The 144,179-nt window shown below is 41.6% G+C and overlaps 2 protein-coding genes across 2 annotated transcripts; one reads left to right on the top strand and one right to left on the bottom strand.

Annotated features, from left to right (window-relative positions):
- Window positions 1–16,644: 16,644 nt before the first annotated feature.
- Window positions 16,645–39,114, bottom strand: ATP4B (ATPase H+/K+ transporting subunit beta; the record flags this gene model as incomplete). The annotated part of the gene is made up of 7 exons (XM_082248412.1): window positions 16,645–16,806; window positions 16,890–16,979; window positions 20,848–20,904; window positions 22,124–22,326; window positions 35,025–35,138; window positions 37,510–37,638; window positions 39,003–39,114. 7 exons carry the CDS (start codon window positions 39,112–39,114, stop codon window positions 16,645–16,647), a joined length of 867 nt encoding a protein of 288 aa, XP_082104538.1.
- Window positions 39,115–59,317: 20,203 nt separating this feature from the next.
- GRK1 (G protein-coupled receptor kinase 1) lies at window positions 59,318–118,479 on the top strand (the record flags this gene model as incomplete). Its single annotated transcript, XM_082246843.1, has 7 exons — window positions 59,318–60,019; window positions 83,208–83,335; window positions 90,608–90,765; window positions 97,657–97,740; window positions 108,054–108,178; window positions 112,468–112,669; window positions 117,783–118,479. 7 exons carry the CDS (start codon window positions 59,318–59,320, stop codon window positions 118,058–118,060), a joined length of 1,677 nt encoding a protein of 558 aa, XP_082102969.1. The 3' UTR covers window positions 118,061–118,479.
- Between the last annotated feature and the right edge of the window lie 25,700 nt (window positions 118,480–144,179).

The following is a 144,179-nucleotide window of genomic DNA, read 5'->3' as shown; positions in this document are numbered from 1 at the left end:
AGTCGCTCTTTGGTGGGAGACCCCCCAAATCCGACAAGGAATCCTTTAGGACACGTCTCACCACAGACTCCAGATGCTGGTCCGTGTTTCCCCTTTCACCTGCTGCCTGAGCATAGCAACGGCCGCAGAGAGATTTTCCGTCTGGGACCTGCAGGCCACATCCCCAGCATCTCTTCTCACGGGAATTACCTGAGCGACCGTGGGCTCTAGATGGAGAGGGACAGGTCTTCACCTTGGCGCCTTGAGCTGGAAGGGGATCTACGCCTTGACCTGGAAGAGGAATGCCGGTGCTGCGACTTTGAATGCCGATCCTCCTTGCGTGTACAATGCTGCGGATCGGACCTGGAAGAGCTGTAGAAAACATACAGTAGAGAAATAGCCAAAGGAAATGAGAGAACCGTGCCTCCCCCCCCCCCCCCTGGCCCGTCCTAAAAGTACTTGCCATGTGAGGGCTGACCAAATAGGGGCTGGGATGACTCCATCCTTACTGTAGCGAATACTAGAGGCAGAAAGAATGAAAATAATTACTGTTCCTTTAAGCTTTGAGGGGGGGAGGGAGAGGGTACCCCCCCAGCACCACCAACCTGTAGGCAGAGTTCCAGCGCCTGAGGAAGCCTGCTGCAGTGAAAATTACATTCCCACCATTAAAAGAGCAGTGTTCCTTCTAAAATTGGCGCCCGGTGACATCAGCGCACTTCGCGGCAACTGCGCATGCGCGGAAATTGCCATCGACCCGCAACTGCACATGCGCCAACCAAGCCTCGTTTTCGGACCCGGCCGCGCATGCGCAGAAGGACGCGAACACCGGGGCCGCAGAAGAAACCAGAAGAAACCGGAAATTCACAGGTAATAGAGTGCCCGCCCCCACCGCAGCAGGAAACAATATACACAAGCACCCCAGCCCAACAAAGAAGAGGGACCCATTTAGGGAGCCACAGTACTGAGAAAAACGAGGGAGTGGAGACGGGGAAGCGCCACTAGAAACCAGGGAAAGCAGATTCAGAAAATAAACATGCACATCAAATAACAAGGCTATTTGGGATCCAGTTCAGACACAGTCACCGCAGGACACCGGGCTTCGGGCAACACAGGGCCACCCGCAGCAGCTGAGCTCTCTGGCCACCCCTAGGAATCTTTAGTTGCCTCCTCCATACCCGGCTAATAGCAAGGGCTTATCGGAGGAATAAAGACCATGCCGAACCACTCCACAAACACTTGACATTCGTTGAAGGTAGGAACGCACCGCTATGTGTGCAACCAGAGGAGGACAAAAAAGGAACACGGATGCTAAAAGGAAGCAAAGATTTACGGGAGTGGGATCCTATAGGATAGAAGAGGAGGCGGGGCCTACCTGAACGTATGCTGCCATGGAGTCTGTCAGGAAAAGTGCTTATACTGTTTAAAATCCATTAACCCTCTGGAAGGTTTACCCCGCTTCATGACCAGGCTATTTTGCGATACGGCACTGCGTTACTTTAACTGACAATTGCACATTCATGTGACGCTGTACCCAAATAAATCCCAATAAGCGTATATTGATTAGGATAGATTTTTGGAATTTTTATTTTTTTATTTTTACTAGTAATGGTGGAGATCAGCGACTTTTAGCAGGACTGCGACATCAGGGCAGACAAATCGGACACTAAGTGACACTTTTTGGGGATCAGTGACACTAATACAGCAATCAGTGCTAAAAATATGCAAATTAGCAGCCTCCAGCAAGAAGAAACGGGAGCAATGCTGGAGGCAATTTATAGCACAGGCTAATTTTAGCTGCACAATTATTCATGTGGAATGTATGTTCCTTGCTAAAGAACATTATTTTTTATCAAGTTGTTATGTGTAAAGTTCCACTTTAAGCCATTTTGAGTATTGGAATATTTTGAAATTGTAACTAAAACTGTTCTTCAATGCAGACAATACATTTAAGCCCTTGATAATATTGCAGTGGCTTCAACGTCACATCACTTCAAATCTGTCATCCCTGCACGACTTCATCGTGGTTTGCATACCACTTCTTTAACAGAAGTCAATGCAAGTCCTGTTGAAGTTGCCCCAAAGTAGTCAGAGCAACTTGAGTTGCACTGATTAGAACGGTTCCATTGACGTTAATGGGGTGCTACTTATCATGCGACTTTTAACTCTCAAGCCGCAAGACAAGTCGTGGCAGTGTGAACCGAGGCTAAATGTCAAAGAACTTGGAACAACAGTATAGTCTTCCTTTTAGATTCCTGGTCTTTAGAAATCTGGTTGGCCAATACTATTCCTTTTGCTCCATTTTTAACAAATGTCTCACCAGTGTGTTTTCTTAGTATATAACATAAATCATCTATGTGCTGAATATATAGCCAGGAGGAAATGGGGTGATTAAAAAAAATTGTAGGAATAAAGTGGGTTGTCCAACAATAAGACTTCAATTTCAGTTCAGACAAATGAAAGTTTGAATTTTATTAATAATGTCGGAAACAGTTAAAATTGCTGGGCTTTTATTGGTTACAATTCCTACACTGAGAGTTTTTATTTAAACTGTGGCGGTAAAGGGGTTTTGTTAAAATACATGTTGGAGGACACAGTGCTGAATATACACTACATTTTCAAAAGTATTGAGACACCTGCCTTTACACGCATATGAACTTTAATGGCATTCCAGTCTTAGTCCGTAGGGTTCAATATTGAGTTGGCTCACCCTTTGCAGCTATAACAACTTCAACTTTACTGGGAAGGCTGTCCACAAGGTTTAAGAATGTGTCTATGGGAATATTTGACCATTCTTCTGGGAAAGAATTTGTGAGGTTAGGCACTCATGTTGGACGTGAAGGCCTGGCTTTCAGTCGCCTCTCTAATTCATCCCAAAAGTATTCTATCAGGTTGGGATCAGGACAAGTTCCCCCACCCCAAACATGCTTATCGATGTCTTTATGGACCTTGCTTTGTGCACTGTCATGTTGGAACAGGAAGGGGCCATCCCAAAATTGTTCCCACAAAGCTGGGAGCATGAAATTGTCCAAAATGTCTTGGTATGCTGAAGCCTTAGGGAGTTCTCTTCTCTGGAACTAAGGGGCCAACCCCTGAAAAACAACCCCACACCATAATCCCCCCTCCACCAAATGTTTTGGACCAGTGCACAAAGCAAGGCCCATAAAGACATGGATAAGGTAGTTTGGGGTGGAGGAACTTGACTGGCCTGCACAGAGTCCTGACCTCAACCCGATAGAACACCTTTGGGGTGAAATACTGTAAAGCAGAGACTGTGAGTCAGGCCATCTAGTTCAACATCAGTGCCTGACCTCAAAAATGCGCTTCTGGAAAAATAGTCAGACATTCCCATAGACACACTCCTAAATCTCGTGGACAGCCTTCCCAAAAGAGTTGAAGCTGTTATAGGTGCAAAGGGTGTGCCAACTCAATATTGAACCCTACGCACTAAGACTGGGATACCATTAAAGTTCATGTGCGTGTAACGGCAGGCGTCCAAATACTTTGGAGAATATAGTGTGTGTGTGTGTGTATATATATATATATATATATATATATATATACTCTGTATATATTGTACATGTTCTTATAAATTGTGCTTTTTGCATCAAATAGGCAAACAAAAAGACCAGCAGCCCCATATTTTTAATAGTATACTCAGTATTCTTTTATTTTAGTTATATAGAGTTTCTATTATATATTTGGTGCACGATATTATATTAGCACAGTTTCTCCTTAAGTCCCGGTTCACACTATAGCGATGTCAGACATTGCATGTGATTTGCACTGCTCCGCAAATCACAGGCGATGTCTGTGCGATGCAAATTCAGTCAAACAGATTGTATGGCTGAATTTGCATCACATTCTGACCAAAGTTTTGCAGGGCCTTTTTTTTGGTCCGCACCAGAATCAGATCACATGCGTGTTCACACCTATGCAATCCGATTCCTGTCCAAATTGTCAGTTCACACTGCAATATGCGAACTAATCTAGGGGTGTCATTAACTTTATTGACACTCCCAGCAGTTCACACATGGCAGTGTGAACTGCCTGCGAGTTAGGTGCGATGCGGGAACCCGCAGTGGATTTGCAGGGTTCCAGCATCGCACCAGTGTGAACCGGCACTAAAAGTATTGTCAAGCAAACAGATGAATACATAGATAAAATATGCATATGTGGTGTTAAACCTGACAAAAGATTTGTACCTCTGGTGACACACTTTGTCAGTTCTCTGCATTCAGACAGCTCCCTGGTCAATGAAGCCGCATTTTTACCTCTGCTCTTTGAATAGAGAGTTGGTGAGTGTTTTTCCTGACTGAAGTGCGGCAGAGACCGACTGGCAAATACTTTAGCAGGTTAGATAGTTCACACAAAAAGTATTTGAAAATATTTTAGGGACAAAACAGTCTTATCTGAGCTTAGCAATGCTGGCCATATCCTAAAACATTGTCAGTATTGACAGGGCCTCCTATTTAACTTGTAAATATATATATATATATATATATACTGTATATACATATATACAGTGCATTGCGAAAGTTTTCGGCCCCCTTGAACTTTTCGACCTTTTGCCATATTTCAGGCTTCAAACATAAAGATATAAAACTGTAATTTATTTTGAAGAATCAACAAGTGGGACACAATCATGAAGTGGAAAGAAATTTATTGGATATTTCAAACTTTTTTAACAAATAAAAAACTGAAAAATTGGGCGTGCAAAATTATTCAGCCGCTTTACTTTCAGTGCAGCAAACTCTCTCCAGAAGTTCAGTGAGGATCTCTGAATGATCCAATGTTGACCTAAATGACTGATGATAAATAGAATCCACCTGTGTGTAATCAAGTCTCCGTATAAATGCACCTGCACTGTGATAGTCTCAGAGGGCCGTTTAAAGCGCAGAGTGCATCATGAAGAACAAGGAACACACCAGGCAGGTCCGAGATACTGTTGTGGAGAAGTTTAAAGCCGGATTTGGATACAAAAAGATTTCCCAAGCTTTAAACATCCCAAGGAGCACTGTGCAAGCGATAATATTGAAATGGAAGGAGTATCAAACCACTGCAAATCTACGAAGACCTGGCCGTCCCTCTAAACTTTCAGCTCATACAAGGAGAAGACTGATCAGAGATGCAGCCAAGAGGCCCATGATCACTCTGGATGAACTGCAGAGATCTACGGCTGAGGTGGGAGACTCTGTCCATACTACAACAATCAGTCCTATACTGCACAAATCTGGCCTTTATGGAAGAGTGGCAAGAAGAAAGCCATTTCTTAAAGATATCCATAAAAAGTGTCGTTAAATTTTGCCACAAGCCACCTGGGAGACACACCAAACATGTGGAAGAAGGTGCTCTGGTCAGATGAAACCAAAATCAAACTTTCTCTGTCGCTCATTGACAGACGCAGACTTCTTGATTAATATCAGTAGGGTTATACTGCCCCCTACAGGAGTAGGACACTAGGCAGGAAAAAAGTTCTGTCCACACCTATGGGCAGTCCCAGGGGGTATATCCTCTCTCTCCCTGCTATAGGATGTCAGTTTTTTTCTGCCTAGTCAGGAGTAAGGACTGAAGTTCCTTGCTGGGATCTCTGGTCCTGGCAAGCTTTTTTAGATAAATCTTTTTTTAGTCAGCTTTTTTCTCCAGTTGTTCCTGTGAGATCTTCAAGCAGTTATGCCGGATCTGGGCGACGGGCTGGATGTTGAGATCCAGTGGTCACCCCAGCCGGCCTACGAGCGCGTGCAGGCCCTAGCTCCGCGCTGGGTCGGCCGCGACATAGTCCCACTGGACGGGGACTGGCCCCGCGAGTTAAACGTCTCGCCAGGTCACCTACGACCAGTCTGAGCCTGAGTCGCGGCGTCCTTGTTGGCCGACAGCCCCCCCCACCTCGTGGAGAGGGGTTCTGTCAGGAGTTGGTGCCCGCCTGTTCCAGTATGGTGAGTAAAATGTTCCCCCTCTCCCCCTGACGGGTTTTGGGGTGGACGCGGGCCCCTCCCTGGGATGGTCGGACCCTCATGATCCCAGGTTCCCCTCTGTCCTCTTACGCACCCCCACCTATCTGCCCCCCCCCCTCACTAGTATGGTTGTGGGAGGTGACTCCAGGGAGCTGAATCTGGGTTACAGGCCGCATATTGGGGCGGTGGGGGTGCCCCGCCAGTGTTGCCCTAAACGATCGTGCGGGGGGGTTACTACCTGTGCTTTCAGGCCCATCTACCGATCGATCCGTGGGTAGGCATGGCACTGCGGACCGCACGGGGCCGCCATTTTTTTGTAGCCTACATGTGCTCTGCATGGCGGCGGCCATCTTGGTACACCCAGCTCGTCTTGCTTGAGAGCTGAGCAGCTGTGGGAGTTACTGAGGGCGTGTAAGGGGGCGGAGCCCCTCCCTAGACCCGGGAAAATTACTCCACAGGACTTCCTATCATGTAGACAGCGCTGAGAGCAGTCCTCTTTGAACTCTGGTGCATCGTGTGGTGAGCCTTTTGGGGGTCTCTCTTCTCTCTCTGCGGGGGTCTCGAGGCAAGTGACCACTGAGGGGCGCTGTAGCGCTGGGGGATTATTTTCTTTTCAATTTTGTCATTTTTTGCTGACAGGTTCCCCTGGCGTTGCCATGGACCCTGCTGCACATGTGTCCCCATCTGATCCCCTCGAGGTGGCCGCAGGGCCCTCCGATTCTCCGCTCACCATTGATGCGCTTTCGGCGGTCCTGGAGTAATTTGTGTCCCGGGTGGAGGTGGCCTGTCAGGGACGGGGGGCTAAAAAATGACCCCCGCCTACCCCTGTCTTGTCTGATGCCTCAGACTCTGATTCTGAGCTGGTCCCTGCTGCTGCGGGTTCCTCCCTTAGGGCTGATGTCCCGCGCCCCGTCTCCTCTAACAGTGAGGATGACCTTCCTGCCTCCGCCATAGCACAGGACAAGGCACTGGTGAACGCACTGATTGTGTCTGTCCGGGAGACCCTAAAACTGGAGGTTGCACCTGTGGATGCAGCTCAGACGGAAGTTGCCTTTGGCACTCGCAAGCCCTCCAAGGTGGCAAAGGTGTTTCCCTTACCCAAATGCTTTGACGATATTATTAAAAATGAGTGGGTCCATCCAAAACGACCCCCCTCGGATGCCTAAACGGATTGCTAAGCGCTACCCGTTTGAAGAGTCCTTCCTTAAAAAATGGACGGTGCCACCTTCGGTGGATCCGCCGGTTTCCAGACTAAATAAGGCTACTGTTATCCCGTTGGAGGATTCCCCGTCCTTTCGGGATCTGGTTGATCGTAGGGCGGAATCTGTGTCCCGTTCCATATTCTCCCTGGCAGGGTCGGCCTTAAGGCCAGTGTTTACCATTGCTCTGGTTTCACAGACGTTGACGGAATGGGCCAAGCTGTTACGCCATGACCTGGAAGGGAGAAGTCTCCCCCCTGCCGTGCCGGAGTTGCTGGAGCAAATAGTGCAGGGGCTACAGTTTGTTTGTGACGCCACGCTGGAAGCTGCCCCATTGCTGGGGCGTGTGTCGATCTCGGCGGTGGTCCTCCGGCGCATGCTATGGTTAAAGTGCTGGTCGGCGGATCAGGCTTCCAAAAAAGCATTGACTGATCTCCCTTTTCAGGGGGATCGCCTGTTTGGTGCTACCTTGGATGAGATTATCAAGGATCTCACTGGGGGCAAAAGCACCTTTTTACCACAGGCTAATTAGGGTAAGGAACCTCGTCGCAGACAGGGACCTTCCTTTACAGCTCCTTTACAGAAGTTTTTTCGCTCCTCCGGGGGGGGGGGGGCGGGCGATAAGGCAAAGTCCTCCAAAGCCCCCCCGGGGGGTTTCAAGAGACCCTGGTCTGGTAAGCAAAAATCCGGTCCTTCCAGACCTGAGGATAAGACCACTTCAGCCTGAAGGTGCGCCCCACCCATATCAAGGGTGGGGGAGGGGGGGGTGTCTTCGCCGGTTCCCGAACCCATGGCTCTCCAGGATTCAAGACAAATGGGTTCACAAGGTCATACGGTCGGGATACAAGATCGAGTTTCGATCGCTTTCACCGGTGCGGTTCTTCCCTTCCAATTTGCGACTGTCCCCGGATCGTCTAATGGCTCTGTTGGGGGCAGTGCAGGACTTAATGCAAGTGGCGCCCATAGACATCAAGGGTGCCTATCTTCACGTTCCCATTTACGCAGGACACCAGCGGTGTCTGTGCTTTGCAGTGGGAGAGGACCATTATCAGTTGTTGCGGCAGCGGGGCATATCGGTCCTGGGCTACCTGGACGACCTCCTCTTCTGTGCGGATTCTCCGCAGGCTCAGTGTCATACGCGGACTCTCCAAAAGGAGATTCTTCTCAAATGGAACTAGAATCCCGATTCCCTGGACAATCGGATCCGGCTGAGCAAGCGGACCAGGTAGTTTCTGGTTTGGGGGCCTCAGTCTCCGATGCTCAGTCAGGGGAAGCCCTTTTTTCCGAAAGTATCCAGGTTATCGATAAATGTGTTGGAACTAAAAGCGATCAGGTTTTGCCTGGTCCACTGGACCGAGCATCTTCAGGGCTGCTCGGTTCGGATCCAGTCGGACAATGCCACGGCCGTGGCCTATGTCAATCATCAAGGGGGCACCAAGAGTGTTCTGGCGGCCGTGGAAGTGGCCGGCATTTTTTGTTGGGCGGAACAGTTTGTTCCGGCTCTTTCTGCAGTTCACGTTCCGGGTGTGGAAAATTGGCAGGTGGACTTTCTCAGCCATCAGACCTTGGATCAAGGGGAAGGGCCTCTTCAGCCAGAGGTGTTTCACCAGTTGTGCCTTCATTGGGGCACCCCGGACGTGAATCTGTTGGCATTTCGGCTCAACAGAAAAGTGCAGAGGGCTGTAGCCCGCGCCCGCGATCCTCTGGCGGACGCCGCAGATGCACTGAATACTCCGTGGGGGCAGTACCAGCTGCTGTATGCCTTTCCTCCTCTCAAGTTGTCACCGAAACTTCTTCACAGGATAGAGGCGGAGGGAATTCCAGTCATCCTTGTGACTCCGGATTGGCCTCATCGGACCTGGTATGCCGTCTTGGTCAGGCTGGTCGCAGACGCTCCTTGGCGACTTCCTCTCAGGCAGGATCCGCTGTCTCAGGGACCGATCGTCCATCCTGCTTTACGATCGCTGGCTTTGACGGCTTAGCTGTTGAGAGCCAGGTGCTGAAGGACAGGGGTTTGTCTGCTTCAGTTATCCCTACTCTGATTAAAGCGAGGAAAGCGACTTCCAGAAAGGTCTATCATCGCACATGGAAGTCTTATATCGCGTGGTGTGAATCCCTTGGGTTTCCTCCACGTTCTTACTCGGTGGCTCGGATATTGGCCTTCCTGTACGGGGGGTTGAGCAGAAGCTGGCCTTGAGCACTATCAAGGGTCAGGTCTCAGCATTGGCGATCTTCTTCCAGAGGCCACTGGCTACTCATTCTTTGGTGCGGAATTTTATCCAGGGGGTGCGGCACCTGGCTCCTCCGGTGCGGACGCCCTTGCCGCCCTGGGATCTTAATTTGGTGTTGTCGGTTCTCCAGAAACCTCCCTTTGAAAATATTAGGGAGATTCCCTTGCTTACCTTGTCCCAGAAGGTGGCCTTTTTGGTGGCCATCACTTCTGCACGCAGGGTGTCGGAACTGGCTGCGTTGTCCTGTCGTTCCCCATATCTGGGGGTTCATAAGGATAAGGTCGTTCTTCGTCCGAATCCATCCTTTCTTCCTAAGGTGGTTTCAGATTTTCATTTGAATGAGGATATTGTGTTGCCTTCCCTGTGTCCTAAGCCCAGTCATCCTCGGGAGTTTGCGTTACACTCCTTGGATGTGGTTCGGGCGATCAGGGTGTACTTGGCTACTACTGACTCTTTTCGTAAGGCTGATTCACTTTTTGTGATCACGAATGGCCCTAGAAAGGGGTTGCCTGCGTCTGCCGCGACTATCTCCAGATGGATCAGACAGACGGTGGTACAGGCTTATTCTATTAAGGGTCGGGTTCCTCCATTCCCTGTTAAGGCACACTCCACTCGGGCTCTTAGTGCTTCCTGGGCCTTCCGCCATCAGGCGTCGGTGCTTCAGGTTTGCAAGGCGGCTACCTGGTCGTCGGTTCATACCTTTACAAAATTTTATAAGGTTGATGTTCTGGCATCGGCGGATGCCTCTGTTGGCCGCAAAGTTTTGCAGGCGGCTGTTTGAGGGGACCGTTGGTCTACCTCGGGGGTTTTGTTTTTTTCAGTTGGGTCTCATCCTTTTGTTTCGATGAGTCCTCGGTGCTTCTGGTTGGCTCTGGTTTGGCCTTCTGGATTGCATTTTTATTTCTGTTATCCCACCCCTCATTTGTGGCACTGCTTTGGGACGTCCCTACTGATATTAATCAAGAAGTCTGCGTCTGTCAATGAGCGACAGAGAAAACTGGATTTTTGACTTACCGTAAAATCCTTTTCTCTTAAGCTCATTGACAGACGCAGTCCCCGCCCCTCTATTTTTGAGTTGGGTTGGTATGAGTCTCTGACACTGCTTTGTTACATAACTGACATCCTATAGCAGGGAGAGAGAGGATATACCCCCTGGGACTGCCCATAGGTGTGGCCAGAACTTTTTTCCTGCCTAGTGTCCTACTCCTGTAGGGAGCAGTATAACCCTACTGATATTAATCAAGAAGTCTGCGTCGGTCAATTAACTTAAGAGAAAAGGATTTTACGGTAAGTCAAAAATCCAGTTTTTTGGCAACAATGCAGGGACAGGGAAGATGGTTAAAATTGATGGGAAGATGGATGGAGCCAAATACAGGACCATTCTGGAAGAAAACCTGATGGAGTCTGCAAAAGACCTGAGACTGGGACGGAGATTTGTCTTCCAACAATGATCCAAAACATAAAGCAAAATCTACAATGGAATGGTTCACAAATAAACATATCCAGGTGTTAGAATGGCCAAGTCAAAGTCCAGACCTGAATCCAATCGAGAATCTGTGGAAAGAACTGAAAACTGCTGTTCGCAAACGCTCTCCATCCAACCTCACTGAGCTCGAGCTGTTTTGCAAGGAGGAATGGGCAAAAATTTCAGTCTCTCGATGTGCAAAACTGATAGAGACATACCCCAAGCGACTTACAGTTGTAATCGCAGCAAAAGGTGGCGCTACAAAGTATTAACTTAAGGGGGCTGAATAATTTTGCACACCCAATTTTTCAGTTTTTTATTTGTTAAAAAAGTTTAAAATATCCAATAAATTTCGTTCCACTTCATGATTGTGTCCCACTTGTTGATTCTTCAAAAAAAAATTAGTTTTATATCTTTATGTTTGAAGCCTGAAATGTGGCAAAAGGTCGAAAAGTTCAAGGGGGCCGAATACCTTCGCAATGTACTGTGTATATGTATATGTATATGTGTATATATATATATGTATATGTGTGTATATATATATATATATATATATATATATATATATATATATATATATATATATATATATATATAATATGTGTGTGTGTATATGTGTGTGTGTGTGTGTATATATATATATATATATATATATATATTCACCACAGGTTAAACATATGTTGCCTCTAAGTAGCAAGCATTAAATGTAAAAAATAAATATGCATTAGACAGGTTGGACTGTTTTTTAAAAGCTGAAGCAAAGTAAAAGGGTGTTACCACAAAAGCCAATCAGATACAATTTTTAAACTTTTTAATTTGTGCTGCAGGCAACAATGCACTTTCCTTTTTATCTATTTTGTCCTTGCCCTATTAATTTAACAGAAATCCAGTTCAGTGTAGAGTAGAAATGTTAGTTTGATTTAAGTGTCAATGAAAATTTTAATATCATTTATTTATATCTCATATACAGTACATCAGCATATTTTTAGAAAGGAATATGTAGATCGTCACATGGTTCTTTTCTCCTAACTTGTTAGGTGACAGTGTGTTTGATGAGCTAACAGGCAAAACCAGAGCACAGAGATGACCACTGTTATCAGAATTCTTCTTCTTCTTTAGGAGGATAAATCTGCAGAAATAGAGAAAACATTTTAATTAGGTATGGTGAGTATGGTCCCCTAAATGGTATCTCTACTATAAACCTATGATGATGCGAACATATAATCTGTAATAGGTAGTTTCACACCCCTTCTATTGTCAGGATTGCAGGAACAGGGACCACGTTTCTGTGTGATTCGGTGTGAACTGGCCCTCAAGCAGACCTTGCATGAAGGCACACTAGCCCTTCATTTTAAAAAATGGGTGCCCTTTATATTTTTGTACCTTCAATTGTTAAATAGTGCAGCCTAACCTAGCAGAAATGTGGCTGTATGGCCCTCCTGTTTCCCAGTCCATGCTCTGGGCTAATAAAAGACACTTTCTGGACTTTTGGGGGGAGAGTAAAAAAAAAGCAATTCGTATATATAATCCAGACAGAACCTTTATTATATGACCACTGAGTGTGCGGATGGGCTAAAGCTCAGGCAGGAGATAGACTGGCCTTACAACCTAATACTGAACCTGAGACTTTTCTCTCAGAGAGAGTATACAAATAAATGATGGTAACAACGTCACTTATGGGACATACAGAGATGGAAATGATTCTACCATACCAAGATGAATTCTGAATATCAAAAAGCAGAAGCAAAGCACCACGGGACCCCCAACTTCATACAAGATCAGGATTTAAAATTCTTTATTTTTCATTGCTGTGTGAGCAAATGTGGTTAGGAAGGAAGATACAGTGCATCCGGAAAGTATTCACAGCGCTTCACTTTTGTCCACATTTTGTTATGTTACAGCCTTATTCCAAAATGGATTAACCACTTATGCCCCGGAAGATTTTACCCCCTTCCTGACCAGGGGGTATTTTGCGATTCGGCACTGCGTGACTTTAACGGACAATTGCGCGGTTGTGCGACGCTGTACCTAAACGAATTTGACGTCCTTTTTTTCCCACAAACAGAGCTTTCTTTTGGTGGTATTTGATCACCTGTGCGATTTTTTGATCATGCGCTATAAACAAAAAAAAAGCGTAAATTTTGCAAAAATAACTATCTTTCGCATTTTTTTATATGAAATTCCCCCCCAAAAAAAAATGTAAAATTCAAAATTTTTTAACATTTTCGGCCCAATTTGTTTTATGCTACATATGTTTGGTAAAAAAAATTCGCAAAAAGCGTATTTTGATTGGTTTGCGCAAAAAGTTACAAAGGGAAAGATTTTTCTAATTTTTGTTGTTTTTTTTTTTTTTTAACGCGTAATGGCGGTGATCTGCGATTTTTTTTTTTTTTTTTTGCGGGACTGCGACATTGGGGCGGACGGATCGGACCCTTGACTGACATTTTTGACACTTTTGGGGTTACCAGTGACATTACTACAGTAATCAGTGCTATACATATGCACTGTTACTGTAAAATGACACTGGTAGTGAAGGGGTTAACTTTTTTTGAGAGGGAGGGGCTGTGTGTTTCCCTAGGGGCGTGATTCTAACTGTGATTGGCTGTGGCTTGAGGTGTAGGAACAATTATCAATGGTCCTACATAGTAGAACCGTATGATCACTGTTCCTACACAGGGGAGAATGACAGGCGGCTTGTTTACACTAGCCGCCTGCCTTTCTCCCGCTGTCACGGACGATCGTGAGTGAGCGGCCGACATCGGGTCCGCCGCTCACACGCACGGGGTGGTCCGTGACCGCGTGGGAGCGCGCCTCCGGCGGCGCGCGCTCGCTCCCCAGAGCCTCACAGGCTAGTGACGTACCGGTACCTCACTTTGCCTGTGAGGGGCTGACCGCCGCAGTATATGCACTTGCGGCGGTCGGCAAGTGGTTAAATTATTTTCCTCAAAAATCTACAAACTATACCCCATAATGGAAACGTGAAAAAAGTTTTCAAAATCTTGGCAAATTTATTAAAAATAAAAAATGAAAAAAAATCACATGTACATAAGTATTCACAGCCTTTGCCATGACACTCAACATTGATCTCAGATGCATCCTTTTTCCACTGATTATCCTTGAGATGCTTCTACAACTTGTTTGGAGTCTACCTCTGGTAAACTCAATTGATTGGACATGATTTGGAAAGGCTCCCTCCTGTCTATATAAGGTCCCACAGTTAACAGTGCATGTCAGAGCACAAACCAAGCCTAGGAGCCCAAGGTATTGTCTGTAGATCTTTGAGGCAGGATTGTATCAAGGCACAAATCTGGGGAAGGGTACAGAAACATTTCTGCAGCATTGAAGGTCCCAATGAGCACAGTGGTCTCCATCATCCATAGAAGAAGTTTGGAACCACCAGGACTCTTCCTAGAGTGGGCGGTCCAGCCACACTGAGCGATCAAGGGAGAATGGCCAAGAACCCGATGGTCACTCTGACAGTGCTCCAGAATTTCTCTTTTGAGAGGGGAGAACCTTCCAGAAGAAAAAACATCTCTGCAGCACGCCACCAATCAGGTCTGTATGGTAGAGTGGCCAGACGGAAGCCACTCCTCAGTAAAAGGCACATGACAGCCTGCCTGGAGTTTGCCATAAAACAAAGATTGAACTCTTTGACCTGAATGGCAAGCGTCATGTCTCGGGGAAACCAAGCACTGCTCATCCCCTGACCAATACGGTGCCTACAGTGAAGCATGGTGTGGCAGAATTATGCTTCGGGGATGTTTTTCAACAGCAGGAACTTGGAGACCAGGAGGGAAAGATGAATGCAGCAATGTACAGAGATGTCCTAGATGAAAACCTGCTCCAGAGCGCTCTGGACCTCAGACTGGGGAGAAGATTAATCTAGGAAAACGACCCTAAGCACACAGCCAAGATAACAAAGGATTGGCTACAGGACAACTTTTTGAATGTCCTTGAGTGGCCCAGCCAGAGCCCAGACTTGAAACCAATTGATCATCTTTGGAGAGATCTGAAAATGGCTGTGCACCGACCCTCCCCATCCAAACTAATGGGGCTTGAGAGGTCCTGCAAAGAAGAATGGAAGAAACTGCCCAAAAATAGGTGTGCAAAGCTTGTAGCATCATACTCAACAACACTTGAGGCTGTAATTGGTGCCAAAGGTGCTTCGACAAAGTATTGAGCAAAGGCTGTGAATACTTTTGTACATGTGAGTTTTTTTATTTTTAATAAATTTGCAAAGATTTCAAACAAAATTCTTTCACATCATTATGGGGTACTGTTTGTAGAAATTAATGAATTTAATCAATTTTGGAATAAGGCTGTAACACAACAAAAATGAAAAAGTGAAGTGCTGTGAATACTTTCCGAATGCACTGTAACTATGCCATGTATTTTTATTGTGCCTGGAGCTCCACTTTATAATAAAGTGTTACTAAACTCACAGCCCACAGCAGTAAAATCAGTTGTATATACAGAACAGCATGCTTGTTATACTCACTGTGGAACCTAAGGGGGTTATTCCTCTGCATTGTGTATAAAGGCTGTGTGATCCTGTCTCTCTGATCCTCCTCTTCTTTAACTCCAACCCATCTCCTGATAAAACAGAGCATTAGGAGCCAGGCTGCACATGCTCAGTTTAGTTGTTTTTTTTCTTATGTTTCTTGGGAGAGTGCATGTGATCAGTACAGGGACAATCAGCACTGGTCCAGACAGAGGATCAGGGGAGAATGAAAACTTTTTTTTTTTTTTTTTGAAAACTTCTCCTTCAGGCTTTAAGCAGACACTGATACAATTAACAAGACTGCTATATGCTGCTGATTAGAAAAGGTATTTAGCAGTTTATATTTACTAAAACTATTGCATTTCCATGCTCTGTGTACTATGGGAGACCAGATATAGTGAATGCAGGGTAATGAGTTTAGTAACACTTTAAGAACAAAAAAATTAAAAAAGCATTCATGAGTCACAGCAGCACGATGCTCTTGGAAATTATTACTTTGCTGACTATTAAGTGATGTAATTGCAAATACGAAACTATGACTTTCAGTTCCTGCATATTCCTTGTACAATGAAACCACAATGACAAAATATTTTCTACTTGAACTGACAATATCTTTTAACAAATTTTCTGTTGCTCAGAATGTTCTTTCTATTTGGTGAAAAATGTAGGAATACTATTTATATAGGTCAAGATGACAATGGCATTGTGGAAAGGATCTGACAGCTCTCGGAAAAAAAATTAATTGGAAACAAATCTTAGTTTTTGTCTTGTTTTTTATTGTATGGCTCTATTGTAGGCTTTCTTGTGTAAAACATACTCGATTCACTGCAAATTTTAATTGAATCTTTTAGATAAAAAACAAAATAAAGGTAGTCTGTATTTAGAGAAATTCTAGTCGCCATTGCTGACCTTTCTAAAATGCTAATTGTCTGGTTGTCTCTGGCTTCAGTAATTCCTAAGTTACTCCTAAGCAAGTGTGAAGCAAATTAAATCACAACTTCAGATTTGCATACTTGTTCTAGGTCAGTAACTCAGAATCGGCATAACTGCCAGGGACCTAGCTTTTTCAGAAGGACGTGTCTTTAGTGGGAGCCAACATATTCATGCCAATTTAGGTTTCCTTTAATGCCTTCAGTCCTAGGTGATTTAAACTTGAAAATACTGATAATGAACTTGTCACCTTGTCCAATCTTCTGCTGTTATGGTCAGCAAACAGTAATATTTGATTTTCACTCCACTTAGTGTACCTTTCATATGACGTACTGTATGAAAAACTGCCACTCTAATCATACCTTTCAGTCTTATCACGAAGGGTACTTTAACCTTGTATATTAAGTTTGAATGTCACTTTTCCTTCATATGGATCATGGATATTGTCTGTAATAATTCCATCAGCATGAACTGTACACACGACTTCAATCAATTTATTGTGTGGAACATTCACGAACTTCACTGCCACCACTGGGTTGATGTAGGTTGGCTGAAAAGGAGCAAACATTTCTGTAGTAATATCGACAAGCCAAAGAAAGTCAAAGACATTAATGTAGTTGTGAAAGGTGGTACCTGAGCTTTCTTTCCATAGTATGGGAAATACTGCAAGTTAAAGGATGCATCCTCTGGATAATATTTTAACTCCCAGGGGTCTTCTTTGGTCTGTGTTTTAAAAGTATACATAACATTTTTTTTTTTAAGAAATGCAAGTCATATTGTATATTATCATTTTGACAAATTGCATGGCAAAGTATCTAGTGCAAACAGGCATTTAAAGTGTATGTATAGCATAAACATAATTTATTTACTTTTTAGTAGAGTAAAGCTTAGTACAAACTATCATTTTTTTTCATTCAACCCAGTGGGGCTGATTTAAAAAAACTGAGGTGCTGGGCAGAAGCTCATTGTATTAACTATCCGATTTTAGTACTGCCATCTCCCTGTTGACCTATTATGTTCTGACAGGGGGACTGCCCCTCGCCAGAACACACTGGTCAGTGCTCATAGCCATTGGATGCTGGTTTTCCAATATGCCTGTTTGACAGAAGTCATTTGGCCGGCTTCTGTCGGATAGGCTGGTCTACACATAGGACAAATGTTGTCTGGTTTCTGTTGAATCAGCCAATACCTGCCGATATTCAGCCCATGTGAACCAGGCTTAAGAAGGCAACAACTCCAGTCAGTTTTTTTACAGATACAAAAAATCTTTGTAGCACCCTCCTAGATAGGTGCTAGGAAGGAGGATAGTTTGCTCTGCCTGCTTAACAGGGGAGCAGCAAGCAAATCATAGTCTGCTCCATCTGCTTATCAGGGGAGCCTGATCAGTAGTTATGTCTGTTGCATGTGTCCATGTGTGATTTATCTGGGCTGAAGGAGTGTCCCCACTGTATCCAATAGGGGAGCCTGTTGGACAGTGGAGGAAACCCAGCCAGTGACACACAGGCTTTGTAACTATCCCAGTGGGCTGGCACAACAGTGGTGCATCCTTGGATATGTTATAAAAGTCAGGGGCACATGTGACAGGGGTCATTGGGCGGGAAGCCAGGTCCCAGGAGGAGGGTGACGGCTGTCTCTCCTCCTGTCTGTATGGAAGGTGGTCACAGTTGGTCGGCCTAGTGAACCAGAAGTGTGGTGTTGAGCCAGGAGGTCCAGTGGATACTGACAAGTGGAGTTGAAGGCAGAGCAAGCTTGGGAAAAACAATGTCCGTGAGTACCGGGAAGCTTGCCAGCGGTCTGCCTGGGAAGGGGACCACTCCAGTGGAGAGTCAGTGGACAGGGGCTAGCATGCACGGGAAGTGAGAAAGGGGGTGGCAAGTTAGGACCCTGAAGAGAAACTATAACAGAATCATATTCTTTATCTTCACTTCAGAGACAAGGTGAAGCAGTGGCCTTGCCACACACTACAGCTAGTTGTCCTCAGATTTGTGCATAGTTCATAGTTGGAGTATCCCACTCATCCCTTCTCCCATCCCAGTTCTAAATAAAACACAAAAACCAAATCCCCTGGACTGTTCATTGTCTGAGCCAAGCATCTAAAGTGATAAGTTTCCACAGACTGTTGCTACAGGTAACCCAGGGGAATCCAGAAATTGTAATTCTCAGCAGTCCTCTAGGGGGCAGTGCTACATCTGCTTTAATTAAAAAATGATAAATGTGGTGCCAACAAAAACCTTAATTAACATATACAGCATAAAATAAATTCAAAAATTGAAAAAAATGCAGTTGCCTCTTTAAGCCTGGCTACTCTCAACACACTGAAATTAACAAAAGTAAGAACTTACTTTATGCTCAATGATAAACCATAAATTAGTTCATACATAAAAAAAATGAAAAAATGCAATAAAGAATGCAATAAATAATAATAAATCCCATCAAATTAAATCAAAAGTTCTTGAAACCTTCCAATCATCATGATTAAAAAATGTGTGCACTGCTCATCCACTCCTTATAGTGCTCCACCAACCATGTGTATAAAATGCACACTCACCAACCACTCAATAAAAAATCATCCTTCAGATATTATCAGCTCCTGCTTCTCCAACCATAAACTGGGGATGGAAGATATTGTGGTAGTAGAAAGTGTTCACCAACCCTGGCCCTCCAGATACCTCTTTCTCATAAAGTATTAGAAAAACACCCAAATAAAGTGATAACGTTAATCATAGTGTGGTATTTTAATTTAAATGCATTTAATGATTACATTTTATGATGCTATAGTCAGCACCAATATAAACAGACTGCAGTGTATTTCCAGCTCCTCGCTCTGAGCTAACGTGCATTCCAAAGGCTGGAAACTAAGCCCGATGACAGACCAGAAGTGACATCAACGATGGAGGACGTGCAGCCTCAATGCATTTCTCAACTCTGCGCCATCAGAAAGCTCAAAGCTGCGAAATGCATGGATAGACGTCACTTCTGGTTTTTACTCAGGCTTAGTTTCTGGCCTTTGGAACTAGTGACGCCTCGGAGCGAGCTGCTATGAATACACTGCAGGCTATTTATATTGATACGTACTATAGCACCATAAAATGTAGGTGCGCATTTGTGCCTTTTTATGTACTGGAGAATTTAGATTAAAATATTACACTATGATACTCTATATCACTTTCTTTGGGTGTTTTATTAAAAAACTTCATGAGAGATTGGTATCCGGAGAGCTAGGGTTGGTGAACCCTTTATACTACCACGAGATCTTCCATCCCCAGTTTATGGTTGGAGAAGCAAGAGCTGATAATATCTGAAGGATCATTTTATATTGATGGTTGGTGAGTGTGCGTTTTATACACACGGTTGGTGGAGTACTATAAGGAGGAGTTGATGAGCAGCGCACACATTTTTTCATCACAGTGATTGGAATCTTTCAAGAACTTTCAAATTAATTTAATGGGATTTAATATTTTTTCATTGCATTCTTTATTGCATCTTGCACATTTTTTATGTATGGACTAATTTATAGGTTATCATCATTGCATTTTTTATTGCATCTTTCACATTTTTTATGTGGACTAATTTATGGGTTATCATTGAGCATACAGTAGCTCCTTACTTTTGTTAATTTCACATCTGATTTACAGCTACAAAAAAAAAAAAAAGGGAGATGAAATCTCTAGAAATTGAAGGAAATTCCCCTGATAGACAGGTATCATTGGAAGATTTAAACATAAAAATGTTACATTTCTTATTGCTTTGACAACATTCACCAGTACAAATAGAGAGGGTAAATCTGTTTAGTGGGAAAATAGTGACCAATAAAAACATAATAGTGTTACCAATCCTTCCCTACTCTATTAAAAAAAAAAAAAAAAAAAAGTTTTGGCAATAGATGCAGTTTAATTGGTACCTATCACAGGAGCTAACACTTGCTATAGTTTTGTTACATATTGCTCCAGTCTGACTGTGTGGTGAGACAAGGAAGCGCTTCCTGCAGCTGAGTGTTTGTGGAGACCTCTATTTAGGGGATTCTCTGGTTTGAGAGAACCTCTGTTTAGACACTTCTATTCTCTTGAAGTTTGGGAGTGGACTATTTGTGGTTCTCCCGCCATTTCAATATGTTCTTGCGATGTGAGAGAGATTCCCTTTGGTATCTACCAAACCTTTCGTACAGTATTCTACATGAGTTTTGTGCCAACGTACTTCTTTTAAAGGAATTCTACTTGTAAGAGATGTCTGTAAGTTTTCTGAAGAAGCCATTATTCCAAGGCGAAACATGTTGAGCTGATACCACCAAGTGTTTCTCTTTCCTTCTTTTTATGTTGTTTTTTAAAAAAGAATTTTTTTACTTGAATCAAATAAAATGATATTTTTTATATAAAAAAGAAAATGATTTTTCTCCATCACTGGATTTATTGAAAATTTATTTTGTACCTTTAAAGTCCCACATACTTCCTCTGTTACTCTATATCTAACACTTGCTATAGTTTCATATACTTCAGTGATTCCTTTCCAGCCTAATACCATTTTCCTATGCTGCCAGAAAGCAATCTGTGATTTTTGGCACATGTGGACATAATTTAGTTAGAAAACTACAAACCTTTGGTAAGCACTCAAGTGTTGGAGTTGAGTGATTCCGAGGTACAAAATGTACTATCTGAAATGAAAAATAATAGATTATGTAACGACATGTTTTTTTTTTTTTTTATATATTTCTTTATTAAAGGTTTTCAACATACAAAAATTTTTTTTTAATACAATTCCTCCATTAAAAAGGATTTTTTTCCCCACTTACCCCCCCCAATCCCCCCCCCTTTTCGGAAGTTAATATGTAATCCCTTGATTTTCCTTTTTATAATCTTGCCATATCTCCCAAATCTCAACCCTATTTTCATACTCCTGTTCACCCCAGGATCTTAGTAGTTCTAGTTTTCTTGTTTTCTCCACCCGTGCAACCCATTCTTTATATGAAGGGGCTTCTGTTTTTTTCCAGTTTAAAGGTATGAAGCTTTTTGCTGAGTTTAGCAAATGGGGAATTAATGTTTTTTTATATTGTTTGATCGACATTTTTGTCCCGTGAAAGAGACATGTCCATGGATCTTCTTTAACCTCTATGTTGGTAATTCCTTTAATTAACGATAGCACCTCCTTCCAATGTTTTTTAATTTTTGGGCAATCCCACCATAAGTGTGTCATTGTGCCTATTATATTACATCCTCTCCAGCAAAATTTTGAGCTCTCCAGATGGTATCTCCCCACTTTATCTGGGGGTAACAACAAGTTTTACTGTTGCTAGGTTGCAACATTATTGAACTTCAGAAGCCTCACAGATTTAGTATTTGCACTTTAACAGACTGACCACATTAAGGGCCAAAGCCAGGCCATTTGATAAAAGTTCCCCTGCAATTTAAAAAAAAATGGTGAAAATACTTACCTTTCCCCTGGCACTACCCCCCCCCCCCCCACAGTAATTCCTTGTCACCACAAGATTACACCCAGCATAATTCGACCTAGAAAACTGAAGATATCACGTGAGTGCAGGGCATCATGAACCGGCTTACTAAGACGGCATCATCACAGTGACTCAATTTAATGATCTAAGAATGGTGCTGATGTCATCTTATCGGGGGGGGGGGGGCAGAGTCCGAATTTGGGATTTCAAATCATGGATGTGTTTATCATGATGTCTATATATGGAGAGGTTGGCTTGTAAAGGAGTCATACCATCCCTTTAAAGATCAGGCTGTATTTTTAAAAGCATTATCTGAAGGCAACAAATGTTGTTTAGTTGCTGCCTGTACAAAATGAAAAATGCATATTCAGTATGAACATTTGTATAGTGCACAATATTGTTAGCAAATGTTTTAAATTCTTACCCTGTTAATTCTTATAAAAATGCATGGCTGTCCTTTTTGAAACCCAAAAGGGTCTTTATCATGAATATTATAGGCACAGTCTCCAAGCTCTGATTCCAAAAACTGGCATGCATGCTTTGAGCGACCAGGACCGGACAAGAAAGCTGCCACATCAGTGACACCAGTACAATTTTTATTGACTTTTTGTGATGTGGTGTTGTATGCTGTAAATTCAGAGCAAAAAAAAAAAAATCACAATTGTATCATACACTGCAAATACAAAACATACTATGACCCTAAACACATGGTTATATATTTTTTTTTATATCCAAAAGGCATCAAATTCAGTAAACAATTACCAAGCATTTTACTATCTTTTAGCTGTCTTTAGCAAAATTTGGCATAGATTTAGAATGAAGGGCACTTTAAGGGCTTATAAAAAGGTGCTATCTTAATCTTACAGTACAGGACACAGGATGTATATTCATAAACCACGGGTCATAGGCTACTACCTTCAGGTGATTGGACACTGGAAAAAGCTTTACTGGACACTCACTCAAGGCATACTACTATAACCCCACTCTGCGAATCTTTCTTTTTTGATAGTGTCCTTAGGTAATGGACCTCTTCTCCTGTATAGAGACGTTTTCTGTGGTTAACTAGTTTTCTTTATTTTACCTTTATTTTAATTTTGATTCTTTAATCAACCCTTTAGTGCCTTCTACTATAACAATAAAAGCAGTGCATCTGGACTGGTGTACCCTCTGTAATACCATGGAAACTGTGTAGTTAGATCCAGGGCCGTGGTTCATTCCTTTGATTTCCAGACCCTTAAGACCCCTCTGGTTGTTTAGCCACTGTGATATGAAGCCTATTTTAACACTGGTATCTGCATGTGATTCAAGCTCTATCGCAGGCATGCAACAAGTGGCTTATCTGATCAAGGTAGGTTTCTCTGCAGCTATGATAGACTTTCCCAAACAGCTAAGAGCCTTAATACAGCCATCACTGCCCAGAGCTCAAAAGAGCCAGGCCTATTCTCTATCCTCACCTTCTCTTCCTGAGACAGAAGTGTATCTTCCTTCCTTAGAAATGGTAGAAACAGTAGAGAATGAAGAGGACCTGGAGACGGTGCTAGAGGAGGCTGTGGAAAATTTCTGACCCCCAGATTCCTATATATCTGATACTATGGCTGCACGCAAAATGCTTGCCAATATAGACATGCTGTTTTCTGCTGTATGAAAAAGCCTTGGCATAGCTGCACTTTCCCCTGTCCTGTCATACTCTTCTAGGTACTAAGAGACCTGCAAAGCCTAAAACGACATTCCCCATTCATGAACAAATAGAATGGTCAAATTATGATGATTGGGATACACCTTAAAAGGTTTTCACTCTTACGAGAATCTTTGCCATGCCAAATTTGGTGGAAAAAGAATTCACAAAATGGTGAACTGTTCTGGTAGTAGACTCTGCCATCTCATTCTTAACCACTTGCCTACTGGGCAATTTTACCCTCTTCCTGCCCAGGCCAATTTTCAGCTTTCAGCGCTGTCACACTTTGAATAACAGTTGCTCGGTCCTGCAACACTGTACCCATATGAAATTTGTATCATTTTTTTTTCACACAAATAGGGCTTTCTTTTAGTGGTATTTAATTAACGCTGGGTTTTTTTTTTTAACAAACAAAAAACACCCAAAATTTTGAAAAAAAAAACCCAAACATTTTTCATAGTTTGTTATAAAATTTTACAAAAAAAGTAATTTCTCTCCTTCACTGATGTGCACTGATGAAGCTGCACTGATGGGCACTGATAGACTGCACTAATGGGCACTAATGAGGGGGCACTGATGAGGCTACACTGAGAGGCACTGATAGGTGGCCCTGAAAGGCACTGGTAGGCAGCACTGATAGGGGACACTGATGATGAAGCACTGACAGGCACTGATTGGCAGCACTGGTAATCAGGACACTTATCGGCTTTCTTCTTCTCTCCTCACGCTGTCAGAGTGAGGAAAGAAAAGCCGATAACTGGCTTGTACGAAAAGTAATGAGTTAAGGGGGATATCGATTATGAGTAGACAATTAAGATGCCTACCTACACATTCCTATTTACCCACCTCATCAGTAATTTCAGCACTTTGCAATAGGAAACAAACACTTCCAATTTGTTGCACTGCTATTCATCCTATCGTCCACCCGCTGAGAGCTGCAGATAGAACTGCTAATCAGCTATCCTCATTGTTAGTGTATTTTATGTATTTTGGGTTCCTGGAGAACTGGGCCGACTTCTCAGTCGGCCACCGGCTCTTTGGTAGGGACGGATTGCACCTAAATGGGGAGGGTGCAGCCGTACTGGGTGAGAGGATGGCCACAAAGTTAGAGGGGCTTTTAAACTAGGTGACGGGGGGGAGGGTACAGATGTAAAATTAGCCAGTGGAAAGCAAGATTCAGAGGGCAGAAATGGGGGCATTAGCGGTAGGGTGTTCGGAGCTCCTAAACCCAGGGTGGGTATGGGGAAAAATCAAGAGAGCAGCCTAATAACAACAAATGAGGATATATGTAACCAATCAAAATTAAGAGGTTTGTATACCAATGCCAGAAGCCTGGCCAACAAGATGGGAGAGCTGGAGCTGCTGATGTTTGAGGAGGACTTAGATTTTGTGGGGATAACTGAGACTTGGTTGGACAGCTCTCATGACTGGATGGCGACCATTCAGGGGTATTCCCTTTATCGCAGGGATAGAGAAGGTAAAAAAGGGGGAGGGGTATGTCTGTATATTAAGAACAGTATACAGGTAAATATGAGGGATGATATTAATTATGGAGCTATGGATGAGGCAGAATCCCTATGGGTAGAGCTTCAAAGGGAAGGCACGGTGGGTAAGGTAATATTGGGCGTATGCTATAGGCCCCCCAACCAGAGGGAGGAGGGTGAGGCGGACCTCATGTTACAGATAGGATTGGCAGCAAGGATGGGAAATGTCATTATAATGGGGGACTTTAATTATCCAGATATAGACTGGGCAGAAGGAACCGCGCACTCAGCCAAGGCTAGGCAGTTCCTAAATGTTTTGCAGGACAATTTCATGGGTCAGATGGTGAATGCACCGACAAGAAACAATGCGGTACTTGACCTACTGATTACCAACAATACAGACCTGCTCACGGATATAGAAATACGGGACAACTTAGGAAACAGTGACCATAGGTCAATTGGTTTCAGTATTAATTACAGTAATAGGAAACACAAGGGTAATATAAGGACACTGAATTTCAAAAGAGCCAATTTCCCTAAACTGCGCTCGCTGCTAGAAAATATTAAATGGGATAGAACCCTGGGAACAAAGAACACGGAGGAAAAATGGGAGTGCTTCAAGAGCATACTTAACAAGGGGATTGGCCAGTGCATTCCAAAGGGAAATAAATTTAAAAGAGCAAAACTAAACCCTGGGTGGCTAAACTCCAACATAAAAATTTATATTAGTGCTAAAGAAAAGGCCTTCAAAAAATACAAGACTGAGGGGTCATTGGCAGCATTTAAGCATTACAAAGAGTGCAATAAGAAATGTAAAGATGAAATCAGGGTGGCTAAAATAGAACACGAGAGACATATAGCGGAGGAGAGTAAAAAGAACCCCAAAAAGTTCTTTAAGTATATAAACAGTAGGAAAGCGAGGCCAGAACACATTGGCCCCATAAAAGATGATAAAGGAAATATGGCCACTGAGGACAGAGAAAAGGCGGAAGTGTTAAATAATTTCTTCTCTTCAGTCTTCACAAAAGAATCGGGGGGGCTACACGAACCTTGCTTGTAAGGCCGAACTAAATAATACACCTCAGGAAGTGCCGCCATGGCTAACAGAAGATAGACTTAGAGCTAAACTAGAGAAACTTAACATAAATAAATCCCCGGGACCGGATGGCTTGCACCCAATGTTCCCTTTAAACTGCGCGCCTGCGCGGCAGCGCAGTCTAAATGACGGTCCCGCGCAGTACAATGTCAGACGGCGCAGCCACGCAGTGCGCCGCGAGAGCCCGCCCATTGTGTTACAATAGCGAATGAAAATTCGCTATTGTCACACGGATCCTCCTCCTGGCCAATCAGGGAGCGGGTCCTCCCGCTTCCTGATTGGCCGAAAGGCATACCACCCCCATGCCATTGGCCGAGGTCCGAGGAGGAGGCGGGAGGACTGAGAAGATGTAGGGACGCGGGTGCCGGGACTAAAGAGAAGCTGCTGTGACTCGTCGACTCGTGAGGTAAGTGCACGGGTCGTAGGTGGAAGATTTTATCATTGTTTCCTCTTCTGTATATCCAATGCAAAATTATTTACAGGTTCTGGTAAACCTCACTTCCTTACTCGGGGTTCTTGGGTATCTGTAAGATCTGACACTGGTTAAAATATTTATACAGTGCATTCTTTACTAAGAGTTCATTAAACATTTCTGTGCATTGCTATGTTCAGTATATTATACACACTTGCTGTGTGGTGTTGCAAACGGTTTCTACACTGGTGGGTGAGCCAGTGCTCCCATCACCTTTTTTAACATTTGGGAATTAGCGAAGGCTTTTTTTTTTTTTTCTATGGTAAATACACCAGTGGTTTTCCAAAAATAGTTTGTTGCCAGCATGTGCTGCTTTGGCTGGAGCTTACACAAGGCTGCAAATTGTCTCCCCACCCCCTGGGAGGGCACTAGGCCGATTGCCAAGCTCCAGGGTTGTAACACGCACCTCCATACCCAGAAGTACTGCACTTATCTGATGTTCAAATACTCTTCTCCCATCTATCGATCTGTACACTTTTAAAGTCCATACATCAGTCCCCATAGTTTGAGTAGCAGCAAAATTCTGCCAATAGCTAGCAGTCATTGGTCAAAACTGTCATAGGATGGCACTAGACCAATCACCAGGGATGTCACCTGCACCTTCATACCCAGAATTACTAGGTTTTTTCTTCACTCCTGTCAGCTAAATGGAGCAGTGGGGATTCGGGGGGGGGGGGGGGGCTGGGACGGGACGCTGGCATCTCTGCATTGATTGGGGGCAATGCTGTGGGCACTCTGCAATGTATTGGGGCATTGCTGTGGTACTCTGCAATGTATTGGGGCATTGCTGTGGTACTCTGCAATGTATTGGGGGCATTGCTGTGGTACTCTGCAATTTATTGGGGGCACGCTGGTCACTCTGCATTGACATCCCCCCATTGTTCAGTCTAAAGTTTGGCGCTCAGAAATTTTTTTATTTGCTCAGCACAGTAAAAAATTAGAGGGAACATTGCTTGCACCCGAGGGTTCTTAATGAGCTCAGCCAGGTGATTGCCAGACCATTATTCTTGATCTTTAAGGATAGTTTACAGACGGGTATGGTGCCAGCTGATTGGAAAAAAGCCGACGTGGTACCAATATTTAAAAAGGGACCGAGATATATCCCGGGTAACTATAGGCCGGTCAGCCTAACATCAGTAGTCTGCAAAATTTTGGAGGGGATGTTAAGGGACCACATACAAGACGTTAGTAATGAAAACGGTATTATAAGTAGTAATCAGCATGGATTCATGAAAAATCGTTCGTGCCAAACCAATCTATTAACCTTCTACGATGAAGTGACCTGCCACCTAGATAAAGGTAAGCCTGTGGATGTGGTGTATCTGGACTTTGCAAAGGCCTTTGACACCGTTCCCCACAAACGCTTACTGTACAAACTAAGGAAGGTAGGTATGGACCATAAGGTGAGTACCTGGATAGAGAACTGGCTCCAGGGGAGAGTACAGAGGGTGGTGATTAATGGGGAGTCCTCGGATTGGGCGGGTGTGGAAAGTGGGGTCTCCCAGGGTTCTGTCGTGGGACCAATCCTGTTTAATTTATTCATAAATGTTCTAGAGGAGGGGATATCTAGTACAATCTCAGTATTTGCAGATGATACTAAACTAGGCTTGCCAATATCTTTTATGCAGGATGTGGAAACCTTGCAAGCGGACCTGAACAAAATAACGGGGTGGGCAACTACATGGCAGATGAGATTTAATGTTGAAAAATGTAAAGTAATGCACTTGGGGGCCAGAAACCAGAAAGCAAGCTACTCACTAGGGGGGGGAACCTCTGGGTGAGTCTAGGATGGAAAAGGACTTGGGGGTACTGGTAGACAACAAGCTTGGCAGTGGCATGCAATGCCAAGCCGCCGCAAGCAAAGCCAACAGAATACTGGGATGTATAAAAAAGGGGATTCACTCCAGAAATAAAGAGATTATTCTCCCACTCTACAAGACTCTGGTCCGGCCACATCTGGAGTATGCTGTCCAGTTCTGGGCACCAGTCCTCAGGAAGGATGTGCTGGAACTGGAGAAAGTCCAGAGAAGGGCAACAAAAATAATTAGGGGAATGGAGGACATCAGCTATGAGGAAAGACTACAAGCACTGAACCTATTCTCTCTGGAGAAGAGACGATTGAGGGGGGATATGATATCAATGTACAAATACTGTACTGGTGACCCGAGCATAAGGAACAAACTATTCAGAGAAAGGAGATACAATAAGACACGTGGCCACTCACTAAAACTAGAGGAGAGGCGGTTTAACCTTAAAGTGCGTAAGGGGTTCTTCACTGTAAGAGCAGTAAGGATGTGGAATTCTCTTCCACAAGCAGTCGTATCAGCAGGGAGCATTGATAGTTTCAAAAAACTATTAGATGGACACCTTAAAGACCACAACATACAGGGGTATACAATGTACGGTTAAAAGCGGACACACACACACATCATAGGTTGAACTGGATGGACTGATGTCTTTTTTCAACCTCACTAACTATGTAACTATGTAATCCCTAGACAATTTATCGTCTTACAATGAAGGTCAAAAGGATGGAAAACCCTGCTTTAGGCCTTCAGCTGGGTAATCAATATTTCAAAGTCTGCGCTTCAGCTTTCCCTTAGGCCTCTCTATTCTCAGACAAACTTGCCTCCATCAAATCCCATGATTAGACCTCATGGTAACCTCATTCAAGGCTGTTTATTTTGCTCAGTTCCACTTAAGACCTCTTAAACACAACCTTCTCTTGGCCTGGAACAAGCACACCTTTCTTGATCTTCCTGTGCATCTCTTCAGCCAAGCAAGGAACTATCTAGCTTGGTAGATTTTCAACCCAGCCTTGGAAATGGGAAATTCCTTTCTTCCATACTTTGGATGGTGATAACAACAGATGTGAGCCTCACAGGCTGAGGAGTGTACCAGTCTCTCATGGTTCAAGGAATCTGGTCCCCGAAGGAAGCATCAACATGCTGGAACTCACAGAAATATTACTAGTTTTGCATCACTGGACTTCCCTTCTTTGGGGCCACCCAATCAGAGTGCAATCAGACAATGCTACATCAGTAGCTTATATCAATTATCATGGGGTACCGGAAATCAGGCAGCCTTAAAAAAAAGTAAGTCCTAATTCTGTTCACATTTGGTAAATGGACATTTAGCAGTTGGATTTTTTTTTAGCCATTACCACCTTGACCAAGGATAATGGTTCTTTCATCCTGAAATCTTCAATCTCATATGTCAGAAATTAGGGACTCCAGATGTGGACATCCTGGCCTCAATTTTCAACAACAGGTTACCCCTGTTTGTGATGAGAACCAATGATTCTTCAGCACCGGCATTGGATGCTCAGGCAAATCTTGGATTCTATTCAGTGATTCTCATTGCACCAAAATGGCACAGAAGAACATGATAGACAGACATAATCAAACTTTTGGGAGAGAACCCCTGGCCTCTTCCAAACAGGTCAGATCTACTGTCCCAAGGCCCCCTATAGCATCCTGCTTCTTAGCTACTGGCTTTAATGGCATCACTTTTAGAACAAAGGTTTTGAAGGACAAGGGAATCTCTGACTCTGTTTTTCCACCCTTTCTCAGAGCCAGAAAAGCCACTTAGTGATAAATATTCTACCATAACTGGAAATGTTTTTTTGCCTGGTGTGAACACAAGCTTTTTTAACCCCAGAGATGACGCTCTACCTCACATTCTGGCCTTCCTACAATCAGGACTTGAAGAATTTGGCCTTAATGTGTTTGTTAACCCACTATTGTATAAGCATGCCATCCCCTCTGTTAAATAATGCTATTTGTCCCTGTGCTGTATAAAAAAAAAAAATGCCAATAATACCTTATATCAGAGTGTCTCCCGGTGTTCACGTGACTCCTCAGCTCTCTCCACTGCCTGGCTGACAGCTATAGCACAGCAGGGCTGAGGACTGCTGCTGACATCAGTGGGGGAGGTGGAGAGAGAGAGGAGAGAGATCCGAGGAGTCACGTGAGCGCCGGGAGACGCTCTGATATAAGGTATAATTGGCATATTTTTAAACCGCACAGGTACAGTGAGAGATAGCGTTAGATGACAGAGGGGGTGGCATGCTTATACTATAGATATGAGAGCAGCAGTAGGGGAGGGTAGTTGTTAGTTTACAGGGGGAGGGCAGGACCAGGCAGGATAAGCCAGGTTTTTCAGGTGATACAGGGGGCCAAATTACACAGCACGAGCACTGTGCTGTATAATATGCTTTAAGGTAACTAGGTCAATTTTTCTTTTTATTTTTTTAGGGTAACAAACAATTTCAGTACTCTTAGGTGATATAATTCAGCCTTATCTATTCTATTCCAGAAACCTTTGACTTTGCTTTCCTAGGTTAGAAACTTTATTAAAACAGGTCTCACAGATCAGACCCTCATTACAGCACATTGTGCTTTCTTAGGATCTCAATTTGGCTATCTCTGTCCAGAAGAAGCCCATTTGGACCCATTAGGGAACTCCCCATGGTTGATCTCTACTGCAAAATGGCCTTTTTTGGTGGCTGTCATGCCTGTCAGATGTGTTTCTTAATTGGTGACTTCCCTGATTCTCCATACAGATAAAGTGGTCTTGCACCGAAGACCCTCCATTGTTTGGACGTGGTCAGAGCTGCTAGGTTCTAACTGACAGCCATGTCTATATCTGTAAAATGGACTCTCTCTTTGTATTGCAGACAAGATCCCATAAAGGACACCCTGCTTCTAAGTCCACTATTGGTAGGTAGATAGGACTACTCGTTGCGAAGGCTTATGCTCTCAAAGACAAGGCACATCCAGTACCTATGTTTGCTAACATCACTATATAATTTGGAGTTTTCAAGGCTTTCTGAAATCAGCCATCTGTTGCTTAGATTTGTAAGGCCTCCGCCTTGTTTTCTTTTCATACTTTCTCCAAATTTTACCAGGTGGATATCCAGGCCTCTGCAGATGCAGCTTTCATCTATAGGTTTCTAGCAGTACTTTGGAGTACTGCCTAATTGTTGCCCAATCTCTCACTCCTTGCTTAAGGAAGTCCCGGGGGCCTATGAATATCCAGCCTGTGTCCTGTACTGTATGATTAAGATAAGAGGAATTTTTGACTTCCCTGTAAATTCCACATTTTAAAGTGCATGCAGGACACAGGGCACCCTCCCCTCTGTTAATGTAACCCCTCAAATCCCCTCTGTTAGCATTTTTTTGCTAAAAAGCTGAGGACCCACAGAGTGTGGTGGGGTCACAGGAGTACACCCAAAGAGGCTGCCCAGCAAATTGTTTGCCAGTGTCCAGTCACCATAAGATAACAGCCTATAACCCAGGGTCTATGGGTACCCAGTGTTTTTACTATACTTCAAGATTTGGAATTTATAGGTAGGTGGAAATTTCTAATTTTAGCTTCTTTGCACATGCTTTGCAATTTCTTGTTATACTTGACTCTCTTTTACAAGGTGGGAGCTTTAAAAACTCTGCTTTAAGGTTTACTCTTCATGTTAATTAACAAGGTGCATGTAAAAATTAATGTTTACTTGCCATGAATAAAAAACTGCTGTTTCCTATCACATACATAGATCACATCTCTCTATCTGTCAAACATTGCTACAGAAGATCTATTGTTTTCAATGAGTAATAAACAAAGAAGGATTAAACATGGCTGCCCCATGTACACACATATTTACAACCTATACACAGAAACAAGATTTTTAGTTAAAGTGTATGTAAACCCTCCCCTTGTGAAAACATCCCATTCTGTTTAAAAAGAAATGAAAGGCAAAACCGATGTGTATAGATATAAAAAAAAAAAACATTATAAATACCTTTTTCTTTCCCTCTGTTCTCAGCTGCATAAGAGCTAAGGGAGGAAAAACAGCAGTACACTGATCTTCCCAGTGAATGATTGTGCAGGGTGGGGGCCGTTAGGACAAGTCTGATCATTGGAGGAGAGCAGGCCAAGTTCTCACCACAGTTAGTGAACTGACACTCATGCCCATGCAGTCAGTTTTAATAGGAAAGTAGAGGGACTGGCAGGAACACCAGGAATTTCACACAAATGAAGCAATACAAAGAGAACAGGATACTTTTTTTTTTTATACAAGTAAATGATACAGCAGGCACATATCAGGAATATGAAATGTTGAGTTTACATACTCTTTAACCACTTGACAACCGCCCAGTGCAGATTTACTGTGGCAGACGACCGCTCCTTGGCAAACCGATGTAGTACTACATCGCTCGCTCAGGAGACTCTAGGGGGGCGAGTGCACGCCGCAGGCGTCGCGCTCCTGCCCCCGCTCATCAGCCGGGGAGCCAGTGCATGTGACAGGCGGCTCCGATGGCCGCCGGCCACTCGTGATCTCCCCTTTGCTGACAGAGAAGGACGGACGGCTGATGTAAACACAGACGTCTCTCATTCTCCCTGAAGTGATCACAGAGGCTATGTGATCCTGCTATATAGGATCGTATGTCTCTGTGATGAATTCACAAGCCACGCCCCTCCACAGTTAGAATCACTCCCCTAGGCTTACATTTAACCCTTTGATCACTAATAGTATTAACCCCATCCCTGCCAGTGTCATTATTACAGTAACAGTGCATATTTATAGCACTGATTACTGTAATAATGTCAATGGTACCCCCAAAAGTGTCAAAAATGTCAGTTAGGGGTCCAATCTGTCTGCCATAATGTTGCAGTCCCACAAAATATTGCAGATCGCTGGCATTACTAGTATAAAAAAAAAAAAAACAATAAAAATGACATAAATCTTTCCCGAAGTTAGTAGACGCAATAACTTTTGCGCAAACCAATCAAAACACGCTTATTGTGATTTTTTTTTTTTTTTACCAAAAATATGTAGCAGAAAACAAATTGGCCTAAAATGTTAAAAAATTTTGATTTTTACATTTTTTTTCTTTGGGAATGTTATATAGCAGAATATGAAAAATATAATTTTTTTTTCAAAATTGTCGCTCCTTTTTTGTTTATAGCGCAAAAAATAAAAATTGCACAGGTGATCAAATATCAGCAAAAGAAAGCTCTATTTGTGGGAAAAAAAGGACGTCAGTTTTATTTGGGTACAGTGTTGCATGACCACGCAATAATCCGTTAAAGTTTCGCAGTGCCAAATCGCAAAATAGGGCCTGGTTATTAAGCAGCAAAATCTTCCGGTCCTTAAGTGGTTAATTAACATAAATTGATGTGCGGTTTACGGTAACTTCTTTCACATATATGTCTGCAAAGTATTAAATAAACTATAGTTCCCTTTAAAGTGCTTGTAAACCCTTACATAAAGCCAGTGAAGTGACTGGCATCAGGTGATACACAAAGATGAAACAAATTCTCCTACATAAGTTGTACCTGTTTATTTGCAGTCCTCCCTTCTCTACATCTGTTTAAAGTACAGAATTATAAAGCTTGCCTGAGCTGTCATAAAAAAGGGGGCAAAGAGCAGAAGTCACACTCTGCAGAGCTCAGTGATGAGAGCTCTATTAGCTTATTGGAGGGGAGGGACACACCCCCCCCCTTCATACAGCACACAGGAACAGAGGCGAGGCTGTTAACTACTTGCCGACAGCCCCACGCAGATTTACTGCGGCAGGGTGGCTTGGCTGCGCATTGTTTATAGCGCAAAATCTAAAAAACGCAGAGGTGATCAAATACCCCCAAAAGAAAGCTCTATTTGTGGGGAAAAAAAGGACATCAATTGTATTTGGGTACAGCGTCGCACGACTGCGCAATTGTTAGTTAAAGCAACGCAGTGCCGAATCGCAAAAAATGGCCTGGTCATTAGGGGGGTAAAACCTTCTGGGCTGAAGTGCTTATTCTGCTGTAGGTCCCTCCCCTGTCACCTTTCTTCTCTTGGTGTCAGGAAAACTTGTCACAAGTGACTAATGCTGATAGCAGAGGAATGAAGCAGCAGACAGAAATGACATTTGTGCTCCTAATTGAGAGAAGTACACACTATAGAGGGATGTGCTTTGTTCATATTTCATGTCTGAGGTTTACAACAACTTTAAAGTGGTAGTAAATGCCTTTTGTTTATGTTTTACCTACAGGTAAGCCTATAATAAGGCTTACCTGTAGGTACTGTTAATGTCTCCTAAATTTGCACTGTTTGGGAGATATTTACTTGTAAATCCACCTGTGACATTACAGTGCATGCGCTCTGAAGGAAAGGCATACCCCTGCCGCTCCTTCAGAGCCCTGTGCCGCGGACAGTGCGCACGCATGATGTAATTGCGGATCATTTATTCAAAGGACTGGAGCCCACAAACCTGGAAGGAAGACCAGGTAAAGATGGAAGCCCCATCAGAGGTGATAGCACGTCGCTGGAAGGCTTTGTTTTAAGGTAAGTTTCTTAAGTTTTAAGGTAAGTTAAGTTTTAAGGTAAGTTGCATACAAGCACATTATAACATTGTCTTGCAGGAGGAAAAGTCCCCCCCCCCCCCATGTTCACTACTGCTTTAAGTTTACGGTTGGTTTTCAATCAGTAGCTGTAAGCAATATCCCACATTTATTTTCCAGTTAAGATATAGGAAGCACACTACTAGACAGTGGCACAGTATTGTGCAGATGCAACCTTAAACCTTACTTTAAAAAAGTGCAAATAAATACGTTACATACCTTCAAGAAATGTGCTCAGATCCTTCACAGTTTGTTCATATGTTGCCTTGTTGGACATGTTATAATATAACACTATGGCATCATCGCTATATACATCTGGCCTTATTGTCACACCTGTAACAAAGAAATATATATTTAAATGTATATGGAAGATTTTTTGGTAAACCAAACAGAAAGAAGTATGTGGTTGGGAGTGGCCAGTATTGAGATACTTTTTTTTATTTATTTTTTTTAGCCATCACATATTTCAACGTTACTTGCTTTTACGTTTTTGTTCAACATAAAGCAAACCTTTACTTAAGATAAAGGAACCAATGCTGCTCACCTATTTCTGAAATATGAGCTGGCTGTCTGTTATACTGACCTTTTATATTCAATAAATTCTGAGTCCCTGTCCTGGAAAATGTATACAAATCAGGAAGGTCAGAAATTATTATTATACAGGGTTTTTTTTTATAGTGCTAACGCAGCACTTTAAAAAATAATTAGAGACAATACAGTTACAATACAATTCAAGACAAGAGGTTTAGGTGGGCCCTGTTTTGGGTTTGTGACTTTTTTTTTTGCTTTGGCTTTGACACAAAGTATTAAAGTCAGAAGGTCAGGATGACAGCTATGTAACTGCCATTTGCAAAATGATTAGCCAGCAATGACATCTTTCATGTTTTTCTTAAGAAATGTTTTCTTTATTCTGTAAGCAAAGGGCTGCCTTTAGGATATCATTTGACATCCGTGCATTTTGGGCAAATCAGCAGTATTTTTAGGACACAGCAAAGACTTGAGGTCGTTTATGGATTTTGTCTTTTTTTAGAGCTCATGCACTTTATGACATTACTTTATACTGAGAACAGGTAGCAGTAGGGCTTTTTTTTCCTCCAAGAATAGGTGCAGATACTCAACCCCAACCCAATGCTATAATGCATTTTCTACAAACAGCCTCACCCAGACACAGGGCTGCTATTAGAAATCATAGGGCCCCATACAGCCTACCCGTATGGAACTATAAAACAAGGCTAAGGTGTCAGACTTTCTGGAAATTAGACACTAGCTGCAGTGCTCAGAGATGAGCTGCTCCCATCTTCAGCCTCCAAACAGCATAAGATGAATCTTCCCCATGCTTCCTGCTCCAAACTGAAGCTAGGAACTGCATGGGGATTTATTTTTAATACATAACCATACACTGCACATATTTTGTTTTTCACGTCCCTTGACATCCAAATTCAGGACCAGTGCTGGGAGGTACCGGTACATGGTACTGGCACATTGCAGCATAAAAAATTTCCTAGATAGCAGACTAGAAATACACTATATTACAAAAAGTATTGGGACGTCTGCCGTTACACGCACATGAACTTTAATGGCATCCCAGTCTTAGTCCGTAGGGTTCATTATTGAGTTGGCCCACCCTTTGCAGCTAGAACAGCTTTAACTTGTTTGGGAAGGCTGTTCACAAGGTTTAGGAGTGTGTCAAAGGGAATGTTTGACCATTCTTCCAGAAGTGTATATGTGAGGTCAGGCACTGATGTAGGACTAGAAGGCCTGGATAGTATTTCATCCCAAAGGTGTTCTATTGGGTTGAAGTCAGGACTCTGTGCAGGCCAGTCAAGTTTCTCCACCCCAAACTCACTCATCCATGTCCTTAAGGACTTTATTTTGTGCACTGGTTTAAATCATTTGGTGGAGGGGGGGGGGGGGGATTATGGTGTGGGTTTTTTTTCAGGGGTTGGGCTTGGCCCCCATAGTTCCAGTGAAGGGAACTCTTAAGGCATCAGCATACCAAGACATTTGGGACAATTTCATGCTCCCAACTTTGTGGGAACAGTTTGGGGATGGCCTCTTCCTGTTCCAACATGACTGCACACCAGTGCACAAACAAAGTCCATAAAGACATGGATGAGCAAGTTTGGGGTGGGGGAACTTGTCCGGATCTCAACCCGATAGAACACCTTTATTTTTAGAGCAGAGACTGGGAGCCAGGCCTTCTCTCCAACATCAGTGCCTGATCTCACAAATGCACTTCTGGAAGAATGGTCAAACATTCCCATAGACACTCCTAAACCTTGTAGATAGCCTTCCTAGAAGAATTGAAGCTGTTATAGCTGCAAAGGGTGTGCCAACTCAATATTGAACCCTACGGACTAAGACTGGGATGCCATGTAAAGGCAGGTATCCCAATACTTTTGGTAATAGAGTGTATAATCCAGAAGCATGCAAAAGTGAAATCTAAAATGCTAAAAAATGCCTTTAAAAGAAATCAAATTAAATTTCTCAAATTATTCTATTTATATATCAGCATTCAATTTACAGTTTGGGTGGCTATGCTAGTGGCACTGGATGCAGCCTGGTTTTCCTTTTGCCTTAATAGCTCTTTCATCATGCAAGAATTGCTTCTGTACACCAACTTCAAACTACAGTGAAGTGTAACAACTAGCAAAACCTAAAGAGATACTTGGTATGGACAGCATGACTAAGATTGATCAATTACCTGGTGACTTTATTTGGTCCTGATAATACGGTTCGTAAGGACTGATGGTTTTCATCAGGGAGTAGATGGAAAGAGCGAATATTCCAATCATAACAATGTAAAAAGCCACATAGTAAGAAACAATGTACACTGTAAAGAGAATACAAAAGAAAAGTTGTTAACAATTCATGATGATTGACTTGCCTAAAAGCTGATTCTAATCATTTGAATTATTATTTTCTACATAATGTATATTAATGTTTTTTTTATAATCAGATGAGGCCATGCAATATTGCCACAGACTAACTGCAATTAATGTTAACTATGTTATATATCAATTTTTATAAACTCTACCTCAATGACAGACGAATGGAACCATTAGTTGAATGTGAATCACGAAACACAGAATTCATTAACTGGTGTTTTTTTAAAATAAATTAAATTATCATGAGATACCTAAGCAACGTGTATATAAAGGCAAAATGTATTGCCTTCGTTTCTAAAAAAGTGTGGAAGGGTTAAACTCTCTGTGAAGTTTTTATTGCAGTCTGTATGTCCTGGCAAGCAAAAAAGTAATGGATAATCCAAAATTATAGAGTTGTTATAAGAGCAAGCAATTGGAATCTTTCAGTGTGGAGAAATGTTTGGGTGACTGTCTAATATGGGAATTCCTCCCAATTGGGAGATTTCTACTCACTTCCTGTTGTGACAGGAAATTAAAGAATATCTCCACAACAGAATACAGGTAGCCAAATAACCCTTCCACGTGCTATCCTAAACGATAAAAAAAAAAAAGTTTTGGCTACTTTGGGTTCTCAAATATTGTCAGAATTAAACATGTTTATCTGTGTGTAATTACGGTTTAGTGCTTGAGCTTACAGGTGTAGTCACCTATATCTACCCTCTTTTCCTTTTTACTAAAATATGAAGGCATGATGGTCAAGATACTATATAGGACATGTATGTCACTACACCACCTGATAGAGATGTAGACTATAAAAAGAAAAGAAAAGGTGTGAATATTTTCTATTGCAGGGTTTCTCAACCAGGGTTCCATGGAACCCTGGGGTTCCTTAAGAGGTTGCTAGGGGTTCCTTGAGCAAGGAGTAATTTCTGCCTCAGATAAGTTCCCACTGACACCATTGATCTTTTTAGCTATCTGTAAGTGGGTAATTCTTCCCAATGACCTCAAATGTGAGGAACATTCTTCCCACTGACCATCATACTAATGTAACATGAGTTGTAGATATAGTCATTTTTCCCAGGGGTTCCCTGAGACCAGAAAGTTATTTTAAGGGTTTCTCTGTGCTGAATAGGTTGGGAAAGGTTGTTCTATTGCCCAGACATCGGAAGCAGACTGATCTGCTCAGATAATATAAAATAATAATAATATCCCGCTGTTTTTGTCATTTTGTGTTCTTTTTTGAATACTGAAAATTGATAATCAATTTAAAAAGATTAATTATTATATTTCTGCTAAAATGAACTAGTAAGAAACATGAAAAGTAATATACCCCATTTGATTGGCGATCTTCCCATAAACTCTCCTGTGTCAGAATTCCATAGAAAGCGGCCAAAATTTTCCATCCGTTGGCTGCATGTCTTCTTTTCATTAAAAGTGGCCATTTTTAGAGATCAGGATTGAACCCTTCTATACAGTATGCAAAAAGGCAGCACCTTGCTAAACTATCACTCTCTTTTATAGAAGTTTGTGAAGGTTGTTTAGATGTCATTGGTTCTGCTGTCAAATCACATTCAGCTACTCTTCCTGCATTAGCATTGTTATCATACTACTCCATACTGTTGATATCAGGTAGCATAGAGTTTGTGGTTATCACATGCCCTTCCATTTTCTTCTACATTCTTCACTAAGTAACATTACGCACATTCTGCACTTGTTGAGAAGCATGAAAGTTCACCTTGATTGGTTTTATTTACCGAGATAAGTGCACACGAATTTATGTAGCAAAGCAGAGACCTCTATTCACATTTTCTTTTGTTAACCCTGGCCAGCTAAAAGCAGGCACAGTGCTAGTTTATATGAAAGAAAACATAATATAACAGTTTTATCCGGTTTTGTATTTTTTACTTTGAGGCAATCACACAATAGGGCTCATTCAGAGAAGGAATGCAAAGGGCAATAATGATACAAGCATTTAGTCTTTAAAAGTAGTCTTTGTGGTTTACTGCAGTAAGACAACCAAAGGATGAATTATGTTTAGGTTCTAATGATTTTCATTTTATACACCTCTCCTTGGTGACTAGTGTAGTATGCTGATACACAAATTATTATGCCAGTTTCTTTAAAGTTTTCAAATTATAAAACCAAACTAAAAACAAACATATTCATTCATATTTTATAGATTCCAGCGCCTGTTTAAATGTTTTTGGCATTCTATGGTGGCCAGTGTTATATACAGGACTATAATGCATAATACCTATTTTCTAGCCACCAGTTTAGAATATAGTACTGATCCTACAAAGCCTGGATGTGGTAAGTCTTAGGCTGGGTTCACGCCGATGCGGCTGCCGGTTCATCCGGGGTTCTGGGGTCCGGTGCGTCCCTCTTCACTGTTTCAGGTGCAAATCAGGTCCAAATTTTTGCTTGTATTCGCACCTGAAAAGGAGCCAAAAACGCACAGGACACTTTTCCAGTGCGCTCCACGGCTGCCCCAGAGCTGGGTGAATCAGCTCCATTCACAGCCCGTCACACTCTCCTGTCATGGGAATTGGATACGGGGAAACTTGCATCCAATTCACATAAGTGTGAACCCAGCCTAAGACAAAAGACGTGACAGAAGAAAGAAATGGCACATGAACAATGCTTTTTTAGTGACCTATTCAAGTGTATCTAAAGCCCAAACCTGATTTTTTTTTGTTTTTTATTTCTTAAAACAGCGGAGAATACTTAAAAACCCTGTCAGTTTTTTTTTTCCATCTGTGTCTCATTGTGGAGATTTCTCTTCCTCTACTGTCCTTCAAATACATCAAGAAATGAAAACAAATCTATTCAAATTGAAGTAAATACTCTCCTAAGCCTGGTAAACACTAATAGTTTTTTTCATTCAAGCCAGTCGGCCTGACAGCTCCAGTCGGAGCCGCTGTACTAACAGTCCGACATTAGTACAGCGATCTCCCCCGCTGAGCTTTTGTGTTCCGGCATGGGGACAGCACCCCCGCCAGAACACTCCAGTCAGCGTTGTCAGCCACTGGCTTAGGGTGCTGATTGGAAGCCGGTCGACTGCTGGTTTTCCAGCATGCTTGTCTGACAAAAGCCAGCCAAACGGTCAGTTTCTGTCGGACCAGTTAACAAATACACGGGCCGAATGTCAGCCGGTTTTTATTGAAGTGTACTAGGCATAAGACAGTTTCCTGGTAACAACTCAAAATTTTGGATCCTCTCTCACTTTCACTCTTCTCTCTCTCCTCTCTCTCTTTCTCTTTCTCTCTCTCCCTCCCTTCATTATAAACACAACACTGTTGTTTTTGCCTGTATTTTTCACGAGCTGAACTCAAAGATCGAAGACTTTTTCTATGTACACAAAAGGCCTATTTCTGTCAAATATTGCTCACAAATCTGTCTAAATCTGTGTTAGTGAGCACTTCTCCTTTGCCGGGATACTCCATCCACCTCACAGGTGTGGCATATCAAGATGCTGATTAGACAGCATGATTATTGCACAGGTGTGCCTTAGGCTGGCCACAATAAAAGGCCACTCTAAAATGTGCAGTTTTATCACACAGCACAATGCCACAGATGTCGCAAGTTTTGAGGGAGCGTGCAATTGGCATGCTGACTGCAGGAATGTCCACCAGAGCTGTTGCCCGTGAATTGAATATTAATTTCTCTACCATAAGCCGTCTCCAAAGGAGTTTCAGAGAATTTGGCAGTACATCCAACTAGCCTCACAACCGCAGACCACGTGCAACCACACCAGCCCAGGACCTCCACATCCAGCATCTTCACTACCAAGATCGTCTCAGACCAGCCACCCAGACAGCTGCTGCAACAATTGGTTTGCATAACCAAAGAATTTCTGCACAAACTGTCAGAAACTGTCTTAGGGAAGCTCATCTGCATGCTCATCGTCCTCATTGGGATATCCACCTGACTGCAGTTCATTGTCGTAACCGACTTGAATGGGCAAATGCTCATATTCGATGGCGTCTGGCACTTTGGAGAGGTGTTCTCTTCATGGATGAATCCCGGTTTTCACTGTACAGGGCAGATGACAGACAGTGTGTATGGCGTTTTGTGGGTGAGCAGTTTGCTGATGTCAACATTGTGGATGGAGTGGCCCATGGTGGTAGTGTGGTGATGTTATGGGCAGGCGTATGTTATGGACAACAAACACAGGTACATTTTATTGATGGCATTTTGAATGCACAGAGATCCAGTGATGGGATCCTGAGGCCCATTGTTGTGCCATTCATCCATGACCATCACCTCATGTTACAGCATGATAATGCGCTGCTCCATGTTGCAAGGATCTGTACACAATTCCTGGAAGCTGAAAACATCCCAGTTCTTGCATGGCCAGCATACTCATTGGAAATGTCAACTATTGAGTATGTTTGGGATGCTCTGTATCGGCGTATATGACAGTGTGTTCCATGTCCTGCCAATATCCAGCAACTTCGCACAGCCATTAAAGAGGTGTGGACCAACATTCCACAGGCTACAATCACCAACCTGATCAACTCTATGCCAAGGAGATGTGTTGAACTGCTTGAGGCAAATGGTGGTAACACCAGATACTGACTGGTTTCGGACCCCCCCCCCCCATACTGTAAAACCGCACATTTTACAGTTCCCTTTTATTGTGGCCAGCCTAAGGCACACCTGTGCAAAAATCATGCTCTCTAATCAGATTTGTGAACAATATTTGAGAGAAATAGGCCTTTTGTGTACATAGGCACTTCAACTAAAAAACGTTATTTTGTAGAAAGTATGTAAGTGAGATTTTTTAATACCCATACTTCTCTTTTTTTTTTCAAATACTTTATTGTGAAACAGAGCAATAAATACAAAGTGCGTAAGAACAAAATAAGTGTACATCCAGAGTTGGCAAGTTAGACACAATCATACAGGACGTAAACTGACCGCATAGGGCATCAAACCAATGAGTAAATATCAGTGCCACAGGGAGCTATCCCCGTCCCTAAAAGCGGGCAGCGACAGCCCCGAGGGGCAGAATATATCAAAGCGTAAAGGATAGGAGCACCTGCAAATGACATTTAGAGGAGAATATGGAGTAACTAAGCCAATACATGGAACACGCACAAAGCCAAATTAAATAGTTTCCAGGTTTTTCCAAGAAGGTGACAAAGAGGGAAAGGCGGGGAAAGTCAAGGAGGACAGGAAAAGACTGCCTACAGAGGAAAGAAAAGGGGAGAGACTCCAGACGTTGAGAAAGACAGGGAGGGGGGGGGGGTAGGAGAAGGAAAGGCCAAAGACGGAGGAAGAAAGTAAGGTCAAAGGTAGAATAGGGGATGGAGGAGGAGAGGGGGTGCAGGATCCATACTTCTCTTTTAAGGTGCTAGGTATACAGGTGACATAAGGATGTTTTTTTCTTCCATTCCGGCAGCTGTAAAAGAGACACCTACCTTAGGATGGATGCTGTTAGGGACAGCAGAATGCTAGTACAAGAATGCTGCAGAGGTTCAAGTGTTCAATTGGCCCTATTGAGTATGACTCTCTTTCCTCCTTGATATGGTGTATTCCTAGCCTCCAGAACCTCTTGTAAGACTTCCCTCCCTGTCACTAGAGGCTGCACATGTGGCAGCTGATGCAGCTGGAGAATTTTTTGGCCGAGGTTGATGTGGAAAATGAGGAACAAAGAGGAGGATGGGAGGACAGGAAGGAGTAAAACTGAAACTATAGGACAGTAAATATTTGCCATTCTAAGCATTGGAGGCCCTGAAGACCTCTCCCCTAAACATTAGGACCTTTGCCTCCATTATAAAGAAAACCTGGGAGCATGGCAGAAAGTCATCTGTGCATCGTGATGCTCAGTAACTACTAAGGTGTGTCTATTTGATGGCATCTTGCAGCGCATGTTAAAATGTAGAAACGTAGAGCATGAGAAAAAAAATAATAAAGTGTAAAGCAAAACTTGAGAAAAGGTTAGAAACTTTGGTATTTATTGCCATGTCCCCACTGGGGAGATCCACCCTCACTACTGGCCCTGGTGATTAGAAACACAATTTTTTTTGTCACAGGAATTGAAGGTAATCTTACAATGGAGGAACCTGTAAGGGGCCTTGACCATTCCAAAACAACAACAAAGAAAAAAAAGGTTTTGGCTTCACATACAGTTTGAGAAACAATACATCTAAAGAGGAAACTTGAAAGTCTTCCTGTTCTTGGAAGTAAGAGCTAAATAATCAACTAAAGTAAATATGCTTATTATTAAAAAGAAGGGGGGTGTTGGCTAGTATTGCATCAGCCAATGCTTTTAACAAACGTGATATGTTACCTATACATAATATCTATAATGTTGGCTTGCAGAGTGAACGTGTAAAGATCCTGCTTACATGCTTAACCAAATGATGATTGTCAGTTAAGTGATTGAATATAATCAAACTGCTTACTCTATTATTAGTACTTCATCCTTTCAGACTGTACACTTGTTTGTAATGTTTACACTATAGATTAATTGGCGATCTTAAGTCGTTTGTAATGGAGTTGTTCTGCAGCCTGGGATTTCCAGTTATTCACATATCCTGTGTTTGATCTGATAGAGGTCAAGAACTGTAATCTTGGATTTAAAGGATCAGCTGTGTCATTGCCTACATGAAGCTGCTTGGGGTCATAGAATATCCTGTCACATAATTTCTTTAGCTGTCAATGAGATTTTGCTATCCTTGAAAGTAGGAATATAATTATGACTGTAGAGAAAAAAAATAATATTCATTAAGGGCCTATCACCTTCTGGTAGTAATGTTGGAAATCACCTGCCATTGAAAGTTACAAGTTACAATAGCTATCTACAGAAATTACAATGGCACATGTTGCAGTTCAGTCCTTGTGCCATTTGTCATTGAGATTTCTGCCACTGTAAATTTTCCGTGCTAACTATGCAGTTAATTGAGCATATATAAAACAAGTCTTAGGCAATATGTAAAATAAATGTAAAACTTAGTTCTGACCACATGTTTTTTGCAGAAGGACAATGTTAATTATGCATTTTAATACACAAATATATTAATAGATAAATAACATACATACATTAACAGATCAATTAAATATTATAGAGAGCGCAAAATGAAAAACAAAAAAAAAATGAGTGAACTAAAACTTTATTCAGTAAGTCCTTATATATATATATATATATATATATATATGTATATATATATATATATATATAAAATATAATATATATATATATATATACAGTGGGTACGGAAAGTATTCAGACCCCCTTAAATTTTTCACTCTTTGTTATATTGCAGCCATTTGCTAAAATCATTTAAGTTCATTCTTCTTCCTCATGAATGTACACATAGCACCCCATACTGACAGAAAAACACAGAATTGTTGACATTGTTGCAGATTTATTAAAAAAGAAAAACTGAAATATCACATGGTCCTAAGTATTCAGACCCTTTGCTGTGACACTCATATATTTAACTCAGGTGCTTTCCATTTCTTCTGATCCTCCTTGAGATGGTTCTACACCTTCATTTGAGTCCAGCTGTGTTTGATTATACTGATTGGACTTGATTAGGAAAGCCACACACCTGTCTATATAAGACCTTCTAGATCACAATGCATGTCAGAGCAAATGAGAATCATGAGGTCAAAGGAACTGCCTGAAGAGCTCAGAGACAGAATTGTGGCAAGGCACAGATCTGGCCAAGGTTACAAAAAGATTTCTGCTGCACTTAAGGTTCCTAAGAGCACAGTGGCCTCCATAATCCTCAAATAAAAGACGTTTGGGACGACCAGAACCCTTCCTAGAGCTGGCCGTCCGGCCAAACTGAGCTATAGGGGGAGAAGAGCCTTGGTGAGAGAGGTAAAGAAGAACCCAAAGATCACTGTGGCTGAGCTCCAGAGATGCAGTCAGGAGATGGGAGAAAGTTGTAGAAAGTCAACCATCACTGCAGCCCTCCACCAGTCGGGGCTTTATGGCAGAGTGGCCCGACGGAAGCCTCTCCTCAGTGTAAGACACATGAAAGCCTGCATGGAGTTTGATAAAAAAACACCTGAAGGACTCCAAGATGGTGAGAAATAAGATTCTCTGGTCTGATGAGACCAAAATATAACTTTTTGGCCTTAATTCTAAGCGGTATGTGTGGAGAAAACAAGGCACTGCTCATCACCTGTCCAATACAGTCCCAACAGTGAAGCATGGTGGTGGCAGCATCATGCTGTGGGGGTGTTTTTCAGCTGCAGGGACAGGACGACTGGTTGCAATCGAGGGAAAGATGAATGTGGCCAAGTACAGGGATATCCTGGACAAAAACCTTCTCCAGAGTGCTCTGGACCTCAGACTGGGCCGAAGGTTTACCTTCCAACAAGACAATGACCCTAAGCACACAGCTAAAATAACGAAGGAGTGGCTTCACAACAACTCCGTGACTGTTCTTGAATGGCCCAGCCAGAGCCCTGACTTAAACCCAATTGAGCATCTCTGGAGAGACCTAAAAATGGCTGTCCACCAACGTTTACCATCCAACCTGACAGAACTGGAGAGGATCTGCAAGGAGGAATGGCAGAGGATCCCCAAATCCAGGTGTGAAAGACTTGTTGCATCTTTCCCAAAAAGACTCCTGGCTGTATTAGATCAAAAGGGGGCTTCTACTAAATACTGAGCAAAGGGTCTGAATACTTAGGACCATGTGATATTTCAGTTTTTCTTTTTTAATAAATCTGCAACAATGTCAACAATTCTGTGTTTTTCTGTCAGTATGGGGTGCTATGTGTACATTCATGAGGAAGAAGAATGAACTTAAATGATTTTAGCAAATGGCTGCAATATAACAAAGAGTGAAAAATTTAAGGGGGTCTGAATACTTTCCGTACCCACTGTATATATATATATATATATATACATATACATCTATATATATATATATATACTGTAGTTAGCCTTGTAACCGCAAAGATTCATATGCCCTCATTTATAATTACTGAATACAAATGCATTATCTTTCATTCTAATGCTACAATACAATTATAAAAAATAAAACTTTAGAATTTTGTATGATTGCAACATTTTGGAATCTGGAGGCTTATTTTTCACTTTAATGGAGGTTCACTTTAAAGGATAAATCCATAGACAGTATCTCTTTAATTTTTCCCCAGTTATCACCCTGCTGTAGTTTCCTACTTCTGTCCCTCACTGTGTAGCTTTCCACCTTTTCCCCTTCTGCCTACTTCTTTTTGGTGCACACAGAATCTGGAGCAGCTGCGCATAGTAACCAATCAGCTTCTAAATTTTATTGGCAAGGTTTAATTGAACAAGCGGAAGTTAGAAGCTTATTGGTTTACTATGCACAGCTGCTCCAGATTCTGTGTGCACCAGTTTTAGTAAATCAACCCCTTGGTATCTTAGTCTCTTAGAGTATGTTCACACTAGTGCAGCTGCACCTTTTCAGCGTGATTCTGTAATGCTTTTTTTTTAATGTATTTTGATGCGTTTTTCATGCTTCATGCATTTTTTGTTTGAGAAGCAGACTCGATTTTATACACAAAACTCTTCCAAAAATGCACAGTGTTTTACATGCGTTTATTTCACGCATTTTTGGTTGAAGTCTATGGGGCTGCAATTGCACCAAAATTGCACATGTACCTTTTCCAAAAATTGTAACCAACAAGCAAACACCGGGGCGCACTGGCCTAGTGCATTATCCTTTGGAAGGTTTATTAAAAGAAAAGTTTTAAAATACTCACAAACGAGTTCTTCTTAAAAGCATATCACACAAGGAACGCAGTCCTCAGCATAGGGATCCAAGGGTGAGCCGCCCCCTGAAATCGTGAAGGCTTACACGTTTCGAGGTGTAGCCTCTTCCTCAGAGCCTAAAAGTGCATGTCTTGTCCCTTTCTTATATAGTGTACAATGACTGTTAGAACTAGACACAGATGGGAGTGGGCCCTCCTCCTACAGGGCATGTGCATGAGATGCCCGCCCACATCGTCAGTGAGCAACATTTGGTCACATGCGATATAGAGGGTGCCACTCCCAAATGGGGGTAAATAGATTGATCAGAGGAAATATAATAGTATAATGATAGTAGTAATAATAGTAGTAGTAGTATAAAAATGATAAAAATAATAAAAATAAATATGATACAAATAAATAAAATGATGCAACAATCCTTTTTGGTAGACAAAGATAAATACAACCATGAAAGTGTATAAACAGGGATGATGATGTTGATAATATCAATGATGCAAAGGTAGAAGGGATGGGTTTTTTTTCTTTTTGTCATTATGCAAGTATAAAGTGGAACTGTGCAGGAGAGGTCATGGCCAGTATACTAGAAGTGCTGAACATTATCAAATTTCCATGAGTAGCTAGCCAGTATGCAGTGCTAGGTGGTAAGGCAGTGCAACAAGGTGGGGCAGAGTGCATGACATACAGAGGACAAAGTGGGCTGTCCACTATCCACAATCAAAGGGTTCTTATGCATATATAAATGTGTTTTGTTAGAAAATAGGGAAGTCTTACTTGTACAGCCTCACTAGGGAGCAGAGGGGGAATAGTGTGAACCAGGCCCTAATTAATCTAAATAGAAAGCTAGTCCATTTTTTTCTTTTGTTTTAGACAGTTATGAATGGTTTACACGTCCCTTCATTTCTTATTTTACTAACCACAAATAAACTTATGGGAAGGTAAGGAAAATATCCCTTGTGGCAGCTTGAGACAGTGCCACTGTGTAAAATGGCAGTCTGGGCCAGGTTTTCTGGGAAGCAAGCACACGAATAATGCAGGTGTGTGCTGGGTTTATGTTAGAGACAGAGTTAGGAGTCAGTGTCCCCACCTTTCCAAGGAAGTCAGTGTGTGAATGGAGCTGTGAGGTGCACAATGCACATCATACCAAACTGTGCAGGCCTGGGCAGACAAAGGCCCGAGCCTGTGGGAATGTAGCAGCTGGGAGCTGCATGAGCACTGGGACTGTAATTTTGATTGTCTATAGGACCAAGGTAGGAGGTCTGAGCAGTGAAGCTGCAAACAGAGCCACAAGGCTAAATTCTATATTTTGTTGCAATGATGGTGAGAACCCCCTTCATGGGAAACTATTCAAGTGTGAACTTTTTGATTTGTTTTAAATTAAAGTGGGCAGAAAAAGTCCTGAAACTTATTTCTGATGTGGAGTAAACTCACTGTTTGGCGCTACCAGTGAGCTACAAATTCCCCAACTTGTCACAACTTGTTAAAGTATATGTGAACTCTCACCTTGTAAAATAACTCATTCAGTTTTCTAGTTCAAGACTTTGGGCATGCTACACACACCCCAAAAAAAAGTCATCATTGTGCACAGGAAGTGTGAAGCATCCCTCCCAGTGCACAGCAATTCGGCTGTGATTAATCAAACCTGCATTGTTGTGTTCAAAGAGAAGGTTGTCAGCTTCATCAAAAAAGTCTTACAGTGATTATAAACAACACTTTCTCAGCTAGTTACCATGTAAAATATTATTACTTTTGTATCATTATATTCAATCATCTGCAGGCTGAAGAGATAGTTAAAGCAACCTCACGATTAGAAAATGTTTTTTTTTTAAGGGCCGGAAGATTTTACCCCCTTAATGGACCAGGCCATTTTTGCAATTCGGCACTGCGTGACTGCGCAGTCATACAATGCTGTACCCAAACAAAATGTATGTCCTTTTTTCCCCACAAATAGAGCTTTCTTTTGGTGCTATTTGATCACCTCTGCGTTTTTTATTTTTTGCAATATAAATTTAAAAAAGACTTGAAAATTAAATTTTCTAATTTTTCTTATAAAAAAATATCAAATAAACTCAATGTTTGTCATACATTTAGTCCAAAATGAATTTAGCTACATGTCTTTGATATAAAAAATCTCAATAAGGGTATATTTATTGGTTTGCGCCTACAAACAAGGGTGTATATACAGGAATTTACGCAGCTTTTACTTTCTGACTGCCTATCTCATTTCTTGAAGTGTTAAAATGGCAGGGCAATACAAATCCCCCCTAAATTACTCCTTTTCGAAAAGTAGACACCCAAGGATTTTCACGAGAGGCATGTTGAGCCCATTGAATATTTACATTTTTTGTCACAGGTGTTTGAAAAATGTTTTTTTTTCACAAAGTTGTCATTAAAATTATATATTGCTCACGCATGCCATGGGTATATGTGGAATTACACCCCAAAATACATTCTGCTGCTTCTCCTGAGTATGGGCATACCCCATGTGTGAGACCTTTTGGCAGTCTAGCCGCGTACAGGAACCCAAAATCCAATCACTACCTTCAGGCTTTCTAAGGGGGTAAATTGTTGATTTCACTCCACACTACCTATCACAGTTTCGGAGGCGCTGAAATGCCAAGATAGCACAAAAAATTCCCCAACTTACCCATTTTCGGAAAGTAGACGCCCTAAGCCAGTGTTTCTCAACTTTTTTTCAGTCCAGGCACCCTTAAAAATTATGGACAGTCTCAAGGCACCCCATTCAGTCTCAAGACACCCCATTTACACACCATGTAAAAAACGATGCTAATAGTTTTACATAATGCAAAATCATCGACACACATAGGACACCCAATACTAGAGGTGATTTATTCTTTCAAAGAAAATACACTTTTGGACACTAGTACTGCCTAGTATTCCAGTGTTTCTCCTCTCCCTCAGTTTCTCTCCCTTACTCAGCTAATGTGACCCCAGTGTTGAATGAGAGGGGCAGGGGGGGGGTCAAAAAAGGTAGCTTGGCCGCAATCAACACTCTTCTTATCAACACTGATGACATCACTGGTTGTTAGGATGATATAACAGTGCACAATTAAAACCTGTGGCTTTGTGTAACTAAAAGGCATGCTTGACCCACCTGCTGGCTTGTATACATTTTTAGGCAATTTTTAGTTATTTTGCCAAGGCACCTCTGATGAAACCACAAGGCACCCCAGTGTGCCTGGGTGCCCTAAGGCTGCCCTAAGCTGTTGCTGTCAGGATAAACAAATCAGTGCTGCAGCTGATGGGCATACCTGCAAAGCAAATAATGGTTAACAATAAAACACAGTAACAATAAAACATTACAATGTAATAGTATACAGTGCAGGAAAACAGTAGAATGGTGGTATCTGCAAAGCAAACTTTGGTTAACAATGAAAAACCGAAACAAAAAAACATTACAGTATAGCAGTATATCATAAAGTACAGTAAAACAGTAAGAACAGAAAATTAACTCAATAAAATGACAACTATTTCTGGCTTTTTTATTTTTGTAACTTTTTTTTACACTTTTTTTTGTAACTTTAAAAAAAAACTTGAAATGTTCCAGGCTAGGGTCTCTCAAAATGCAATATCCATCTAACATCTTTCGAGACCCTGTGTGAAAGTGTGCCCTAGACTTACCATGCTGTACCCTATACTATGACTCCAGTAGTGTGTGGTAGCAATGGAAACAGTCCCTGATGCAGAGACCAGGTTGGCCAGAACAGGAGGGACAAAAAAAGCGAGTGTCATGCCTATATCTGTATTTTCTACAGAAAGAACATCTTCTTTGGGGTGCTCTTTGGATAGACGTATCAGGGAGGACATCCGGAAAATGCCTTTCATGCAGTCGGCTTACTGCATCTGGATTGGGAATTTGGGCCACAGCACCTTCTGGATACAAAAGGGCTGTGATGATCTCTTCCTGGAATTTTAGAAAGCATCCCCTTCTTCCTAACGCTTTGTATAATACATTCTTGTACCAGTGTCTGGCCTTATGAGCAAATAAGTATGGCACCATCATTTGGTCATTGAAGTCCACCCCTCCCATGTTAAGGTTGTATTAGTGGACACAGAGGGGCTTCTTAACAACACCAGTCGCCCTTGTAATTTGGACAATTGTATCTGAATGAAGGACAGAACATAAACATTCTGTGTGTCCCTCCACATTTCTGCTAGCAATTTATTACACTTTAAGCAGGCTCTCTCCCCCATCGAAGTTGGGAATCTACAAGCCGTTGGGTCAAGTCCCAGGGATTAGGTAACACGGTGCCACATGCGCCAATTCCAGAATCAAAAAGGTGACTAAAAAGTGGCAGTTTTGTGTAATAATTGTCCACGTATAAATGGTACCCCTTTCCAAATAAGGGTGACACCAAATCCCAAACAATCTTGCTGCTGCTCCCTATGTAGCCCGGGCAATCAGAGGGGCTCCACATTGCTATCTTTTCGCTCCTAAATCCGGAAACGACATGTATAGCCTGTTGCCTCGTCAGAGAGCTTATACATCTTGACCCCATATCCTGGGGAGAAACTGTTTGAAAACAAGGCGAGCAGAAAATTGAATCAGAGACTCATTAACGCAGACAGCTTGTTGGGGCGTATACAAGGCTGCAAACTTTTGGTTGAAGTTATTTACGAGGGGCCGAATTTCGTGGAGCTGGTCATATCCAGGGTCACCCCAAGGACGACAGAGTTCATTCATGAACTGCAAGATTTGGTCGTATCTAGTCCTGGCCATGGCAGTAGGGAACACGGGCATATGATGAACTGGGTCAGTGGACCAATATGACTGCAACTCATTCTTTTTAGTAATGCCCATGATGAGGGATAGGCCCAGAAAGGTTTCAAATTTGGAAACAGTGATACGTTTCAATGCAAATTCTTTGGCAAGGGTCAAATTTGGATTTGCAATGATAAATTGATTGGCATATAAATTGCTTTGGTTCGCAATAGATCTGTACAGATCTTCTGTGAAAAACAGCTCATAAAAACCAAGGGGAGTAAAATCGTCTGTTTTCACCTGAATTCCGGGTTGGCCAGTGAATGGGGGAAGTACGGGTGCTGCAAAAGTGGTGGGCTCCCAATCAGGATTTGCAAGCGCATCAGGAAGGACACTATGGGCTCTACTGGCCTGTCTTACAATTCTTGGTGGCTGCGGGACACTACTTGTGCTAGCCCCCGCACCAGCTTGAACTGCAGTTATGGGACTCACCACGTCACCAAGTGTTGCTGCAGTGCTGGTTTGACTATGACCAGGATGTACTAGGCCACTGGTGCTTGCCAGTTCACCAGAAGGTTGAGCGGCAGTAGTACTGACACTCTGCTGCATACGAGAACCAATGCGATTGTTGAGCCTCAGCAACAGAAGAACGGGTCAGGCACTCCTGACTTTAGCAGGGACCTCTACTCTGCCATCAGAGCTATATGTCAGGGTGCCGCTGCTCTCTACAGGTTCCAATACTAAACCTAATTCTGATGGTGAGTGTGATGTGGTAGTTGTGGTCTGGTAGTGTATGCGTTGCATACTAGCTCATTATGCCTTTGTCTTACAGGGTTTTTTTTTTTTTTTTAACTGGGTTTACAACCTCTTTAAGTGTCTTAGGATTGTGAACAAAAAAAAATACTGTTTCTTGGCCTTAAAAAAACAATATATATATTATCTTGTTATCTTAAGAGTTACAAAGTTATCACTGAATAAACAGGTCAATAGCAGAATTGTAAAAGTTGCTCTGGTCCATAGGGGGGGAAGAGGAGTGAAAGGCAAACTTGGTAAAATAGAAACGAAAAGCAAAGCATTTGTGTATACATATAAAAAAAAAAGGAGAAAAAATATATTTATATATATTTTTTATATGAGTGATCACATACCCTCTGTCTTCAGCTGCATAAGGAGCTCTGAGGCCTAGGGGAGGAGAAACAGCAGTACACTTAACTTCCCAGTGAATGGCTCTGCAGAGAGGGTGTGCTAGCACAAGTCTAACCATTGGAGGAGAGCAGGCCGTGCTCTCAGCACAGCCAAAAAACTCACCATACTCTCATGTCTAGTGTGGTCAGTTTTTTTGTTTTTAAAATAGGAAATCAATGACTGCCAGGAACACCAGGTTTTTCACACAAATGCAGCAATGCAAAGAGAACAGGATACTTTTTCATGCATGTACACGGGATAGCAGGCACATATCAGGAATATGAAATTTTGGGGTAAGGTTTCAACTTTGTTCTGGGAAAAGGGCGATTTTATTTCTGTCTGTGTCTTCCTTACAGGGATTTGGCTCACTTCCTGTGCTAGTGCACGTGGTAAATGAGGGCATGTCTGCTTAACAATGGTATAGACAGCAATAAAAGGCTGGTGTAAGTTTTAACATTTCTACGGTCTATCCAAAATAAAAAAGTTTATATTGGAATGCCATTTAAATACTCCAGCGTTCACTACAATCTGCCAGAGAATGGAAATTTTCTAAACTTACCTCTGTTCAGGAGTTTTAGTTTAGTGATGCAACAAGCAGGGCCTTATATATCAGAATCTCCTTTCTAACAACCAGAGAAATTTCCCCTCAGCCACCAATCAGCATAAGTCACTCCCTAAAAGTCTGAATCGGTTGCTGTGGGGAAATAGCCATTTGCCCAGAAAAAAAAACCTAATGATGCATATGGTCTCTAGTTAACTGATCACGTTGAGCTTCATTAGTCCCACTTAGCATAGATATCACTTACCCACACTTTTAAAGAAAGCCTCTGGATCAAAATTCCTTAATGCATGCACTTGCATAACTGTGCAGTAGAAAACAAAATCTTTTGCTGTTAGTGTGAAGGCGCTTGGTTATTTTTCTATTTGTTATTTAAATCTATAATTTACCTGCTGCCCCTTTAATTGTATGAATACAATAGTTATGATGAGTAGAAAAGTAAAAAAGGCGCTGGTATAGATATATTATTTGCACTGGATTAGGGGTTAGAGTGCTTAGTGCTAGTATGCATATGAGGCTGCGAATATTCAAATTAAAGTGCTAGCTTTTCTGTGCAAAGTTCCTGAGAATGTTACCTATGAAATAGGTACTAATTAAACATATATACTTTTCTCAGTATTACAGCAGGGCAGTCAATAAATAATAATTCTTTCAATATAATTGCTTAAAGTGCTAGAAAAAAATTCTATATAAAAAATAAATATAATTCATACAGGTATTTTTCAATAGTGCTGTGCTTCTTGAAACTTTAAAAGATTTTTAAAACTTTCAATAACTTAAATATAAATACAATGGTCCGTGAATAAATGATAAAACAATACTTCAATGATAAATAAATAAATAAATAAATGATAAAATAATGCTTCAATAGTGCTAAAATGGTGAACTGTAATCCAAAAAGTTCATGCAAAAAATGGTGCAGGGGTTAATTTCCTATATTATATCTATATGTATTTATATTTAAGTTATTGAAAGTTTTAAAAATCTTTTAAAGTTTCAAGAAGCACAGCACTATTGAAAAATACCTGTATGAATTATATTTATTTTTTATATAGAATTTTTTTGCACTATCTAGCACTTTAAGCAATTATATTGAAAGAATTATTATTTATTGACTGCACTACTGTAATACTGAGAAAAGTATATATGTTTAATTAGTACCTATTTGATAGGTAACATTCTCAGCAATTTTTCACAGAAAAGCTAGCACTTTAATTTGAATATTCACAGCCTCATTTGCATACTAGCACTAAGCACTCTAACCCCTAATCCAGTGCAAATAATATATCTATACCAGCGTCTTTTTTACCTTTCTACTCTTCAGAAAACAAAATCTGTTTTTTGAATGTCAGAACATTAGGTTCAGGGATAGTCCAGGATAAAGTGGGGTACACAATATAAGAAAATCGGGTGAAGGATCAATCGATTTTCCTAATTTTTTTCACAGCAAATCGGAGCCCATGAACGAAAACTCTTGTACGACAAAGGCTTTTTTTGGTTGTTTATTGTTTCTGAACATGCGCAGTCTTTCTTTTCTGATTTTTCTTGTACAAAAATCATACTAAAACAGTACACATTAAATGAAAATCATTCATTTTTTCCTGTACGGGAAACACTTTGGAGTTTGTCCCTTCAAGAATTGTTGTACGAAAATTCAGAATCGACTGTCGAAAGTTGTGTACACACTATACGAAAGTCGTACGGAAATTATTTGGACGAAAATGTTCACCCGATTTTCTTATAGTGTGTACAAGCCTTTACCCCGAACCCTTTTTGATGGACAAATAGCATGCAGGTGCTAAAGGTTATAGTGTGTGATAGCTTGATTGTTGCTGGAGCTGGTATACAGCCATGGCCAAAAGTTTTGAGAATGACACAAATATAAATTTTCACAAAGTCTGATGCTTCAGTGCCATTCGATCTTTTTGTCAGATGTTACTATGGTATACTGAAGTATAATTACAAGCATTTCATAAGTGTCAAAGGCTTTTATTGACAATTACATGAAGTTTATGGAAAGAGTCAATATTTGCAATGTTGACCCTTCTTTTTCAAGACCTCTGCAATTCGCTCTGGCATGCTGTCATGCATGTGGGGCCACATTCTGACTGATGGCAACCCATTCTTGCATAATCTATGCTTGGAGTTTGTCAGAAATTGTGTTTTTTTTTTTGTTCACCTACCTCTTGAGGATTGACCACAAGTTCTCAATTGGATTAAGGTCTGTGGAGTTTCCTGGCCATGGACCCAAAATTTTGATGTTTTGTTCCCCAAGCCACTTAGTTATCACTTTTGCATTATGGCAAGATGCTCCTCCAAACTGTTCTTGGACGGTTGGGAGATGTAGCTCTCGGAGGATGTTTTTGTACCATTCTTTATTCATGGCTGTGTTCTTAGGCAAAATTGTGAGTGAGCCAACTCCCTTGGCTGAGAAGCAACGCCACACATAAATGGTCTCAGGATGCTTTACTTCTGGCATGACACAGGACTGATGGTACTACTCACCTTTTCTTCTCCAGTCAAGGTTTCTTTTGTATGCCTCAAACAAGCGGAAAGGGGATTCATCAGAGAAAATGACTTTACCCCAGTCAGCAGTCCAATCCACTTTTTGCAGAACATCAGTCCCTGAGGTTTTTCTTGGATAGAAGTGGCTTCTTTGCGGCCCTTCTGGACACCAGGCCATCCTCCAAAAGTCATTGCCTCAATGTGCGTGCAGATGCACTCACTCCTGCCTGCTGCCATTCCCGAGCAAGCTGTGCACTAGTGGTGCCCCGATCCTGCAGCTGAATCAACTGTAGGAGATGGTCATGGTGCTTGCTGGACCTTTTTGGGCGCCTGAAGCTTTCTTCACAAATGCAGCGGGAATGTTTTTTATTGGATTAAGTTCATTTTCATGGCAAAAAGGGACTTTGCAATTCATCTGATCACTTTTCATAACATTCTGGAGTTATATGCTAATTGCCATTAGGAGGCAGATTTTGTGAAAATTAATATTTGTGTCATTCTCAAAACTTTTGGTCATGGCTGTAAATCAGTTTCTGACATAGTGTCCTAAAAAAGATGATGTGTTATCCGAATCAGTACTGCCTGAGAGCAAAGACAGAGAGGGACAGATGGAAACTCATTATTTTCATCTTACATCTTTTATTGTTTGTTATAGAATACAAATATCACTTTTTGCCCAGCAGATATTACCACATGTGGCAATCTGAAGGAGGTCAGATAAATAGACAAGAGTAATATAACTTTTGGAAGATTGCATAAATATGTCCAAACAGATTAGAAAGTAATCATTTTGGTGTTGTTGATCTACACCTGGAATAAAAAAGTATTGAGCAGATTAAAAAGCCAGCACAGCCACATGCAAATTCTGCTAAGAGAGACTGAGAGATTTCCTAATGCTTACATGATCGGGCAATGATCTCATGTTTATGAATCTTAAGATGAACAAAATATCAAGTTCCTTTGTTGCGTCTCCTCTCTTTTTTCTTATGTAGCAATTTAGACCTCATCCACACTGGACATGTTTAATGCTGCGGTTGGGGGTACATGCACACATAAACATTTGGAGGAGTTTAGAAGCAGGGGCATTTAGGGGCAGAAAAAAAAAACACACTGCTAACGTGTCCAGATGCAGCAGTGTTCTGGCAGAAAAAAATGCTTGATGCTTGTAAATGCAACTAAATGCATTTTAACGCTAGGCACATCGAATGAATTAATTAATGTTAATTAATGGCAATAGCCAGAATAAATTATTATTCTGGCCACAGAAATGAGTTAATGCCCAAGTGCTTGATGCTTCTAAACGCCCTGTGTGCATGAGGCCTAACTGCTCAGGAGCAGCTGGAATTTAATGGGCTCTCGTAGCTTTCCTAATGGTGCCCCTCCAATCAATGCGCCTGCACCGGCCCCGCTCGTCACTTCCGGTGCGGTGCCTCATTCCCTGCTAAACAGCTTCTGGGCATGCCCAGAAGCTGTGGAGGGATGACGCGCCCGCACTGGAAGTGACGAGCGGGGCCGGTGCAGGCGCATTCTGGGAGAAGAGGACACGGAAGAGGACACGCTGGCTTCAGCTGCCCACATCCGAGATGGCAGTGCTGGAGAAGAAATTTTCAAGGTAAGTATTTCTTCTAAAAGGTAAGTGCGACCCGGGACAGTATCCATTGTGGAATGTACTAGCCCTGACTGTCCCGGGGGTATTTTTAGCTAAATTTCACCCCCGTGGCCGAAACTCCGCTTTGAGTACATTTGTTTGTTTGAGTTTGTAATGGTTAAAACAAACTAATTGCAAGATGGAAAGTTTTTCTTAAAGAAATGAATTTCTAACAGTGAATATGGTTTTTGTTTGGGAAAGTTGTTTCATTTCAAAATCCAATGTTAACAGCAAATACAATTTTGAAGTATTTTTGTACATCATTCATCAAGTCATCACATTTTCAAAAATCTACTTGTGATTTCAGATTTTTGTAAGTCACCCCTAAGTGTAGGAATTATATTACACACCTCTGTAACATTTATGGCTCATAGATAGCTAGAAGCTACTAGAATTCAGTGTCACCAATTTGCTCTGTAACACACACTCTAGAAGGCATGCTCTAATCTGGAGATTTTGTTTTATATATGTCTGTAAAGACTATAATCCTATTTCCATCCTCATAAGAGAACTGACTTGTCTTTGCAAGATGAACGCTGTGCGGTTTATTTTCCTTTCTTTCTTCCCCATTAAATACATCTATAATTTAGAATAATTATATGCCTTTCTGCTGAAAAGAATCACAAGTTGAATGCTAACAAACAGTCTTTTTAGCTAAAAAGCACAAGTAGCTATATTGGTTAATTTTAGTAATAATAATAATTTTTCCCATATATTTATTATTATTGTATTGTTCTAGCAGTAAGTTATTATTTAAATTATTTTTTTGCAGAACAGCATAGTGGACCTGCAGGAAGTATCTGAAATATTACATAGTGTTTTGTTTATGTGGCCCAGACAACGGAGTAAGTTTAAGAGATAATGATGGAGAGAGAGGGAGAAAGAGAGTCGCATTAACTATCTAAGTGGATAAAGAGTTTATAGAGGTGTTGACTCAGGCGTATTAGTTTCTCACCTGTCATTTAGCTATCTCTTTTAGACAGATATTCTTGCATTATATCACTCAAGCTCTGGATTACTGTTGCGCATCTGGGGGGATTTTCCATCTTGCTTTTTCTTTTCATTTTTGTATTTTTTTCAATTTGTCTAAGAATTTTAGGTCATGAGCTTATGTGCCTGCACTTTTTTCATGCACAATATCACAGACATGCAGTACCCGACTGAAGTCCTTAGTCCATAATTCAAGGGGATTTTGTTAAGCCTGGAAGCGCTGATTGCACTGTGGGCTGGACTTCTTTTCAGTCAAGATTTGCTTTCTCTAGCTACCAAGTGGTTCATGTTTGGTCCAGGAGACTAAACAATCAAAGATGGATTTTGGGGCTTTGGAAACAGTGGTAGCCAACTCAGCATATATTACAGCTCGTGGCAGCTTTGATGGGGGCTTCAACCCTCAAATTACAAGAAATAAGAAGTTTCGTGCCAAGCTCAAATTGCCTCCACTATCAGAGTGTGAACATCTGAAGAATCAGCTTGATCTGGAATTTGACAATATTTGTGTCAAGCAACCCATTGGAAAGAAGTTGTTTCAGGAGTTTTTGGGAACTGTGGAGCAATTCGTCCCAGCTCTGGAAATTTGGGGTGATATTGAGGATTATGATGTTGCAGAGGATGAGGACCGATTGCAAAAAGCTACTGGCATCATCAACAAACATCTTGATCCACATTCAAAGTATTTTTGTGTCTATTTAGATGAGAAAAAAATTGCACCAGTAGTTGAGGAGTATACACAGGTCCCAGATGGGCTCTTTAAAGACCTTCTTCAATCTACTTTGGATTATTTAAAAGAAAATGCTTTTCCACTGTACAAGGAGGGAAAATATTTGTCCAAATTTCTTCAGTGGAAATGGCTAGAAGCTCAGCCCATTGGAGAGGACTGGTTCATGGACTTCAGAGTTCTTGGCAAAGGTGGATTTGGGGAAGTGTCAGCTTCTCAAATGAGAGCAACGGGAAAAATGTATGCCTGCAAGAAACTCAACAAGAAACGTTTGAAGAAAAGAAAGGGACTGGATGTAAGTGCTTGGTTTTTTTCATACATAAAATTTCAACTGATTACGTTTTTTAAAGACAGCACACCTATAGATAATGTGTTTAGGAGCTATGTGATTGGCTTAAGGTGATATGACCAGGATGTTCTTTAGAAGCTTAGTCTTTGAAGGTCATGGTTAATCACACTTAACAGAATTTGTCTCTGGTTTTGACGCTGATAAAATCTTGCTTTTTCAACCTCAATTAATAGTTACTTTATGAATTTAGATATCAGGGGCATGTAAATTATGTAATGCAAAGAAAAAACTGTAATGAGCATGATCGTTTTTCAAAAATATTTCCTTATTTGCTGAGAATTTCATAATAAATTACTTGCATTTTATACTTTCCAGAAGGACTTTAGATTATTTTTTCATAAATTCCTAATTATTTTCCTTCATACCATATACAGTACATGATAATTGTGTATCTTGGCTGTAGTCCTGAGGAAATTCTAGCACTATATGTGCCATAGTCTTCCAAGGGGAAAGTAAAACTGGATAGATTATAATCATTTTAATACATAACTATTTAAGCTTTTAGTAAGTGAAAAACAGGGGAAACCATGGGATAAAGTACCTTAAGACTATTATGGAGAAAAGAGTGCTGAGCAAAGCTCTCTGTTAGTATATAAAATAAAAGTATATAATAAACTCATAGAATTGTACGATCAATATCAGAAAAGGAAATTCTCTCTTTTAACAGAAAGGTAAGTAGTAACATGCAATATTCTTTATAAATATTAAACACCTTTATAAAGTATTTACCTGGTACAGATAAGAATAATCTAAGGAGAATGGAGAATCAAAAATCTCAATTTGCTAGATGTATCCAATTTACACTTATTTCTGATAGCTAGCTCTAAAGAGAATACTGGTGTAGCAGAAGTAGGATTTAAAGTGATTGTAAACCCTAACCTTGTAAAACAACCCATTCCATTTCAAATAGAAATGGAAGGGAAAACATTTGTGTATAGATATAAATGAAAATAAGTACCTTTTTCCCACTTTTTTTTTTTTTTACAAGTCATCACATATCCTCTGTTCTAAGCTGCATAAAAGCTGGGGGAGAAGAAGCTGCACACTAATCTTTACACTGAAAGGCTGTGCAAGGGGCAATGGGAAGGTGTGTCAGGACAAGTCTGATCATTGAAGGAGAGCTGGAGAACTGACCATGGTGTGTTCTCCTGCTTAGTGTGGTCAGTTTTTAATAGGAAAGCAGAGGGACTGGTAGAAACACCAGGGATTTCACACAAAGGAAGCAATATAAAGAGAACAGGATACATTCTCAGACATGTACATGGTACAGCAGACACATATCAGGAATATGAAATCTTGCATTTACAAACACTTTAAAAAGGAGCTCCAGTCTCTCCCCAAAAAATTAAAAGTCAGCAGCTACATATACTGTGGTTGCTGACTTTTAATATAAGGACACCTACCTGTCCATTGATCCAGCGCTGTCTTCACCCTAGCCGATTCTTCAATTGGCTTTGTGTCCAGGTGCCAGCATCTTAACTAAACGAAACCAGCAGTGAAGCCTTGCACGGGCTACGCTGGGCTTTGTGAATGGCCCTGCAGTCTTCTGGGACCTGTAATGTGTCCCAGAAGGGTTCAGAGGAAGGAGGGAGCTGAACTTTCGCTCAGATCCACATGGTGATCCGACCAGAAGTGAGAGTGGGTACCTGTTAAAACCAGGTACCCGACCCCTCATCTTAACCCCCCCCCCCCCCCCCCACAAAGTGCCAATTGTTGAAGAGTAGGAGGATGTAAACTCAATTCACCCAAATGTGGTATTTTAAGTTAAAGATGCAGCCTGAGGACCTGTGTCACCCCATGGCTTCTAACAGCAATATCTCTTGGCAATAATTCGCAACTCTGTTCCTGCCCATCTGTGAGAAATTTTGGTGCTCCCACCTACCTTTGTGTGTTTCCACACCTCCTAGTGCAATTGTTATAATATAAAATATATAAACAATCTAACATGGAAAGGAATAACCCCTTTTAAAGGCCACAGCAGGTTTTGCATACCCAAGAAAACAAGGACAGAGTAGTTTAACTGCAAACTCTGTCATAAACTAAAATATCAATTTAAGGTTGACTGACCCTTTAAATTCCTTAAAATGTGCAGTCTGTAATAACATCCTAAAAGCAATGCATTTTGTGAATCATGCTAGAAAATTAATCTATTGCCGTTCTTTAGTATTTGGATTTCAATTACTTTCTCATTCCCACTATTTCCCCAACTTAACCTAAAAATGCAAAACCTTTAATAAAATCCACATCCTTTGACAGATTTTTCAGGACTATTTAATCGTACTGAAAATCACAGGTACTTTCCTGATGTGCTTGCTGAAAATCTAGTAGCTGAAATCTAGACTGTTTTATTTAGTTTCCGTGACAATGCAATATTACTTTACCACAATAACGTCTGCAACGGTTCAAAGAGAAGTTCTAAGAAATTCATGTGTTGTTTGCAAATTCTGTAGGTAGATTTGCCATTTCACCAAATTCTAATCATTGTAGAAACCACACCCACCCAAAACCTGTATTAAAGATCAAAGGTACATTAGATTAAAAAAATACATTTTATTGATAAAAAAAATGTTGTTTATATTTAAAAAAATTATATAAAGCAAAGGTAGGATAAATGTTTCACACGTTCAGAGTACTTATTCTGGACTTATCAAGTCAGTTTTGTAATTTATATATTATGTTTTGTACTGACATATTGGCAATGGTATGTGGGATCCGGGCTGTGTTGAACATAATAGTACTTGTGTGCCTAAAAAAAAAGTCATAATAACTTTTATTACAGCCTTATATGACTTTGCTTTGTGACAGTCCTGTGTGCAATAAGGGTTTATACCGCTTTGCACACAATTTCTAGCTCATTAGCTGAGTATTCCCATATTGACTTTCATTATATGACATTTGAATAAACAGCTGGCTCTGACTCAGCCCACCTTTTTGGCTGGGCCCCATCATCAATGTACTTGCCTGTCTCCTCTTCTTAGGACACCTTCTCAATTTTCCCAGATTTGTAGGCCTGGCATCAGCAGCTCTATTCTACTGTGCTTTCTAGATTTGAATCATTGAAAAATGACACAGGTCCATCCATGGTGTTGATTTACTAAAACTGGAGAGTGCAATATCTTATGCAGCTGTGCATGGTAGCCAATCAGCTTCCAACATCAGCTTGTTCAATTAAGCTTTGACAATATAACCTGGAAGCTGATTGGTTCCTTTGCAGAGCTGCACCAGATTTTGCACACCCCAGTTTTAGTAAATCAACCCCTATGTGTGGGTGATTTTTATTCCTAAGAAATTACCACAGGCCTATATATTTTGCTTCCTGGGGAAGACATTGAAAAGGTTTTTGAAGCTCCTTTCTTCTAACCTCAAATTGTGGCTGTGTGTCCTCCTCAGGGATCTTAGAATAAATAGACAATTACAATTACTGAAGTCACCGTTGATATATTTGCACATTGTAATCATATCCTCTCTTAAGTGCCTCTTCTCCAGAGTGAAACATTGTAATCTATGTAATTTATCCTCATAGCTGAGGCCTTCCATCCCCCTTATTCAATTTTTTGCCATCGGTTAAACTCTTTCCTGTGGATTGGTAGCTGAAACTGAACTTCATATTTAGGATAGTGCTGATGAGCCATTGTTTTTTTTAAAAGGGTAGAATTACTGATTCCCCATGAAAGTCCCTCCTAATTCTTATTTTCCATTTATAAAGTCAACACCCAAAGGCATAACTTTACATTACTCAATATTGAACCTCATCTGCTCAACCCCCTATTTTGTCAAGGTTTCTCTGTAATGATGCTATATCTTGTGTTGAATTTAATTACCAGCATAATCTGGGATCATCAGCAAGCACTGAATCTGGAATCATCAGCAAACACTGAAATTGACCTCTTAAAGGGATTGTAAAGGCAGAAGTTTTTTTTTTTTATCTTTATGCATTCTGTGCATGAAGATAAAAAACCTTCTGTGTGCAGCAGCCCCCCCAATATTTACATGAGCCCATCTTTATCCAGTGATGTTGCAGGAGTTTCTTAGCTGCCCGGGACTCCCCTCCTCATTGGCCAAGACAGCAGCGCGGTGCATTTGGCTCCCACTGCTGTCAACCAAATTCAGTCAGCCAATCAAGAGAGAGAGGGGCGGGACCAGGTTGCAGATCCATGTCTGAATAGACACAGGGAGCTGTGACTCGGTTCAGGGGCCCCCACAGCAAGCTGCTTGCTGTGGGGGCACTTAACAGGAGGGAGGGAGCGCAGAAGAGGGACCCGAGAAGAGGAGGATCTGTGCCACACTGTGAAAAACCAACTGCACAGAACAGGTATGTAAAACATGTTGGGTATTTAAAAAAAAAAAAAGAAGTGAAAAAGTGACTTTACAATCACTTTAATTCCAACCTCTATATCAGACTTTCTCAAAATGTTTAACACAGAGGAAACTTTAAAATAACTTTCTGGTCTCATGGAACCCCTGCTAATAAATACTATGTCTACATCTCACAATACATTGTACTTTAGTGTAATGATCAATGGGAAGAATGCTCTTTACGGTTTTGATCAGTAGTTAGCATTCCCCCTTAGAGATAGCTTAACAGATAGCTGGTGTCAGTAGTTACTTATCAGAAAGGTAGAAACTGCTCATCTCTCAGGGAATCCTTAGCAAACTCTAGAAGAACCCTGGTTGAGAAAGGCTGCTTAACAATATTATTTGTAGCATTCTCCTAATTGGAGTATAGGATGCTAGGTAAATTTAGTCTGGCTCCTCTATAGCCAGTGGAGCAATTGTTTATTGCTTTAGCCTGCCCAATGTTTCACAGGCTGCAGATTTGACTATTCTCTCCAACCCCCCCCCCCCACCAATTTTAGAGGATTCTAAAATCACAGTGGGAGGAAAGGCAGAAGAGCAGCCTGAATATTTGTGGGAACCCAGCCAATCCCTGGGAGTAGGTGGCTGGAGAACCCATAAATAGTCTGAATTAGTTGGCCCTGGGTCCAGTCCTGTAGGATGAGTCCCTAATCCTGAGGGGGCTCTGTCCCTAAGGGCAGTTTTCTGGAACACTACAATATGCTCAATGAGATCCCAGCTGTAGCACAGCTGGGGGCATACTTCAAAAGTTCTAATCTAGGATTTCAATCTGGTAAGCTTACTGCAGAGTACCAGGTGGAAGTTGGAGGAGACTATCCAGCTGTCCTGTGGTATTATGAGCTTTATTTCTACCTCACTGAAGAGTGCCTGGTGGATATCGGAAGAAGGCAACCAATGATCCTAAGGCATTGTGGGTACCGATCTAAATTCTGAGCCCTAGTGACTGTGTGCTGGGTTTCTTTTCCTCAGCGGGCTCTAGTAAGTGTTTAGGCTGAAGTGGTCCTACTGAGAACTAAAATTTCAGTTACCTCTTCTGCCCTGATGCACAGAGGCTGCAAAGTAGTAGGAAAAGTGCCCTTAGGGTATCCCATGCTTCCTTTCACCCCATCCAAGTTCTCTACAAACATAAAAGACACTCCCTAGACTATTTATTGATCTAGAGAGAGAAAATGCTGTGTGCTTGACTGCTTCTGTACTAAAACCAGTTGAGTTACAGCAACTCATTTTAGGGGTTGTGTTATGCCATAATAACAACAATAAAAATAAACAAGTTAAACAACATTGGCCCCAAGACAGAACCCTGGGACACACCACTCACAACTTTAGTCTATTTAGAGAAGAGGTTTGGAGGAATAATTTATCGCTACTCTCTGGACCTGCTCATGTAAACACTTTCCAATCCATTTACTAAAATGTCATCATCTCCAACAGACCTTATTTTTTTTTAAAAATGGTCATGAGATTGTGATACCTAAATTTATATACAGTATATATATATATATATATATATATATATATATATATATACAGTGCATTGCGAAAGTATTCGGCCCCCTTGAACTTTTTAACCTTTTGCCAGATTTCAGGCTTCAAACGTAAAGATATAAAACTGGAATTTTTTGTGAAGAATCAACAAGTGGGACACAATCATGAAGTGGAACGAAATTTATTGGATATTTCAAACTTTTTTAACAAATAAAAAACTGAAAAATTGGAGCGTGCAAAATTATTCAGCCCCCTTAAGTTAATACTTTGTAGTGCCACCTTTTGCTGCGAATACAGCTGTAAGTTGCTTGGGGTATGTCTCTATCAGTTTTGCACATCGAGAAACTGAAATTTTTGCCCATTCCTCCTTGCAAAACAGCTCGAGCTCAGTGAGGTTGGATGGAGAGCTTTGTGATCAGCAGTTTTCAGTTCTTTCCACAGATTCTCGATTGGATTCAGGTCTGGACTTTGACTTGGCCATTCTAACACCTGGATATGTTTATTTGTGAACCATTCCATTGTGGATTTTGCTTTATGTTTTGGATCATTGTCTTGTTGGAAGACAAATCTCCATCCCAGTCTCAGGTCTTTTGCAGACTCCATCAGGTTTCCTTCCAGAATGGTCCTGTATTTGGCTCCATCCATCTTCCCATCAATTTTAACCATCTTCCCTGTCCCTGCTGAAGAAAAGCAGGCCCAATCCATGATGCTGCCACAACCATGTTTGACAGTGGGGATGGTGTGTTCAGGGTGATGAGCTGTGTTGCTTTTACGCCAAACATAACGTTTTGCATTGTTGCCAAAAAGTTTGATTTTGGTTTCATCTGACCAGAGCACCTTCTTCCACATGTTTGGTGGGTCTCCCAGGTGGCTTGTGGCAAACTTTAAACAACACTTTTTATGGATATCTTTAAGAAATGGCTTTCTTCTTGCCACTCTTCCATAAAGGCCAGATTTGTGCAGTATACGACTGATTGTTGTCCTATGGACAGAGTCTCCCACCTCAGCTGTAGATCTCTCCAGTTCATCCAGAGTGATCATGGGCCTCTTGGCTGCATCTCTGATCAGTCTTCTCCTTGTATGAGCTGAAAGATTAGATGGACGGCAAGGTCTTCGTAGATTTTTCAGTGGTCTGATACTCCTTCCGTTTCAATATTATCGCTTGCACAGTGCTCCTTGGGATGTTTAAAGCTTGGGAAATCTTTTTGTATCCAAGTCAATGTTCCCTCTAATTTTTTACTGTGCTGAGCAAATAAAAAAATTTCTGAGCGCCAAACTTTAGACTGAGCAATGGGGGGATGTCAATGCAGAGTGACCAGCGTGCCCCCAATAAATTGCAGAGTACCACAGCAATGCCCCCAATACATTGCAGAGTACCACAGCAATGCCCCAATACATTGCAGAGTACCACAGCAATGCCCCAATACATTGCAGAGTGCCCACAGCATTGCCCCCAATCAATGCAGAGATGCCAGCGTCCCGTCCCAGCCCCCCCCCCCCCCCCGAATCCCCACTGCTCCATTTAGCTGACAGGAGTGAAGAAAAAACCTAGTAATTCTGGGTATGAAGGTGCAGGTGACATCCCTGGTGATTGGTCTAGTGCCATCCTATGACAGTTTTGACCAATGACTGCTAGCTATTGGCAGAATTTTGCTGCTACTCAAACTATGGGGACTGATGTATGGACTTTAAAAGTGTACAGATCGATAGATGGGAGAAGAGTATTTGAACATCAGATAAGTGCAGTACTTCTGGGTATGGAGGTGCGTGTTACAACCCTGGAGCTTGGCAATCGGCCTAGTGCCCTCCCAGGGGGTGGGGAGACAATTTGCAGCCTTGTGTAAGCTCCAGCCAAAGCAGCACATGCTGGCAACAAACTATTTTTGGAAAACCACTGGTGTATTTACCATAGAAAAAAAAAAAAAAGCCTTCGCTAATTCCCAAATGTTAAAAAAGGTGATGGGAGCACTGGCTCACCCACCAGTGTAGAAACCGTTTGCAACACCACACAGCAAGTGTGTATAATATACTGAACATAGCAATGCACAGAAATGTTTAATGAACTCTTAGTAAAGAATGCACTGTATAAATATTTTAACCAGTGTCAGATCTTACAGATACCCAAGAACCCCGAGTAAGGAAGTGAGGTTTACCAGAACCTGTAAATAATTTTGCATTGGATATACAGAAGAGGAAACAATGATAAAATCTTCCACCTACGACCCGTGCACTTACCTCACGAGTCGACGAGTCACAGCAGCTTCTCTTTAGTCCCGGCACCCGCGTCCCTACATCTTCTCAGTCCTCCCGCCTCCTCCTCGGACCTCGGCCAATGGCATGGGGGTGGTATGCCTTTCGGCCAATCAGGAAGCGGGAGGACCCGCTCCCTGATTGGCCAGGAGGAGGATCCGTGTGACAATAGCGAATTTTCATTCGCTATTGTAACACAATGGGCGGGCTCTCGCGGCGCACTGCGTGGCTGCGCCGTCTGACATTGTACTGCGCGGGACCGTCATTTAGACTGCGCTGCCGCGCAGGCGCGCAGTTTAAAGGGAACATTGATCCAAGTCCAGCTTTAAACTTCTCCACAACAGTATCTCGGACCTGCCTGGTGTGTTCCTTGTTCTTCATGATGCTCTCTGCGCTTTAAACGGACCTCTGAGACTATCACAGTGCAGGTGCATTTATACGGAGACTTGATTACACACAGGTGGATTCTATTTATCATCATTAGTCATTTAGGTCAACATTGGATCATTTAGAGATCCTCACTGAACTTCTGGAGAGAGTTTGCTGCACTGAAAGTAAAGGGGCTGAATAATTTTGCACGCCCAATTTTTCAGTTTTTTATTTTTTAACAAAGTTTGAAATATTCAATAAATTTCGTTCCACTTCATGATCGTATCCCACTTGTTGATTCTGCACAAAAAATTACAGTTTTGTATCTTTATGTTTGAACCCTGAAATGTGGCAAAAGGTCGAAAATTTTAAGGGGGCCGAATACTTTCGCAAGGCACTGTATATATCTCAATTACATGAGTTACTTTTTATGAAAATAAATTGGACTGGCCATGTGTTTGCATTGGTATTTGCTATAACTGAGCTCTTTTTAACCACCACTAGGGGGTACTGTTTGAGAACAGGAGACCTGCTTTGCATTGAGCTGCATGAAGAGTCTAAAAAGGAAAATGCTGAAGTAACATATTGGCATTTTTTCAAATGCTGCTGAGACAGGTACAAATGTATGATTTTTAGTTATATTGTAGATATACTTAAAGTGGAACTTCACCCAAAAGGGGATATTCCACTTATTTTCATTCTCTGTTTTGACAGGTACCCGCTCCCACTTCCGAGTCAGATCACTGCGGCAATCTGTGAGGATGTTCGACCCCCTAATCCTTTCCCCTGCAGCCTTCTGGAACATAGACAGGTCCCAGAAGACTGTGGGACCATTCAGAAAGCCGAGCACAGCTTGCGTAAGGGCTGTAGGAAGCCGGCTGTGAAGCCAAAAGGCTGCACTGCCGGCTTCCCTTACCTAAGATTCCCGAGCCTGCACCCAAAGCCGATTGCAGAATTGGCTCAGGTGGGGACATCGCTGGATCCCTGTACAGGTATGTGTCCTTATATTAAAAATCAGCAGCTGCAGTATTTGTAGCTGCTGACTTTAAATTTTTTTTGGGGGGACTGACCTAGATGAAACATTAACAGTTATGATGTTACTGTTACAATAGGGAGTGACATAAAAGGTATTAAAACCAGTTTAAATAGAGAAAAGAGAATTATTTGAAGGATCAGCCTTTATTTTAGTCTTAACACTTTAAAGGGAAGCACATTTTTTGTACCAGATTAGGTAATTGGCAAAATGATTAGGCAGACAGTACCTGTAACTTGAAAGTTATCAAACAGGTACAAAGTTACAAGCAATAATACACAACTGGCTCAGGATGGCAAAAAATGCATACACTGCAGAAAATTAAAACTGGGTTATGAAAACTGCACAAACATGGACTCTTCAATCTCTGTGACTCAGTCAGGGTAACATATATCTGCACAGCATAGTCCCTATAGTACTATCACAATAGACAGTCAAGCTGCGAACCACTACGTCAGTAAAACACTGGTAGCACAGGTGAACAGCTGGAGAGATCCAAGGCCCAGGGAAAAAGGAACACTGAAATGAAACTGGAGTACTCTGAAAGCAACAAAGGAGAGGCTTCCTTCTGTAGCTGGGTCTTCTGGAGAAGCTGCATGCTATTAGACTCTGACCTGCCTGTTGTATGACGGTTCTGACAGTAGACAGCCTCTCACTTAACTGCAGATCACTTGCTCAGCTACCTCTGCTTTATCTGAGCTGATGAGGGAGGGAAGCTGAGGAATTTATTACTCCCTGGGTGTGTGGGAAATGGTACTAAGGAGGCCTGCACATGTATGTAAACATCCTGAGTAAGTGGGCACTCCACTACACTCCACCCCATTCATCCTTAGTTTGCCTGGCAAGTTTGCAGATGATTCAGATTCATCCTGTGCAAAGTGTACAGTGGTCTTCCAAAGTCAGGTATCTGGGAGAACTTCAAGGGTTTGGTCCCAGTTCTATCTTCTGGGATGAGAGGTGACTCAGGTTTGTCTTCAGATGCATCAGTGGTTTGTGGCTCAGAGGGTTCCACAATAGGAGCATAGACCTGAATTGGGTGACCATTGGGTTGTGTAATATTATCAGGATCCATGGCTTCTCCTGGGGGTCCAAAATATAAATAAATGGTGGAAAATCAAGAGGCAGCCAACATTAAACCTCTGGTGGCAGAGGTTTTGTCGCTCATGAACTTGAACAGGTTCCTAAAAAATCTCTGTGGGTCTTGATTGTTTTTAAGAATTTATGGTGTAGACATCTCAGTTTTTCTTGGGTTTCTTCTTTCTATATACTGTAGACTGTTCAGCTGTCCTACAACAACCCATTCGAGGCATAAGGGATTTTACCCATGGTGTTTGAAATTTTCCTTGCTGGTGTACACCTTTACTTTGGACTAGCATTCTTCCCCCAGGTTGAATGTTTTATGCTTCCATGTATTCTTTCTGCACTTATGTTTTTTTTTAACAAATTTTTGAACTTCAGAGAGATTTTGTTTCCACTCCCAAATTTAGGAATCTAAGTGTGTTTGCATTCTGTGGCCCAAAGGTCTGTAAACCTCCTGAGAGAACAGCCAGCCATAACTTGTAAGGCTGATCAACCTGTTGAGAAATGCACTGTATGGTCGCATTTCCAAACCACTTTGGCTAATCAGTGGAACCAATTCCTTTGTTTCTTACTCTCTGGTGGTAGAATGCTTCCACACCATCAGGGTGGTAGTCTGGTAACAGGTTGGTACTGCCACTGCAAACTTGGTAAAGTGGTTCCCATAATTAGAATGTGATGGGATATGTCTTCTGACATATCTGACATATTGAGTGTATGAGAGTCAGTATTTCCAGCAGGGCAGACGTATACCAAGTCAGAGGTAGAAAGGCCTCAGCCCCCTTTGACACTGAACAGACTATACAGTGTCCAGTTCAATCAACTGGAACAGACCCACTCACTGAGCTTTTCTCTTGAACCAGGTGAATGTTATGTGGACACATTAGTACCCCACTTCCACATGAATACTTTCTACCACAGAGAGGGTCCAGGCCCTTGTCCGACCTGCCATGTCACTGATGAGTTTTGGTAAGGTAACGAGATTTTTAAAATTAAATCTGGGGACATATTTATTTATTTTTTCTTATTGGCAAATGGCACAGGACTGCATAATACACAAAGCGCTGGGCATTGAACTAAATAATACACAGAGCGCTGGGTACAGACTGCATAATATACTGTACTGAGCGCTGGGTACAGGACTACATAGTAAACAGAGCGCTGGACACAGGACTCTATAATACACACAGAGCTGGGCACAGGACTACATAATACACAGAGCACAGGACTGTATGATACACAGAGCGCTGGGCACAGGACTACATAATACACAGAGCGCAGGGCACAGGACTACATAATACACAGAGCGCAGGGCACAGGACTGCATAATATACAGGAGGGTGTTAGGCATAGAGTACAGGGTTCAGAGGTTTGATATGCACAGAGGACACTTCTGCCCCCACATCCATTGCTCACCTCTGCACCCTTCGTTCACAGATTATCTCTGCAGCCATCTCTTAGCCCCTCCCCCAAAAAAGCTAAACTCTCCATCTCTCCATGCAGCTGCATCAGCCCTGACCCCTGCTCCCCTACTGCCCTCACCTGTGTACAAACAGACCCCCCCCCCCATCTGCTCACCTCCCGTTCTCAGCCCTCCACAAGTCAATATTTGGCTCTGTTTCTCCTCCACTGAACAGCAGCAGGAGCAGCAGTGAGATCGTCTAGCAGGGGACGTCTGCATTTGAACCACCAGGCTGTTTCTCAGCCAACATAGGATGTCCTGTCTACATTAATCTGGCCCTGAATCCGGGGACAAAACCGGGGACAGACTTGGACCGGGGACAGTGTCCTGAATCCGGGGACTGTCCCCGGAAACCGGGGACGTCTGGTCACCCAAAGTTATGGGGGGCACTATTCTGCCATACAATATAGAGTACCATCCTTTAGATGATTCTCGAATGTGGCAGAAAACCCCACTACGTTGTCTAGATAGATCAGGGTACTATCCGGGTTCCTGTATGAATGTCAGTGTTCCATTGTCCTCTAGAAATGTTGTTTAGCCAGAACGGCATCCTTTTGAAGTGGTGTAGCTCAATTTAAAGAATGAAATCAGTCTTCAGATGGTCTGCCTTGGTGACAGGGGTCTGCCAATACTGGTCAGTGTTATCATGTGTGGAAATAACTTTTGTCTGTCCTAAAGCGGAGTTCCACCCTCAAAATCAACTTTTCACCATCCGCTTGATTTAATGTACCTGAAAAAGAATTGGATAATTTCAATTTTTTTTTATTGTTTCACTTACCTTCTTTTTGATGAAAATACTCTTACCTTCCTTCCTCTTCCTCCCTCTGCGGACACCATGCACGACGTCACTTCCTGCTTGCATTGACTCCTGGGAGATGAGCGTCATGGATCCCAGGGGGCCAATGCGCCTGCAACGGCCCTGCTCATCACTTCCGGTGCAGGCGCGTCAATCCCTGCTGGGATGACGCGCCTGCACGGGAAGTGATGAGCAGGGCCGGTGCAGGGCATTCTGGGACTCCGATGTCACCGAAGAGGACGCTCCAGCTTCAGCTGCCCACACCTGAGATGGCAGCACGGGACAAGACATTTTCAAGGTAAGTATTTCTTCTAAAAGGTAAGTGAAACAGGGGACAGTTTAGAGGCTATTGTTGCTTAAATGCACTAGCCCTGACTGTCCCGGGGGTATTTTTATCTAAAACATTTTTTTCAGGGTGGAACTCCGCTTAAGGTGGCAAGTGATTCCTCAATCCATGGAAGAGGATAGGTGTAACATCATTCAGACACATGGGGGGGGGGGGGGGGTTACTAATACTGTAGCACTCAGAATTTGGTGCAGCTCTGCATTATAGCCAATCAGCTTCTAAATTAAGCTTGCTCAATTAGGCTTTGACAATAAAACCTGGAAGCTAAATGGGTACTAAGCAGAGCTGCACCAGATATTCACTCTCCATTCTTAGAAAATCTCCCACGTATAGTCAACATTCAGAAGCAGAGATTGTCATCTTTTTTCCTCACCAAGATGATTGAAGCCCATAGGCTCTTAAACCAGCCATACATGGATTGAAATTCATGTTCAGCAGGGACCAGCCGCATTTTGATCCATAAATGGGGAAAGTGGTTGTATAGAACTTGATCTACCAATCGAATTCTGTACAACCAATCTGCCAGATAAATGCTGCTCAATCATTGTAGTCTCCCTGTTGTCAGAACACATTAGGTTAGTGTTATTGATTCCCCCATTCAACTGGAATGTGTGGAGGAATGGAGTCTGTTTTTTTTTTTGTTCAACCCCCTGGTTGAACACAAAACTGAATCATCTATTGGCTGCTTTACTCTTTACTCTTTTTTCAATCACCCTTGTTACTTCATCTGTTCTAGCGTCTGCTTGACCCCAATGGTATATAGGCATGCTTGGATGTGTCTCCTGGATAGGAGGACTCTATCTATGTGAATATCTTATGTTCAGTCCTTTTGCAACAGCCCAGATAATGGAGTGTGTGTCACATCCTTGGTAGTCAATTGTAGGTGTGGTAGTATTTGCTCTTCTGCTCACACTCTGTTCCTACTGACCACTAAGTCATATTCCATCTTGTCACATAGAAACAATCATGAAACTCTCAGAGCTGTATGTGCCCCACCTTGGAGGCTATTCATGGTATGGGCCAGTTAGAGCACTGCTGTCCCAGGGGGCAGGTGTTTTGAAAGTGCCCTAGTGTTACAGAATCTAGAAAGTACTGTACCATGAAGGACCATTGTGAAGATCCTGGCGATAAATGGAGCCACTTTTGAGGGCAAGGATTCCACAAGAACAGTGAAGGTTTGCAATTCATAATGAGGGTGGTCACTGCCCATTGGCCTATCATTTTTAGTGACATTAACTTACTGAAGAGTGACCACCGCCAATTATCAGCTATTGCAGGGGAGAAATCTTATGGATCTGTTTGAACTAAACTGTCATGTGTTCTGGTTTCCCTGTCGTTGTTAATATCTGGGAGATTGCTACCGATGTCCAGACTGTAGTACACATAGACATAAGCTTGTTTGAGATTATTTTCTACACCCTCAATCTGGAAAAAGTATTTTAAATAAACAAAGACTTACATGCACCTCAGATTAAGTGATCTATCTACTACCTTGCATGTGAAGTTTGTATTATGTGTGTAAAAAAATCACTCCATTCAGAGATCGCCTCAATAATTACTGATCAGCTTTACAACCTTTCTGCAGGATCCTCCACACAACCAGTTTCACACCATATAATTATGATAGTGAAAGCGCCTGGTTCTGCTCTCTGGCGGTAATATGTTTGTACCCGCTGCCCCTTTTTTATTGTGTAAAACACAAAAAACTTAGGATGAAAAAAATTGAAGAAGGCGCTGGTGTTTATGAATGGGAATTTCTTAGGTAAGTATATGACAATATATTCTAGGGAATTATTCAATGTACGCACGATAGAGCTGTTCTGGTGTGGGCCAATCTGTACCTGAACCACTATTCTGGAATGTGAATATGTGCCCTGTGGATAAATTAAATTCACATCTTGGTATATTTAAAAAATATATATGTATATATATAAATATTTACAGTGCCCCCATCATTGTGAAAAAAATATTTTTTTAAAACTCCAAATCAATATAAAATATAAAACAAAATTGGTGCACTTGTTGACTGTACTTATAACATCAATGACATAAGGTTGGCCAATCTGTAGTGACAATTATACAATTATCGACTTATTTGTGCTGATTATAGTCGATAATTGTATAATTGTGGCTACAGATTGGCCAACCTTATGTCATTGATGTGACAAGTACAGTCAACAAGTGCACCAATTTTGTTTTATATTTTATATTGATTTGGAGTTTTAAAAAAACTTTTTTCACAATGATGGGGGCACTGTAAATATTTGTATATATACGGTACATTTTTTGAATATACAGTACCTAGATGTGAATTTAATTTATCCACAGGGCACATATTCACATTCAAGAATAGTGGTTGAGGTACAGATTGGCCCACACCAGTACTAACAGCTCTATCGTGTGTACATTGAATCATTCCCTAGAATATATTGTCATATACTTACCTAAGAAATTCCCATTCATAAACACCAGCGCCTTCTTCAATCAGTTTCACACTATCTTCTTGAACAAAATCACCCACCTTTATATAGTATAACACTGCTCCTTCCTCACCCCCCACAATGAGATTTCCACACATTTACAGACACTGTCCGACTCCACCCCAATGCGTTTCATCGTACAACATCTTTTTTAAGGGGATTTTTTGTAGGAAAGTGTGCTTGAGGTAGAGTTTGGATTGGGGATTTATATAAATACTTTTTTTGCAGACATTCTTTGATTTGTCTTCCTCACTCTGGCTCTCACACTGCCACACTTTATACTTTATCTCTGCCCATTGTGGGACTACTCTGCTATGGGTGCTGGCATCTTCTGTGCTCTTCCTTTTCTGAGATTAAACTGTCTGGTGTTTTATTGTATCACATATGTTTATTTTTACTTTCAACACATTTAGTCAGTGACTTTTCACTGAATTAATTTCTGCGATTTGGGCTTATCTCTTGATCTATATCTTTGGTGATGCAGGCTGCAATGTATTTCCTCCCTTATACTTTTTTTCTGTACATTTAACTGTTCATGATTTTCTCCTAGCCCAGCCTTGATTCAGCTTGAGCAGCCATCTTGCCTAGGCAGCAAGAGCTTTGTCATTCCTTTTTACGTGTTTCTGCCACCTGTCATTTGTGCCTGAGTTTGGCTCCTTAATTTATGTCCCTTTTATATGTACTACTTTGTTGTTGTTCTTTTGTGCTATCTGCTTGGACATTTACGCACCATTTTAGTTAAAACTTTGAGCCTTGCACTTGATGATATTGTCACATGTGAGTGGTAATGATGGAAGGGGTTTTTAGGGTATATGTGTTGTCCTATTTCACTTCATTGTCCTAAGAAAGACACGCTATTGTCAAAGCATCAAAATTTACCTTTAAACCCCCAGTGAACGCTGCCTTGGGTCTACAGTATGTTTGTTCCAAGCAACTTTGAACCCACTTACTGTTGACAGTCTCACTACATCTGCTGGAAGTCTATTTCAAGCATCTACTAACTCTTTTGGTAACATATTATTTTCCAAGATGCGTTTTGAACTTTCCTCCTGCTAGTTTTAGGTCATGTCCCCATGTTCTCGATCTTAGATTTATATTGAAAATACTGCCCTCCTGAACCTTATTCATGCCCTCAATGTACAGTATTTAAAGGGTAAGTTAATCTTTTAATGAAAAATAGAAAAGGTGAACTAATTCCAGATATCCTGGTCATCCCTCTGGACCCTGCTGCACTCAGTGGCAGTGATGCCCTGTGCTGCTAGTGTAGTGGTCTGTACACTGTAATACACTGCTCCAGAGTGAATATTCATTACAATGCTTGCTGTGACAGGCATTCATTGGTCAACGTAGTCATCTTGTTCAAGAGCTTGTATAACAACTTTTTAATGAGCTTGTTATGTGGGACTGTATCAAATGCTCTGCTAAAATCAAGAAATTCTATATCCGCAGCACAACCCTGGTCCAAAACATTTGCGATATAATCACAAATCAGATTAGTCTGATATGATCTTCCCTCACTAAAGCTATGTTGCTTTGGGACCTTCAAGTTGTGTGTGATGGCCTCCCTTCCCTGTCCCTCGAATGAGTATTCCTGTCTGTGCTTTAACAGGGATAACACTGTCTTAAGCTGAGTCATCCCTTCTGTCAATTTCTGGATGGCCACCTCCTATGAAGCAGTCTGTTTGCATGTAGGTCTATTGATTTCCCACATATGATGACCATGGGTGTTTCTGGGCCTGTATGTCTCTGACCTTGTCATACAGCAGTCCATCTAAAAATTCTACCTTCAGCCATCCATCTGCATCCCCCCAGCCAGACCATTGTACTCTACCCCTTTCTCTGTGGCGTATCTCTGCTGTCATGTCCAGAAAATCCAGTACTTATTGCATTCTCCCACTCTCTGATTATGTTTACAAAGTGGGTCCTGAAGTCCCCTAATGTTTTCACTTGGCCATATACCATTTCTAGGTGATAAACTATCTTGTCAATGGAATCTATAGATGGAATGAACGCCCAATCCTAGGCAGCATCCATTTTTGTTTTTGTTTTTTTCCATTGTGTTTTTTTTTTTTCAAAACAATTGGGCAGTTATATCTATAAAGCAGGCAGGATCTCATATGGTTGGATCAGACTCTGCAATCTCTTGACCTAATAATCCAATTCCTGACCTAGCCCTGTGTATTTGGATAATTGTTGCAAAAGAAATGCAGCCTGGAACACATGGGTCATTACTGAAGGGACGGTAGGTTGCCTGCTTCCCTCTGGAGGAGTACCAACAGGCAGGCTGTTGTGCCACCCCTTTTACCAATTTCTGATCTGGCTGATCCGGTTCTTAAATGCCAAGTTTAACAGCCTTGACCAAATAATCAGACATGGAGTAACTGTAACTTGCAGTTTACTAAACTGGTGCAAAGTTAGAAGCAACTTTTTTTTTTTTTTTTTTTAACCACGTCGTCATTTTAATACGATATTTCTCACACTCATTATACCTAGAATTACACCTCAAAACACATCCTTTTACTCTTCCTAAGTATGGGGATTCCACATGTGGCACTTTTTCACTTTTTTCATAAAGGGGCCCAAAGTCTAAGGGGCACCTTCAGGCTTTCAAGAGGTATAAATTCCACATCTGAATTCCTAGATACATTTCCCATTTTCAGAGGCCCTAAAGTGCCAGGACAGTAAAAACACCCACAAAATGGCCATATGTTTAAAGCATTTTAAACTCAGGGTTGTAGGAAAGACGGTCGCACATAGATGATGTTAAAAGTTTTATTGAAAGCTATACATGGACACAGTAGATGCAACAGTGCCTCCCATAGACTGCATCTACTGATGCATTCTGCGCCTCCCATGGGGCTTTGTGACACAGATTGGAAATGTGGAAGAGAAACAAACTTATACAGACAAAACAATACTCAAATCACAAACCTTTTAAGGAAAAGCAAGCATATCACATGCTCTGCTCAACACAGACTCCTCCCTTCTTCGCCCTCCCTCTTCTCCCCCCTTCCATCTCATTCAGAGTTCCCCACCCCCTTTTTCCCTTCTTCCCCCTGTCCTTTTCACAGGATTCACCAACCCCTCCCTCTCCTCAACTTTCACTTCACCTTCCCCCTCTCCGCCTTTCCTTCCCCTTTGCCTCTTCAACCCCCCCCCCTTCTTACCACTTCCCCCGTGTGTATTAGGCAGCCCATACATTCATCTTTTTTGTTCAGAGGGTCCAACCAGGGTGTGAAAACATGGATAAAATTGTTATCCATGTATGGCCAGCTTTAAAGGAAGGGTAGAACTAGCATATTTTTACAGCCAGCATTTACTTTTGTGATAACTTTGATTGATCACAGCGATACAATGTCTCTGTTCTTTCTGCTTGTAATCAGCATTGTGCCATTCACAGATGTGATCACACGCATTGTTTACTGTTGTGATAGCTGTGATTGATCACATAAATCACATGGTACAGAGCCACTTTTGACCCCGTACCTGTTTTCCATGATCTACACTGTATGATGACACTGTGACCACATGTAAGGTGCTTGTGCACCAGCGAGCACAGTAAACACAGAGCTGTTTAAAGACGGGATGAGTGTAGCATCTGGTTTTGTATTTGGCTGACCCTGTAGAGGTAAATTGAGCTATCATTATCTTTACAGTTGTGTATGAAAAAACATCCCTGACAATTCACAATATACAGCAACAACAACATTAAAAAAAACTAACAACTTCCATCTTTTAGCATTAAAAAGCATCCCTTAAACTCCAGTCCAGTGGCTGTACCCAAGGCTTTTCCTCTGTCTTTTCTAGCACAGTGATTACTTTGTTCAGTGTGATGTTCTTGTAGATCATATGGTAAAGGGGATGGCCAATATGTGTGATGGATTTTTACAATGGCACATTACGGGGTAAAACTAAAAACAGACTGAACTGTGTGAATATGATTGAATTTACAAGAACCGTTTTCTGTTTATTTTTTAAACTTTTTTTAGGTATCTAAGTTGGGTCCACATCATACAATAACTAGTTTGCATTTCCTTAAGTTTTTTTGTATGGTACCAAGCAATATTTTTAAATGCAGACATCAACTTCTTTAATTGTTTGGCAGGTATTATTTTGACTAAGTATGAACAATAGTTTTTTAAACATTTTTGTGTCAACTACTGCATCTACTTTATCATGACCATGCATTTGTCTAGTGCCTAATGATAATCTCTCAGAGTGCAAGCTGATTATCTATTCCAGTTAGACAGACATTTCTTAGCTAAAGTAGACAAAGATATTTAAATTTTGAGAGACTCTGGGGCATATTTAAAGCAGTGAATGTGATATTAACCAATAATTCACTGACAGAAAATAATTTCTTGTATAGTAAAACAAAGTCATCAAGATGTGTTATCAAATAATTAAGCATCCATACAATATGTAGCATTTGGGCTGAAGGAGAGAGGGATATTTATTGCAAATATATATGTACACTGTATAAGTATATATATATATATATATAATATATATATATATATATTTACAGTATGTATATAGATATAGTAGTATATAGTATATTGGGGTACTGTATACAGTATGTATACAGTACCCCAATAGACAAAAGAATGGAAACAACAGTAATTGCAATAGAAACCATAGTAATTGCAACACAGATAGGTGAAACAATGGCAAATAAAATATACTGTTGGTAACCAACAAGTGGAACCAGAGAGTAATCCCTAAACACTATAACAGGAATAATCCTACCTTAAGCGAATTATGCCACAATGACAGTCTGGCATTCTTTATCAAACTCCTTCCTCCCCACTGGCCAGCACGTTGGGGCCTAAATCTGATGTTGGAATGCTCATGATAAAGTTCATTCAACACTGGTAAAGGCACCTGCATTGTGACCCATGCAGGAAACACTGCTACTCTTTACCAAGGTGTAGTGGGGGTTGGTCAGTGGCCTCTCACCAACTCCTGTGGTGGCAGCTGATCTGCCTCTGTTTCCCATTAGCAGCACAACAAAGTCACTGACCACAGTATTCCTTCCAATACTTTGTAGGGGGCTCAGTCAGTGACAGTGATGATCTCAGATACCAGGGAGTGTCCTCTACTGTTCTTCTCTCCATCCCAGATGCAGTGGTAAGTCTTTTGGCAACAACCAGATGTGATTTTTCCTCTTCACAGAACTCCAGTGAGCCTGGAAAATGTAGATTCTCTTCCCAGTCCACAAAGCAGGCTTAGTCGGTGTGGAACTATCTCTCCCACAATTCTCAGTTCCTCCAAGCATTCACAGCAGTTCAAGTGGTCCACACCATCTTCCTCTGTGTGGTGGTTGGACTTGAACAGGCTACACAAAGCTCTGTTCAAGCAGTCTTCTCTTCAAATCTGTGCCTGTCCCTCTGTCAGCTCAAGCAGGAATGGCAGCAGAAACAGTGAAACCTGACAGCCAGCTCTACACAGCCACTCTTCTTTTGACAGTGCTGCGGCCTGGGGCTACACATATTAGATAATCAAGGCCAGCGTTAGACTCTGAACATTAAGAACATTTATAGAGTTGTATAGGTCAGGAAATATCAATACAATATCAATTGATCTGGATGGCTGACTTGACCACCAATAACATTTAAAAGTCTTATACACCTTTTTTACACAAGGCCTTTGACCTTACATTCATGTTGTTCGTGATTTCTAACCTTTATTTCTACGAATAGAGTCTACTTTGTGGCTCTTAGAGTAAACTTCTTATGAGAAAAGATTGGGTTTTCATTGCTGACCCTGCTCTAAAAATGCTTGTTGCTTGACTTATATAATTATGCTCTAGATTTGATCCCTTCAGGTACTGGGCTAGAACAAATATGCAGATCAGGACAGCTTGAGAAGTGTTAGAAATCCTTGTCTGCATAATTTTCAAGATAATTGACTCAAAAGCATGACAGCGGGAACAAATCACTTTTAGAAGGCAAGCATGATAATGACCGCCTCCATGTGTCTTTTATGACAAGGTTGTTTAAAAAAAAAAAAATGCACCTATACCAATGAACTACTTGCCACCCCCAAGTCCTTCTTATTACAGCGAAATATCAATATAGTGCCCCACACTGCCCAGCATTGGGGTATATTTACAGGCTGTGAGTTTAGCATACACCAATCCAAACAATTTCACTGACAGGTAATGGTCCCAGTACATGAAAACTACACTGGGTAAATATTAGGTGAATTGAATATGGATCATTTTGTTTGGGAGTCCAGTGCACATGTGTGCAATTCAAATAATAAGGACGGAGCAGGCTGAAAAAAAGGCTGTGACCTGTAAAGTGGGCAACCCAAGCAGAGGTAGAATAATTGCATTTATTTGTGATGAGAAGGGTCTGGGGATCATGGGAAACAGGTTCATATATAAAAATGTACAGATTAGAGCATTGTACCATTTGGAGTAACACTTAGCTTGAAATAAAAAGGTACAAAACATAATTTAACCCTCAAAACAGAGCTAAAAAGATAGTTTATGCACACTGGACGCTTTTACAGCTGCTACTAGGGGCGTCTGACATTTTTTTTTTTTTTCATGGCTCTAAACTCGCATGTTATTCTATTTGTCCATGCACACATAGGCTTTTAGCAGCGTTTAGCAGCAGGGGCTTTTATAGACAAGAAAAAAACCCCACTGCTAGTGCGTCCAGGAGCAGCAGAGCTAGGTGCGTTTACTACTTGAGCATTAATTCATTTCAATGGCCAGAATACATTATTTATAGAGGCTGCTGGCCTGGCCTCCTACCTAAGCTGAATGAAGCATTTTATGTATCCTACTTGCTCAGTTTAGGCGCTTTTCCACTGCATGTAACCGAATGATTCGGCTCGCTTTTGCGCTTTTCCACTGCATGGTACTCCATGGTACAGTGTTGGAATGGTTCGGTATGGTACGGTACGGCGGCGCTTTTCCACTACATGGAACTGAACGAACGGTACGGCTCGCTTAAACAGTACCATCTCGGTTGTGGTTCCAAGAGGGCCGTACTGGTACCATATCCCACAATCCTTTGCATGCAGCCTTGACTGTTTGTCACTACTAGCCACTGATTGGTCAGAGAATCGTTGTTATCCCACCCACTTACTACTTTAGTGGAAAAGCAAACCGTACCAAACCGTACCGAACCGTTCCAACACCGTACCATGCGGTACCATGCAGTGGAAAACCAAACTGAGCCAAGCAGGGCCGAGTGGAGCCGAGCCGGTACTTGCAGTGGAAAAGTGCCATTTTTGTACTATAGCATATCTGTTGTCATTTTGGCATGCCTGTTTATAAATAAAGAATTTAAAAAAATAAATAAAATAAATGTCCTGTGTGCATGACCATAGTGTGGGAATCTTTGACCAATTCTGATAATTGTTTATTTCAACCTAAATCCTAGGTTTCTAACATACAGGATATTCATGATAGTACTTTCAGAAAGATGAAACTTGACTTAGAAATTTTTTTTTTTGATTACAGGGTGCCATGGTGGAAAAAAGGATTCTTGCTAAAGTTCACAGTAGATTTATTGTCTCTTTGGCATATGCATACCAAACAAAAAATGATGTCTGCTTAGTTATGACTATAATGAATGGAGGTGACCTACGGTAAGTCATTACCATTGCTATAAAATTGTTAACATTTTATAATAATAAATAATGTATTTTAGTAATGTTAAGGAGATATATTTCTCATATCTACAAAATTGCCATAATCATCCAAGATGCTATAAATATTCTTGGGTATAATTAGGAGAGCAGCACATGCTCACTGGGGTGTTGACAACTATGAACCATATGAGAATCAAAAACTGAAGTTTTTTCACCATAATCATAAGTCAGATTTTAACATTCAAGACATGTGAAATAGATTGGTGGTTGAAGGGAAGTAACTCCTGTTTTCTCATTAAGAACATAAGTGACAATATCATATTGCACACAAATTATTAAGCAAAAATATTAGCAGCGATTGCCTGCTCTACCCTTAAAAAGAAATGCCACGAACGATGTTACGATACGACCATGAGAACACATACTCCTGTTTTGCTGCATCCAGTCTTTTATACTATAATCTCACATGGTACAGTCGGGTAATGTGAACAAACATCTCATGCCATTCTCTCTAGTAATGTGAACATCTCATGGCACTCTCTCTAGTAATGTGAACATCTCATGCCATTCTCTCTAGTAATGTGAACATCTCATGGTGCTCTCGCTAGTATTTTGAACATCTCATGGCACTATCTCTAGTAATGTGAACATCTCTCTAGTAATATGAACATCTCATGACACTCTCTATATCAATGTGAACATTCAACTCTCATGGTGCTCTCTCAAGTAATGTGAACATCTTACAGTGCTCCCTAATAATGTGAACTTCTCATGGTGCACCCTAGTAATGTAAACATCTCATGGTGCTCCCTAGTAATGTGAACTTCTCATGGTGCACCCTAGTAATGTGAACATCTCATGGTGCTCCCTAGTAATGTGAACATCTCATGGTGCTCCCTAGTAATGTGAATATCTCATGGTGCTCCCTAGTAATGTGAACATCTCATGGTGCTCCCTAGTAATGTGAACATCTCGTGTTTCCTAGTAATGTGAATATCTCATGGTGCTCCCTAGTAATGTGAACATCTCATGGTGCTCCCTAGTAATGTGAACATCTCGTGGTGTTTCCTAGTAATGTGAACATCTCATGGTGCTCCCTAGTAATGTGAACTTCTCATGGTGCACCCTAGTAATGTGAACATCTCATGGTGCTCCCTAGTAATGTGAATATCTCATGGTGCTCCCTAGTAATGTGAACATCTCGTGGTGTTTTCTAGTAATGTGAACATCTCATGGTGCTCCCTAGTAATGTGAACATCTCATGGTGCTCCCTAGTAATGTGAACATCTCATGGTGCTCCCTAGTAATGTGAACTTCTCATGGTGCACCCTAGTAATGTGAACATCTCCTGGTGCTCCCTAGTAATGTGAATATCTCATGGTGCTCCCTAGTAATGTGAACTTCTCATGGTGCTCCCTAGTAATGTGAACTTCTCATGGTGCACCCTAGTAATGTGAACATCTCATGGTGCTTCCTAGTAATGTGAATATCTCATGGTGCTCCCTAGTAATGTGAATATCTCATGGTGCTCCCTAGTAATGTGAATGTCTCATGGTGCTCCCTAGTAATGTGAACATCTCATGTGCTCCCTAGTAATGTGAGCATCTCATGTGCTCCCTAGTAATGTGAACATCTCATGGTGCTCCCTAGTAATGTGAACATCTCATGTGCTCCCTAGTAATGTGAATATCTCATGGTGCCCCCTAGTAATGTGAATATCTCATGGTGCTTCCTAGTAATGTGAACATCTCATGGTGCTCCCTAGTAATGTGAACATCTCATGATGCTCCCTATTAATGTGAACATCTCATGGTGCTCCCTAGTAATGTGAATATCTCATGAGGCTCCCTAGTAATGTGAATATCTCATGGTGCTCCCTAGTAATGTGAACATCTCATAGTATTCCCTAATAATGTGAATATCTCATGGTGCTCCCTAGTAATGTGAACATCTCATAGTATTCCCTAGTAATGTGAACATCTCATGTTTCTCCCTAGTAATGTGAACATCTCATGGCACTTCCTCTAGTAATGTAAACTTATAATTGGACTCTCTCTAGTAATGTGCATATCTCATGGCACTCGCTCTAGTAACATACACATTACATGGCACTCTCTCTAGTAATGTGCACAACTCATGGATAATAACAGGGATTTCCAAGTGCTCTGCAAAACCTGCAGTTCTGGTGCCGTCTGTTAGCTCTTGTATGAGCGCCTCTCATGCAATCTTCTGATTTTATAACTACTCCCTAGTAATATGCAGCTCATGGATCAGTCAGTAAAGTATTGTAGAGAACTCATAACACTCTCTGTGGGGAGATTTAGCTTTTACTACTCTCATTTATATCATCATGTGGCATAACACCCCTTAAAAATTTTTGAGGAATCATAGCCTTCTCCTGGTAATTTACAGCTTTCATAGCACTCTCTTTGAAAACATACAGTATGTAAGTCTGTATTTTGGGTAATTTTTCCTTCTTTACTCATTTTAAATTTCTTCACAAACACAAATAATAAAACATTTATTAAGTAACATATCATTGCATACAATCTAGCATTGCCTAACAAGGCATGTTTTGTTATTTTCTATATTTCATGCTTAGCATTGCATTCCATGCTTCAGTTTCAGTTTTTTATGCAGATACATCTTTTTTTTTTTTTTCTAAGATCTGTAATCAGACTTAATGTGGTATTAAACCCACAAACAAAAATGTATTACTTTGAACCTTACCAAGTTTTAGATGTCATAGCTGCACTAGTTTTCTTTGTTAGGCTTTGTTTCCTTTATTTTCACCTGGCGATCTGGCCAGTAAGTCTGTTATTTTTCAGTTTCCTCCAACAGACCAAGCTGTGCAGCAAGAGTGCCAGCTAGAGGGCTGAAACAACCCACTTACCAATAGCTAAAAATGGTCAGTTCTTATTCATATATGTAAAATCTTTATCCCAAAATTGACAATATTGTCACACGGGGAAGTGGAGCGTGATCGATAGTTAGAAGATAGTAAGATCATAAGTTATTAATCGTATTTCTGTTTGATAGAATGGCTAAATAATCTCAAACTATTTTCTGTCCTGGCTGATCGACTTAGTTAATAAAATATAATTTATGCCAAGTAATTGGAAGGAAATTATAACTATTCGATCGGTTTCTGATTCAAGTGCTTTGATTTAATTGCACATTAATCGGATAATGAAATCGAAGCATGTATGGCCAATGTAACACTATCCTTTCCCCAGATTGGCAATGCTGTTTTCCAAAGGTGTCCCCATTGCTCCTCCATCCATACTGAAAATACTATAATGGCACTTTTTCACTACAAGTATCGGCTCGGCTCTACTCGGCCCTGCTTGGCCCGGTTTGCTTTTCCACTGCTGGTACCGCATGGTACGGTGTTGGAACGGTTCGGTATGGTACGGTATGGTTTGCTTTTCCACTAAAGTAGTACTAAAGTTAAGTGGGTGGGATAACAACAGGGTGGGTGGGATTCTCTGACCAATCAGTGGCTAGTAGTGACTACATGCAAAGGATTGTGGGATATGGTACCGGGTATGGTACCTCTTGGAACCACAATCTAGGTGCTACTGTTTTTGAGAGCCGTACCGTTCGGTTACATGCAGTGGAAAAGCGTCACCGTACCGTACCGAACCGTTCCTACACCATAGCATGCGGTACCAGCAGTGGAAAAGCACAAAAGCGAGCCGAACCGTTCGGTTCCATGCAGTGGAAAAGCGCCATAAGACAGGAAGTGTGTTACTGGCAGGTTCACCAGGTAAAAATAAAGGGAAAAAAAAGCCTAAACAAGGAAAACGAATGCAGACACCACATTTTAGGTGATACTAAACCTTTTTGTTTTAATTAAAATAAAAAAGAGATTATACTTGCGAGCTGGTATCAAAAAGTTTCAAGACTAATTTTTTAACACGCCAACAGATAGCAGCAAAAGTCACAGGGTGCACCAACCTTCAAAAGTCAGTGTGCCAAAAGATCTCGTCCTGTGTACATCAGGAGCTGTGCAATTGGTGCTATTCTGACCACGTGCATTACCACGGCTGTTATTTCATCATGAATAGCAAATGTGACATTCTGTGTGAAACTGGGCAAATCTGCCACAGAGGCGTTTAACATGATTCGGCAAGTTTTCAGCGATACTGCAATGAGTTGAAGATTCAGCTCAAAGGTCGCCGTTTTGACACCATTGCTGAGATCCAGTGCGAATAGCAGAAGGTGCTTGACACCCTTCGAAAAGAAGACTTTCAGGACACATTCCTGAAGTGACAGGAATGCTAGGGGCGCTGTATTGCTGTGTACGGGAACTATTTTGAAGGTGATAGTGTGTAAACATAGATAAATAAAGTACTTTCTTTTAAACAGAGCTAGTCTCAAAACTTTTTGATACCACCTCATACTTGCTCTATGTTTTGGTTCCCTGCTGGTGCTTCCACTCCTCCTTCCTGCAGGGGCACCCCCAGCATTTCGGCTGCTATGGGGGCACCCATGTACCCTTGCTCCTGAGCTGGGATGTTTGAGTCCACAGACAAACACAGTGTGACTTGGCCATGCCCCCTGCTACCTCCTCACAGAACTTGACTGACAGCTGCAGGAGCCTATGGCTCCTACTGCTCTCAGAGTCCCCTGTGGGACCAAAGAAGAGGGCAGCTCACTCCTGAGATGGACTGGGGACTATGGACTATGGGTTTTTTAGTCTACATAGAGCAGTGCAAGGGGAAAAGGTTCATAAGCTCACGGAGGACATTAAAAGGAGGCTGAGAAACACAGTAAGAGACAATTTAATAAAACATAGATTACAGGACTATTAAGTCGTGGATGTGTATGGATTATTTTTGGAAAAGAAAGATATTGTTTAGTGTCACTTTAAGTAACACTAAGCTGCTTTAAATTACTTTGAATTCACATAGAACTTTATAGAAAAAAAAAAGCAGCTCAGATTATCACGAAGCCTGCATACATGAATTAGAGTTATGCCCCGTACACACGTACTGATCTTCCGCCGAACGATCGGCCGTCTTTTGTCCAGGGCTGTCGTGTCTGTTGAAAACTGCAAAAGACTGCACACGAATTTTGTCGGCCAACAACAGCCGACTGCAGAAGTGATGTCATGTGATGGTTAACTTTCCTTGTCTTTTTTCTTTTCTGAGCATGCCCAGTCTTGCTAATCTGCTGTCTGTCGGCCGAAATCTGTACTGATTGGCGAACAATCGGCCGTTCTGGTGTTGGCCAACAAAAATTTTAATGCCTGCACACCCGATTATGTTCGGCCGAAAATGCGCTGTCGGCTGTCGGAAGCATCATACTAACAAGCCTACAATCGGCCGATCGGTCGTCGGCCGAATATTTACTGGCGACAATCGGTACGTGTGTACGGGGCTTAAATTTAGTCAAATGTCTTATTGAGTCATTTTCTTTTTTAGTAAAAAAACTTCAACAAGGTATTACAGCTGGTTCTGTGGGATTGTTAGTGCAAAAAGATAGTGTGCAAAATAGTCTCTGCGCTGTCTCTGTGCTGTGGAGCATCAAAAGCAATCCAAAAAATAATTACTATCCATTATCAAAAAAAAAACGTATAATTCAATAATAATAGTGCATGCGTTATCTTTCACTGCTTCCACCATACAAATTTACAAGCAGGAGTACTCACAGTGTAAAGCAAATTCTCACTCCAAAGTGGCACTGTGACTTAATTCAATTATAGGTTTTCACCCATAGTATTTAAAAAGTCCATAAATAATTAAAGTCCACCAAAATTGTGCAAAGTATAATGTTGAGATCTTCCCCTGTTGAGACAAGTATCAATCACACACCACCTCGCATGCACTTGGTGCAGAGGCGTAACTAGAACCTTCAGGGCCCTGATGCAAGAAACCATGAAGGGCCCCTCAGACCCCTGGCCGGTGCCCTTACCTTCAAGCCCAGGGCTCTTCCCACTAATCCTGGGGCTCTTTACACTCGTTGCATGGCCTTTTATTACGGTCCCGCAGCAGGATTCTTTCACAGGTTCTGCAGTGGGCCCCCTTCCTGCAATCTTGTGGGCCCCCTTCCTGCAATCTTGGGGCCTCCCCACAGTGGTGCAATACCAGTGTCCGGTCGCAAGTGTGACCTTTGCGATCCTGGAAGTTCACCCACTGGTTTGCTACCGGGCCCCCTGGAGCATGGGGCCCGGTAGCGATTGCAACCCCTGCAACCCCTGTAGTTACGCCCCTGACTTGGTGATCCTTCTCCCCAGCAGGTATACACTAACCGAATCACAATGCCTCCCACTGCATATTTGGTTACTTTACCATTGGAGGATACTGTTACTTTTTTCACATGATTATGGCCATTTATAAATCCTGGGGAGATGCTTGGTGACATTCTATACCTGAATGGCTGGATATTCCCATAGGTGTTTTATGCCAACCATGAGAGTGGGAGGCATTATGATTTGGTTAGTGTATACCTACTGGGGAGAGGGATCACCAAGTGCGCGCGAGGTGGTGTGTGATTGATACTTGATTTAACGGGAGAAGATCTCAACACTTTATGTTGCACAATTTTGGTGGACTTTATTTATTTATGGACTTGTTGGATACTATGGGTAAAAACCTATAATAGAATTAAGTCATAGAGCCTCTTTGGAGTGAGAATTCACTTGAGTGCAAAAATATACCCATAGACACGAGATGTTTTTAACTAGATTAGGCAACCTATGTGACCTACACAATACTGCTAGCCAGCCCCTCTAGGGGTGACAATTGACTAGAAAACTTGCAAAATAAATGCCAGCTGCTACAATTCCCCACTGTGGCAAGTGGTGCTTACAGTGTCTGTCAACAATGACCCTTCTCGGCTCATTGCTAAATGTTGACATTTGGCCAACTTCAATTTGGCTGAGAGAGTAAAATAATTACGCTAGTTACAATTGTGCAGGTTGAATTTTTGTTTAGTTAAAATTCCTGTAAGCTCATTCTGTGTGAGACTGATGTGTTTGGTATCACCAGGAATTTTACAAACACCCTAGATATTATAACAAAACAGATGCTATCTAGCACTTACCTCTTGAAATTTTGTAGTTCCTCTGTTAAAAATGTTATGCATATTTGTTAAAATCTCAGATTCAAAACAGGAAATTATGAGTTTGTTTTTTCTTCTTGAAGTCTGTAGGTAAAGACAAAAAAAATCAAACTTCTTATTACTGGGTAACAAAATAATGACTTGTTTCAGAATCTTGTGTGTTATCATGGATGACTGTTTTCAAATCTATTTTGTATTAAGGTTCCATATTTACAATGTTGATGAAGAAAATCCAGGTATTGATGAACCTCGAGCCTGTTTTTATACTGCTCAGATCGTATGTGGCATGGAACACTTACATCAAAACAGGATTATCTATCGGGATTTAAAACCAGAAAATGTATTATTAGATAACGATGGTATGTTTTTGTTTTTTTATGCTTACAAAAGTTTAATGCTAGATGGTTACTGTTGCACTTTTTAGTAGCAGATAACCACGAAGGAGTACTAAAGTCACAATTCGTTACAATAAGCATTAATAAAGAGCAATAATCACTGACAACAAATGTTGTATTAATATTGTTGAAATGTTTTTTTTTACTTTAAAAATGTGTGCATATGCTCATCACAGTAGCTGCAGCAGCTGTTTTTTGGTCTTCATAAAAGCCAGCAGTGGCGGGGGTGATACATCAACTTCCTGCTGAGTTAACAGTAAAAGAACACATCCCCAGCACCCTTTAGATTTGCATGTTGTAGGGAGGTAGCTGGCCACTGGATGGTTTAGACCAGTGTTTCTCAACTCCGGTCCTCAAGGCACACTAACAGGAAAGATTTTAAGTATTGCCTTGAGGAGATACAGACTAGAATACTGCAATCACTGAGCAGCAAATGATATCACCTGTGATGTATTTTAGTTTTCTTGCAAACCTGGCCTGTTAGTGTGCCCTGAGGACTGAGGAGTTGAGAAACACTGGTTTAGACTTTAAAGAGCTTCACCTTCCCAATCAACATTGATTATTTTTAATCCTCCAGCTCCTGGCATTAGTAAATAGATAGGAAAGTATATCATATTTACTTGTTTTAAACATTTTTTTTTTTAACATTTCTTCTGTTACTTCCCAGTTTCTTGCCTAGGCAAAAAATGTCATACATCCCAGGAGCCTACAGGAAGCTTTGTTTGCCAGCTGAGCACACTATGCATGCTTGAGCTAAGGGCATATTGATTCCAGAAGTAAATGCTACATGAGTCATTTGCCCCTACTCAATGATGGCCACAGCCAGCATTGCGAGAGGGGTGTTTTTCAAAGTGATTTCTTGACAAAATAAAGCTTTGATACATGGATGAATGGGGGAGCATGCTTTGAATATTAAAAAAATTAAATAAATATTTTGGTTTGTGGAGCTCAGATGCAGCGATCATCCGCTTTAACTACAACTATGCATCAGTTGCTTGATTACATTCTCAGACCTGCTTCTTAAATTGTAGTCAAGCAACTGATCAGCACAGAACGGCTAAAGTCTTCACCATCCAGTGGCCAGCAGGGAGGAACATGCTGAAAGGGTTGCCAGGGATGTGCTTTTCCACTAAGGCTCTGGCTCATCATTTGTCATCACTTACACTGTCTGCGTGCATCTGAATGGGTGACTATGAAGAGAGATATTGAGAGAACAGAATAAATTACAGATACAGGTATAAAGGAAATTGATGCAGATGGGAAACAAATTACATTGCCTTGCGAAAGTATTCAGCCCCCTTGAACTTTTTGACCTTTTGCCACATTTCAGGCTTCAAACATAAAGATATAAAACTGTAATTTTTTGTGAAGAATCAACAACAAGTGGGACATAATCATGAAGTGTAACGAAATTTATTGGATATTTCAAACTTTTTTAACAAATAGAAAACTGAAAAATTGGGCGTGCAAAATTATTCAGCCCCTTAAGTTAATACTTTGTAGCGCCACCTTTTGCTGCGATTACAGCTGTAAGTCGCTTGGGGTATGTCTCTATCAGTTTTGCACATAGATAGACTGAAATTTTTGCCCATTCCTCCTTGCAAAACAGCTCGAGTTCAGTGAGGTTGGATGGAGAGAGTTTGTGAACAGCAGTTTTCAGTTCTTTCCACAGATTCTCAATTGGATTCAGGTCTGGACTTTGACTTGGCCATTCTAACACCTGGATATGTTTATTTGTGAACCATTCCATTGTGGATTTTGCTTTATGTTTTGGATCATTGTCTTTCTGGAAGACAAATCTCCGTCCGAGTCTCAGGTCTTTTGCAGACTCCATCAGGTTTTCTTCCAGAATGGTCCTGTATTTGGCTCCATCCATCTTCCCATCAATTTTAACCATCTTCCCTGTCCCTGCTGAAGAAAAGCAGGCCCAAACCATGATGCTGCCACCACTATGTTTGACAGTGGGGATGGTGTGTTTAGAGTGATGAGCTGTGTTGCTTTTACGCCAAACATAACGTTTTGCATTGTTGCCAAAAAGTTCGATTTTGGTTTCATCTGACCAGAGCACCTTCTTCCACATGTTTGGTGTGTCTCCCAGGTGGATTGTGGCAAACTTTAAACAACACTTTTTATGGATATCTTTAAGAAATGGCTTTCTTCTTGCCACTCTTCCATAAAGGCCAGATTTGTGCAGTATACGACTGATGGTTGTCCTATGGACAGAGTCTCCCACCTCAGCTGGAGATCTCTGCAGTTCATCCAGAGTGATCATGGGCCTCTTGGCTGCATCTCTGATCAGTCTTCTCCTTGTATGAGCTGAAAGTTTAGAGGGACGGCCAGGTCTTCGTAGATTTGCAGTGGTCTGATACTCCTTCCACTTCAATATTATCCCTTGCACAGTGCTCCTTGGGATGTTTAAAGCTTGGGAAATCTTTTTGTATCATAATCCGGCTTTAAACTTCTCCACAACAGTATCTCGGACCTGCCTGGTGTGTTCCTTGTTCTTCATGATGCTCACTGCGCTTTAAACGGACCTCTGAGACTATCACAGTGCAGGTGCATTTATACGGAGACTTGATTACACACAGGTGGATTCTATTTATCATCATTAGTCATTTAGGTCAACATTGGATCATTCAGAGATCCTCACTAAACTTCTGGAGAGAGTTTGCTGCACTGAAAGTAAAGGGGCTGAATAATTTTGCACGCCCAATTTTTCAGTTTTTTATTTGTTAACAAAGTTTGAAATATCCAATAAATTTTGTTCTACTTCATGATTGTGTCCCACTTGTTGTTGATTCTTCACAAAAAATTACAGTTTTATATCTTTATGTTTGAAGCCTGAAATGTGGCAAAAGGTCAAAAAGTTCAAGGGGGCTGAATACTTTCCCAAGGCACTGTATTCTAAGGTACTTATGGGGACTAAATGTACACATCATTTTGAAGAAACTAGAGGAGGGGAAACAATTGTGAATGTAAACTTGAAGCATATATATAATTTTTGTATTTTGAGTTTAATCAGAGCAATCATAATATTGTTTCGCTTGTGTGCAAAAATCGGAACTGCATTCTGCCTAACTCAGCAAAGAAAACAGCAATATCCAAAGTGCAATATTAACTACAACAAAATTAAAAACAAAAACAGCAGTTATAATTCAGTAATGGTAAGATCCTTTAAAAAAACATGTTGGGTTGAAATAGTTAGGTTGGAATGCAAAGTTTAAAGGGTCACTAGATTCAAAATGCATAACCTGGTTTATGTAAACATTCCAGGAGATTATTTTAACAGAAGACATGGAAAACCAAGGTGCCATAGGTACAGATTTTTTCTGTTACTCGCAGCTGACTTTGACACATTGATAAATGGGAATAAAGGAAATTTTCCTTGTAGTCTGAGCTGGACTCCCCATACAAGATCAGGTATAATAAAGGGCCAAGTAACAGGTTCACTTGAATCCTCTCCCCTATGCACACATTAACCTTTTCTTCACTTACTTGCCACTCTATTGAACTGACAGGTGCAGAAGAAGCCACTCTGTGTAAGCTACTAGTCACTAAATATAGTCACTCTACTCATGGAACAGCATTGATGCTTGGTGATGGGCTTAGGGCAGTCACATGGAGTGAGTCACATGCTTTTTTATACCGAGAAGTATTGTATATTTTTTCGCTCCTGACAGCTGAAGAGAGCAGAGGGTGGATAATGGAAAGGTGAGTATGTGCTTCGGCTTTTCTTCAAATCAAAACAGAAGGCATGACATACTTGGTTGCAGAAACCACAGTCCTGAGATCCTAGGGCAGCCATTGATATGACCCAAAACCTCACATGACCTTTGCTGAAAGGCAGGATTAAAATACAAAAACAGCTGCTGGGGTCATGTGACCAGAATTAAAGGATACTTTCTCCTTTAGTAACATGTTACATTTTCACCTGTATTTAGGGTGTAACACATTACTATGCAGCTCCCCTGTTCCCTTTACTCACCCTCCCCCTTCCCCGTGACAGCGGGCAGGGTTTCCTTTCCCCCCATAGCCGCTGTCACATTGGCCCAGCTGTGTGGGGGTTCAGCCACATCATTTATTTGCAGCATATGATTTTAATGCTAAAGTGAACCAATAAAAATGAAACATTCCTTTAACCACTTTGACCCCCAGCCACTGTGCTGCTACTGCGGCACAGTGGCTCGTTCCCGTCCAGCGACGTAGACCTACGTCGCTGGACTCCTCCCCCTGTAGGCGGCGCACGCCGGAGGCGCGCTCCCGCTGTTTTCAGTCACAGCGGGAGTCGGGCCAGGGAAGGAGCAGCGGCGAACGCCGCCGCTCTTCCCCGATCATCGGGGAATCGAGTGAGGAGATCCGCCCGCCTGTGTAAACAGAGCGGGCGGATCTCCTAAGTGACAGGGACTGACAGATCGGAGTGTTCAGCATAGCTGAACATCCGATCTGTCCTTCTGTCACTCAGTCACCTCCCCCCCCACACGTCAGTAAGCACCAGGCATACATTAACCCCTCCCTCTCCAATAAAATTAACCCCTTCACTGCCAGTGTAATTTTTACAGTAACAGTGCATATATATAGCACTGATTACTGCAGTAATGTCACTGGTACCCCCAAAAGTGTCAAAAATGTCAGTCAAGGGTCCGATCTGTCCGCCCCAAAATCGCAGATCGCCGCCATTACGCGTTAAAAAAAAAACACCAAAAATGACAGAAATCTTTCCCATAGTTAGTAAACGCAATAACTTTTGCGCAAACCAATTAAAATACGCTTATTGTGATTTTTTTTACCAAACATATGTAGCAGAAAACAAATTGGCCAAAAATTTAAAAAAAATTAGATTTTTAAATTTTTTTGGGGGGGAATTTCATATAAAAAAATGTTAAAAATATTGTTATTTTTTCAAAATAAACGCTCTTTTTTTGTTTATAGCGCAAAAAGTAAAAAGCGCACAGGTGATCAAATACCACCAAAAGAAAGCTCTGCTTGTGGGAAAAAAGGACGTAAATTTCGTTTGGGTACGGCGTCGCACGACCACGCAATTGTCAGTTAAAGTCGCACAGCGCCGAATCGCAAAAAGTGGCCTGGACGTAAGACAGCAAAATCCTCCGGTGGTAAAGTGGTTAAATGTAGTGCCTGGGGGGTCCCCATAGTCTGCCTGTAAAGTTGCACATCTGTACTGTGGCCACATGCTCTCAACGCGGGGGGTGCTTTGGGGCAGGGGGGGCTCTGCCCCCCCATCCCAAAGCACCTTGTCCCCATGTTGATGGTTCTGGACAACCCTGGGCTGTGGTTGTAGGGGTCTGCAGGCAGGGGCTTATCGGAATGTGGTAGCCCCCTTTAACAAGGATTCCCAGATCCTGCCCCCCCCGTGTGAATGAGCACCCCCACCTATTCGCCAAAAAGTGTCAAAAAGAAATAAGAACACAGACACAATTTTTTACAATTATTTTATTAAAAATAAAAAACAATGTCCCCCAATGTAGATCCATCATTAATCACGCCGCTCTCTGCAACTGCCGGACCCGAAAAAAGAAAACAAAAGCTTCACTTATGACAAAGGCTAACCGCCATCTTGGTCCAATCAGGGCTTAGAATGCACTGAGCAGCGTGCAGTGCTTTGTGGGGCACTCGGCAAGCGAACATCTCGTAAATTCAGGTGTTTTCCGAATGGGTGATGTTCGGGCCAAACTTATGCTAGGTCCGAACCACTCGCCCAATACTATTTAACAAAACAGGTCTTTTAGGTCTGCTTCAACTACTTAGATTAAAAACAGAATTCCTGCATGCATTTGAAAATACTTGTGAAGCTTCACTGCTGCGTCCAGCTACCTCTGTAAAGTATGGTCTCTAACTCAAAACTATTCCCAGCTATTGAATATATACAGTATATATGTATTCAAATTGAGAGTAGGTTATCGTGGAAATCCTATTCTCTTTAAAGGTGCTACCACATACCAGAAGCCTAGCACAACTCGTAGCCAACTGAAGGCCAATAATGTACACCAAATCCAGCTAAAGCAGCAATGGCAACCACTTAGATCAATTTAAAACTAGCAAAAATGAGTAAGGTAAACATAGGCTGAGCAAAGCATAGAACAATACAAGCGTTTTCTAAAAAAAAATTACATTTTATTCAGGAGAAAAGAAAAACTCTTCAGTTTTGATTGTAGCTGAATTTGTGCACTTGCAACATTATCATTGTGTACTGCCCGTTTTATTTGCGCTAACATTCATATTTTCAGGACACGCTTTCAGGATTTATTCCCTTCTAAGATACAAGCAATACTCAACTATTCAAGTTAAAAAAAGAGGTTTTAAATACATTTGTAAATACAGTAAATACAGCTTCAAGGCATCTATAAAGACATCTGTAAAATGTGCCCCCCAACGCAGAACTTTTTGCGTTCCCAAACATGGGACATACAGTACATTATTTTTGAATCCAGCTTTATTGAAAATAGTCTGAAATAATATATATACTTGTAACACTTTTAAAACCAAACTTGCCACTTTTACAAGTCTTTTCAGGGAGGGGGGGGGGGGGGTTGTAATCAGATGACATGTTTGCTTTTCTAACATGCAAATAATATAAAGGACATTACACAGATTATCTAACAACATGAGTACAAGACACGTGATGTATTTTGTCTACCATTGTTGCAACTTGCACGTATGCATAACAAACATTTAAGCAACTCTTTTCTTATTGTTTTCTATTTAGCTCAGTGATTGAGTCCACAAAATTCTACATTAAAATGTTTTTGGTTTAAAACTATGAGCTCTGATATTCCTGGCCAACAGAAAGGCAGCTGTAAAGTGAAGTCTTGCAGAACAAAGTCTGTGTTTGCTTTTCAGGAAATGTCCGTATTTCTGACCTTGGGCTTGCTGTGCAACTGAAAGAGAAGAAAAACAAAATCAAGGGCTATGCAGGAACTCCAGGTAACTTGTGTACATATGACTGTGTGAAGTATATGGTCTCCCGTCCCAGCTTAACTACTGTGGAATTTTTTTTATAGTGAATGCAGACAAGCAATGAAAGGGAAATTAAAATGCTGTCCCATAGTTTATTGTCAATTTTCACAAAAATGTAATATACAGTTGGTTAAAAAAAATATTGGACACTCAGTCTTTTAGGGGTCTGTTTACTTTGTAAGAGGTGTCTTCAACTTTCCTTGATGGCTTAATAGGATCTGCTACCTACTTCTCATACAGTAAGTGGCTAGCATTTAAAGTTGCATGTAACTATTGGGGATAGGGATGAGCCCAACTGCCCTGGGTTCAGTCTGAGCAGAGTTTGGCAAACTGAACCCAAACCAAACTGAAATCAATTGGAGCTGAATTTGTCAAACCCAAAAATACCTGGGCTAGTAGGCTAGTGGGTTTGTAGGCAAGGGGTTGTAAAAGAAAAACATGTCGGGGGGGGGTCACTGCCCTGGGGAACATGTAGCTGTAAAAAATAATGTTTGTAGCACCACCCCGGGAGGAGCAGCTGGATAAAATGACTCTGTGTATTTGGAGATGACACACCAGGCTCACCAAGTTACTGTCTCCAGCAGTGGAATTCCCTGTCCCTGCACAATACTGCACTCGCTCACCACGTGCATCCTCACCCCTCTACCATGTTCTGCTGCTGCATCTCCTCTTTCCTCACTGATAGTACTTGTCCTGGCCAGCCGAGGCCCATTTTACCTTGTTCCACTGCTGGATCTACACTGTCCAAACTGGTTGCTAGGACCGCCTGACGCCTGACATCTAGCAACTAGTGACGTCATGTCACCACAAATCAAGGCCAAGAGCCCAGCATTCAGAGAAGAGGAGGATTTAACTTCCTCCTCTGCGCCAAGTACTTTAGCTCCACCCACCCCCTTCTCAATCTTCTCCGACGGCATGTTCAGAGGTATGGAAACTGCCAGGATTTGAGAGCAACTCCCAAAACTCAGAGGTGAGGCCGGGCACCGGTGGTGGATGGAACACCATGTGTGTCATGAGGCACTGACTGCAGAGAGGATGCAGATGAGCTGGCAGCAGAGGACAGATGACACCTTCGGAGGGATGGGAGTAGAGTTTGGGGGATCCCACATAATTTTTTTTTTTTTTTTTGCGTGGGCCTCACCTTCACATTCCATACCAAACTATCATCAAGGAGAAGGGTCTGGAATGTATTTTTAGAGAGAACCCCATGCTGCTTTGTTTTGCAGGATCTCCTAGAGATGAAGGGAATCTCCAGTCGCTTTGTTTAGAAACAGAAATAAGCATCTGAAGCTCTCAATAACTGGCAGTTAAAGCAGCATTTCTTTTCTTTTAAATTTTAGGCCCCATGCACACAGGGCATTTTGCAGCTGCTGTTAGCAGCGTCAGACATTTTTTTTGCAGCTGCAGAATGCCCATCCATGTTATTCTATGGCCTCATGCACACATAGAGCTTTTAGGAGCTCCAAGTGGTATAGGCGTTTAATAGCTGCAAAAAAAAACCAGGACCAGTGCATTCTGGTGCTGCAGCGTCAAGCTGTTAAAACGTCTGATGCTGCTAAAAGCTGAATAACATTGCTTAAACAGCGCTATGCCACGTTATACGTTGGGGGGGGTCCACCCTCAAGATCCATATGAGACTCTTATCCGAGCATGCAGCCCGGCAGGCTAGGAAAGTAGAGGGGACGAGGGAGCGCCCCCCCCTGGACCATACCAGGCCACACGCCCTCAACATGGGGGTGTGGGTGCTTTGGGGGAATAGGGGAAAGAAGGGTTAGGGAAAAAAGGAGGAGGGTGGGACAGAAGAACATACACAGTATCTCACAAGAGTGAGTGCACCACTCACATTTTTGTAAATATTTTATTATATCTTTTCATGTGGCAACATGGTTGTGGGAGTGTTCAGGTCTGGGGCTGCATGGCTCCTGGCACTGGGGAGCTACAGTTCATTGAGGGAACCGTGAATGCCAACATGTACTGTGATATACTGAAGCATAGCACGATCCCCTCCCTTCAGAGACTGGGTCTCCGGGCAGTATTCCAACATGATAACGACATCAAACACCTCCAAGATGACCACTGCCTTGCTAATGAAGCTGAGGGTAAAGGTGATGGACTGGCCAAGCATGGCTCCAGACCTAAACTCTATTGAGCATCTGTGGGGCATCCTCAAATAGAAGGTGGAAGAGCGCAAGGTCTCTAACATCTACCAGCTCCGTGATGTCCTCATGGAGGAGTGGAAGAGGACTCCAGTGGCAACCTGTGAAGCTCTGGTGAACTCCATGCCCAAATGGGTTAAGGCAGTGCTGAAAAATAATGGTGGCCACACAAAATATTGACACTTTGGGCCCAATTGGGACATTTTCACTTAGGGGTGTACTCACTTTTGATGCCAGAGGTTTAGACATGGCTGTGTGTTGAGGTATTTTGAGGGGACAGCAAATTTACACTGTTATACAAGCTGTACACTCACCACTTTACATTGTAGCAAAGTAATTTCTTCAGTGTTGTCACATGAAAAGATATATTTACAAAAATGTGAGGGGTGTACTCACTTTTGTGAGATACTGTGTGTATATATATATATATATATATATATATATATATATATATATATATATATATATAAAGGATATATATCTAAAGATATTATATAATTGATGAACAGAAAAAAATTAGTTTTTATTAATGGCTCCCTGAACAGAAGGGGGAAGAGTTTATCAGGGTATGATTGTATTCGTCAGAATGGGAGTAGTCCTTTCAGCAGGACCATAAATTGTTCCATTTTTGAGTTGTATCTTTGAGAAAACTAGTACAATTTTCCATATGTTCGATATCGTGAATTCGATGGAACCACTTCTGGATGGTGGGTGATGAAGAGGATTTCCAAACAGCTGTGATGAAGCTGCCCTTTGAGTGGGTCTTAATGCCAGATTGTGAGATAGACTTCCCTTCACGTGATCACTGTGGTTATCTGTCACAGTGGTTATGTGATTGCCAGCCTGGCAATGCAGAGGGATATATAGTGAGTACAGAAACCTTGGACTCCCATTGAGGCATACAGTATATACACAGGGTGTGGACAATATGACATAGCCACCCTGCTGCTGTGCATAAGTGTTACATGGTTTGCAAGAGGTTAAGATATCTAGTGCCACACACCTTCCTTCTACTTCCAGAAGTCTTTATTGTTCCCTGTGTCCCTGATAAGGATATTTACATCTATTTGTCCTTTTGACCATTATCATTACCAAAATTTTGAGTAGTTACCAGAACAGCAATAAAGCTGAAACCTTACAAAGGGTGTTTCAATTATAACTGTCTAAGAGGTGGTTTCCCTCATTTTAGGGAGATTTTCCTTTACTTCCTGTCCTATAGTCAGAATGGCAAAACAGTGGCAAACAGATGGCCAAAAAAGTGCCAGGAGTGTGTAAGAATATTTAATAATAATATTTCTCGCGCTCGTACTTCATTATGTCAGAATATTTATACTGCTCTGAATATAACAGTGTCTATTTATGTCAACAAGCAAAGATCTATGAGAAAGGAGAATCTTCACCTATTTCCACAAATCAATATGTAGTGAATTATTTTTAATTGATTAATTTCTTTTTAAAAGCATATACCAATCTTAGTGAGTACAGTCTACAGTATGGAATATATAAAATATTTATTCACAAGACATGTATTCACAATAAATGATCAAACAAGAAATGACACAAAGAAACAACTCTACATAAAATACTAACTTCAAGCAATCAATGCAATGTGATGTTTAGCTCAATAATGAAAGTGAAAGTGAAACAAAGTGAAAGTGAAAGCAAAACGAAAGCAAGATTACCATTTCTCCAGGTATAGCAGAAACCATAGATAAGTGTTCTATATAAACAGACCACAATTGTCTGCGAATCGCATAGCCAAAGTCATTCCACTGCAGATGGAGCGACAATAAGCCATGCAAAATGGAAGACTAAAATCGCAATAATGCGCTAAATCTGATATTAATAAAAGTGTATAAAAACAAAAATCAGCTTTTTAGAGAAAAATCTACCATGGTTTATACGGCTGGGATTGTAATCTTATTACCCTTAAATATGCAATATAAAACATATAAGGAAAGAAGTAAACAATATTGAATAAAATCAAATAACACAGCAAGGCATATTTACCACACTTAAGATGGCGGCTAGCTTCAAATGGTCGTTACCAGAGTCTTAAGATGGATGCCAGTGAGGGAGGAGTTTCGTTTGGCGTCCCTCAAAGTTTCAGATGAATGATGGAGCAAGATGGAGTATGTCTGGATGAGTATATCGATGGATGTAGTAGTGTGTGTGATGTATGTGTATTGTATGTTGTCAGTAGTGATGTGTGATGTCCTCTCTCATCTGGGTTGTTCTTTTATATGGTATGAACAAAGGGCTATAAAAATTACCATAAGTTAAACCCAGAGGGATGAAACATTATCCCCATTGGTTGGGATATTCTATACCTTAACTGGTGAGGTCATAGACACACCTCTCCTGATAATTCAATACTTAATGTATAATAATAAAATTAAAGGATGATTTCTCTATGTTCAAGAGTAACTATAAAACACTTTGTCCATACTCCCAGTACATATATAAATGTCCATCTGTATCTCCATCATCCACCCTGGCAAGTAATGCCATTTAAATAATTATATTTTTAATACAATATAATATTTCTATATGGGAAATATCTGAATTATCTCAAGACTGCATTTATTAGTGTGTCCAAAGGGAGCAGTATTGTACCGTATATTAAATTCAGTGTTTAAAGTAATTAGAAAATATTCTTATCTGATGATCTTTGACCTCTTGGCTAGTGAAGATCCATTAATTATTTGACCATGCCATAAGCTGTCAGACATTTTGTCTGGCCTGTAATATTTACGATACCTAAAACACTTAGCCTAGTCCAAAGCAATTCTTATATAAACACTCCTACCACATGCCTTAAAATGAAGTAATTAGTATTCACTCTTAAGTCTAAGTAAAATTTGTTATTTAACAAGAATATAAACCCAACATTTGGTAGACAAACAATTTCTAAATATGTATGTATATGCCTTACATAATATAATGACATAATTATGGCTAATATCTTCTCACACATAATAATGTATCTTTAAAAAACTTATATAGTTCATTTTAAATGTCTGCTAGAGTATACTGGGGTTTTGTCCATTGTTATATACAGATAAGATTACAAGCTAGACTAGTATGGTGTCTCGCTAATTGTCCCTTATCTGATGAGATGTCAATGTATTACCTTATTTATGATAAAAGGAATACAAAGACCTCTGTTGAAATTCTACTCTCTCTTGTAAGCTTGTAAGAGACATTTTGCAACATTAACATATATGAACCTTCATTCACCTTGAACAAAATGGACGCTGTACCATTCAGAATCTTATATGCATAAGATGAAATATACATGGCTTTTTAAATCCATTTTTTTTCTATTATTATATTAATCACCCCCAATAATCCTGACAGGTGTTTGTCTAATTTGTTACACTATATATATTCTTTATGGTACAAGCCAGCATTTTGTACCTGGAGTTTGAACGCACTGCAATCTTTTGTAAACCTATCTAATGTTCGTCTCAGTCCATTACTGCACACCTTATATATTAATATGCTGCGGGTGCCCATTGTCAATTAAAACTGTAATCTCACTGTTGGTGACCACTTTCAAGTGAGACTGTAGTCCTGCTGCTGGTGACTGCTACCATATGAGTCCTGAACCTTGCTGTTGGAGACCGCCACTGAGTGAGACCAGGACCCTGCTGCTGGTCACTGCTGCTGAGCAGCACTTCAAAGAAACCCAGAGACAAACTGGCCCTCAGAATCTTAACTTGGAGATTGAGAATCTACTCCCTGGGATGGTATGAGGAATGCTATGAGTCTGAACTGCATTGGAGAACCTCCCCTCTGACTACTTATATTGAGGAGAAAGAAAGACTGTTTTAACTGAAAAAGGAGTGTGAGCTTAACAACCTTTCTCCCTGTCCATTAAACTGATCTACATGAGCATACAGAGACCCAGGTAGTGAGCCCAGGTCTAAGAAGAGTTGATCCCTTTGCAAGATGACTTCCTTTCTTATTGGGACCGTTGATAATAAATTGCCGGCATACAGGTTCGTCTCATAAAATTAGAATATCATCAAAAAGTTAATTTATTTCAGTAATTCAATTCAAAATGTCAAACTCATATATTTTATATAGGTGTGTATAACACACAGAGTTATATATTTTAAGCATTTCTTTCTTTTAATTGTGATGACTATGGCTTACAGCTAGTGAAAACCCAAAATTCAGTAACTTAGAAAATTGTATATATATTGTATATTCCACCTACCACTGACCTGCGAAGAGAGAGACTTTTTAACTGTTCCAAATAGCCAATTTTCTTTTTTAGTCAATATATTGTTTTTTTGCCTGTTGGTACTTTGCCTTACTAATTGTTTTTCCTGAGGCTGTTTCTGTTTCCAATACATTTATTGAAGTACCCCCAGTGCAGGATGAGCAAGGTGTGTCATTTCTGGGTATACAGAGACATTATTTCCAGCAGCTCCTCCAGGGGTAGCCCTATATACATTTCAAACAATATGATATTTTTGAATTCCTCCATTTTTTGTATTGAGTTTGTAATTTTATACATAGTTGTACAATGCCTTGGATTTGCTTTGTTTGCATTTTGGTTTAGTTGTAAGACCAGTTTAGATTCAAATCAAGTTTAACAGAATTATTTTTTACCAGTAACTTTTTAAACTGCTTCTCAAAGATTCTTAAAATATATTTCCCTTTTAATACATACAGTGGTAGTAAGCAATTTTAGCCTATTTCTTTCCTTTATTTTTCTGTGGTTTTAAATGTCATTTTAGGCATTATTCTGCTTACATTCAGTTTGTCCGAATCTGCTCTATAAATGCAGACAGGGAATAAGAACAAGGAAGATATCAGGTCCACTACCTATCTGATTCAGCGGCAGAGGACATAAATGGCAACTTGTAAGCTGTAGCCCATTTAGGTTTCATTTAGGGCTCTTTCACACAGCAGCTCCGTGTGTCCGCAAATCATCCTATTTTTTTGCGGATGATTTGCGGACATAATGTAAGTCTATGGCATTGCGGATGTCAGCGGAATACCATCCGCTGACATCCGATTTTCTTCCTTTCAGTTCTGTTCCGTTTTTTGGAACCCTATTTTTTGGAACCCTATTTTCCATCCATCCAGCAGATCGGATCAGATGGGATCGGATGAGAACGGACCGACAGTCTGTTCCCATCCGATTTCCCCCATAGAGATGCATGGGGAACTGACAGCTGTGTCTCCACACACAGCGCGGAGACACAGCTGTCATCCTCCTGCTCAGCAGGGGATCAGCGGATCGATCCCCCGCTGAGAAAAACTGAGTCCGTCCAACGGACTCAGTGTGTGAAAGAGCCCTTAAGCTGCAGTAGGCAATGAACGGAGGTGTTTACATGCTGTGGTCGCGATGCTTAGCTCCTGCTGCAAAGTGTAACTGACATGAAGCAATCGGCAGGGGGCAAGCCCAGTGAATGCTACACATTCAAGCAAATGGGGAAGCATCGCAAATGCTGTGCAATGCATGTGGTTGCGTTGCTTTTGTTAGGAAAAATTAGGTAAAATAAGCTGTGAGGAGTTGTTACACAGATTCCTCACTGTCTGTCAGTCACCTCTGATACGAGATCCAAACGCGGATCAGGCTTCACAGGAAAGGAAGATTTAGATGCAAGTGTAGCACACCCCCTATAGGAGGTGCAGATCCAGGCACGCCGAATCGTCCCAGGCACACTGAGTCCGAAAGCAGTCCATAGCTTTGTTTTTTTGCTGTTTATTAGGGAGTTAACAACTTGGATAGGAATGGGAGGTTATGGGATGCCCACTTGACGTCAGCAATCTTCAGGGGGCAACTTCAAATATACAGCTATTTAAAGACTCCTCTTCACTTTCCTCCTGCACACTTTTGGCCTCTCTCTTGCTCAGCCTCTGCTGGTACACTCCTGGGGGGAACTTGACAGTCTCCTTATCAGTTCAGTAGCAGCCATTACAATGAGGAGCTCACAGTCCTTTAACAGTAGCACACATGAAGTGACACAGCATGTAACTTACCTGGCTGCAGCTGCCCCTTTCATCAGCCCTCTTGGCTGCCACTCTACACTAGTCCACCCAACTGACTTTTCACCAGCCCACACCCGGCTGACTTTCAGGAGAAAGGAGAAGACTTAAGAATACTGCTGTCTTCAAGGGAGACCGGCTACGTGTGGCAGTCTCCCCCCTTTGTTAGTCCCCCAACAGTGTTAATCTACTCTACTCTGTCCACTCTTGCTCCCGTGCCTCCAGGAAGACCTCCTTCCATGTGTTTTAGCATGGTTCTCCCAGCACCTGAGCCCCAGCCCAAGGCAGGTCCCCCCCCCAGACTAGGAGGTACTCATCAAGACCACTGACAGCCTCCTCAACACTGTATATTCCTGCATCTCCATTTCCTACCCGACTGCCCTGCTGGCAATGCCCATGTCAATTTATGTAGTTATCTGCCCCCTGCGAGCTAACTGCTGAGGATTGGCAGAGGCCCCATAAATATTCAAGGCAGCTCCTCCTAACTCCCACCTTCTAGTTCTAGAGAATCTCCAACCTTCTAGACCAGGGGTAGGCACCAGAGAGCTACCAGGATGAATAGTCCAGCCCTGAGCGCCTCTAACGAACCCTTACCCAATTAAGACTCACCAGCTTAACATGTGAGTCAGAGTATGGTTGGCCTACACTAACTCTAGCACACACCAGAGGGATATACACACGTCTAAATCTACCCTTACTGTATGAATACAGCAAATACAATGGAGAAGCGTGTAAAACAACTGAAAGTAGACAGTCCCTGCAAAGGTTTAGCCTCATTGTAGACATGGCATCCCATATTTCTAGACCATGACTGAGAACAAAGATGCCATAAGGATTTGGTTTGCATTTAATGCTCCACAACTGGATGTTTGGAATCACATTTTATATGGGAGCTGGGACTAACTACCTGCTTCTAGAATTTCTGATCTTTACTGATCGTATGAGTTCATTGCAGAATAGACATTGTCAATCGTGGCTTTTGGCAGTGAAGGCTTGAATCAGGTATGAAAAGCAGAAACTAGATTTAATGTAGGTTGCAGGCAAGATGAATGTACACACTGGAATATTTTTACTGTCCTGTAATGTCAACTCTTAAGGCATGGGAATAGGTAGTATTAAGGGTCATATTTGCATGGTTTCCTCATATTACTGTATACGTATTGTATTGTTTGGGGGTTATTTAGCTTAAGTGTAGAGCTTACCAGTGAGCAGGGTCTACACCAGTTATGCCGTTTAATGGCTTGTTGGCCCACATTTATTAAAGAAAATATCTAACAAAATGATCTGTTGCCCTCACAGGAGTATCCACCATCAATGCAAAACAAAGTAAGTCATGTTCAGCCTCCTGGCTCTCTTTAGCAGCACTGCCTCAGTCCTCTTGACTATATAACAGAGTCCCTGTATTCCTGTACAAATACCGTACCTCAGTTAGACTCTTTTTCCTGCTTCCTTTCTGCTCCAAGCCCAAAGGCTTGGGCCTTCTGTCTGCTCTCTCAGACTTCACCGTGCAGACCTGCATGCTTGGGCTTCTCCCTTGTTTCCGCGTGGACTCCTTGGGAGGGTGGAGCCAAGAACCCTGATCCTGACTCTACAAAAAGACCTGTACACACCTGATCAATTAGTGTGCTGGCTATTCCCAAAACTTGATCCCAGGATTGAAGATTGCATCCCACCTGGATCACTATAAAATCTCCAGGCCCCAAACCAGATTCTACCAACCATGGAGGAAACTTTGAAAACAGTTTCCTCCAAAAAAAATAAGCATCCTGGAGCCTCTCAACCCGCCTGTTTGAGAATCCTGTGCAACATAGGAGCATTTTAACACCATGACAGATCAACGTACTGTCACAGTATATTAGATAGGCTAATGTGTAATGTAATTATTCTTCGTTGATTATTGGTTGGGTGTTGCTTAATTTTATTTTCTCATTTCTTTAAATTTGCTTTGTGGGTCACTGTGTTGTATAACAGAGAAAAAAAAAGCAAATGTCTTTGTAATGCCCTTTTATTTGTGTAACTTCAATGTCCCCAGTGTGTCTGAAAAACACAGTCTAATATAATACCGTGTACAGCATTTACACATGTACCGTATGATTACATAGATCTTCTTTACAGGATTTATGGCTCCAGAATTGCTGAATGGAGAAGAATATGATTACTCTGTGGATTACTTTTCCTTGGGTGTAACTCTGTATGAGATGATTGCTGCACGTGGCCCATTTCGGTCCCGAGGAGAGAAGGTAATGAATAATCTCTTCTAAGATTTAATGCTAAATAGCATTTCAGACAACTTAGCATATTACTTTTAATGCTTCTACTGCAAAATTGTGTATTATCACTTTCTGCGATAGAGAAATATCTATTTATGGCCATTTTCTTGTACTGGGATTATGCTGAATAACACTATTTCATACTTTTCTGTCCTGTACAGTTATGTACTGCTGAAAATGCAACTGGAATTGTTGTATATTGATCAGAAATGGTAGCAATTGATGCATATGCCTTTATTACTTTATTATTTACCACATTGGTATTGACTGTTGTAAGTAGGTATAATGCATATTAATTAAAAATGCTTAGAATTATCAAAAACTGAATCTAATGCTTCCCAAGGAGGACATCAATTACATGAGAGTGATCAAAGGAAAATTACTGTCATCCACTATATACTAGATAAGGTTCTAGTTAGTTTTGGTTATAATCCTGAGCATCAGATCAGGGTATGCACACTACCTTTTTGGATGTGGTACAGGTAATTATAAATTATATTATAGGGGGCAGGCTTTGCATAAGCTGGGCCTTGGCTAATGCTTCATATAGAAGGCTGGTGTCATGCTAGGCTTTGAGTGAAACATTCTAGAAATACACATGAAGATGAACATTACTCAGTTAGCCAAATACATTATTGATTAAAGCTGAATGCTGGGCAAGCAGCTAGCTCAACTCAGCTGATTAAAGGGTACTTGCATACATATCAAGAGTGGAAAGGAATCCGCGCTTAGGATAATATCGAAGGGAGGGGGTAGGAAAAAACGATTGGCTGCAGCCCACTTCAGAATATAATCTACTAGAGATTATATTAGATATGTAGAGGAAAAAAGAAGAAGAAGTGCTTGGCGCTGCCAATATATGCGTTAGAAGTGTGGAAGGTAGAAACTAGTATAAATAACACAGATATCACAAATATTGCAAATATTATGCACGATTGAAAAAAGTGGTGGATGTTAGATAAATAAGTGAGGTATTAAATATTCAAGAGGTAAAAACAGGAATAAAGTGTAAAAGCATAAAACCTAAAAACCAATATTTAAATGTATGCAGAAATATAAATAGGTATGCAAAAAATGAATATATAGAAAATGACGTATATATCCACAATATACTCCAGTAAAAAATATATATAGTGCCCTTCAAGTGAGGGTGAAGTGGTGATGTTGAAACAATAAATAAATATATGAATTCAGAAATGGTATTATAGTGCAGTGAGTATTTGGTGATATGTAACACAGGTGTATAAGTGATAATAAAAAGGTATAGTAGAAGAAATTAGTAAATATAAATTAATTTACAGTGACTTGGGTGACCAAAAAGTGACGTGTGCAAAAAATGAAACCTCAGTCCCAAACCAGGGAAGAGAGAGTGCCCAATATGGTTCCCCAAAATAACAATGGGGTGAACCACAGATGAAAGAAAACAAATCCAAAAAAATAATAATAAATAATGCAAAAGAAATTATAAAATGGTGACTAGGTGATTGTTACACAGAATATCTCAAGATCAATAGTGTGCTAGTGAAAAAATGCGCAAAAAATGTGGTCAAAAATGCATAGGAAAAAACATCCACTGAGTCCTTAAAAAGCACATAGAGGTATAACAGTCCAAAATGGTGATGAGGTGCCAAAATCACAGGTGCGACCGGTTGGATGGTTCTAGAGTGAAGACTATGGTGCTCCCCTATTCAATGGGTCCGGTGCTCCCCTTTCTAGTAAATACCGAGCTTACCAGAAAGTACTACCCCTACAGGGGTAGAGCGCAGGTCGATATTTGTAGGGATCGCTCCCAAAGCAGAGGGGTCCGGTCACCTGGTCCACTTCTAATATTCCAATTGCCCGAGTCACAACTGCTTGGCATGTTAGTGGGGGTATTCCAACATTAATGCTCCAAACAAGTCATTCCAGGACATGTGTATAAATAAAGAAAGATGCCTCCAAACGGTAAGCGTTCTCCCGACCGGAGCTCATACGACGAAACATGTAGAGTGCGCACCGCATCACTTCCGCTTGTATTGTATTGATCGGCTTGGGACACAGCTCCGGTCGGGAGAACGCTTACCGTTCATCACCCCACCGCCAGAGAGGACCTTGCGGCTCCTAAGTCCTGAGGGATCGTTAGCATTGTTTTTATGTGAGTACCTGCTTTTATCTTGGATGTTTTAATAAAAGTCTAGCGGTATTTCACCATTTGGAGGCATCTTTCTTTATTTATACACATGTCCTGGAATGGCTTGTTTGGAGCATTAATGTTGGAATACCCCCACTAACACGCCAAGCAGTTGTGACTCGGGCAATTGGAATATTAGAAGTGGACCAGGTGACCGGACCCCTCTGCTTTGGGAGCGATCCCTACAAATATCGACCTGCGCTCTACCCCTGTAGGGGTAGTACTTTCTGGTAAGCTCGGTATTTACTAGAAAGGGGAGCACCGGACCCATTGAATAGGGGAGCACCATAGTCTTCACTCTAGAACCATCCAACCGGTCGCACCTGTGATTTTGGCACCTCATCACCATTTTGGACTGTTATACCTCTATGCGCTTTTTAAGGACTCAGTGGATGTTTTTTCCTATGCATTTTTGACCACATTTTTTGCGCATTTTTTCACTAGCACACTATTGATCTTGAGATATTCTGTGTAACAATCACCTAGTCACCATTTTATAATTTTTTTTGCATTATTTATTATTATTTTTTTGGATTTGTTTTCTTTCATCTGTGGTTCACCCCATTGTTATTTTGGGGAACCATATTGGGCACTCTCTCTTCCCTGGTTTGGGACTGAGGTTTCATTTTTTGCACACGTCACTTTTTGGTCACCCAAGTCACTGTAAATTAATTTATATTTACTAATTTCTTCTACTATACCTTTTTATTATCACTTATACACCTGTGTTACATATCACCAAATACTCACTGCACTATAATACCATTTCTGAATTCATATATTTATTTATTGTTTCAACATCACCACTTCACCCTCACTTGAAGGGCACTATATATATTTTTTACTGGAGTATATTGTGGATATATACGTCATTTTCTATATATTCATTTTTTGCATACCTATTTATATTTCTGCATACATTTAAATATTGGTTTTTAGGTTTTATGCTTTTACACTTTATTCCTGTTTTTACCTCTTGAATATTTAATACCTCACTTATTTATCTAACATCCACCACTTTTTTCGATCGTGCATAATATTTGCAATATTTGTGATATCTGTGTTATTTATACTAGTTTCTACCTTCCACACTTCTAACGCATATATTGGCAGCGCCAAGCACTTCTTCTTCTTTTTTCCTCTACTTGCATACATATGTTTTCAGCCTCAGGTGGCGTGAACAGCCAGCAGACATGACTGTACTGTACATGCTTGTACTTGTGTAATTGTTGATGTTCTTTCACTTTGAACTTTACCTGTGCAGGTGTTTGAGATGTATTTTCATGAAAGCATTACTTTGGGAAATACATCATACCCATTTGAGTGGGTAAACAGCACCTATGGTTCCCTGGGAAAATGCCAGGATTTTTATGCTAGAGTGCCCTTATTCCTGTAAATGTTTATCATCTTTACCATCATATTAGCTTAGGACAGAGGTCTCAAAACTTTCTAAACAAAGGGCCAGTTTATTTTTCTTCAGACTTTAGGGACGGCCGAACAGCAGGCGTGGAAATTTTCCTTGCATCAGATGGAGTGAACATGACCACATTTGGTATTAGGGGAAAGAAAAGTGCCCCATTGTTAGTGTAGGTGGTAGAAATTGTACCCCATTGCTGATGTCAGTTGGCAGAATAGTGTCTCATATCAGTGGGAGGAATAGTGGCCCAAGGATAAAGGCAGGCAAAGGTACGCATCTGGCCCTGGGCCACAGTTTGGAGACCACTGGCTTAGGACATAGTACAACTTTTAAACTGTGGGGCCCATATATAGACAGCAAAGATTTCAACTGTAATGTAAATTATACTGTTTGTGAGTCCAGAATACTTCTCAAATATAATATACATGTATGTTGATATTGAAATTAGAATAAAAAGTTCAGAGCTTCCCAGTGATTTATACTAGAGGCAATTACTTTCTGTAGGCACATAGGCATCAAAGGAACTGGGTGCTTTTCCAAATCAGAAAAAAAGAGAATTACATAATCTAAATAATTCCATGTCCTAAGTAGTCCTTATAATAGATCCCACGCTTGAATTTGATTATTGTAGAATAATGGTATATTATTTGCATTTGCTAATTGTTCTATTAGGTTGAACCCAAGGATTTAAAGAACCGAATCATAAATGAAGCAGTGACATACTCAGAGAAGTTTAGTGCTGAGTGCAAATCATTTTGTGAAGCCTTACTGGAGAAAGATCCCATGAAACGGATTGGGTATAGAAATGGGAATTGTAATGATCTGCGAGTAGTTCCTTTCTTCAGAGCAATAAACTGGAGGAAACTTGAAGCTGGTAGGTCTTGTACACAAGTCTTGCTATTATAATGGTATAAACCTGGGTTTCTTTAACAATATACTATATGTTATGTAATAGCCTCATTTTAGATTTTATCTACGTCTGAAGCTGAACTTTAGGCAGAAAACGAAATAAACAGATGAAATACAAATATGGCAGCTGTTTTACCTATCAGAGGAGATGTATTTCTATCTATCCAGTCTTGAAATGTACACAGCCCTTCTGCACAGCACAGCCCTGTATAACAGGGCCAAAGATTGGATTTTTCTCTGCTGCAGGTTTGTAACATTAAGAGCTTCACTAAGCCTGTGATTAGACAGTGAAAGGAGAAGCTGCAGATACTGTATATGATTTAGGGCCGGTTGCACACTAGATGCCGTGCAAATTCACAGCATATTCGCTGCAAATTCCCACCACATCAAAATCGCAACCTGTTCATGCGAACTGATTTTGGAGTGTATGTTAAGTTAATGAGACCCAGCAATCAGTTTGCAAAATGCAGCGTGATTTGCAGAATCGAATTGCATGGGTGTGAACACTCATTTAATCCAATGTCGGTGCGGACAAAAAAAGGGTCCTGCACAAGTTTGGTCCAAATGCAATGCAAATTCAGCCACACAGTTTGTATGGCTGAATTTGCATTGCACAGACATCGCATGTGATTTGCACAGCAATGTGGTGCAAATCACATGCGATGTCTGGTATTGCACTAGTGTGAACCGGCCCATAATCTCTGACTCTCTGGTCTCTCCACCTATCGGTATGTTCCATGTTAGCACATGCCTTCTGCAGCACTACGGAATGGCTCCTTGTGCTGCTTCTCCCTATCACAGTCTAAACTCTGTTGTACAGGAGATTGCAAGAGGCTGGTACAAGGCTGCTGCTCCAATAGATTTCAGCAAGTCCCCTCTGCCAGCACATAAACACTGCACATGTGCAGTTCCAGAGCCAAACTATTTTGGCTGAGATAGGGCATTGTGTGAGTCACGCTATGTGGAGGGGACTTTTTTACTGATGTTGCTTCAGTCCACCGACTTTTATGGAGAGGGGCAAAACAACCCCCCTTTTTTTTTTTTTTTTTTAAGCCATCTGTAAATTTACAATTTTTTTTCTTTTTTTTTTGTCCTAATTACAGAGCTGTATTAATTTGGGTATTTTCGATCTGCCTGGAATTCAGCATTCAGCTTCTATTACTTCTTGGTGGATACACCCCTCAGCAGACCACATCTACCTACCTCCTACGTACTGCATTTACAATGATAATTTATGGCTATAATTTATATGTTATTTGCCACAACAACCTTCAAGCTGTATTAAATCCCAAACCAAAAATGAATTATATTGAAGCTTACCAATCATTAGATGCGGTGGATGCTTTCATTTTCTATTTTTAGACTTTCTCCCTCTGTTTTCACCTAGTGATCTGGCCAGTAACACACCTCTTGTATTAGTGAGTCAGAACTCTGGATGCACAGGAGTCACAGCAGACAGAATCACTGTTAGTCTAGAAGTAAGGGTAGTGTTCAATGTATTAGCTGATTTAAAGGCTAAGTTCCCAGCGAGTATTCTCAAAAAACAATGCCATATATCTATAGCCCTTGAGAAAATAATAAAATAATTTTCAGGCTGATGGAGAGCACTTTTTTAGTTATAATTCCTAAGGCTGTACAGCAGAAGTCAAAATAGTACATGCATCAGCAACCAAAGAATAGAAAAAGTATTGAACATAAGGAAAGTCCAAGGACGCTGAATACATAAACAGCAATTTGAAGCTATCCAACTATGGCATGGGTTCCATCTGTGTTTGCAGAGACAGAGAACCTGGGCTCACTCCACCACCCCCTTTTTTGTTGACGGAGTTCCTAATACCAGCTGGTAAATACACTCACTGGCCACTTTATTTGGTACACCTGTCCAATTGCTTGGTAACACAAATTGCTAATCAGCCAATCACATGGCAGCAACTCAATGCATTTAGGCATCTAGACGTAGTGAAGATGACTTGCTGAAGTTCAAGCTTAGTATCAGAATGGGGAAAAAGGGGTTTAATTGACTTTGAACGTGGCATAGTTTTTGGTGCCAGACGGGCTGGCCTGGGTATTACAAAAACTGCTGATCTACTGGAATTTTCACACACAACCATCTCTAGGGTCTACGGAGAATGGTCTGAAAAAGAGAAAATATCCAGTGAGCAGCAGTTGTGTGGAGGAAAATGCCTTGTTGATGTAAGAGGTTCTGAGGAGAATAGGCAGATTGGGTTTGAGATGATAGAAAGGCAACAGTAACTCAAATAACCACTTGTTACAACCAAGATATGCAGAATACCATCTCTGAATGCACAACACATCGACAACACATGGGCTACAGCAGCATAAGACCACACTGGGTGCCACTCCTGTCAGCTAAGAACAGGAAACTGAGGCTACAATTCGCATAGGCTCACTGAACTTGGACAAGAGAAGATTGGAAAATGTTGCCTGGTCTGATGAGGTTTGATTTCAGCTGCTACATGCAGATGGTAGGGTCCGAATTTAGTGTAAACAACATGAAAGCATGGATCCATCCTGCCTTGTATCAACCGTTCAGGCTGGTGGTGTAATGGTGTGGGGGATATTTTCTTGGCACACATTGGGCCCCTTAGTACCAACTGAGTACCAATTAAAGGCCACAGCCTACCTGAGTATTGTTGCTGAGCATGTTCATCCCTTTATGACTACAGTGTACCCATTTTCTGATGGCTACTTCTAGCAGGATAATGCACCATGTCACAAAGCTCAAATCATCTCACCACTGGTTTTTTGAACATGACAATGAGTTCACTGTTCTCTAATGGCCTCCACAGTCATCAGACCTCAATCTAATAGAACACCTTTGGGATGTGGTAGAACGGGATATTCGCATCATGGATGTATAGCCGACAATCGTGAAGCAACTGCGTGATGCTATCATGTCAATTTGGAGGAGGAGAGAGAGAGAGAGAGAATCTATGCAAAGTAGAATTAAGCCAGTGCTGAAGGCAAAAGGGGGTCCAACTCGATACTAGCAAGGTGTACTTACAAAAGTGTCAGGTGAATTTATAGGTAGTGTTTAACTATAAATAAAAAGAAGTATAGAAAGGTTTAATTTTTTGTAGACGCTCTGCTTCATTCACACTGAAAAGATCCCCCATGAAAACATTCATGCTGCGTCTCATGGGGGATTGCACTTACCATACGGAAACAAGTCTCTGACCTCTTATGGGCCTACCTTGATGCATGGGTGGGAGGGGCCTTGCATGGTGACATCAAAAGCAGTTTGTCTCAGGTGTCAGGAGTCAGACTTCAACAGAATGTACTCATCAAAGTCAGCATAGTCTTTTTAAAACAACAACAATACATGTTCATGTGTATTGCCATTGAAGATATGCAGCACTAGAATAAATTAAACTTGAGTTTTTTTAATTTGATCATTGTGCATTCATTGTCAAATGTTGCAAATTTATCATGGAGCTGTTAATTCCTTGTTTTAACCAATGTGATATCCAATTGAAAATGTAAATCCAACACGATTCCTTCTGCAAATGTATCTTATCCTGATTGCCACATCTATTGGAAAGTTGCAACAAAAATGTCTGATTAGTTATAATAATGTTACTAAAATAAGTTCCCTAACAGGCTTTTTTTATTTTTATTTTCATGGAGACGTTTTCCAAGTTTGACCTATGGCCTCCTCCTTTTAATACATAGATTTTTTGCATGGGCATTTGAATGCAGTACATCACAAAATAGGTAGTACAATTCCTAAAGGACTTAGAAGAAAACTGTGCCCACTGTCCCTTGATATCCTTTCAGTATACCAACATACATGACAGTGACTGCACTTTAACATGCCATGGGGAAGAATTTGTATCACATGTCTGAGTGATGTGAACCAATACGTCATTTAGATATGTGGTGTGTTTGGCAACAACGTTAAGGGAAGAACCAACATTTTTTTAAATCCTACTGCAAAGTATAAAGGTATACTAAAACTTGGATAGGATTGCATACAACTGCTCACAATGTGTCCCACATTTACTAACCATACCAATTTTTTGGTAAATCTTCCTCAAGTTCTAATTCTAATTCAATACTTTTTCCTTGTCCTTGCGGATAACTCAATAAGGGTATTCCCAGCTCTAAATCCTTTATGTAAGTCCCTACATTTTAGGTAAAAATCCATACTGTTTCTATGTGAGTGCTAGAATTGACCAATATGGATTCCATGAATAAGGGGTCAAGGATGAAGGCCAGGGGCACAGAGAAGGGTATTTCCTGTCATGGGTTTTTTTAAAATGTTAGTTTTTAAAACAGTGACATCCTTTTTAATCTGAAGATCTGGGAAATCACTTCCCTTATTACTTTAATTGTTACAATTGTTACAGTTGAGGTCATCAATGAAGTGAATCAAGTCTCCGGGGTCCCCTCCTCCATGCCACCAGCACATCATCTATGCACCAAATTCACATGAGAACATGCTCACCAAACCCACACATGCTATACACCTCTGCTCCCAATAGCCCAGGTGCAGGCATGCATAGACCAGTGCGCAATCTGCCATCATCATCATACCTCATTTAGCAACCAGTTTTACTGTTTTGCAAGTGTGTGCATGTGTGCAGTTTGGTAGTGAATAGACACAATATGAATGGTATGGTATGGATCATATGAAAATAAATGATTTCAAACTTCTTTGTATGGCTCATCTACAATTATACCTGCCTCTGAATTGCAGGTACCATGAGGCCCCAGGTCTCACTTGTATCATGGTTGCCCAACACAAGAACAAATACTTGCTACTTATGGGTACGGAGCACACATACAGGCTTCCTGCCTCCCACAGTGCAATGCTTGGTACTTGTGTGGCCACTGCCAGGCCAGAGCATGGTCTTGTGTGGTGGGGGGAGCTTGATATAATTAAACATGTACTGGGGAGAATAGATTTAAGGAAAGGACATGCATGTACTGCAGCAGGTTAAGTTTGAGTTTTGTTTTCCTACAGTGTGACTTATATCTTTGGACAAGTAGATATTTACAGCTGTTATCTTAAACTAGTGTTTGTTCCTAATCTTTCTTATTGTTCATATTTAAAGGTATTCTTCTACCACCTTTCACTCCTGACTCCAGAACTGTCTATGCAAAGGATATTCAGGATGTTGGGGCATTTTCAACAGTTAAAGGGGTCAACATTGAAGATAATGACAAGAAGTTCTTTGATGAGTTTGCTTCAGGCAATATCCCTATACCATGGCAGGAGGAAATGATTGAGACTGGCATTTATGATGAACTAAATGCAGAAGTAAATGATGTCAGAAGAAATTCCACAGCTAATGACAACTCGGCTAAGTCTGGAGTATGTCGAATTGCATAGAAGATCTGCAAATTTTGTAATGACATACAAGAGAAATGAACTAACTTGTATTTTTGTTGGTCTCTTGTGTGAACTTCATATTCTGCTGTGAGAAGATTCAGACCTGCAAAGCACTTAGAGACATTAGATTTTTAGCTAATAGTGGCTGTTTGTTTTCTTTTTATCCTCACACAAAGTAAAATGTACATATGGAACCACTCATGAAAAGACTACAGGCAACAATCATGGTGTTGACAGTTGGAAAAGCTGCTAGTCATTTTATCATTGAAATGATACATATTAACGTCATATGTAGGAATGCAATTATGTGCTCCTCCAAATTGTAACAGGTTACCTTAATTTTTTTTTCCAAGTTAATTTTTTTTCTAACATTTATTATTTAAAACATTTTGATTTAATTATTAAATCAAACTTTAGTAAGGACTACATCTAGGGTGGGGTCCTTGTTGAAGTTTTGATTACAGTTCAGAATAGGTTGACATTGTCCTGCCTCATACCAATAACTGGTCTGCTCTAGGTATAGTGGTAGTAAGAGTGCACATTTATAAAGTATATATCTGAACCTTAATCTTTACCATACTGTAAAGCTTACTTACCCCTTTTTAATTGATATTCTGAAATGTTGCCACAAATATTTCTATATTTCCCTGATTACACCACAGATCCTTGCTAACATAAAGTTAAACAATTATTAAAAGTAGGTGTTCATACAGAACATGCAAAGAACAAAACCAGCCAGTGGAGGTTATGTCTTTCTTATTTTAGTTTTTTCAGTTTTATATATGTATAGTAACACAAATAATGCATTATTGTTACCAAACTTAATATTTAACATATATAAAAAGGCTGTGATCACCACTAGATTTATTTAACAGGAAAAAAAAAAATAGCAGTTTTAGGTCTTTATAACCAACCGATATTAGCTGAGAATTTGTACAGCATAATTAAGGGCTTCTGGTAATAACGATATATTATAGCTTTTATAAGGGTGTTAATTTGTTCATCAGTAAAAATGGCAACATTCGTCTTAATGAGATAGGCTGCCTTTTACTAAACATTCAAATTGAAATGGCTACTAATTGTCTTTTGTTAGGCACAGGAATTTAGATAGTTGATGCTTGTCTCTGTTGGAGCTTTAAATAAATATATAATTTGTATATACATTAAAATTATTTTTAAAACATGAAGTATATAGCTAGCTTATACATTTTAATTATTTTTTGTCAAAGTTGAAATGTTAGAAATATTTTATTTTCCTAATCTGTTTCTTATAAGTATAACCAGCATGTATGTGAGTGCTGCACTAGTTTTCAGGATAGATGCATTAAATGTAATAGTTTTTATTTTGGTTAGCATGTAAATTGACATGTGATCTGAAAATAGCTGCTTTGTATACTGCTCAATGCAATGTATAGAAGGTGAAACCTAAACCAGTCCAAACGTTGAAATAAAAAAATAGAAAAAAATGTTTTTTTCTGAAACCATTAGGTGCTATCCGTTAACTTCTACTTATCTCACAAAAGGTAGTTCAAAACCTACTTTTTCTTGACATCTGTTTAATATAGAGAAGAGGTGACTGTACAATAGTTTTCAGCAAAATAAAATTGGTATGCTAGTTTTGGGTGAGACAAATTTGATCACATCTGAAAATGAATTTAAAACACCAAAAGTCCTAACTTAATCTTTGCCCTAAACCCTAAGCTATACCCTGAATAACTTAAACTTACCCTAAATTAAAACTTTAGTCTAAACCTACCTGCATTAACCCCTAAATTTAACCTAAATCCTTAACCAAAACCTTTGTGCTATCCTTTTTTTTTTTATTTAAAATTTATTACTTTTCAGTGATATTCACATACAAAATACATTTAAAAAATAACGGATTATAAAAATACGGTGATATTTGTTCCCCTACCCTACTTTCCCTCCCTCCACCCTTCCCCCTCATTGTTACTAATCTGTTCCACTATTTTTGGTTGCTCCCCTTCTTCTTCGCTTACCTACTTTCCCTCATCCTCCCCTACTTCTCCCAGACTTCCAAATATCCGCTTGTCTTTTTGAACTCCACCTATTTTCTCCCCTTATTTGAGAAACTCTCTGCCTGATCTTCTTCTCTCCTACCCAAATACTCCATATTTTATGTGTGGGGCTTTCTGAGTCTAACCATCTTTTTGGGATTGCCCCTTTTGCTGCGTTTAATAGGTTTGGCACTATTTTGCTTGTAGAGTATATTTTTGATTTGTCAGTTTTATGGAACAAAACTGACAAAAGGGGTCATCAACAATATCCTCTCCTGTGATTTCCCTGATACACTGTTGAATCCCCTGCCAGTATATATGGATCTTTGGGCAGTCCCACCAGATGTGGAACGTTGTACGTGACCTACCAGCATAACGAAGATTTTTCTGGTTGGCATTTTTGTACCATTACTGGCATCATTTACCATCTTGATAAGCATTTGAAGTTCATCTCAGTGGTGTTTACATCAACCGCAGAATTATGTACCACTCTCAGTATTATATTTATTTTGTGTTCTTTAAACCGTGTTCCTATCTCTCTTTCCCATGTTTCTATGAATGATGGTTTTTCAGTCCCGCCACACCAGTAATTATTTTATATATCTGGGAAAATACCACGTTTTACTTTTATTTGTGGATTACATAGTTTTTCCACAGGGTTCAAATCCTTCCCAGATCTGATAGGTTGTGGCAGGGATCCAAAAAAAATGTTTTAACTGAAAATATCTCCATTCATTCAACAACATATTCTTCCCCTTAATTTTAAGCTTGTGATATTGCTTCCACCTTGTGTGATATCTTTTAGCTGCGTGTTTTTCATCCAGTTACCAAATTGTGTCTCGTTTCCTGGTGCAAAATATTTTGTACCTTCTAGTGATAACAATGGTGAGTTATTTTCCCACTTGGCTTGTCTATGTATCACGTCCCATATCTCATGGCGCTTTTCCACTGCATGGAACCGTACCGGTTCGGCACGCTTTTGTGCTTTTCCACTGCTGGTACCACATGGTATAGGGTCGGAACGGTTCGGTACGGTACGGTATAGGTTTGCTTTTCCACTGCATGGAACCGAACGGTACGGTACGGCTCTGAAAAAACAGTACCTACTCGATTGTGGTTCCAACAGGTACCAAACTGGTACCATATCCCACAATCCTTTGCATGCAGTCACTACTAGCCACTGATTGGTCAGAGAATCCCACCCACCCCGTTGTTATCCCACCCACTTAACTTTAGTACTACTTTAGTGGAAAAGCAAACCTATACCGTACCGTACCGAACCGTTCCGACACTATACCATGCGGTACCAGCAGTGGAAAAGCAAACCGGGCCAAGCAGGGCCGAGTAGAGCCGAGCCGGAACGAGCCGGTACTTGCAGTGGAAAAGTGCCATTATATACAACTTTTGTAATTTCATGTGTGTCCGCAGGTAATTCTGTATTTTTAGGATGTATCAAAGTATTCTTACTTAACTGTGTTCTACTTAATGTGGTTTTAAGCTTGACCCATCTTTTATTTGAATTTATTTTTGTCCATTCAATCATTCGTCAAGTTATAACTGCTGTGTAGTATCTTTTTATATCTGGTGCTGCTAATTTCCCCTGTGATTTATCTTTAATGAGTACCATATACTCAATTCTTGGCTTCTTTGCCTGCCAGATGAACTTCAAAAGCATTGTTTTTATCGTTTTAAAGTATGTATATGGGATAGCTATCGGTAGCATTTGAAATTTGTAAAGGATTTTGGGTAGTATTACCATTTTAGCTATATTTATTCCGGCCCAACAAAGAAAGTGGACTCCTTGATATTTTTTTGATGTCTGCTTTTATCTCATTTAGCATGGGTATATAACATGGTAGAGGTCTTTCAAAGATGGGGTTCAATTTATCCCAAGGTACTTTAAGTCAGAATTCGCCCAGGCAAATGGAAATTCCCTCTGTATTGCTATCTTCTCTTTTCTTCTTAGCCCAATTTTCAAAATTTCAGACTTTATTGGATTAATCTTGAAGTTTGATAATTCCCCATATTTCTTTAGTTTTTTTTTTATATATTTGGAAGAGTTATCCTAGGGTTAGTAATGAAGAAAAACATGTTGTCAGCATATGCTGCTACCTTATTTTCTTTGCGTCCCTACTTTCACTTCCCAAATGTCTACATCATTCCATATAGTGGCTAATAGGGGTTCTAGCGACTGGAGAAGCCTGCCTTGTCCCATTATTCATTAAGCTTTATCAAAGCAGATGGATCCCTTTAGGGTGCTATTATCCATTGATTCATCCTAGGGCCTATACCCAGATCTACTAGAGTTTCTAGCATAAAGTCCCAGTCTACTCAAATGTTTTCTCGGTGTCTATTGACAGTAGAAGATCTCTTGCGCTAATACCCCTGGATTTATGTAGTAGGAGTAACGTTCTTATCCCATTGTCTTTTCCCTCCCTACCAGGGATGAATCCAGTCTGATCTGCATAGATTCAATCTGGCATTAAGTCTTTTAATATAGTTGCCGGGACTTTGTGCATTGTTTTATATTCGTGTTTTAAATTGCTATAGGCCTGAAACTAGAGCACAAAGCTGCGTCTTTCCCTTCTTTAGGTATAACCGTTATTTATGCCTTTAGTGATTCTGCTCTCATCTCCTTTTCCTCCTTTATCCTGTTTGTGTATGTACATAGTTTTGGTACTAATATTTCTTTAAGCTTTCTATAATAGTTGGTGGTGAACCCGTCTGGCCCTGGACTTTTTCCTCTCGCTGAATTTTTTAATGCCACCATTATCTCCTGTGAAATTGGGGCCTTGAGAGCTTGCATTCTATTTGTTGGTATTTTAGGTCGTTTTGCTTCTCTTACATATTTTTGTATCTCTTGTATTCTTTTTTGTTCTATTTCTTGTGTCCCCTTTTTTTCTCACTGTAAATAGAGCACTGTAAGTGCCGGTTCACACTGAAGCGGCACGACTTTGGGGCAACCTGTGAAGTCACGTGCATCGCGACTTTGGCGCGACTTGCACGGACTTCATAAAATGAATGTCTATGCAAGTCGCTCCAGGTTGCCCCGAAGTAATACAGGAACCTTTTTCTAAGTCGGAGCGACTTGTGTCGCTCCTATTAGAACTGTTCCTGTACCACACAATGGACCGCAACGGTGCGCCACTTGTCAGGCTGACCAAGTCGCCTGACAAGTCGTACTAGTGTGAATCGGCACTAAAAGCTTTGACATGCTTTGTCAATTTTTGTTGTTGAATGTTCCATTACACCTTTATTGTTTTTTATTTTTTCTATGTAGTTGTTTGATTTGTTATTCTTTAGCATTCTTGCTAGATATTTCCCTGGTTTGTTTCCCCATTTATATCTTTCTCTCGCTACTCTATTGAAAGCCCTTTTTGTTTCTTCTTCTATTAATTCTTTTAATGTATTTCTTTTTAGTACAAGTGATTGTTGTGTCTCTTCCTCGCTAGTCTTTTTATGTTTTTGTTCTAACTCGTATATTTCTGTTATTAGTCTATTTATATTAATTTAATATTTCCTTTTTTTTTTTTTTTTTGAACCCATTATTTCTCTAATGTATGCCTTATGGGCCTCCCATATTGTAGCTTCAGATATATTTGGGGTCTCATTACTCAAAAAATATTGTTCCAGTTCTTTCCCTATCTTTTTTCCAACCTCTACACCCTGAATAAGTTCTTCATTGATCCTCAAAGTATTCATATGCCTTTGATACCCTGGGAGTTCTATTTTCATCATGACTGAGGCATGATCTGATAGTGTCATTTTTCCTATTGATGTTTTAACCATCACTGCTATCAGTCTTTGTTCTATCATGATGTAGTCCAGTCTTGAGTACATCCCATGCACAGGGGAGTGGAAGGAGTAATCCCTCTGCCTCAGGTATTGGATTCTCCATGCGTCCACCAGCTGACAGTGGTGTAACTTTTTCCTTGCCCTCTTGAGCTGGTGACTTCTTGTGGCATGAGCACATGATGTACAATCCAGGAGTGGATCCATACAGGAATAAAGTCTCCTGCCTGAGTTAATTTGCCCCTTTTAAACTGCGTCAACTTCTCTAATATTTTGATCAAATATCCTTTTGGGTTTTTATTTGGGCAGTACATATTTGCCACTGTACAGTCCATACCCTGTCGTTGGCCCTTCAGGGAGATATATCACCCTTCTGGGTCTATCATCCTTTCTACCAGAGTAAAGCTAACATCCTTTGCTATGCCAAACGCTACCCCCTTAGCTCTCCTGGTCAGTGAATCTCCATAATACCAGACCGGGTAGTATTTTGAAAATAATTTCACGTTTGAATCTTGTGAAATATGCGTCTCCTGTAAAAATATTAGGCTAGCAGAGTATCGTCTAAGTTCTTCTAGAACCTTATGCCTTTTAGTTGGCGTATTTAGACCTCTTACATTATATGTCAGAAAATTTAAGGTATTCATGTCATTTCTCCTTCTCCTTTCACCTCCTGTATTTTACTTTGTCTCCTCCCTGCTATCAGTCTAAACTGAGTGCGGGTATGACGGAATTTTCGAAGAGTCCTTCTAGGGAGTCTGATCCAGAGAACAAAAGGGGAAATAACATCAATAAGTAAATTTAACAATTGAACACCAAATTTCCTTCTCCCTAATTCCTCCCCCTTCCCTCCTCTCACTCTCTCCCTCTCCCTCTCCCAGCTAATCCCCAACCTCCCTTCCCATTCCCTTCCCCCTCCCTCCCAGCCCCATATTCCCCCGGCTGGTCCTGCCATGTTGTAGATTTAACCATCTCCAGGTCCCTGAGTAGATTACAGGGTTCTCCTTGGGCGCTCCTCGCCACTTTACTCTTTTCATTCTTGGTGGAACTATGTCCAATGTGCTCGTTAGTTCCCTTCCCCCTTCTTGGGGAAATGAGACTCGGGGCCTCCTAGTTAGCTCAGTTCACCATCCTTAGTTTCCTAAATCCTTCCCTTTCCTCCCCTCCCCTCCAGCCCCCCGCCCCCTCCTGGAAAGTTTCCTCTCGATGTTTATTTACTCTAGTTACTGTTTCTCTTTACAGATCAGTTCCTTTTCTTAGAGGCCAATTGCCAGTGTTCTTCTTGAGCTCTTTCTTTCGTCCCGTCTTCGGGCCATCTTGGGATATTTAATATAGGGATTTCCATTTTTTTTACAGAAGTCCTGCTTTTCTTAAGGTAATCTCAGTCTTGCCACAGGACCTTCCCTCCGGCCCACCAGACATGCTGGGAAGCCGCAGTTGTACCTTGCACCATGAACTTGCTATGACTCCAGAAGTGGTTTTAACATTCTCCTTCTGCTTAATGTTTCCTTAGCAAATTTGTAAAGATCTGTAAATTAGCATTTTCATTTTTTAACTGTGCTTTCCTTTTCAGGCTTTCCCAAATTTAGGCTTTCTCACTGTAATTCTGGAACCTTACAATTATGTCTATCAGGGCTTCCACAGGTGTACCCATTGATCTGGCGTACCCTCTCAATCTTTATGTTCTTAATCCTAATCATTTATCTTCTCCTCTATCTAATAGTGGGTCAAAGATTTTCCTCATTTTCTCCATTAGATCCTCTCTATTTGTAGGTTCTGGTAAGCCCTGTATTCTCAAGTTCTTCCTTCTGTTTCTATTTTCTTGGTCCTCCAATTTATATGCCAGGTTCCTCTGTTCCATCTTTAACTCTTTCATCTCTCCTCTTAACTCATTTATTGTTTGTGTGTACTCTTCTTGTTTCTTTTCCATTTCTTTGACCTGTGTCAATAAAATGGCCCAGGTCATTATGTATTGTTGTCATTTCTGCTTTTAAGGACTTTTCTAAAGCTGTAAACATGGCTGCCGTTTCTGCTTTTGTAGGTAAATGAGTATTCATGTTTTGTTCTGTCAAGTAGGCCATCTCAGAGTCACTCTCTAAATCCTGCTCCTCTCTCAATTGTCCAAGAATGTTTATGCCCGTTGATAATCTACTTTGCCCACTTTTTTCTTTCCCTTCTGTCTGTTTACCACGGGTTCCCTGTTGGCTATTTTTTAATTGTTCCAGGACTTGAGCTTATCTTAGGTGATTTTGCAGTCGCTCCTGCTCTTGATGTTTTACCTCTCATATTTTTATATTTTGTTGTCTGATCCCCTTAAGTTTTCAGGCCTCTAAGGTATTTCTGTGACCCTTATAAGACTTAGGTTCACCAGACAATTCACCATGCAATTAATTCTGTGCAGTAGTGTACAAAGTTTGCTGCCGTGTAAAAGAAGAGTGATGAAAGAGTCAAAAACTAACCGATTTGTTGAAGGGGTCTGCAGAGTATAGCCAACCTGCATAGGAAACATTAGTTTCCATGGAAGTAATCACTTGAGTCCATGGGGGTATTCCATTTTCCCAGCTTTAATATCCTTCACATTTGGGGTTATAATATCTGTGTGGGGGTCACGCACGGTTTTCCTATTTCCCCCGTCACCAATCCTTTAACTGCTCATCCTGTTCTGCTGCTGTTCCTTTAATCAGTCCTGGGTTTTCTCACACACCCTCGGAGTGCCAGTGGTAGCCGACTAGCTCAGCCTGGACTCCCTCGATCATCCTGGTTACCTCCGCGTCCCCACCTCACCACAGCCCAAAGCCTTTCTGCACAGCTCGACAGGCGCCTGGTCTGCCCGAGCTCCTATGGTCCTCCAAGCAGGGAAGCACTCCTCCTCAACTGCTTCGGCCGGTCGCCTCGGGAAGTCCCAGCCTTCCTTAGGGCAGAAGCGTGGATGGGGAGAGAGGACTACCAAGCCAGGTGAAGGGGATGAGCTGGGGGGGGCGAGTCGAACACGAGAGTTACGAAAGCCGCTGCATGGAGGGATGGCCGCGTGGGGCTCCTGCCTCAGGCTCCCTGCATGCACCATTCTTCACAGGCTCCTTCCTCTGGTCTTGAATCCATCCAATTGTTCAACTTCATGCTATTCTAACACTTACTTAAGGGTAACAAATATAGCAAATAAAAAAAATTATTATATCATATACAATTGCCAGATCAAAGCTATATTGCAATTTTATGTTATTTCAATTACCTTTCTGCAACTACTGTTTTTTTTGTACTTTTCACTGCAATGGGGCAACCTGAAGGTGATATATACACCATTGGTGTACAAAACACCTCCAGAAATGTAATTTCCTGCTTGTGTAAGGCTCACTGATTTTCCCAGAAGTCAATAGGAATTTCAGTTTAGGTGAGATATTCCCAAGGGGTTAAATACTACTAAATGGATGCCGATGGTGCATATGTTCTCATCAGATGCACCAGGTGATCATAATGAACCAGATCTCTCCATTCAGATCTGCAAAGGACATGGTGAAACCACTAGCTATATCTTGAGAGCAGAAAAAAGGTAGGACTCTGCTACAAAGTGTGTAAAAATCCTTGAAATCAACATAGACCACTCATAGGAAGTTTTTTTTTTTTTTTTTTTTTATATTTGACTGTTTAGAGCAAAGACAGGAAGCCCAGCTTAACCTCTAATTTGAAACTGAGATCAGTGACTGTGCTGGGTACTTAGTCATCAAGCATCATGCTGTCATGTGGCAAAAAAGAGATTACGCTCTCCCCTATACTGGGAGATACTGGGTATTTTCTTCACCTAAGTAAGTAATGTACAGATTATTCAGGAGAAAAACTATTTATGTGGTCACCAGGAGTCAACATCTAAGCCCCATGTACAGCTGATTCAAAGTGTGTATCCAGAGGTGCTTAAATGCTTAACAGCAGATTTTCATAATGTGCTGTCACTCAACCCTCAGAAAATTTTTTATATTTTTGGGTTTAATATATGAGAGCGCATACAAATCACCAACAAATGCGGGTAATGTAAACTTTTTGCACACATTTGCATTTGCCTATAACTATGTTTTTTTCTTGAAAGGATAAGTTGTTTTAGCCAAATCTGCTGCATTGAAATTGACCAACCATGTGCTGCCAGTAAACAAATGTAAATCCTTACCTTTAGTCAAATTGTTCTTTCACACTGCCCGTCTTGTACAGTATTTACAGCAGCAATAGAAGCCTCAGCTGTAGAAATTGAATATTGGCCAGGAACATAGTGAGTTATAGCTGCCCAGCAAGCCGCTTCCTAGTCTCCATCCTTTTTACTGGCTGGACAGAGTGAAGCAACAGTTACATTTACCTGTTCATCAATCATAGGCTGGGTCATTTTCAGTGTTGCAACATGGTATTAAACTTCACATGCTTTAAAGCAAATACATTCCATCTGTCAAATAGGACATGATAACATTTTATTGATGAGCAATATCTTCATTTACATCAGTGTCCTTTAAGCACTTTTTTCTCTTTCGTTCATCCATGAACACAGAGCTCCATAAATCATAACTAGTGGGTTATATTGCCTCCTCCAGGAGTAGGACTAGGCAGAACAAAGAACACCTGCCTACACCCATGGGCCATCCTCAGCTGGTATATAACCCCCCTCTCTGCTCTAGGTAATCCGTTTTAATCTGTCTAGTCAGGAGTAAGGACCTAGGCTTCTGACTGGGATCTCTGGTCCTAGCAATTTTCTCCTTCCTTACAACTTTTTTGTTTTTTCTCTCAGGGATCTACAATCATCTGCCGGGCTGGGCAATGGGCTGGATAATCTAGATCCAGTGGTCCCCCCAGCCCAGCCAGCGAGCCTATGCAGACCGCAGCTACGCACTAGGTCGGCTGCGACATAGCCTCACGGACAGAGGCTGGCCCGCGAGTTAAACATCTTGCAGGGTCGCAAATGACCGAGCTTGGATCTGAGCCGCAGTGGTCCCTTGGCCAACAGTTCCTCTCCTTCGGCAAGGAGTTCCGTCTAGAGCAGGAACGGGCAAACTACGGCCCGGCGGACCTTTTAATCCAGCCTGGCCAGGCTTCAGCAAAGGGTGGACCTGGGGCGCAGAGCAGTGCGCCCGAGCCCACCCATTGTGTGACAATAGCGAATGAAAATTCGCTATTGTCACACGGATCCTCCTCCTGGCCAATCAGGGAGCGGGACTAATACCCGCTTCCTGATTGGCTGCAAGAGGCAAACTCCATGCCATTGGGCAAGGAGGAGGCGGGAGGACTCGAGATTCCGGGGGACTGAGGAGAAGCCGCCGCTGCTGCAGGTAAGTGCACTGGTCTCGGGGGGGCACACTGCATTGAAGGGGGCACACATGCTGGTCTCTGCATTGAAGGGGGCACGCACGCTGGTCTCTGCATTGAAGGGGGCACGCACGCTGGTCTCTGCATTGAAAGGGGGCACGCTGGTCACTGCATTGAAGGGGGCACGCTGGTCTCTGCATTGAAGGGGGCATGCACGCTGGTCTCTGCATTGAAAGGGGGCACGCACGCTGGTTTCTGCATTGAAAGGGGGCAAGCACGCTGGTCTCTGCATTGAAAGGGGGCACACACGCTGGTCTCTGAATTTAAAGGGGGCACGCACACTGGTCTCTGCATTGAAAGGGGTCACGCACGCTGGTCTCTGCATTGAAGGGGGCACGCTGGTCACTGCATTGAAGGGGGCACGCTGGTCTCTGCATTGAAGGGGGCACGCTGGTCTCTGCATTGAAAGGGGGCACGCACGCTGGTCTCTGCATTGAAAGGGGGCACGCACGATGGTCTCTGCATTGAAAGGGGGCACGCACGATGGTCTCTGCATTGAAGGGGGCACGCTGGTCTCTGCATTGAAGGGGGCACGCTGGTCACTTCATTGAAGGGGGCACACTGGTCACTGTTTTGAAGGGGGCACACTGGTCACCGTGCATTGAAAAGGGGCACGCTGGTCTCTGTGCATTGAAAGGGGGCACGCTGGTCTCTCTGCATTGAAAGGGGGCACGCTGGTCTCTCTCTATTGAAAGGGGGCACGCTGGTCTCTCTGCATTGAAAGGGGGCACACCGTCCATCTACTCTTGGTCCGGCCCCTGGGTCCAATATATGAACCCATTGCGGCCCTCGAGTCAAAAAGTTTGCCCACCCCTGGTCTAGAGCGTTAAACCATAAATAATGCTGCACCAAAAAGTGAATAAAGTGACACCGTACCAATGTAAAAAATTAATATGAAAAATAAATAAATATACAATCAAGCATTATTCACGTGAAAACGAATAGATGAGAGAATATATTATATACAAATAATAATTCATATAACAGTGTCTTCATTCAAGTGTAAACCATCAAATGTGACTAATAAAGAAATAATAGATGCAAAAGTCCCAAATAATCATAAAGCAATGTTCTCTTTAAATGTGAACAACCAGACATGAGAAGAGAAGTATATCAAATAGAAATCCCCAATTCAATAGTCCTTCTGTGCCGTGCTCAAATGAAGTTAAAAAGTGCTGGTGCTTCACTCCACACTTCATGTGCTCCATGCAAATCATGCAAACTAGCAGCTCACCTCATAAAGTAAACAACACATCGGATCTTAGAGCTTCCAAGTAGCAGAGTAGGGAAAAAATCCCTTATTCTCCAAGGCTCCCAGAAAGACCCAGATATGGCCAGATGGATCAGTTCACGTTCATACAAAATAAATGAAACAATCTAATGCTCTCTGAAGCGTTTTTATTAAATATAAGAAAACTGCATAAACTCAAATGTGACAGCACTTGTAGCAGTGTGGGCTGTATAATCCTGTGAGAGGAAATGAGCGGTTGTCCTGGATCAGACGTCTTGAGCAGGCTCCTCCCCGTACACATTGCGTCACTCTCCAGACTTCGTCAGCAGGGGTCTAGAGCGTTACCGGCACCATGGAAGAGTAAGTACAGACCCCCCTCTCCCTTTTTGATGGTTTTCTTTGGGGCGGACGAGGGTAACCTCCAGGGGCGGTCGGACCTGCCCGCAGGTTCTTTCCTCCCATCCTTAAATCCCTCACTGAGCTGGGCTTCCCCCACTCCTATTCCCCCTTGTCTGGACCTAGAGTCTGGTGGGGGTCCCAGGGCAGAGAATGCAGGAGAGACCCCTGGGGTTTCCCTCGCTATCCCCACTCTGTAAGGGTCCTGGGATAGTGTGTGTCCCACCCTGGGTGTTTGCCCTGCTGTTTTCAGTGTGGGTATTGTGCAGGGGGACCGGTGCAGAGTGCACAGCAGAGTCTCCTCTAAACATGTGTCCTACCTTCAGCGGGGGGGGGGGGGGTGTCCCCTTGTAGAGGGTGAAGTGTTGCAGAGGGTACAGGAAAGATGCTGGCAGCATGCTTCAGTGTTTGTAGCTGATGGTGGGGTCTCCGGTTGGTGGCCATGTTTTTGTAGTGAGATGATGTCATGGGGGCCATTTTCCCTTAGTCTGGCTGGTCTCTGGTTGGGGTTATGGGGTTATTTTCCCTTAGTCTGGGAGATGCTGGATACATCTGAAGCCTCGTGGGGATGCCGAAGCTCCTCCTCTTCCTCTTCCTCCTTAGTTTCCTCTTCCTGTGCCCGGGACATATGAACAGGAATAGCGTTCATGATGATGCTGGGTTCGAATTATCGGTGCTCCTCCGGTCAGTAGGGTGAGTCTTTGGAGGTCCCTGTTATCTCTCTCTCTGCTGTAGGTACTGTGGGCCTTGAGGGGATCCTTTAGTGGTGCCAAAAGATTGTTTTTGTACTGCAAGGTCTTCCTTTCCTTATGGTGCCTCAGGGTCACATCTCCCCCACTGACCCCCTCATGGAGGTGGCAGGTGCCTCGGAACCCCAGCTTCCCATGGTTCCACTGATGGCAGTCCTGCAGTCCTTAGTGTCCTCGGTGGAAGTGGCGTGTGGGCAAAGGCCCAGGAGGAAGCGTCCCCTGCTTTTCCCTGCTCAGGATGCCTCATCTGATTCTGAGCCTGATGCCGCCATGGATGTGGCCCATCCAGGGGGTTTAATACTACACCCCCGATCCATCCGATAGTGAGAATGATTCCTCCATGGTCGCAGCAGTCAATGAAAAAGCGCTGGTAGACGCACTTATCACTGCAGCGCGTGAGACTTTAAAAATGGAAGATGCGGCTGATGTAGCCACAGACGTGGCTGTGTCATTTGGTACGCACAAGCCGCATCGTACTCCAAAGGTGTTTCCGTATGTGCCTTATTTTGACAGATTTTCCTGTAAGGAATGGGAATAACCAAAATTACCCTTTGTGGTCCCCAAACATTTTGCTGTACGTTACCCTTTTGAGGAGTCCCTTTTAAAAAAGTGGACTAGTCCACCAGTGGGGGACATTCCTGTTTCCAGGTTGAATAAAGCAACCATGATCCCAGTAGAGGATCCCCATCCATTAAGGACCCGGCTGACAAGAAAGTAGAGGCAGCATGTTTACAATGGCTGTCTTTGCCTCTGGTGGCTCAGACCCTAACTGAATGGGCCAAGGTTTTGCGCCAGGGCCTGGGGGGTGAGCAGGTCCCCGCTGCTTATGTTTATTTAGCGGACCAGTTGGTCCATGGGCTGCAGTGAAGGCGAGGAAGTCGTCTTCCAGCAAGATATACCATCGTACGTGGAAAGCGTACATTTCTTGGTGTGAATCGATTGGTGCTGGATTGTACATAAACAATGGTTAATATTTAGGTCTCTAATTCTCCCAAGAACATCAAGCAGTTATCCTAATCCACTCACTTCCCTTCCATGTGCCCTAAACACAAAAGGGGCCAAGGGCACAGAGGGAGAAGAGAGCCATCTCCAACCCTTAATAACAAATGATTAAAATGTTTTATTCTCCATTTTAAAGTGGATCTAACAGCATTGTTTTCTTTTACAGCTTTATTTGTTTTATGTACGTATTAAAGAATGCATGTGCAAACAGTTATCTCATTAAGGTTTCTTCCAGTTTCTATAATGTTGTTAGTAGCAGAGCACCTATATGACACAGATATTACCATATTGTTTATCAATTTAAAACCCATCTCCAGACAAAAATTAGGCCCCTTGCCACCCCTCTCTCCCACTCCCCTGTTTTTTTTGTTTTGTTTTGAACCTGTGTTTTACTCACCTAAATACTGTCAAGATCTTACCTTGCCCTCCTGTTGGCAGCCATCTTTGACATGTGCAGACTGCTGCCTCTTATAAACTCTGATTGCATCATCACTTGCCTGCTGCCTCGGTGTTGCACAGTGATGATGCTACACACCTGACTATATCTATCACCTGATGGGTTGCAGTCCTTGCCCTTGCGTTTGTGCTCCAAGGTGCATCTAGCAGCTAGCAGTCTTCTGTTCTCCTTGTTCCTCCATGTATGACCTGGCTTGGCTGACAATCCTGGCTCTCGACCCCGCATCGGCAGATGACCCAGCATCGGCAGACTACCTGCTTCTGCTCTCACTTCCTCACTCTTGCAGTGCGTTTATTATTGTTTGCTCCAATAAACTGCTTTATTTTACCTGCATCCCTGTGTGGTCTGGCTTCCTGGTACCCTGACAGTATGCAAGGGCCATGAATCCTGACGATGCAGCTGCTCCTACGCTCCCCATGCTGGTTACCCAGCTCGATCAACAAAATCACCTTTTGTGTCAGTTCGCTCAGGCGTTGCAGGCGTTGCTTGCACGCACAGTACACCTTGCTCCTGGTGCTGCTAGGCGGGTGGTTCCTCCTGCTGTTGCACCTGCTGTTGCTCCTGTTGCCGCTCCTGCTCCTGCATTTGCAGCTGAAGTCTCTATTACTAGAGGAATGACTGGTTCAGCCCCCCTTCCACAGCGCTATGGGGGTAAACCGAGTCAATGTCGTGGCTTCCTAAACCAATTTATTATGAGATGGTATCTCAGTCGTTTCCTTCTGACAGGTCCAAGGTGGGCTTCCTAATCTTGTCACTCTCAGTCAAGGCCTTGGCCTGGGGGAATTTCTTATGGGAGAACGATAATCCTGTGATACTCGATTACCCAAGTTATGTTGCCTCCTTTCGTAGGGTATTTGATGTGCCTTCTCGCTCTGCCTCTGCTGCAAAGCTGCTCCGGTCCACTCAACAGGGTATACGAACCGTTGCCGAGTATGCCATTGAATTTCGTACCCTGGCAGCAGAGGTGGGCTAAAATAATGATGCTCTGGTGGCTGTCTTCTCTCATGGCCTCTCTGATGCATTGAAAGACGAGATTGTGGCCAAAGATCGAGCTTGATGGCTCTAGCTTCCTTCCTGATTTTAAATGATACCATGCTCAGGGAAAGACTATTGTTTAAGGAGCGCCTTTGGAGGCCTCCTACCAGATTGGCTCCTATATTTTCTTTCCCACCCATTCCTCCCTTACCTCCCACGCCTCCGGGGGATGGTGCGTCTGGCTGTGAACCCATGCAGCTGGAATTTACTCACCTTTCCGAGGCTGAGCAGGCCTTTAGGAGAAGGGAGGGCTAGTGCCTGTATTGTGGTCTTGGTGGGCATTTCCTGAAATCTTGTCTGACCCGTCCGGGAAACGCTCGCACTTAAGGTCCTGACGGGGGCAGATCTTAGGTGGAATTTTCTCGTCCCCGGTTTCCTGTAAAGATAAACTGCTAATCACAGTTGGCCTCTCCTGGGCAGCGGGTTTGGTGGTTACTCAGGCATTGGCTGACTCCGGTGCTGGCGGTTATTTTATTGACAGTACATTTGCTACTGTGAATTCCATACCCTTGCAGCCACTGTTCTGGGTAATATGGCGATAGGGACTGTCCACACTGCTCTGTTGTTTTGGCGTACCCTTGGGTTCAGAAACACAATCCGACCTTTTATTGGCAGTCGGTCGAGATCCTCTCTTGGTCTCCACAGTGTGGCGCTGTTTGTATCCATAAGCCTGTTAAGGTACTTGTTACCTCCTCGGATTCAGTGTTGCCTACTGAATATCATGAGTATCAAGATGTATTTGACAAAGTACGCGCTGGTACTCTTCCTCCTCATCGTCCATACAATTGTGCCATAGACTTGCAAGCTGGTGCCAATCCCCCTCATGGCAGGATTTATCCTCTCAGGGTTGCGGAGAAAAAGGCCATGAAGGAGTATGTTGCAGATGCGCTTGCCATTCACAAGTCTACTTCTCCAGCGGGTCCTAGTTTTTTCTTTGTAAAGAAAAAGGGGTGTGGAGTTGAGACCTTTTCCTGATTCCGTTAAATACTGAATTGATTGACCTCCTCAAGGGAGCAACTGTCTTTACCAAGCTTGACCTAAGGGCTGCGTATAACTTCGTAGGGACCAAGAAGGGCGTTTAATACCAGAACCGGTCATTACAAATCTCTGGTGATGCCCTTTGGCTTCTGCAATGTGCCCACTGTCTCCCAGGAGTTCATCACTGATGTATTTCATGACATGTTGCAGCAATGCGTGGTAGTCTATTTGGACGACATCTTAATTTACTCGGACTCCATTGAATCACACTACCTGGATGTCGGACGGGTGCTGCAACGGTTACGTGAGAATGGGCTTCTCTGTAAGCTTGAGAAATGTGAATTCCATCTGTCTCAGGTTGCCTTCTTGGGTTACATCATTTCTGCTGAAGGGTTCTCCATGGACCCTCAGGGGGTTTCGGCTGTTCTACAATGGCCTTGCCCCAGTGGTCTCCGTTCCATTCAGCATTTCCTTGGGTTTGCCAACTACTATTGGAAATTTATCAGGAACCTTTCCTCTTTAGCCAAACCTATCTCAGATCTGACCAAGAAGGGCAGTGATTCCCACAATTGGACGCCTGCTGCCATCCAAGCTTTCGAGGCCCTCAAGTCTGCTTTCGCTTCGGCTCCCATTCTGTCTCATCCCAATTCTGGTTTGCAAATTGTCCTAGAGGTGGATGCATCTGAGACGGTAGTAGGCCCCTCCTGTCTCAGTGTCGGACATCTGATGGACCCTTACTTCCTTGTGGGTTCTACTCCATGAAGCTGTCTTCAGCTGAATGCAATTATGAGATTGGAGACAGAGAGCTCTTGGTCATTATCCTGGCTCTCAAAGAGTGGAGACGCTTGCTCAAAGGTCCTGTGGTTCCAGTTGTCATTCTCACCTGATCATAAGAATCTGATGTATCGTTCGGAGGCAAAGAGGCTCACACCCCGTCAGGCCAGATGGGCCTTATTCTTGTCTTGTTTTAACAATGTGGTCTCCTATTTGCCCAGATCCAAGAATGTTAAGGTTGAAGCCTTGTCTCGCCAGTATTCTGAGTTATCCAGGAAGGGCTCCGTGCCGACACCAGTCATACCTTCAGATCATATCCTGGCTGCCGTCCCCACAAGATTAACCTCTCCTCTTGGGGAACAGATCTTGGCTGCCCAAACTGATGCTCCCACAGAGAGACTTGCTGGCAAATATTTTGTACCTGATAGGTTGCACATCAGACTGTTGCGCACGTACCACAATTTCAAGACTTCCTCCAGTCATCCTGGTAAGAACCAGATATCCTGGGCTATTTCCTGTCAGTTCTGGTGGCCATCTCTCCTCACTGATGTTGCTGGGTATGTGGCTGCTTGTTCGGTCTGTGCCCAGAACAAGTCTCCCCTGCACCTTCCCTTGGGCCTACTGCGTCCCATTCCCAATGGGGAGCATACCTGGTCTCAGCTGGCCATAGATTTCATTGTGGAACTTCCCACGTCTCGAGGTTACACGGTTATCAGGGTTGTAGACCAGTTCTCCAAAATGTGCCACTGTGTTCCGTTTTAAGCAGCTGCCTACTACTCAGAAGCTTGCCTCGTGTTTGTCAGGTAGGTCTTTCGTTTACACAGGTTGCCTAAGGAGATCATCTCGGATCGTGGGAGCCAGTTTGTCTCAAGGCTCTGGTGCGCCTTTTACTCCCAGTTCGGTATTCTACTCTACTTCTCCTCGGCCTACCATCGGCAGTCCAATAGTGCCGCTGAGAGTTCCAACCAAGCTTTGAAGCAATTTCTCTGCTGCTATATCTTTGACCATCAGGACAATTAGGTTGATTTGCTACCCTGGGCGGAGTTTGCCAGGAACTCTGCCATCAACTTATCTTTCGGAATGTCTCCATTCATGGCTAATTATGGGTCCCAACCCCCTGTGTTGCCGGAGTCATTTTCACCACAGGGCATCCTGGCTGTGGAGGATCATCTTCGTGCCATCTTTTCCTCTTGGGTGCAGATTCAAGAGTCTTTATGGGTCTCTGCACAGCGTCAGAAGCTCCAGGCAGACCGGAGACGTTTATCTGCTCCTTCGTACCAGGTCGGGGAGAGGATGTGGTCCCAACCTCAGGGTGCCCACTCCAAAACTGGCACCCAATTTTGTTGGGCCTTTTTGCATCCTCTGTAAGGTGAAACCAGTGGCCAATGCCCTTGGTCTTCCCCCTGACAATGTCTTTCACTTGTCACTTTTGAAGCCACTGGTTTGCAATCGCTATACTTCTTCTCTTCCTTGCCCTTGTCCTGTTAGGCAATCATGAGGAGTATGAGGTTAGCAATATCTTGGATTCTCATCTGTTCCAAAGTCAGGTTCAATACCTGGTGTACTGAAGGGTTATGGTGGTGAGGAGCGCTCCTGGGTTCCCTCTGCTGATGTTCATGCTCCCGCCCTTCTCCACGCTTTCCATGCTCGCTTTCCTCAGAAACTGTTTTTGCTCTGCACAGGAGGGGCCGTTGAGGGGAGGGTACTGTCAAGGTCTTACCTTGCCCTCCTGTTGGCAGCCATCTTGGACATGTGCAGACTGCTGCCTCTTATAAACTCTGATTGCATCATCACTTGCCTGCTGCCTGGCTGTCGCACAGTGATGATGCTGCACACCTGGCTATATCTATCACATGATGGGTTGCAGCCCTTGCCCTTCTGTTCCAAGGTGCATCTCTGCTAGAAGTCTTCTGTTCTCCGTGTTCCTCCATGTATGACCTGGCTTGGCTGATGTCTTTCCTGGCTCTCGAACCCGCATCTGCAGACTACACTCTTCTGGACTCTACCCTGGCTTGGATGATTACCCGCTTCTGAACTTGACCCCGTTTTGTTCCTGCTCTCACTTCCTCACTCTTGCAATGTGTTTATTGTTGTTTTCTCCAATAATCTGATTTATTTTACCTGCATCCCCGTGTGGTCTGGTTTCCTGGTACCCTGACAAATGCATTGTCATGGCCCCTTACTGGTGCTCTTTTCAGATGCAGTAATTGGTAGTTCAGCACTCCCATGTTGGCTAGTTCTCTGCGTTCCCCCTGTGCTGACATTAACAATAACGCAAGGCCCTCCTATCCAAACATGTGTTTCATAATTATAAGGAGAACTGTCAGAGAGGGGGAAGACCTCTTCACATGTTCCTCAACACAAAAATTAACTACGCATTTCACATAGCAATGAATCAGCAATTTGTAGTCCATCAGTGCAAATGTTTGGGCAAAACAATATGCTATTCACTTTTCAATATACAGTACATTCAAAAATTAATATGTTAATGTCATGGTGTTGCAAGCAAATAAAGAAAAAAAATGTCTAAGACTTAAAGTGATTGCAAATGATCACATTGTAAAACAACCCATTCAGTTTAAAATACAAGTAGAAATGAAATTCAAAACATTTTTGTATAGATAAAAAAAAAAACATTATAGATACCTTTTTGATTATTGAAGCATAGTTTCCAGCATAGTTAGGGAACTGACCACAGTGTGCTCAACTGCTTAGTGTTGTTAGTTTATAATAGGAAAGCAGAGGGGCTGGCAGGAACACCAGGGATTTCACACAAAGGAAGCAATAGAAAAAACAGGAAACTTTCTCATACAAGTGCATAGTACAGCAGGTACATATCAGGAATATGAAAAGTTGAGGTAACAAATGCCTTAAGTAAAAAAAGAATTTTAATATTTGGATTGAAACTACTTTGTATTAATCAAGCAGTCTGTGAAGTGACATATATTGGTTTATTTGAGGACATACTCAGCACAACTTTTTAGGAAACCTATTGGGACACAACAAACTATTTTTTAAGATGCCTTTTGATATTAGTTATTTTGCTGAGACATATTGTGATTTTTTTATGCTGCTAGTAGTGATTTTTATCTTTTGTTTCTGTGTAGCAATACAAAGATTTCATATAACCTTTTCAATGTGCGTGAGAGTAGACTACTGTGTACACAATATTTTTCAGAAAGATATCGAACAGGGCTATTATCTTACCAGAAATGTGGTGCTTAAGCATAAACACAAAGAGGAAATGGTTAGCAATCAGCATTTAATAAAGATTTGCTTTGTTAAAAATTCTTCCTGCAACATCCCAAATGAATTGTTCCACCCCAGGAATTTCCTTCAGCTATGTGGAGTCCTGTATAGAGAAAATATGGTGATTCAACCCTTCCCAACAACAAGAAAATAGCTCAGCTTGTATTCACTGTTATTACATCATGAAAAGAAAAAGAAAAAGAAAAAGTGATTTAAAAAAGTTCAAATATTCTGCGTACCTAGGGAACAAAAAAAATAAAATAATGCTGAACTCCAGGTAGCCATAAAAGACACAAATGCAGATCTTAATTCAATAATAAATCATTTAGGGCCATTTTGTGTTAACAAGCGTACTGTTAAAGCAGCAAATTACCTATGAATGGGCTGCCTATGTTCCATAACACATAAAACTGGACCTGCAGCAAACATTTATTGCAACACACAGTATGTGCATTGCGGTGCTCTGTATTACAGGTCCATCAGCTCCTACTGCATTTGGGTGTTGGGGTCTCATTTGGAATGAATGACACTGCATTAGAGTGCACAGAGTAGCGCGCATTGCCATGCAATTTATTTTATTGCATGTTGGCACAACACATAGGTGAGAAACAAGCCTAGATGTTTTTTGTTTTTTTGAATGTAACTACTGTAAGTTACCTGAGCTTGACTTGGCATGAGCTTTTTGCAAACCCCCATACAGCAGCACTCAGACTGAAAGAAAGAGGGGCAGGACTGAGAGCAAATCAAGTGTGCTACATGCAGATCTCTTGATAAGGAACAGGCAAACAGGAAAAGAGAGTGAGCAAAAAGATGACCCCACCAGCCTACTGCTATTCCTTAACCGCCTAGTCAGAAGGCAATGGTGTCATCCACCTGCTGTGCTGTGTGAGAGCGCTGCTTACTAATACAAAATACAAATTCCTTTAGCAGGTAAAAAAGCTCCCAAATATGTATTTCATCTTTGTAGTTAGCTGTTTGCCTGGAGTTAAGATTTATATATGCAAAAATACATATTTAAGATTTCATTTTTTTTTTGTGTAGAGAAGTGTGTAGGTTTACCCATGGCATGCTTTTATTGCTGTAAAAGGGATTTCCCCTGGGTTTTGAAATATTTCCTGTAAAGGGAAGTTAAGGAAAATCTCTCTAACAGGAGCCAGACAAAAGAAAAAAAAAAATACAAGGTTTTAACCAATCCCAACTCGAACCCCAAAAAAGTATATTTTGGCTAAATAGACTCTGTAAATTCTGCTTCACTATAGGGTTTGATATTTATAGGAATTGCAGCATTATGTAAATGATGAAGGGGAATAACATAGGCAATGGCTGATGCCTTGCTCTACAGAACTGTGTAGCTATTGAACCACACATGCAGTATTTTGCAGATCTCGCTTTTTGTCACAAAGGTTTGATATTTGAAAAAGAAAAAAAAAATGTTTCTTTCCTTTCTTCATTTTCCAAAATAAATGAGAGCTGCAAAATACTCACCATGCCTCTTAGCAAATAGCTTGGGATGTCTACTTTCGGAAAAGGGGTAATTTGGGGAGGTTTTGTGCTATCTTGGCATTTCAGGGCCTCCGAAAATGTGATAGGTAGTGAGGAGTGAAAGCAACAATTTACGCCCTTGGATAGCCTGAAGGTGGTGATTGGTTTTTGGGATCCTGTACGTGGCTGGACTGCCAAAAAGTCTCTGTACTCCAGAAAAGCAGAAGAATGTATTTTGGGGTGTAATTTCACATATACCCATGGCATGTTTGAGCAATATAACATTTAATGACAAAATGTAAACATTTTTTTTTAATTTTCCCGAAACAATATGGCAAAATATAAAATATTCCATGGACTCAACATGCCTCTTTGCAAATAGTTTGGGGTGTCTACTTTCCAAAAAGGGGTCATGGGGGGGGGTGTTTTAAGTGTTCTGGCATTTTATGCCCGATATTAGAAGCTTATGCCACACATCACCACTCTTCTAACCACTTGAAGACCAAGCTTTTTCTAACACTTTTTGTTTACATGAAAAAAACATTTTTTTTTTTACTAGAAAATTACTTTAAACCCCAAATATTATATATATTTTTTTAAAGCAGAGGCCCTACATAACAAAAATGCTGGGTATTGCAGTTTTTTTGTCACATGATATTTACACAGTGATTTTCCAAATGCAATTTTTTGGGAAAAAATAAACTTTTCTTAAAATTGAATGCACAAATATACTTATTATATATTGTCTGATTGTTTGGTAAAATATAAAATATGATCTTATGCTGAGTACATAAATACCAAACTTGACATGCTTTAAAATTGCAAATGGGAGGGACTTGCCCTGAGGAGCTGAGAAAACATACATTAAAAATATCTGTAAAAGTGCTGATGTGCAAGTGAGTGGTGGCGCTGCCTAGATTAATAAATAAATAAAATTTGTGATATAAAGTAAAAAAATGTAAATGGAAAAGATCCTTGATATGTTTGCTTTGGGTGATGTTCAAACCATATATTAGTAGTGATAAACCTGTGCTAATTTGTCAATGAACTAGGTAAAATATATAATGAAAATGATATGTAATAAAAATTGTATAAATATCACCCAAGGCAAACATATCAAGGATCTTTTCCATTTACATTTTTTTACTTTATATCACTAATTTTATTTATTTATTAATCTAGGCAGCACCACCACTCACTTGCACATCAGCACTTTTACACATCTATAGGGACACCACCAACAGGTAGTTGTTCATAGTGAGGGCAGCAGCCGGATGTATATGCCATACATTTTATATTTAATATAGATCCATAGCGCGGGGTATTCTTCTAACATTTACCATACATTAAAAAGAGCAACAGATTAAGCCAGCCACTCACATTTCTACCTAGATTTATTAGAATTCACCAGCTGGCAAAGTGGTGTGCCCAAGCCTTCTTGCAGCACTGGTGGTATGCTGCATGCCTGTCACTATGTGGTGTGTGCCCGACCTGTCCTCCAGCCTGGAAACCTGCTCCGGTCTCTAACCCATGCTCCTCTCTGGCTCTGCCCCACAAGCTATGCCCACAGCCCGCCCACCCAGGCTGCTCCAAACCAATGCCATTGGCACTCGTCCCGCTCGGCCACTCCCCAGCCAGCAGCATCGTAGGACTCGGTACACTGTCACTGAGACATATACTGGTGGACATATACTGGTGTGCCGAGTACTTTGTACATTCCTGGCCAGTGCTGCAACAACACTGACTGGTATGCTGTTGCTCAGATACCAGAATATCGCCGGCAATTTAGCTTTTCTTTTTTTTTAGCTTTTCGGCCAACGGGCCTCATTGCCTACAGTCTTGGGCCGCATGCGGCCCGCGGGCGGCAGTTTGGACATGCCTGCTTTACAGGTTACCACTTTAGATTTAGGCCCCTTTCACACAATTGGACCATTCATTTCATCAGTTCAGTCACGTTTTTTTGTCGTCAGTTTTTTTCAGTTAACATCAGTTTCACATAAATTTTTCATCCTTGGTCATCAGTTTTTCATCCATTGTCATCAGTGTAGAGAGTAAAGGCGCCTCCCTTTAAATTAATTTAGTGTATATTGTGAAGCTGCCTTCAAATTTAAGTGTAATGAACTTAAATGGAAATGAAGAAAAATACTGAGGTGCTAACACATGAGTACAACGACCAGTCACAAATATTAATATTTGGTACACTCAGTGTATCGTAGTAAATTTCACCAGGAGTGACGTGTATCAGTGCAAAAAAATAAAAAATCTAAGCAATGAACCCTTTAGAAAATATTACCAGTGCATAAAGCAAACATGAATATATGATAATCAAAAATGGTAGAAGTATTTGTGCAATAATCTTCCAAAACTCATTAGTGCTGGTGTTGTAGGTGGGAGCACCAACTTATACAGCCGAAAAATTATAATAATATTAGTGAGTGGGGTGCTTCATGAAATAGTCCGTGTACAAAAATCTCCAGAACCAAATTGGAGCTACAGTATGGACCTGATATGTGTAAAAATGCTTAAATGAAAATATCAATGTATAGAAGTGACACAAAATAAAATAGAAGAAAGCCCATATAAAATTGTGAAAAAAATTCCAAGTGAAGTGATGACAAAACTTGTGTATTTTCTCAGTGCTTCTCTCGGTGGAATATAGAAGTGACGTAAAAAATGTCTGATCCTTCATCCAGTGAGCTGAGGTCACTTACCAGAAGCACTAAGGCCTCTGGGGACCTATAGTGCAGGTAGAGCTTTTAATCTTGCAGTGACACCCTCCTCCTAGGTGAAGATTCAGGTATAACTCTATTTCTGTGTTCTCCTATCTGGATGGCTCAAATCCCAGGAGGCTCAACAAACACATGAAGAGGTACTCATAGTGCAGTATATTTTATTATAAAAAGGGAAATAAATTAAGAAAAAAACTCACATTTTAAAGTGCCTCTTAAGACACTTTGCAGCAGGTAATGAATTAAGGTCAATAGGAACCGCTGTATAGTGTGTACTCTGCGTTCCACACTTCAGATTCCCACAACCCGGAAGTGACGTACTGGACCCTCAATGCATTTCGCTGTCATAGTCATTCCTGATGATGCTATGACAGCGAATTGCATTGAGGGTCCAGGTTATTGGGTTTAAGCATTTTCTCACATATCTGGTCAATACTGTAGCTCCAATTTGGTTCTGGAGATTTTTGTACACGGACTATTGCATGAAGCACCCCACTCACTAATATTATTATAATTTTTCGGCTGTATAAGTTGGTGCGCCCACATACAGCACCAGCACTATTGAGTTTGGGAAGATTATTGCACAAGTACTTCTACCATTTTTGATTTTCATATTTTCACGTTTGCTTTAAGCACTGGTAATAATTGATATAGGTTATTTCCTTATATTTTTCATTTTTTTGCACTGATACACGTCTCTCCTGGTGATATTTAGTATGATACACTGAGTTTGCCATTTATTTTAATATTTGTGACTGGTCGTTGTACTCATGTGTTAGCGCCTCAGTATTTTTTTCATCTGTTGTCATCCGTTTTTCATCCGTTGTCATCCGTTTCCATCCGTTTTTTGTCCGATCCTCTTTTTAATGGATGTAATATAGGGCTTTCATTCT

Source organism: Pelophylax lessonae (assembly GCF_965119305.1).
Source record: "Pelophylax lessonae genome assembly, chromosome: 2".
In the NCBI taxonomy this organism is placed as follows: Eukaryota; Metazoa; Chordata; class Amphibia; order Anura; family Ranidae; genus Pelophylax; species Pelophylax lessonae.
Note: the sequence above shows the minus strand (reverse complement) of the source record. Positions and strands in the feature narration are given on the sequence as shown.